A 144,179-nucleotide genomic window follows, 5' to 3' on the forward strand; every position below is an offset into this window, starting at 1 on the left:
ATGTTTTAGGCTGAGGGGACTAATAACAGGGCAATATGTATTATGTACTCATTGCCTGCTGGTTCATGTTGCCAATCTCCACCTCTGCCGCTCATTTTCTCTCTTGTTTTCTTAGTCCATTTTTGGTATCTCCTCTTATTCCCTGGCCTAGTTTGTGTACGTGTCTCGCTCTTAGGAGTCTGCACTAACTTTTAGAAATAACAGTTAACTCTCACTCTGTCTTCTTCCTTAAATTTCACACATACACACACACACTATAAACATAAACTATAAACATGCATTCAGAGAAGGCAAACACACGCACACACACACACACACACACACACAGTGAGACACACTCCTGAGTTATATACTGCCATGAAGTCCCAAGGCCATGTTTTTGTTTCCGTTGTAAATGTAACAGGGTAAATGCAGCCGCTGCTGACAGAGGAGTCCAGGCGCTGGAGATACTGCCAGAATGTAAAGCCTGCAGTATTGCATGGCTCGCTGGTTGGAAACGGTATGTGTTACTGTGTGTGTAATATATCTATATCTGTGCGTGTGTCTGTGTTTGTTTGTCAGTTTGTCTGTGTGCATACATATACAGTATGTGTATGCTATGCATATTAAAACATTCACATTGGTAAAGTAAGTATGATCTCAGAAAATATACCTATTTGCATCACTTAGGTATGTGCATCTTAAAACAGTACCATATTTCTGGTTCAGGGTGTTGCAGAAGCTACAGGAGCGGACATGCACCTCCTCAAAAATATACCTAACAACATGTAAGGGCTATGAAGATACTACATAGAGCTTCTTATTTTCTCCTACATGTTTTCAATGGGGTTATTGATTGTTAATAGTGAAAACACGGAGCAAGGTTTTGTTTCAGTAACACAAGACCAATGTACATTTTGTCAAAGTCAAACATTGCTGTTAAATGGAGTTATATAACTAAAGTTCAGTAACAGGACCACACCTCTCTCTTACTAATTCGACCACCTGTGCCTCATTCAATCACATGCACATATGTATATAAGCCTGTCTAACCCCTTTCTCTCCCATTTCTCAGTTCTCACATCCCTCTCTATATCATGGATTGAATAAAAAAATAAATATTAACTTGATGTCTATGCTAAAGACATGGCGTGATAATGTATGACATATATCTGGTGTTTCGCTGGTTCTAAATTTACACCCACCTTATCAGAATAGCATTTGTCGTTAGTTTAAAAGCTTAAAATGACCTAGGTTTACATTTCCCTGACAAGCAACATCTTGTGGTCATGTGAATGATTATCCTCCAACAGTAACAAAGGCAGAAATAATGTAATGTTACAGGCGAATGGTCAGACCGAAAATAGCACTGAATGTGCGCTGGTGTGGGCATGTTGCTACACGTACAGATGAGGAGATTACTGTAAATATGATTCAGGATGTGAGGAGGATTTGAGTAATACTGTAGATTCACGAGTTTGAAGTCTTATCAAACATCAGACTGCTGCACAAAGGTTTGTAATACTATAAGGCAGGATTTAGCAACTCTGGAAAGTTACCCCAATGCCATTTTATCCTTGGTTCTGGTGTTTGGGGGGCAACAGTAGAAATGTGGCAACAACGTTACAAAGTCATCTACACACAGTAGATTGTTTGACAACATTTGACAACTGTGTTGCGGCAAAAGTAAAGCCTGTTTTTTGACAGGTGACCATGCATGTTTTGGTGAAGCCCTCCGTGATGGGGGCCACATTGTGCCAATGCAGTGGCCTCATTGAAATTTAGAGTGTTTTAGTACTGTCTGTCTGAATGACGCCTTGTACCACTGCAAAAAGGCACCCACACCCATTATTTTCTATGAGACCCCCTCACACCAGCAGCGTTTTGATCATTGCAGATTGACAGTTGCGTCAACTTGTAAGGATATGGCACCGTCCTCTTCCCCAGAGTGAGTGTGCATTATTTCTCCATAAAAGCAGCAATCCTTTCACATTTCCTCCCTGATTTAGCGAATCCCGGCTACAGTTAATAGACTACTTCTTCTGTATGTATGTCTAATGTGCTTTATGGGCATCAACGGCCAATATGTGTACCACTTTTATGGATAAACGTGAGTCTTTGACAAGTGAGACTGTGGCTCATGTTCCTTTTCTTTTTTTTCTGACCAACAGTTTCTTTTAAACATGAATGCAGTCTTCTCTTCACCATGCACATTTAGTCTCTTAAATGCAACCAGCCATTAAGCTTACTATGCAAAAATATTAAGCATATGTTAGACGCGCAGATAGCTTAAGAAGGCACTACCTACATTGTCCTGTAGATACGAGAATGTCTGACAATTACTAGGGTAAATCCAAGACTGAACATAACTCAATTCTTATATGACAGAGAGGCATAAATCTGGCTTTCAACCTGACACTTTAAATTGTCCACATCCCCCATCAGAAGATTTGTGAAACTGAAGTCCTAGAGTCACAGAGAGAGATACAGTAGCGGGAATAAGTGGAGCAATAGGCGTAGAGGCAGGAGGGAGCAGAAAAAAAAGACAAATTGAAAAGAAGGGAGATGGGGGAAGGGAGTACAGAGAGCAATACAGGGGAATGGGTGAGGGGTATGTTATGTGGTTGTAAGAGTGCCAGTGCATGAGATAGTGAAAAAGTGAGTGAGTGGAAAAGAGAGAGAGGGAGATGGAAGGTGTTTTTAAATAGCCTACGTGGAACACCAAATCCCCTCAGCAGCACAAATCAGCTGACTGACTGCCACTTGCCAAGGAGTAGGTGGGGGTGGTGGGGAGAGCAGGGCTTATAACTCTCTCCACTGACACATTCACCAAGAAGAGACGAGACAGAGCTTTCCCCATGTTGACCCTGGAGAACTCTATCCTGTCTAAACATAGACCTCCTGGTGCACTGGGGGAAGACGAAGGAAACTGGCATGGAACGAAAGAAAGCGGGAAAGTAATAACGAGAGATCAGCTGTCCTTCTCTTTCCCCGGCATTCTGTCATATTCATACATTAACGTGGCTTTATTATCAGGCACAGTGACAGTGCAGTGCATTTCAACGCTTCACTCCACCATTGACAGTCAAATCCCACTAAAATCTTGTTTTCTTAGAGCAAGTGAAAAATACTTGGTAAGGTTATGTGTTCAGTTTTTTGAACAGTAAGTCTGCAACCACTTACTGTTTACTTGGTATTGATCATCTTGTCTCCCTTTCAGGTCTTTGTCTTCCCTCCTGCCCTGTGTGATTACCAGTCCCTGCCCTAATGTGCTCCACCTGTGCCTCGTTGTCTCCCCTGCCCTAGTGTAAAAATTCCCTTGTCCCCTTGGTGCCTGTGCCAGGTCATCTTGATTCCTTGTGTCAGCGTCTCGTCCGTTTTTGATTACCACTCCAGCCTTGTGATTTTGGTACTGCTGCCTGAAACCTTTTGGATTAGGTTCAATAAACTGTTTATTTTTGTGAACCTCCTAGAGTCGTGCTTTGTGAATCCATTACATCTGTGTGCTGCCATTGATAATACTGACATCCATTTTGAATAAAAAATGTCATGCGCTTTATACAAGGTTGAGTATGGAACTTATGAAATGTAATACTCTTTTTGGTACCTATCTATATGTGTCTCTAACACTGAGTACAGAAAGGTGTAGGGTTCTGAAAGTTAGCATCATATGGGTCAGATTCATTGTTCAGGTTCTCATTAAAAATGTCAATTGATATCCAGCCCAAGTTTCAAGAAGACACAACTTTTAGTAGACATTTTTTTGCATTGTGCTTCTATTTTTCAGAGAAGGTCCTGTACTGCAGAAAGGGCAGTTCATCCATCCATTCATATGTCCTTTTCCTACAACTCCTACAACGGGTCCAGGTTGTGGTGGAAGCCAGCTTAAGGCCAGGGTATTCTCAAAAAGAACTGGTCGCCCAACCACGCCAGAAGGGAAAAGTGTTTATAGCTGGTCCAAACGGCCACATTCAAAGGTCGGGTGGAAAATCATTAAGAAAAGCATGATGGGATAACGGTGCACATTTTCAAAGATTCTGTCATATAGACAACCCTGCTTACTTTCCTCACCTCCTCACACCTGGCCAATCACTGCGTAAAGAGGAAATAATTGTCAGATTGTCGGGCTTCATAAAGTCAACTTCAAAAAGAATTTGGCGGATTCAGCCCCCTTACAAAATCAGAAAGATGTGATGAGAGGAAGTATAAAATGCTGTTTAACCATCCATGTACTTTTGTTGTAGTATACTGACGCCTAGATAGCGCAGACATCCTTCACAATAGCCATGTCCTCAAGATAATAGATAAAGATAGATCCCCCTCTTGGGGGATCCCTAGATGTTCAAGATGATGGCAAATCTAACAGGATATGCCCAGAAAACCTTAAGACCTTGTAAAACATGTACAATTGTAATTTTTGCTTATCTCATTGCCAGATTTATTTGTTGTAATCCAGCATATTACTTTGGATTAAATAATATTTTTGCAGGGTGTGTATTTCCATGTAGTCACAGACTACGGCCAAACTCTGGATTCATATGACTCCTGTGTAAGATTAGAAGAGAAATTATGGTGAAATACTCCAATGGCATTGAAGGTAGTTGAGAAAGGAAACACTGGAAAGAGAAGAAATGTGGAGAGAAAAGGGCTATGTATTTCTTTCTTTGTCTCTCACTCTGTCTCCTTCTCTCCTGAAGTCCAGCCGATTTCCTGCCTTCCCAGAATAATGCAGTTTATGAGACAGGCAGAGGGCCATGCTTTATAAATGGTACTGTCTAAACGCTTATGCTCGCTTGCTCTGTCTTTCCCGCTGTGTCGCCCTCCTCTGCTCTCCATGGCAATTCATGGCATTTGTGGAAGAGTAGTGTATGTGCATGCCTGAAACGGTCTGCCTAGTGTGGATATGCAGAAACAGGGAGGTGTTATGTCAAAGTGGCACAGACATTCAGTCATGGTTAGGGTTGGGTATCGTTTAAAATTTTACGATACCAGTACCAAAACCAGTAATCTTAAAGTGACACCACTTTCATATGTCGTCCAAATGGGAAATCCAGTGGGGAATTGATGCGACTCTCTCTTCTGAGGTACGTGCATGCTACTTATTCGAGCGGATGTGGTGGAGCGTGAGAGAGAGAGAGAGAGAGTTGTGGGGCATAGACATTGTGCAGCACCAGAAACAGTAATGAAGGTAGGCAGGTTTGTAGGTAGATTTATTTTGTCACAATATAACAGGTAATATTGAATAATTAATGTCATGGAAAGGACAGAAAGTTGTGAACATTTGTCATAATTCAGGATAGACGTGACCCTGGGAATTAACCGTGAGAGGGCAATGAAATACGGGAAAAAATTGGGAGATTTAGCAAGTAGGAGCTAACCGAGGCTAACTGGAGCTAACCTCTGTGGCTCCTTGTTTACTTCTGTACGACAGGGTGCTGTTTATTCTTCTGCGCATGCGGCCTCTTTCAGTCCATGAACAGGAGTCTGATATGGGCCACATTTAAATGTGAACTGTCAAAAAAAAAATCGGATCTAGGGAAAAAAATCGTAATTGAGCATTACGCCTTAGTCTCCCCCTTTCCCTAATTTCTTAACTTGGTAGAGCTTTCACAGCTCCCTCAGCTTGCCATGAAATGTGACCAGCAAATTATCACTTACTCCTGAAATGTTCCCTTGAAATACTTCTCCAAATACTTAGGTTATGCCTGAGAGGATATGGTCAATCTTCTGTCGACTTGCATCTTGTCTTATTCAGTATCATTGCTTCAGTTCTTACCCTGCCCTCACCTTTACTTTCTGTTCTCTCTAAACTGCATGGCATTTGTTTAATGACTAACATCTTGGAGGTTGAGGGTGGAAAATATGATCAGCAGTCCTTAATGAATATCAGAGACGGGTGTGTCACATGTTTGTGATTCATATCCTCTGTTATCTCAAAAGATCTATTCACCATTAAAACAATCCCAAAAATGATGAAGGAAAATGGAAGGAGGATGGTCTGAGGTTTGGCCAAGACCTTTGCTCCAAAAAATGACTCAGCTTGACAAAATGTATCCCGCCTGCATGTGAGTAGGATAATTAATTTCAACTGTGTTGACCTAAAACATGTCAAACTGTACATCCTGAGGGACAATCAGTGCTTTTAGACGCGAATCATGTAGACTATATTAAACATTGAGAAACTTTCCTGTAGTTTTTAGTTATTATCGATCCTGACAGCCATTCATTACCATATGGTATAAAAATCACACCACTACATCACCCTGTACTTTAACTGTCCTCCCATTACAGAATAAAGCAAATTCTTGTTTTCTTAAAATCTGCTGTGATACGTTTTCTAGAATCAACCTTTATTTTTCTTTATTGTAATTCATATTGAAGACACTAACACTTGCTGGAAATTGCTTCAAAGAAAAGTTGTTTTTCAATGGAAACACACTGGAATAATCTTAAAACCCACTTTATGCAGTGATCGGTCAGATGTGTGTATGTGTTAAAGTAAGCAGGATCTGAACTTCTCTTTCAAGCTCCTTTTTTCATTCTTCACATAACTACTTCCATCACTTTTTTAACAAGTGCAACAATATGAATTCCTTTGAGCAGAGACCATCAGACAGTGTTCGCCATTCTCCCTATTTGAACAACTGTTATGTCTTGTCCCCAGGTATAAACACTGTCAAACGTACAATTGTATAACATGTTAACTATTTCTTTTCAAGCATACCTTGCCCTTTAACGTTGGGCTTACAGTCTTCGGCTAAAAATGTTTTCTACCAAAAGGTTATATATCCCTAACCCTATCATTTGACTTGATTTTGAAAGAGTTTTTATTATTTCTGGTACAGACCCCGGACGTTTCACTTTAACTTCAGATCTCTGTACATGCTTCGAAGTTAAAGAGTTAAAACTTGAAAACACATTGCTATGGTCATATGACAAATTCTACAAAGGACAGTCCAGGCATTCTCTCACCGAACAACATTTAAAAGCATGCAGGCATGCAGCACACTCGTGTAACGAATGAGAGGAATGCGCGTACACTCATCTGAACACACACACACTCTCAAAATCAAAGCTGGCGTGCATCACACATACAGTGACTGAGAGGAATGACTTGTGAGGTAAGGGCCGCAGAGTCCTGTGGCCAATCTGAGAAACATAATAAAAAGCTTTTGATTACATTCCTCTGTGACCGGTCGTATGCCGCTTTCCATCCTCCTCGCCGCCAACCAGTGTTTTATGCACAGCCGCACTGTTTTCATGATGCAGGGCAGTGATCTGGAGCCGGTGGGGGTGACTCACCCATGATGCATCCTTTTGATGTCCTGAGCTCAGGACCTCCCAACATTTTATGTCCCACCTGCCACTTAGGTTGGGGGTGGGGGGTAGAGAGTAGGGGAGTGTATTAAAATAAAGACATGCACAGAAAATGAAGGCTGCAGGATTATGAAGGGGCTGTGGAATAACTGCATGCGTGGCTAACATGTGTTTAATGATCTATGCATTATTGCATTTATATGCTCAGGGTTCAAGGGGTTAACTCTTTGATGGCTAGGTAGGTGCTGTGCATGATGTAAGAGCACAGAGGAGTTGCATCATCTTATCAGAGCTTAGAGCCATGTCCTCGACGGTCCATCTATGCCAAGCTGATACAATGCTACCATGGTGTTATTTTTTCCCCCTTTTCTTTAGCCTCTTTCCTTTCCTTTAGTCTTTTTTTTTTTTACGTGTGGTAGTGTTTGTTTTGTTTTGGGAAATATATGTCATGCCGACATTTTGGCCCGGATGCTAATTAATAAAGAAAGATCATAAGAGACCACCAGTGAAATGTGTGGTTGTTCTTGCTACTGTGCTTTAGAAATATGGAACATTTTTCTTCTCTTGCAGGCATCCATTGGTTTCCAATCAAGAAACTGTCCAGTTTTAATGTATGTGTTTACAAATTCAAATGGAACTTTCCAACCACTCCAGGCAGCCATAGATTTTTACTGAAATATTTTATACATGTTTCCTCTTTCATTGGTCTTCCTTTTCTTTTTCCTTTTCTTTTTCATCAACAGTTGGTATTGATTATTTATGATCAAATAAATAAATGAGATGTAGATCTCAACAGACTATCATTGTGAAAATGTATGGTATAAATAAATAAATGCTAAAAGAAATTTTAATACACATTTTATTACAGGCAGCCATCAATTATTTTTGTAAATGTTTTCCCTATTTTATTTCTTCCTCTTCTGTCTGTGTTGGTTTATGCAACATAACTATGGTGCGCAGGACTCTCTCAAGAAAGAGATCTAGTAGATCTCTTGTGACCATGTCAAATAGATAAACTAAACAAATTAATGCAATACATAACATTGATCTAACATGCATGATGAGAGTCTTTAGTCCATCCTCTGTATCGCTTATTTGGGGCTAGAACAGAGGAGTAAAATAAGCCTGGCTGTTTTCTGTTGCTTTCCAGATTTGACCATAGTGAATTTCTTTTTAACCCTTTGACTGCACAGCTCAGGAGGCAGGGCTTCAGCCCAGCTGCGGAGTAAGCCATTGGTTGTGGCAAAATGATTGACATTGCATGGCTGAGCTGTGATTGGCTGCTGAAACCTCCTGATCTGTCTCCACCAGTCCTCGCCAGTCAGGTGACTGTGACGCGCTGCAAAATCAATGTTATCAATCTGTCCTGACAATCAGCAGGACCACCGCTAATGGGGAACTGAAATGTATCAATGCAATAAATTGTTCCTGCTGTCTCTCCTTTACGAAAACGTGTAATTTCACTTCCTATAGCTTGTTTGTGGTTTGTTACAGATTGGATTTATCATGGGGCAGTTTTGATTGAATGGGTTAAGAGCTATTACAAACGGTTTGTGTTTCCTTTTAACTCTTGGCCTAAACACTGAATCTTTGTGACTATTATTGGACAGATATGATCATTTAAAAGCACTGCAGAGGCATAGACTGCAGGTTTGTGACATCTCTAGTTTCAATCTGCCTCATAAACATCAACATATGACATTCATCCCCTCTGTATTGTCTTTTTTTGTCAATTTTAAGCCTAATAAAGCAAAAGTACCTTTTAATTAATATTTTGACACAACTTGACGGGAAATGAGCACAATGACTTTGCCTGTTTTGGAGGTGTGTACATGAATTTGTGTTTGAGTGTGTCTGGCTGATGTGAAATGCCTTTTATCACATCCTGGTTCTGTAGTATTTGTGGTTTATTGCACAGCATTGGAAATGTTTTATCACATTTAGACATCAATGTTAGTCAGACCTGATGTACTGTTTATCCGTGTCTGCAATGACACACACACACACACACACACACACACACACACACACATACAGCAGAATAACTTGTAACCATAGTTTACCAAAAACACGATCAAATAAATAAATACTGCTACACAATAAATAAAAGGCTTCAAATATTTCCTGTGATTGGTTATGGTCGATACTGCTTCCAGCAATTAGTGATCAGCCCCAAAAAATGGGATTAGAGCACCATGGGTATACAGTATGTGACAGTATTTGTAAATAAAAAAATCTTAAAGCTGAGCATATGTGCTGTTTTTTAAATGCAGGTAAATCCACAAAAAATAGGCGATTGACTGACTTTTCAATGATGTGTCAGGCTTGATGTCACAAATGAGCTGGAATACAGTGTTTGTTACCAATAGAAAGCAGCATGGAGGCTGGTGACAATTAACAATAACTACGTGTGTTAATTTATGTTTACATTTTTATTCATTTAGCTGATGCTTTTATTCAACAAGACTTAAAATTGCTATATGTCATAGGTCGCACGCCTCTGGAGCAACTAAGTGTCTTGCTCAGGGACACATTGTGTCATAGCGGGGAAATGAACCTGGGTCTACCACATCAAAGGCTTGTATCTTATCCACTGCCCCATCACCACCATGGTGATTGTGTCCTCTGAAAGATGTCACAGTGCGCATAAAAGGTCATAGCTGATGGACTGTTAGCCTAGCAGGCTAAAACTACATAAACATATGGATGTTGTCACGATCCTGTCCTGAGTTTCTCTGAGTTTATTGTTGCCGGTTCAGTATCTGTTATTTAGTCTGTTTTGGTTCCATGTCTTTGTCCTGTGCCTTAGTTATGTTTTAGTATTTACTTCTAGTTCCTTGTCTGCATTATTTTAGTTTAGTCTGCTCTGTATTCGGTGTTCTGTGTTCTCATTTAGGTTCTGTCTGTTAGGATCCCTGTGTTATAGTTGGTCAGTGTTTGCCTGTTTACATGGGTTTCTGTTGTCTGAAGAGTCTTGTCTGGTATTTTGTTACATGTGTTCTGTCCTGCCTATTGCCCTGCGTCCAGTATCTGTTATATAGTTAGTCTGTGTACTTCTGTGCTCTACCCATGTCTGCTATGAGTTCCGTTTTGTTTCTCTTGGTGTTAGTTTTGTTGTGTTCAGACGCTCTGTCTTATGTTGTGGTTGTTCTTCGTCATTCCCTGTTGTTCCTGCAGTTTTTGGATTACTCGTGCCTCTGGATTTTCTGTTGGTTTACCTTTTGTTTGGAGTGTGTTGTTTTGGATTCCCTGGACTCAGCCACTACACTAATTGTGAGTTTGCCTTTTGTTTAATTAAACTCTTGAACTATACCTGCTCCGCTCAACATGTCCTGCATTCGGGTCCACCAACCTGCCTCACCGCACACATCCTGACAGATGTGATGGATATATCTGCAGATAGAAACAGATGAAAGACTTGAGTCAGAAAAAGGGGTTAAAATTAGCGTGTATACCCGGGATTCATGTTGACATGGCTGCTGATCGGACCGGATAAATACCCATGACTACTGCAGAGTCACTTCACTGGAGTGAAGATGTGACTAGATGTTAACGGATATTAGTGGGTGTTTTGTCCAGTGTAAAAGGGGTTTTAGACAAGTCTTGCAGGATTTAAATAATGAACGCATAGAAAAATGAATAGATAGGGAATAAACACCCTTCTTCCATTATCCTCACCACTCGCAGTCGCCGTAGAGTCGCTCTTTTTCGTGTGTGTAGTGAGTGTGTGATTGAGCAAGAAAAAGCAAGCGGCACATGTGTTGTTTCCCAAATGCTGGAAAAGTGAAGGGGGTCACTAGGGGTGGGTGATATGGCAAAAATATCATATCATGATTTATGTCAGGCAGGATCACGATTCACAATCTTATCACGATTCATTTTAATGCTGGTTTTTAAGACTATTTTGCAAGTTATTGATTTATTGGTGTGCCCTCCGGGCCAGTAGATCAGGATTTTACTGGCCCCTTGCATATTTTTACTGACCCGGGGGGGGGAAACTAACACTGTTATTTTTTAATCGTATATATTGTAATGATTCATTCAAACAGCAAAGAACTAATCCAATTTTTTCTTATAACATTTTAAAGATTTTTTGATTAGATTTTCCCATAAAACAGAAATCGGAGTGCTATTTGCTTCTGCATAACAACACAAAGCTAGGGAGGGACTTGTTCCAGATTTTGATTGGCGTTTACACTAGCCAATAGCGCTTAATGTGCGTTACGCCCCCCCCAACCCTGTGATGCAAACTCTGTGCATACTGGTTCCAGCTCTCTCTGTAGCTCAGAAAATCCCTGATACCTGTGTGTGCTAATCCATTCTTTCATCCATATTCCTTGTCTTTATAATTGCTATCTTTATAATAACAAACAACAGCTGTTTCGTGTGTAGTGTCACGTCATTTCCTGTTTCACTTTTCATGGGTTCTCCTGACAAAACGTGGTTTGGAGACAAGGGGCCAGTACCACGAAGCAAGTTCAGCAAACCCAGGATATCTTTACGTTATCTCGCTTCACTAACTCTAACAACTGGAATCTGGATATGCGCTACCACGAAGCTGGTTATCAACTCGGTCAACACAGGGTTTCCCCATCCAGCCGTGAGTGCGTTCACATAAAAGAGGTGGTGTTAGCAGCAGATGACCAATCACAGACATGAACAAGTCTACGGGCATCAAAGCGTCATGAGCAAACTGTAACACTGCAGAAATACTAGCACGGTTGCAGCTGACACATGCGGGGAGACAGAAAATTGCAGACAGCGTCAATGCCTACATGAGCAGGCGTAGTCTATAATAATGCATTGATTTGATGTGTTCTGTGGTGTCTAAGAAAAATGAAACCCATTTATTTTAACGACTGCGACAGGCTGTGTGAAACAGACTGGGAGCAATTAAAAAATATAAAACATATTTCAAAGCAGTAAGTAGGCTTAGCTTACTGTAAAATCCTACAATGGTAGCTCACAAGGCTTTCAATCAGTCTCTGTAGGATGATTTCGCTATCCAAAAGCATCTCCACATCACCGCAGCAAAATTTAAAAGCAGCCAATAAAACAATTGATCTCTTATCTGGAACATAACCTGTTCCGGAGCAGGTTAGCTGTTCAGCATAAGTTACCATGGTGATCTACACCGGTAAGAAGTGGACCACCGTCGTGGTACTGAAGTGTGAACGCCACAACAACTTCAAGACTCCCGTCACAAGACAGCAAGTTGTGCCGTCTGAGCCGCACGGTGATTGGCCGACACTGAAAGTCTTGTAGTCTGCACGAGCTTCTTGGCCAACATCTGCAACCTACGATTACCCATAACACCCTCAGCAAACAAAAATCTGCATTTTACTTTAACATGACACAGCATGAATTGTTTGATCCCTGTAAGGGCAGTGACACAACTTAAAGATGAAGTGCTGGTGATGGCGCTGTGAATAGGACACATAACTTTGGTGTGAGAGACCTGGGTTCAAATCCCTACTGTGACACGTCCACCAATGTGTCCCTGAGCAAGACACTTAACCCCTCATTGCTCCAGAGGCGTGCGACCTCTGACATAAATAGCAACTGTAAGTTGCTTTGGATAAAAGCGTCAGCTAAATGTCATGTAAATGTAAAATGAAGTGTTGACAAAATGTCCTCTGTTAAAAGCTGCATGTGAAGACGCTGCACAAACAATGCCAACTGGCAGCTGACGTTCTGTGCCTGTCTTTGCAACACAAAACACATTATGGAATTAAAAAAAAAAAAGGTTTAAAATAAAGAAAATGTATTTGATAATAACTTGCAATAAAATAATAGAAAGCAGACACCTCTCTCTCAGCAACATGGTCAGCAAAACACCCAGTGGTAAGGGCCCACTACAGGCAAAGAGGCTAGGGTTACGACACCGCAAGACCTTCAAATGATGGTCGATGGCCACAGATGCTCAACGGGTGCCCAGCTGCTATACACGTCAGCTTGGTGTACCGGGCCCTTGACAAATAGCTTGAGTCTGCAAAGTGTTTGAGCTCTTGAGTGCAGTCCATAAACAAATGTGGAAAAGTAAAATCTGAATTACTTCTCAGTTGATTTATAGATCAATACTCACACACACTTCCAGCCTCTGCAGTGAGTACACCATCAAACACACACAGACAAACTCCATTTGCATGTGTGCGATGTTGGAGTTGCAGCTCCGCCTGCCTCTTGGTGTGAACGGACCAGCTCCAAAGCACCATGTACTTTTGCGGCAGAGAGCGGCACTTTCAACTTAATGAGGCCATGTACTGCCTGATTCATTTACTCTAAAATACATGTTGTGGGGACGAGAGCAGTGTGTCATTAGAACTCACTTGACAGGGACTCAAAACAGAAACGTCCCTGCTCTTTTTTACTTTTTTCTTCTCATCCACACAGAGAGGGAACGAGAGACAGACAAAGGCAAAGACAGACAGGAAGAAGGAAAGAAGAGGAGGAGGAGTGAGAGGGGGTGAGGGGCGTCAAAAAAAGTGTGAACTCCTGCTCCTTTGTGACCTGTTAAAATCACTCAGTGAGCATTCAGGGTCAGTGAGGACGAAGGAGGGAGGGGGATCCGTTCTTTCTCTGCTTGGCAGGGAACAGCTCATGCTTGACTAACTCTTTGGATCCCCACTGAGCCTATCTATATGCTCTTTCTTGTCCCCTTGGATCTAATTCTGAAAGTGTGTCAAAACCAATCATTATGTTTGTTTCAGGTATCATTGACCTCTGTGTGTGCGCGCGTATCCGTGCATCCGTGCATGGAAGGGATCACCTCCAAGTGTTTTTTTCTCATGCACCGACTGTTCAGGATCGTACATAAACCACACTTCAGATTCTCTCTGGGAAGTACAGCATTTCTGTCGAATGTGTTTTGCGCTGCATGCAGCTCCAGAGGTCTAATTATGCTCGGTTTGGAAACACAGACACCCCCATGTCAAAGACAGACTCTATAAATCACACACAGTCATTAGTGGGGAAAATATGCTTTTTTTCTATTCTTCTGAGGGCTTGGCAATACAACATAAAGCCTTGACAAATAAAAGCAATAAACTATTTATTGTCTCGGGGGTAGAAATGGTAACATCTCTCCACACGGACAGGAATGGCATTTACGCAAACGAATTGGCTGTAAACGCTTTTTATTTGAAACCCAGGATATAATTAGAAACTTGTGGCTTTCCAAGAAAGGATATGTATATATGTGTGTGTGTGTGTGTGTGTGTGTGTGTGTGTGTGTGTGTGTGTGTGTGTGTGTTGTGTGTGTGTATGCCTTGATGAGTTCATGTGTGTGCATGACAGCGTGTTTTTTTTCTCTCTAACTCACTTTCTCTTCTTCATTATGTCAAGTAGCTCCCAAATATTTTGTGTCAGAAATAAAGTTCACGTGAGGAATTTCACAGGTGGCTGTGGCAAAAATACATTAGACTATATGGTCAGGAAATATGAATTTGACATGCACAAGTTGTTCAGGGTGAAAAGAAGCACTCTGACTGCAAAGTAGTTATCCCTGTGTCGCTTCAGCTGCAAGTGCACTGTAATCATGACATTTTATCGATAAAGCAGTATTTTTTTTTTTTACCTGAGTCTTACTTTCTTAGTTTTCATAAATTGCTTAAATTGAATGCACGCACATACTGAATGTGAAGCCAGAAGAGAGAACATATGCGCATTTCACATAACGTGGAAGATTAATGTGAAAGATGACTGCTGACACTGGGCATTTGACTTCAGTATTGCTGTGTCAGACAACACTGCTGACTGTCTCCTGCTTTATTAAAACAACATGATGTGATCAATCCTCTCAGCCCTCAGATTGTGTGCGTGCTTTCTTGCAATGTAAAGACAGGCACAAGATGCTCTTGCTCTCCTGCTCAAGATATGTTTGCTGCCCCCTGTGGCCAAAACATTTTCACTAATTTTGAACAGTACCCAGACCCATTTCATTAAAATCACAGAAAAAAAAAGAATAAAGAGACGTGTTCTACCACTCCCCAACTCGTCACATATGGATGCATGGTCAAGACCCATCGGCGTCAGTTTGTAACGCACTGGGGATCCCTGTACTGGGGGAAGCCCAGGAGAGCGTTTTTCGTGTCCCGTGTGAAACAAAAACTCAACACTAAATATTTTTTGTAAGTTATGCAAGTGACGTTAGTTAACTTGCGTGAGTTATTTTAACCCAAACCATGATCTTTTCCTAACCTTAACCAAGTAGTTTTGTTGCCTACAACAAAGTACTTTTTGTGCCTATACCTAACTAAAGTGCAACATTTCACGGCTTTAATAACGTGCCATTTCAAAATGGCGATGTTTCGAAACGCTGGAGTTTTATTTTGAAAGTGTAACCGGACGTTGCGTATTCATTGTTGCTAACTTTACTGGACGTTGCATATTTGTTGTTGCTTAATGTTACGTCCCAAGGTCTAGGGGTGTCCTGGAGGTAACATAAATGTGTGGCCTCCCACTCTTCCCATTCCCAAACAAGGCCAGTACACAACAAATACAATTTAGCAGTTTTTATTATACCTCGGAGATGAGCAGTGCCCAAAACAACAACCAAAACACTAAGAAAAAACCTAAATCTTTCCTAAACCCAAAACCAAAAGGTAAAGAAAAGACAAAGCTCTAAAACTAGGCTTCTAAGTCCAAAAACAGGAGAAAACAGTGCAAACAAAAGAAAGGGCTTCTCACTCCTACTCACTGCTAGTAGCTGACACAATATAGCTACAACAAAAGGAAATTGCTTCCTAGAAACAAAAATGGCAAAGCCAACAAAACCAGGTTGTCATAAGACAATCAGAAGGACTACGTTACTACTTACAATCTAAGTTGAATATAGTCACAACCGTTCACTATGTACAATAAACACAGACATAGCACACAGTCCTCAGGCAGGTTGGGAATGGCAGAGAGAGGGGCAGAGTTCCTGTCCGTAGGGCTTAAGATGGCTGCTGTCATCCAGATGCCCAATCAGGAGGCTCCAATCAGCTCAACCAGACCAATCCAGTGCGTCCACCTGTTCTCCAGTACCTGCATACACTCACACACTCTAATGGAGGATAACAGCTGACAGTGCCAGGAGAGATAAACAACAAAATATGACCCCAGGGTCATAACACCTCCCCACCCAAGATCAAACATTTTCCTCTTAAGAAAAAGGTTTGATTCAATAAGACCTAGAGAGAGCATCAGCCATAACATTTTCTAAACCCTTTTTGTAACGAACCTCAATATTAAAGTCCTGCAGTAATAGGGACCAGCGCATGAGACGCTGGTTGCTATTTTGCATTCGAGTCAAGAACACCAGGGGGTTGTGGTCAGAGAAGACGATGGTTGGCACATGGCTAGACCCAAGGTACACTTCAAAGTGTTGTAATGCTAACAGTAATGATAAGGCCTCCTTCTCAATGGTGCTGTAATGCAGCTGGTGTCTTTTGAACTTTTTGGAAAAGTAGCAAATGGGGTGATCAATGCCTCGCACATCCTCCTGCAGGAGCACTGCACCCGCACCAAGCGCACTGGCATCTACTTCCAGCTTAAATGGACGAGTGAAGTTTGGGGCGGCGAGCACAGGCTCACTGCAGAGGAGAACTTTGGCAGCCTCGAAAGCCATCTGACATTCTTCTGACCACTGGAAAAGAGTTTTGGGACTTGCCAAACTGGTTAAAGGAGCTACCACATCAGCAAAGTTTTTGCAGAACGCACGGTAGTACCCAGCCATCCCCAGAAAACGACGGAGCTCACGACGTGTCTGAGGAGCTGGGAAATCTAAGATTGCCTGTACTTTGGCAGTAACTGGGCAGACACGACCTTGACCTACTTGTTTACCTAAGTAGGTAACAACAGCCTTCCCGAACTCACATTTAGCCAGATTGAGTGTAAGGGAAGCAGCGCACAAGCGTTCAAAAATCACTCTGAGGGTCCTCATGTGATCAGACCAAGTTGACGAATAGGCCACAATGTCATCCAAATAAACTTCACAATTTGCAACTGGGGGCCGATTCTTAAATTCCTCCAACAACACAAGTTCCCGCAGATCCAATAACGTTGCTATCTTACTGGCCTGACACCATTTATCAAAAAGAGTACCTTTCTCTCTTGCAAACTCTACATACGTCTGGGTGGCAGTTTTTTCACAAGCTCTAAATTTTTGCCTATATGCTTCTGGCACTAACTCATAGGCACGAAGGACAGTGGTTTTAACAACATCATAATTCAAACTGTCTTCAATGGACAGAGAGGTACAGACTTCCTGAGCTGGTGCATTGGCCGGGAATCGAACCCGGGCCTCCCGCGTGGCAGGCGAGAATTCTACCACTGAACCACCAATGCGGGTGGTCATCCAGGGTCATAACACTTAACGTTGCTAACTTGACCGCGCAGCCCTAAACGTCTACAAATGACGCCAAAGGGCCTTGACCAAGGGTCAATATGTGACAAGTCGGGAGTAAGAATGTGTAGGGCGCAAAGCCCTCAGTGTTTCAAATTAAGTGCTTGTTGGGTTGTCTAATGGTGTCTGAAGTGTCTGCATTCCACAATTATTGTACTCAAGCTCATTCTTCACGCAACTCATTTGCCACTTTTCATGTCCAATTGCGAGTGGAACACCAGAGACTGTCTCAAAAGGTGCGACCATTATCCTCAATTATACGACACAACAACTACTTTCAGATGACGTGTCACACATGTTGTGTTGTCGTTGTACTCAATATCTGACTTTTTCAAGGTCTCAGTCTCGTGTCTGAATTGACTGCGTATTTTTTCGATCTTGTCTCTGTCTCAGACAAAGACGACCTTGAATTTAAGACCGCAAGGATATCACTTCATTGCATAGGTGGATAAATAATCTGTACTATTGTAAAAGCATTGTTACTTTGCAAAAACAATTACTCAAATAGAAGTACAAGTAGTCATGAATTTAACTTGAGTTGTGAAAAATGTGAAAAAAAGAATAAAACACAGTCCTTTTATTTGATATGGATATGATTGGAATGGTTTATTATTTAAAAAGGTTTGTCTTGTTTAATTTGGTCTCTGCTTCATCAGGCTACACCAATGAACGTGACTAGTTAAGTGCACACCGCTCGCACGTCGTTAGTTTGAATTATATACCAATTAACTAGGCGGACTCAAATGCCGGTACAGACGCGGAGTGGATTTGAGAAAATAACGATTTATTGACCTATAACTATTACTCATTTTTAATTTTAATTTTTTGTTACTGTTAACATCTGTCACCCCTCCCCCGCCAGCCTTCACACACACACTCGTGTTACGAGAATGCAGGGGGAGCAGGAGAAAATGATGTGGCTGTCTGGGAGGAGATGTCAGCCAAGTCTTCTGCAATACAATTTGGCTACGGAAACCATAAAGTGTTCAGCTGCAAAACAATGTCCAAAAGAAAACACACAGCAGCATGTAAATTCTCAAATACAATGTTTACTGAAAGGCCTGGGACCACGTCAACTTTTTATTGGCACTTGAGAATTAGAAAGGTAAGTTAGGCTAGAAAGGCCAGCTTGCACACATTAGAAATCTACCTCTGTACCAAAACTCTTCAGAAATCTCTTTACCCCTCACCCAAAGAGATTTTGCAAACATTAGCTATACATATTGGCTACCTTTGTTCGTTTCAGGTTCTAGTTTCAGTTGCTTGCCAGCAATTTGTCACTTGGGTGAGAGAGCTAGAGATGTGTCAGCAGAGAGTGGAGACCGGGCAATGCGCCTCCACTTCTATGAAAAATGTGATTAAATAGGCTGCTTTGCCTGGCCATAAGCACACAGCTCGTTACTTTAAAGAGCGCTACTTATAAGAAAAATACACATCTACCCTCTTCAGTGTAAATCACCTTAAAGATAGATGATTGTTATTTCAGTGTTATGGTAAGAAAATTAACATTAACTTTGTAATGTGTGTTATGCAGTGTGGGACTCGTACTCTACCGATACCAATACTTTTTTACATATTTTATTTCTAGTTTAATGTGACCTCCCCCCTCCTGTTTTTGTATGAAGGAAATAAGGAGTTGGCTGTAGGTTGTCTGCGTGGGTTCTCCCCGGGGTGCTCCGGCTTCCTCCCACCATCCAAAGACATGCAGGCTAGGTTAATTGGTGTCTCTAAAATCGTGTGAATGTGAGTGTGAGTGGTTGTTTGTCTATGTGTGGCCCTGCGATGGACTGGAGACCTGTCCAGGGTGTACCCCACCTTTCGCCCGATGTAAGCTGGGATTGGCTCCAGCCCCCCTGTACGCAGGATAAGCAGTTGACAATGAATGGATGTCTGGATGGATGCTGTAGCCTTCCCAATTCCAAATAATAGCTGCATAATGACAAGACATTAAACTACTGTCATATTCTTTAATTATAATAAAAAATATCCTGCTCAGAACTGCCGCTTCTTAACATCATCATACTATTTTGACTTAATCTCAGATGTTTAGCGAAGTTTGCGGTGTTGCCAAAGTATTTCACTGTCTTTGCACACACATCAAAAACAGTGCCATTATTACCTTCACAGCTAAAATACCGCCAGACGTGACTGCTTTTACAGTCAGCCAAGTCAGTATTCAGTCGTGGGAAATGTAAAGAAGCTCCGTTTCAGAGCCATAGCCCAAGCATGACTTTGAAAGGCGGAAGGAAAAGTATTTCCTTTCAATAATAATACTAATATTCAGACCATCCTTGTGACAGTACAATATTTATGATAAAGCACTGATTTTAGATATCAATCATTTTGTATGACTATCAATCCTAGAGCAGGAAATGTTGGTATCAGAAATATCGATACTTTAGTATTGATCTGCACATTACTACTGCACAGTACACGTTTTTGGTGGCCTGTCCTTGTCTGGAGCCGTCTCCGGAAATATCTCTGTTTTTAGCTGTGCATTAAAAAGAGACCGCAAAGTGAAATAATTTTTTATGGAGCCAGGCAGCAGAGCCTACCAGCTGACATCTCGCGTTGCGTTGTGATTATCGGCCAACAGATGGAGCTGCTCATTATAGCAGCTTAATATCAGTCTTCTTCTTCGACTAAATACTTGCTCATGGTACTTTTAGCGCATACCCACATGGAAAACTCAGCCAGAAGCTACCAAGAGTCAAGTGAATCCATAACATCACTACAAACTTCTTTCTTCTTCTTTCCAAGCCAGGTAGAGTGTAAAGGAAAGAGAGGAGGGTGACTGGATAGAAAGAAGAATAAAGGAGACAGATGAGGAAAGGTTAAGACATGATTATAAAGCTTGCCAGTCTATTATTCCAGACAATGTTTTTGATATAAAAAAGATTATTTTAGCAAGAAGGAAAAATTAAGGGAGTATAGCAAGGAGAGTGTAGAAGAGTGAGGCGGAAAGGTAAAGAGTAGGAAAGGAAGAAAAAGAAGAAAGAGGAGGAGGAGAAAAAGTTAAGAGCTTAAGAAGAGTGACACAACAATATGTTTTAGCAGGGCAGGAGGGTCACTTTGCATACTACGACACAGACCCATGGACTGCACAGCCACAGACACAGAAGCCAAAGTTTACATGTACTATGACAAAATGTGACACCACAGTGAGTAATTTGTTAGACCATGGGCAAATACTTTGGTAACACAGGACCTAGACAAGGTTGAATTTGTGTCCCTGTCCACTCATGTGTCCAATCATGGACCAATAGCAGATGTAAGATGATGTAAGATATATAAAGGCAGCACATCTGTTGGAACAAAACTGCTTGATTTGCTTGTGGTGATGTAGCAGGAGATGAGACACATGCCTTTGGAGTGAGAGACCCAGGTTCGAATCCACTGTGAGACACCCTGAGCAAGAAACTTTACCCCTAGTATCTCCAGAGGCGCACAACCTCTGACATATATAGCAATTGTAAGTTGCTTTGGATACAAGTGGCAGCTGAATGAATGTATGTATATATAGGTATGATGTTGTTGAATTGAAAGGAGAGACAGCGGGAGGAAATTGTAACATCCTGGTGGTCATTGAAAGATTTTACCTGGTAAACAAAGTCATGGCATTCTCTGCCGACAACACAAATACCAACTTTGGAGGACTGAATAGGCTGATACCCAATTTTATCAATTTTTCCTATTTCATAGATAATAACATTAAATATTTTAATGATGATGATATTGCCCACCAAACCGGAAATGTCCCTGGTTTTCTTTTTAGTAATCTGGTCTTAACTTGGTCTTGTTCTTGTCTCATTGTTCGTTCCATTTGACATGGGAATTCAGAATTTTTCGAATTCAAAGTCTGAAATTTCAAAGGGAACACCCCCTTAAGTTGGATTTACTCGGAAAGTCTGAAGAACCGCTCTACCCCTGGCTTTGTGATTCAAGATGGCTGCTCTGAGTAGCAACAGTTAGTAAAAGTTTATACTGTTTATTAGCACTTCTATATACTTCTGTCTCGTAGAAATATCCAACTGCTGTCTGTGCTACTGTGTTTGGTATACTTAAATACAGCACAAAGCGTTTATCAACTGGCGTTGCTAACAATGGCTAATTTGGCTAGTTGTAAAGAATAGCTGGCCAAGCGAGGTGTTTTGACTTAGCTGAACGCCGTCAACTCGGGTGTGATGTCATTCCCAGCTTCCACCTGTGACTTCTGAGGTAAATGGAACGCATCATCAATCTCAATGCACTCTGGTCTCGGTCATGACTTGATCTCAGTTTTGGTGGTCTTGACTACACTGTTTTACACATCAAATATGATGTACGTGTCGTATGTTTTAGTTTGTTTGAAGCATACCGAGGCCTTGAGGATTACAACTATGAGTATACTTTACAATTAAATAACAGTCACACTGCAATGTGAGCTTAATACAGTACGTATGTACGACATGTACAATATCCGTTGTTTTCTTGGCAATAGATGTGAGGATATGACAATAAATATATAATTTTTAACAACGACTGAAATTTAAGATTAATCTCAAGTGGAGCTGTCTGTTTTTATGTAATACCTTTCATTGTCATGCTTCGGAAGTTTCTCCGCTGTGTCTTTGTACTAGTAGTTTTGTTACAGCTCTAAAGCCTATAATCTGCACAGGTTTATTATTTTTTCCAATGTGAAGCAGTTAGTTTGTTCATTAATCTGTCCACATTGATAACTCCATCAGAAAACTGATCCGTTTTACTTGTCTCACAGGGTTTGCATAAACACCAGCCTGAAGACTTCCTTGTCAGCGTCTCTGCAGCCTTGTAATGCAGAGCAGGTGGCATGGAAACACGACCTATAAGAGGCTGCTCTTCAGAGAGATGTCGGCCCAGACGACAATATTGCTTTTATTCCCTGCATCTTTATTATTGCTCTTTCCCCCGCAAATCAGATGATATGATGCATGAACCGAGCCCTTCCTTCCATCTTCCAATGTCATCCCTCTGCCGCTGGACTCCCACACAACCTTCCCAGCACTGCAAGACGACCAGGATGTGACCGTGCATGAGTTACATGAGATTAATCTGCTGTCTGATGGGAAATATGTTGTTCTCAAGGTCCTGCAGGGGACACAGATTTAAAAGATGGAGTGAGCTTACATTTTCATTCTTCTCTCTTTTTCCACTGCTGACAGAGAAGCACAGTTTATTTACTTTACCAACCTACTTTACTGCCACCCCCCCACCACCAACACCACACCGCCGCCGCCTCACTCTGCTTCTCTGCTAAGCGATAAGCGGGGGGAACCATTAACTTCTCCCCCAAACACACTCACTCTCTCTCTTCTTTTCTGCCCAATTTGCAGAGCTCAAAATGCCCTTTACAGAATCACTGATGTGTGGTGCACAGTTACACGTGTCCGTATGGATAGAAAGGAAGCACACACATACTTTTGGTAATTTCAGAAGGAATAATCTACAGAAAACCTATTTTTGAGTATCAAACTCTCACCAAAAGATGTCTCTTAAAGGTTTGTGGCTCACATTGACATCTGACATTAGTTATGATGGATTCAAGAGGCATTAAAGACTTATGGCAAAAGTATCAACATGTCTATGGACACTTCTAAAACCTATCTTACACCATTCCCACTCCTTTGTCCATTTGCATGTTCAGTATGTTCCAAACACTAATATTTTGGGGCAAAATATAGCTAAATAAAGAGCTCTGAATTTATTGTTGGCTTGACTATCTGTTTACTGTAGCAAGTTGTAAACAACAGATCAGCAAAACATGGTAGCAACAAATGTAAGCTGTGCAAGTAGCCAAATGTTGGCAAAAATTTGATTAAAAGCAGTATATTCCAAACATACAGTAGGCCTATGTGCTGCACGGATACAAAATTTGTTATGGGTTTTGTATGTTTTTTTCTGGTTGTATTTTGATTAATCCACCCTCTGTGTGTCTATGTTTTCATTCCCTGTCTCTGTATTTTCGTTTCATTTTGTTAGTTGTTGATTCACTCCCTGTCCCCGTGTTCTAGTTCTGTGTTCTTGTTTAGGTTTTGTCTGTTAGTTATGCATGAGTTCCGTTGTATTCTGTTACTTCCGTCCTGGTTTGTTGTCAAATGATTTACTTCCTGTTTTATTGTGAAATCGTCTGTGTCTGGTGTCAGTGTCTAGTTTCACACTGTCCTGATTACCTGATGTATCAGCTGTTTGCTCCTTCCTCGCTCGTTTGCCCCTGCATTAAATGTGCTCAGTCCTTTGTTTGTTTGTTTCCCTGCATTTGGAATATTTTGTCACTACTGCCTGTTCTTTGGATGACCTTGGTTTGTTTGGGCTTCCTCGAGTTCCTACCACTTATTGTAGTGTGCTCACCTCTGTGACTTTGTTAAATAAATTATATTTGGAGTCTGCTTCTGGGTCCTACAACCTATTATCTGCCTGAGCACACAACCGACCTTAACAATATTTGTCTTATGTCTCCCAAATATAGCTAAATACCCAGCTTTTCAATTATAAGCATGGATAGTTGTAACAAACAAATATTAATATCGACCTTGCTTGTGACAAAGTAGAAGCTGCACCATTCTTGCAATCTTTTGCAAAAATATTAGTGTTTGGAATATACTGGGCCTGATGAGATGTGTGAAGAACTGGATTATGCGGCAAGAGTGTCTCAAATAAAAGTTTCTGCTACTTTAGTAAGTAATGTACCATTGTACAGTGAATAACTTTTGTGTTTTGTGCTGTTAGTTGAATAGAACATGATGGCATCTTAAGCTCTTACTGTATGGGCATCCACTATTGCCATTTTATTCATTAAATGATAAAATGATCAATATAATAATTAATAAGAAAAAAACAAGTTTTTGGTTTAACAACAGAATCCAATAAAGTAGGGGTCTGAGAGGTTGCTCCGTACACCATCTGACACATCTAACATTATGGCCACACCTACATTTTCCTATACAGCCCGTCAGCCTCTCCACATGTCCAACATGGAAGCCATCCATTAGGCCACAGCTAGGTGTTGCTCAGATAAGTTGTTAGCTGTCTGAGTGCAGCAGCTAAGACACATTGTGGTGGAAGGGCTCCACATCACGACCTAATCAGTCACTCGCAATCCAAACAGCACGTCAGCCGCACAGGTTTAGCAGGCGGCAGGGTTCAGCCAGAGCCACTCTGCAGCTGGTGTGCAGGACATGCTGCCTTTTAGCCCATTCTGGCACACACCTGCTCAGTGTCAGGTCAGGCTCCAACATGTGTCAAAATATACAGGGGTTACATTCATTCATAATGGCTGTACTTTGGCCTCTTTGGCAGCACTTTCTGTCACGCTAACACCTGTGCCTTTATCAGGTACAAAGAAAGAAAGTGTGTTTTCTTAGCTTTCATCTTTTGATTTCGGATCCGTAAGCTCCAATTGCTGTTCATCATCTCTATGTAATAACAATGTAAACCATCAGTTCACCCAAATGCCAAAATATTATTCATTTGCAGAGCTCTTTTTAAGTCCTTTGGAGTGAGTAAAAGTCACACCTCAAATACTTGGTGGGCAAGTGGAATTCAAGTCACAAGTGACAGAACATTTGAACGTTTTTATCTTTTGTGTGTTTTTTGTGGGTTTTTTTAAACTGAGATCAAAAACTTTCAGTGCATTTAAGCCTAATAATTTAATACTCAAGGCTTGTAGATATGCGAGGCCTGGCTGGTTTGGTCAGTACTTTTCCAGGACCAGGTAAAAACCTGAAATAATTTGGTGCTGGGTTGGCAGCGTAAAGTGGCCTTATCAGACCTTTTGTCAATTACATAATAATGCTGATGAGAGCACTGAGTGAACCAAAAGAGTAAAGTTGCAGGCAGAAAAAACAAAACAAAGCTGAAGGATGCTGAAATGCTCCACAGAGCTTAGGACTAGAGGTGGGGAGTAAAGCAGAGTCGCGTAATAATGCTCTGTCACTAAGAGCAACACCTTCGCCATTACTCATAGTGATTTCATCTACTGTTAATATAAAAATATTAGATTAGAGCAGCTATAAATCTAGAGTCTAAAGACTCAAATCTACAGCTCTGTCGGTCTGTGAGATGTATGCTACTACCCCAAAACAGTGGCGGTAAATGGGATTTCATTTGTGAAGTTTTTAAAAATAGTCACATTGAAAACTGTCAGCATTGGATTGTTAGACATCATTAAAAGTTTTTTTTTAAAGTTTGTAATTTGGGTGAAACATCTGTTTTCGCAGATGGCTTCTTTCCTCCCTTCTCTAAATTCACAGATTTTTCATAAGGATCTGTTGACTTGGAACACGTGCCCGGCTCTCTGGAGATGACATCACTACATGTGACTCGCCAATCTAAGATCCAAGATTAGACACCTGTCTGCGCCTCCCCCCAATCCCAATGCATTCCTCAATAATCACTACTACTCTTGTGTTTGAAGTGGTATTACTGTACCTCTGGTCTTTGCCCGCTACCTACCTGTAGTTACAGCTAGAATATGTGAGAGTTAGGTTTTAGATCTCAATCCTCTTAGCGGGGACTTTGTCTTTGCAGTGAATCACTCTCTGATCCCGTCCTTGCTGCAGGGCCGCATGGCTTTTAGAAAGCGTGGAAGAGTGTTTGAAACGATTGTGCCTGGTGAGCGGCAAACCTGAAGACTTCTGAGTGGCGCTAGCTGGGTATGTGTGTCAGGACAGGAAGGGGAAACTGATCCTCTTAGCAGCCTGGAACTGGCGCACTCTCAGGAAAGTGTCACTTGAGTTGGTCAACCTGAGAGCTTCAGGCGAGATTGTCTAGCCTTGTATCTCCTTCCAATGCAGTCTCCTCCTCCATCCGGCAAGGAGGACTGCTGACAGTCAGTGACTGTGAGCACATGACTGGGATCTTTCTTCAGTATGTTGCTAAGTATGCCATAACTAGCCTCCTGGCACAAGTTCAATCCAAGGTGCCACACTGCCTGTTTGACCAATTAGAGTGAGCCTCTGCTGGGCAGGAGTCAGACCTCCTACTGAGAGCTGCCAGGCATATCTAACTGCAGCCCAAACAAATGGCGCAGACTTTACCACAAACACATCATAACACATGCTCGAACCCTAACCTCTTTGCTTCTCTTTGCTCCCACATGCAGCTGCCTTTATTAAAAACCTACAGTGAGTTCACTTTTTTTTGGTTCTCTCTTCACCTTTTCAGGCCTACACATTTCTCTTTTTGTCTTCCTCTTCTTGCCTCCAGATGTTTCTCTAACCATGTCATGCAGACAGTGACAGAGAGCGGTCAGGCCATGTTCATTCCACCAATTTATTGAAAACAGATATAACAGGAAGAGCTCATTCCTGTACAGCAGCCCCCATTACAGTAATCAATAAAGAACGACGGTTTGAAAGCATGCGTGGCATTTAATAGATTTTAATAAAAGCTACACAATTTTATGTCTAGAAAAAGGGTGACAACTTGTGCAATTTACAATAAGTCTTCAATGTTATAATGGGAACTCTTATCATTTCTGGAACATTTACGCAAAGGTCAGTCCTGTGCTTTCCAAGAAAGCACATACCCAAGTCACTAAGGCGGTGGTTGTTGAGGATGTGGAAACTTTCCTAGTCCAAGTTGGAAAACACATGAAAACTAAACAGGACTGAACTGACACATTTATTTACTTGGGTCCTATCCACAGAAAAGGGTATTTCAGATACGGTTACAACAATAACTACAGGATTTTAACTTTCTTGAAAACAATACAGTCCCAACCTTAGAACAAATGCATGGGGTCTATGGATGTTAACAAGGTCAGATGTCTACCAACCAAGTTGGCATCCTTATACGGTTATATATTATATATTTCATCTTCTTTGCTTCTTTAAAGTGAAAAGCATTAGATTGTAATGCTAGATGTCAATTCTGATTATGATGGAAATACCAGATTTCCAACATCCATTATACTAATAGTAACATTTTTTAACTGCAAGTTGAACAGATTTTACTACATGCTGCACAGCCTTGTCAGTTAAAGGTTCCAAAACATCCCAGATACAATAATCAGCTTGCAGAAATGAACCCTGCTTCATTAACCGATCTTCATGTTCCCCCATGACGGACGAGGCCTGTCTTTGCTGTCAGCACCCTGGCTGAGTTAAGGAGCACCAAATGATTTTCCTCAACACGAAGCTGGCAGTACACATTATTTATGCTTTTTCCCTGTAAGCCACAGTCAACATCATTCAACAAAATTACATTTTAATCATTCTCCTGATAGTAAAGCAACCAAACTGTGAGGGGGGGGAAAAGTCAAGATTGAAAATGGCTGTGTTGGCTAAGCAGTATAATAAAAGCAGTGCGACACAACGCTGACTATCTTAAAACATTTGGACTGTGTTATAAAGATATTTACCAAGTTGAAATACATTCTGTTGATAAGAAAGGCCTTCGTTTGGCTGCTTAAAGGAATGCTTAATTCATTACAAATCTGTTAGACCCTTGGAATGTGCTGAATACTGTGAGAAAATGTTTTTAAGAGGAAACGCTGGTAAAACTAATTTAAAAAACCTGATGAAGAGTGTAAAGGGAAAATTTGGGATATATTTTAGTAATTTGCTCTGCTTTCCTTTGTCATTTGAATTCTCATTAAAAATTTATACAAGGCCAGATTACATTTTTAGAGTTAGAACTTTTCTTTTCATTATCAAATTAATTCATTACAACTTGGATCTTGTTTTTATAGCTTTGGCCGTTATTTCAATCATATAGCATTGATCTCCCTAGGTCCATTACTGTCCAGGGGTGTAGCACAAAATGCTGGACCCTGTACATTGGCATTCTCTATGGGCCCCTCCCACATCCATGGCTATTCATTCTAGCATCGTTATGCGCCCTCCTCACATGAGGGCCCTACATACTCATTCCCCTTTGTCGCCCCAGTCCTACGCCCCTGAGCCTGGCCTAAAATACATTGAGGTTGCAGTCACACCGGAATTCACTCCCCATTCATTTCTATGAGGGATGGGATGAGACAAATTGCTACCAGTCGCAAATTGACGCCGCCTCTTTCAAATCACGAGTTCAATGAAATTAAACATGACAAACATGAATTTTGAATTCAAGCAGATAATTACAGATCAAATATTCAGACCAAAAAGTGACTTGGTGCTCATGAAAGTAATCTCTAAGACAGTGGTTGGCAAATAAGTCTGACATCGGGCCAAATTTACATGCCGTTACATGGCGGGCCAGAACATTATTTCAGTTAAATTATTTCGAGTCCTTTAGATACTCATGTGCAAGTTTAGGTTAGTGGGTAGAGCGCGGGACTCCCTAGGGGGAGAGTTGTATGATCGATCACAAAATCCGGTGGACTTTTTTTCTCCCTTAATTGTTAAACAAATTGATTAGCCTATAAGGACTTTTTCACATGCTAGTAATAAAGCATGTGCTGCAGGGCGTGTCTGTCCCGGCGTTTGATCCGCATTCATAAACCTATGAACACAAATTTTCATTTCCCTGAGGAAATTCAGGGGAATCTGGAATCACACGTTTATGGACGGCTTTTTCAGAGGTGTGTCAAGTAAGCCAGAGACTCTGTAGCTGTCATGACTGAGATCTATTTCAGGATTAGCCGCTATCAATTTATTTCATTTTTATTTTTCTGCTAGCAATCTGGCCACGGGCCAAATATTATTGCTGGCGGGCCGGTTCTGGCCCGTGGGCCGCCTATTGCCGACCACTGCTCTAAGATCTAAGAACACAGCTAAAAAGATGGGTAAAGAAACATAAGCAGTCAGATTGTTAGAAAGGTTATAACCATACAACAACATTCAAATTTATTTGAAAGAAAAAACAGACTTAATTTTTTACTGAAAGTGTCCGTCCATTGTTGTGAACCTCCATGAAAGTTTACAGAGCCACTTACTGCTTCAACTTTGACTACTACAACTGTAGATGTGCATACAATTTTCTTGTGCAATGAGGGACTATTTTGACTTTTTAGATGTGCTCATGTTCAGTTTTACGTTCAGAGAAAGTGATTTAAATAATCTGGCTAAACTGCTGACTTGTTTACAACGTGGCTGCTCATGTTTCTTGTTCCACTGAACGTCCTTATTAGTGATATAGCCATGTTCTGACATCTCTGTAATAATTACTTATCATAGCTGAAAGAAACGATCCATCATCAACCGCTTATCCTGCGTACAGGGCCGCGGGAAAAGAAACGGTGAGTGTGGATCATTCCTTAGGAAACAGCAATTTGATAAAAAAATCTTATCTCAATGTCCACTTACTGGCTTTTTTATGATCTTACAACACTTTGTCACAGTGTTCATCAGCAGATAGAGTTTGTGCAGTTGTCAATTAGGGCGATGATGGCCCAAATAAAAAATATAAGATCCAAATTGTGGGATTATCCATTAATTGCTTAATCTATAAAGTCATAAAGGAGAGAGAAAATCCCTAGAGCCAGAAAGAAAGAAATTAACCAATTATCAAAAACAAAGTTTGCTAATAGATTAAATGACGCAGAATGTCAACCCCCACACTGACCTAATAACTGTTACTGTGATGGTGAAAAACGCCAAAACAAGATAAACTTTAAGCGTACTGTAGCAGACTGTGATGAACTTCAAGCAGTCCAACTGACTAAACACTAAATAACAGTGATGTCAACATGATCCATGGTGCAAAGCATGTAAAATTTCTGGTTTTTGTATAAAGTGATGTGCAGGTCATAACATGGTCAGCGAGTGCAGCGTGTGCTGATATATGGACGAGCTCATATATGAAGACAGCACATGATGACAGCAAGACTCTTTGCTGCTACTCAAATCACATGTGGAGGAAGGAAACAAATAAATCTGTCCAGATCCTTTCATTCCCACAAAACCTCAAATTATGAAGTGCATTGTGCCAGTGTTACTGAGTACCGTCATTGACTTTGGATTTCCAATTAATGATTTACGGCCTGCAATGTGCTGCATTGTGGGAATGTAACATAGAGGAATGTTGACTGAGACAGACATGCTGTAACGACATAGAGATTAATAGCGAGAGAATATCAGTTTCCTTGAGGCGGAGAAGAGAATGTCAAAGACAATGGTGCATATGTTGAGTAAGACAAATAGTAAGCCTATGTCTTATTACAGTTTGCTGAGACAGCAAACACAGACAAGTTGAACATATGGTTTGAGAAATGAGAGGTGCAGGTCTGTGCCAGCTTTTCTCTTGATCTATTATACCCAAACTGCAAAAACAACACACTCTGTTCTGACACTTGAATCTTCAAATATGGTGCCTCCCATTGGATGTGTAGGGCAAGGTGAAATGTTTGTTATGACCTTTTATCTCATGGGATCTCTCCTGCATTGTATGATATCTAATCAAGCAGAAACATCATAAAACTTGAGAATATCATTTCTATTTAGGCTGTTTATATATTGTCTGAAAACCAGGTTAGCAGCTTTCTTCAGCCAGGGAAACAATAACAGCACATAAGTATGAACCCTGTCACCTTCACAGTATGACAAAATAAACTTTGATCTAACTGTGTAAGAGAGCTTACCAAAAGTGTCTTTTTGCTGAATTAGTTTAAACGGTAAGGGTGCTGAAGGTAAATCACACCCTGTGCAGACAGGTAGACAATAAACAAGCCAAAAGTCAGAAGCTGAATATTTCAGACATACAAAAAATGCAGAAAAAGAAAAAAAAGGCAAGTAATAAGAAAACTAATCTTAGCTGGAGATATTTTCTTGCTATTCTGGGGGTGTTTCCTTACCCTCTGCTTGTTTTTCATAATGCAGTCTCAACACTTTTTCTGCTTCTGTGGTTGAAATCACACAATGGCTGATACTGATTGCTTTATTTTCTCAGTGTGTACCCCCCTCTCGCGTTTGTTATTGCAGAACAGGAGGATATGCCGAACAGGTGGGTAATGCTGAGCCTGCAGAATCTGAACATTTTCTTTCTAATAATTTGTAATCCTGGGGGGTCGATGGGGGTCGTACAGCAGGGAAGGTGCAGGGGGGGGGGGGGGGGTGCAAAGTGCCAGAAACTAGGTCTGCTTAAGATGTGAAAGGTGAGCACCACTTCTGAAGATATTTGGCAAAAAGAGTGAGGTATGCAGTCTGGTCTGCACGTGCGTGGGAGCTGTGTCTGGTGTCCTGACTGACATGTGCATCAGAACACTGCAGCTTCTACAACCCAGAACAGTAAAGCTATAACTCTTTGGCTGCACCCACTACTGAGCATGTGGTCACACACACACACACACACACATATGCAAAGCAATTATTGTTTTAGTGCATTATTATGGAGGCCACCTACACACCTGCCCAGAAGAATGTTTTATCAGTATTGCATGTGGGGGGTACCACCAATGGCATTCACTCACATACCATTGATGCCAGCAGGGGATGTGGCCAGTGGTGTGGAAACCTCCAGAGGTTTGGGAAAGTCAACACGGAGGAAACCTTAACCTGCTGCAGCTTATTTCTCTGTCTGGTGGAAATCTAGATGTGCATCTTATCTGTAACATTAAAAAATATTTATATTAGTAAAGGTGAAGAGAAATATAACCAACACGTTCACATGACTCACTTTACTTTTTTTTTTACTTGCCTGTCTTTTGACAAGAGGCCAAATTTCCAGATGGAAACAAACACCTTTTTGTTTCAGGGGGAAGATGAAAGCGCTGCTGAACACTCAAGAGTAAATTATTCTAAGGATTTAAAGAGTTGAATGTTTGTTCTCTCCTCCGACTTCATGTTGCAGTTCCTCATATCGTGGCTCTCCATTATTCATAGGAGGGTGTGACTTGTTGGCTCTTTTTTCCGCCTGTATAAAACGAGAAGTTCGCGTAAAAGAAAATACAGATGGAGAAGGCTAGCTGGATCGCTGTGTCACAGAGAGTCCCCTTAAGCCTACGTGACAACTCACATACTGTCCCTTTGTGACCAGCTTAATCGGCAGAATGCCCGGTCTATGTGTGCTTTGTCTCGCCGCTGCGCTGACTGCGTTCGCCCGGCTCGCCGGCACCGTGGGGCCGGTGGTCCGATGCGAGCCGTGCGACACCGGGGCGCTCATGCTGTGCAAGCCGCTGCCGAAGGACTGCGCGGAACAGGTGAGGGAGCCCGGCTGCGGCTGCTGCATGACGTGCGCCCTCGGTGAAGGACAGCCGTGTGGAGTGTACACGGGGCGATGTGGCTCCGGCTTGACCTGCCAGCACCAGCCGGGGGAGAGTCGACCACTTCAAGCTCTGCTGGAGGGACGGGGAGTGTGCTCCAAAAAACAGAACATCATTCTCAAACCGGGGCAAACACAGGGTAAGGAGCGGTGTCTTTATTTGTGCTTTTCGTGGTTTGTTGTTACGTTGTAGCTTTTTTGTGTGTTGTTATTTGGTGGCTTTGACAGGCGCCCCCCCCCCGCCCCCCTATGAGTTGTTGCCCTTGGCTTACCAGGTCTGGGGAGTTTCCTGCTCATGGTAACACCGATTAAGTGCGTTGTATCAATAGAGGATGAGAAAAGGCTCAAAGAAACTTACTCAAAATGTAAGTTATCATCTGGGCTGTTTTTCAGCCTTCCACAATGTAAATCAACATTCCTAGCTGTAGGGTTGAAGAGGAGAGGTCAACATTTCACAGTGATGTGTTCGCGTTAAACAAATCCTCCTAAAAGTTTGAGAGGATAACACCAGCTATGGGATGGAGGTTTACGTAGCAATTAATCGTTCCACCAGGCGGGTACTTTTTCCATATGCGCACAGCTTTTGGACCATCATGCGTAAAATGCAAAATTGAATTTAAGAAAAAGATAGTTGTTGGTGGTTTATAGATTGTTTGTTTTAAGAAATGGACAATACAGCCCCTTCTCTCTTTCTCCCTAACACACACACACACACACACACACACACACACACACACACATACACACACACACACACACACACACACACAGCCTGGCTCCCTCAAACCAATAGTTAAGGAATGCCATATACATACTGTAAGTATACAGAGGCTGAGCGCAGACCACGTCCTTGTTTTCTGTAATGTCCTTATTTTCCTTCAAGTAAAGCTCATGGATTTTTGTACACAGCATGAAAATATGTGCTGCTGCTTTCTGGTCCAGGATGTGGGCCAAAGCATCCTGGGTGTGTGTCAAAGGAGTGTGTGTGTGAGTGTGTGTGTGTCATTTCTGAGATCCCTATAAGCAACCAACACACACCCAGCCCAAACTGCATATTTCCTCATCACATGCTAGTATCTCTGCTCATACTGATATCTGCATGTCGTTTTGTGTGAATGGATGCAGGCTGCTCACACTGGTGAAGTGGCACACATGCCACCTCCATGTGAATACACACTGCTGTGTGTTTTGGCACTGCTGACGTCAGGCCTCCAGGAGCCTCAGTGTGTGTTTTCTTCTTCCTGGTTATTTGGTTTGGCCACAGTAATGTATGGTGCGCAAGCACTCAGCAGTCATATTGTCAGACATAGGCTAAACACTCACACATGCTTGTGCATCCATCAGTTTGCACACACACACTCACAGACTGTCATCAACTTGACCAAACTGTTTTACTTGTCTTACTTTTTCACTTCCCATCACTTATCCTGTATATTTCTTTCTTTATTTCTCTTCCACTCTTTCTCTGTCATTTCATATCTGTATATTACTATTTGCAGCCTCTAATTTAAGATACATAACATTATTTTCAACGTGGAGCAAAGAGACCCATCGTATATCTCTTCTCAGGCTTGTAAATCAGAACACAACAAATACAAGCAGCGAGACAAGTGTCAATGCATGCTGATTTGAAGTATCTCCATTACTGGAGATGGAGAAAAAAAGGTGGAAAATGATCCCAAGCACCCCTGTTGGTAAGAGTGTGTAAGTGCAGCCCAGTGGTTTCCACCGCCATCAGTCCCCAGCTCCAGAGCAGTCTCTCCTCCCAGACATTAACAAGCTCTCCTCACCACAGTTTGTGCTGTTTACCCCTGTGCCAATATACAAACAAATTGCGTAATGTGTTTATCTAAAACGCCCCAGACTTCCTAGAAAGGTTATATAAATGTTTATATTGACAATAAAAATTAATGCTTGCAGGAATCTTATAAAGGGCTCAATATTTTTGTACTTGGTTATGGACATTTATGGGCATTGTTGCTGAGTTCAGAAAAACCATGTGCAGGCTGTATCAAGTTAAAGAGCATCTGTTGCCTTCTGACTCTGTCTTGTTCCAGTTGATGCTGTTGTTGACATCCATGTTGTTATTCTGGAGAGCCTGGGAGACTGTGGAGCCCCACCACGTCACTAATTGATCAGATGGTCACGGAGAAAGGGTGGGCTGCCAGCCTGCCTGCCCACATGAGCTACACCCCTACATGCCCGTCAACCGCCCTCACCACAGCTCTCAAACACAAAATCTGCTTTGAGTTAACGGTTTAAAACTGTGTTTGGGTGTGTGTGAGCCACTGCATGTGTGTTCCCATCGTCCCTCTGCCTCTTCGGGACGTTTCCAAGCTCAGCTCAGCTTAGTTCCTCCGACTGTGGCCTTGTGGTGGTGTGGCCAACCGAGTGGCACATGACGGGTTGTTTGGTCCTCTCCTATATTAGGGAGCAGTGTTTTGAGACCCCTCCTCTCTTCCTCTCAGTCCGATGGTCCCCGCTCTGTCTTTAACGATTTGACAGGAATCTTTGCCAGCACCATGGGCTATTAATATATCTGCCCCCTCATCTCCCACTTTACCTCTTACTGCCCTAACCTTCTCCTCTTTTAGTCCCTAACCCTTATTCCCCATCCTACACATCTTAACACACACATGCTCACAAACAAATTTTTTCTTCTTCACAGCGTCCTTAAAAAGTCTTGTTTACACTCAGTTCCTCTCTGTGGCGGTATCTCTCAGTCTGCATGCTGTGGAAATTTGTGGATATGAAAACGTCATGTTTCTGTTTATTACTTGGCTTCATCTCTGTCGCCAAACAGTCCACAAGGCAATGAGCTAACTATTTTTTAACACTTTATTTTAAACAGGCCTCTCTTAGACAGTCAAGAATTGTTGGATTAAGAGAATTCATGTATCATCCTTTGTTTTAAGAAATGTAAACAACAAAAACTCTATGAAGCTGAAGTCAGCTACCAATTCATAGCTTCGGATTTTATGGGGAAAATTGAGAAAAAAATAAATTTAGATTTTTATTTTTAGGAGCTGATTCAGTTTTTGCACCACATAGAGTTGTAAAAAAGGGTTATCGTAAGATATCGTTATAAAAGCCATAAGGCTGTTAAAAATCCAATTTAGGATTTGCGAAATAGGGGTAGATTTAGATGCTTTTCTTGCATCATGACCACATAAGACCCGGTCTAATTTAAAAACCACCATACTTACACTTGTCAAACCACTAGTCTCAATGCAGAGAAAGTGGAGTCACCCTTTTATGTTTTAAGAACCAAAATGAAGGTTTTACAAATCTCTAAGTGGGTCTTAAACAGCCTTGAGGCTTTTACAAAAGCCTATATAACAGTCACACCTGTCAGTGGTGGGGGAAAAAGGATACAAGCCACAAAATGTTATCATTTATCTTTCATCTTAGCCTTTAAATCTGAAGCTACGGATTGTATGAACTTCAGCATCGTTCTGAAAGTATGAAACATTTGAAAACCGGTGACTTAACTTTACCCATACAGAGAACGCTGGTAATCGGTTAGAAGAGCCTTCTTCCAACGTGACAGCAACGATGACGGTGTTACCTGGTGTGGTGACTGTGAAGGGCGGGCACAGTCATGGGTCGATGGACACGAGACCTCCGCTGCACAACAAACTGATCCAGAAAGATCAGAACAGGAAGACTCAGAGTTACAAGGTGGAATCGGTGTCAGGAGGAGCCAATATGGACATGCATAACTTCTCCTTGGAGAACAAGAGGGAGACTGAGTATGTAAGTCACACCCAGAGGCAATAAAATTGCTATTAAAAATGTAATAGTGTTGCTATTTGGAGGAAAAACAGTAATGGCAGAGGTTTATAAACACAGTTGTTCACTGTGACCCCACTATGGATGTAGATGAAAATTAGCTTTAAGCTAACTTTGGTACGATACATCAAATAACATTTCTGTTTAATATTGTCCATTGTCCTTTACAAATAAATAAAATAAAATATAAAAATGACTTGCTTTCTGTCTTGTACCCTGTAAACTACATTTTAAAAATGTTTTTGAATTAAGCAGCTGAACTGTTAGCTTGCTAGGTATTTTTCTAGCTAGTTAATCCTCGAGCTACTTTGTATTTTGTTAACAATATTTACCATTACCATACCACAAACATCTGAATCTGAACTTGAGAGTGTTAGCTTCTTGAAAACAGAAATCATGAGCATTACACACAAGGTGAAAAACAAGTTTGTCATTGAGCAGCTAATATTTGATTAGCTTACCTGGGTTTTTGCTAGCTAACTAACGTTAGTTAGCTCTGTTTACGTTGTATTTTGTCCTTAAAATTTAAAGATGGATGGATGAAGTTGGGTATTCAAAAACTGAAATCATAAAAATTACAGGGGGGAAGAGTCTGTCATCAAGAGGCTGAAAGCAGACGGCTCGTTAGCTCTCTAACATAAGCTACCTTGTATTTTGTACACAATATTTACCTTTGGACAAATTCAAATTTGAAATGAATTAATAGGGCCTTTCACAGAGTGTGTCATGTTCATTATGAACCACACATAACTGGTGAATGCAAGGTGAGTGATTGAAAACTGTAAGCCAGGTGCTCAAATGGTTTGTTACCCTAAGTATTGGCCTTTCAAAGACGCAGCTACCTTTACTTGTGTCATGCAAATCCATGAATTGCACTGTTTGACAGTTCATTGGGTTCCAAGTAAACCAGAAGAGAGTAAACTGTCTTCATTGCTTTATGACATGGAGAGACAGCAGTCTGTAATTTTAAAAACGTTCTTTAGGGATTCTATGCATTTATTCAGGGGAGAGAGAGAGATGGGGAGTTACACGCAACAAAGAAATGCATACAAACAAAGGCCCCTGGCTGTACATGAACTCCCAGGCCACCAGGGCGAATCAGTCTGCAGGTTTCTTTATTTCAACCTAAGACTCCACCCACTGATTAGCAATCCTAAGAGGGAGAACTCATTTGGGAAATCAGCTGGTGAAGTCATTTGTTGGTATGTATCCCTACAGGCTACTGGCTCTCAATGGCACATTGAAGGCCACACTGGCCTATACAGTTGGCAAGAAACATATCATTGTCCACCTGGGTAGGTGGTGTACTTGTGCAGCCTCATGCATCAGAAAAGTTTAGTTGTCTACTATCATTTAAACAACATAATGTTTGATTATGTTCTATTAAACATTTTGCAAGAGATAGTACCACTTTTTCCAGAAAGCTGACATCTAATTTTGAACTTTACCTCTTCAATCTGGCCCTAACAGTGGGATCATCTCTGCAGCTTGGTGTCGTTCAGACAAGCACTGTTTACACTTTTTAGTTAAAATCTTAAAGTTTCCAAAACTGGCATAAACCTTTGAAAAAAAAATACATTAAGATTATTTTATGTTGATTTTATGTGATTTTGCAGCCATGAAAATGATGGCCATCCTTGGTTTAGTATATCTTAAATATAGCTTAAAGGATCTTAACAAGCAGATACCAAAAATATGTGAACATACAGTATGAGAAAATTAGTAAAACTACTTAGAGGGAAAGTTAATGGAACATTCGGGTCAGGAGGTACATTTTTATTGACTCTGATGCTCTCCGTAAACTTCTATAATTGCGTGAATACTTTTAATGTTCTTCATGTCTGTGATTGTGTAAGGATGAGTGTGTAATATTGGTGTCGGGGTGTGCTTGCCGTGTCGCTAGGGGCCGTGTCGACGGGAGATGGAGAGCATCCTGAGCAGTCTTAAAATCAACAACGTGCTCAACCCAAGAGGCTTCCGCATACCCAACTGTGACAGAAAGGGCTTCTACAAGAAAAAACAGGTGAGTGGCTCTCCCTGCTGTTTCATCTCTATTTTTCTCTCTCTCTCACACACACACATACACACACCTGTTTATATGCAAATAGACCCGCCGCATGCCTGAACACTTCCAAAGAATCCTCACAGACTCATCCCACCCACCCACGCATTCACAATCCCCCTTTTTTTGCAGCTCAGGTTGCCTTGACAGCCACATCAACACTATATTATCAGAATGGCTAATAACCATGTATTACCCCGGTAAATGCACTGCAGCCGTCTGACTCATGCCTCACAGGAAATGAAGTCGGTCAGGTGTGTTTGTGGGTGTGTGATGTGGGAGAGTGTGGGGGGTAGGGATGTAAGAATGTGGTCTGCGAGTGTGTGTGGCACGGTAGATGTGGCAGCAGGGGATTGTATGTATGGCGCTTGTTTGACGGCGGTAGTTTTGGTGAGGGTGTGTAGGTGTGGGGTGCTGTTGGTGAGGTAAAAAAAAAACAAGCAGGCTGTCACTGGTCTAGTTTTTCTTGTCCGTGGTACAGCAGACTCGGGCCACCCATGACCTGCTCATTTGTAAGAAGGGGGAAAAAAAGAGGAAACTCGTTGGAGTACTTTGGTGGGTGCTGACCTGAGTGGGAGGAGGGGTTATATGGGGATGGTGGCGGATGGAGGGGAGGAGTGGTGGGGCTTTGTTGAGCCACCACCCGATTTCCTGGGGTTGGGAACCTTATCGGAGGGATTTCACTGAACTAGAGCTCATTCTGAGAAACGCATGAGTCACCAAACCCCCCCCCCACAAGCACCATGAGTCAGAGACCAACTCGAGCCATAACAGACACACACAGAATAAAATCATCCCCTCAGATTCTTACCTCACTCTTTCCCAGTCTCCAAAGTGCGGTTTCATTGTTACTTTTATTAAAATCAGACTCATCCTTGGTCTTTTCCTGGATTTCATCAACACATAACTACCAAGAAATTGTCATTTCTTGTGTGTGTGTCTCTGTGTTTGTGCAGCAGTGTGCCAGCCCTTGTCGCCCTTTTCTCAGAGAGCCGGTGGGGTGCAGGGTGTTGTTTTATATCCATCCAAGGGGATGTGCCTTCACGGTGTGTTTCAGAGATTTATGACCGGAAACACAGCGAAGAGGAGACCGCGTGAACCGTCAAGGGTGACAATACCGTGAAAAGAAAGGAATAAGGGGAAAGGAGGTGGATGGGAAGGGGTGAGGGGTGGAGGAGTGAAGGACAGAGCAGAGGATAAAAGGGGCATAACCAAACACATGATACATAAATTGCCTCAGCATCCTAAAGTGATAAATCTCAATCTCAAGTTGGCACCAACTGTTGAAAGGTGGCTGATAAAAGCTGGTAGTTTCATCTTTCATAGGGACTTTTTCCACCAAATAGAACCAGGAATTAAATTGGGAACTAACACAGCTTTTACACCAAGTAGTTCTTGGAATGAAGGATCAACAGGAATTTAAAAAAGAACTATATTTAAGTCCCATTTGTGGATTTTTGTTTGTGTTTTCACTGTGAGGATTAGGCAAATTAGACCGATAATGGTAACGGTTTTCACACAAAAAGAAACAACAGCATAGAGTCATTGTGTGAGACATGCAGTGGAAAAGGAGACCAAAAGTTCCTCTAACATATTTGTGTTTAGTTTACAACAACTTCTGAAGAACCGTGAAGGCAAAGCAGACCAATCACAGATTAAAAAGAAGTGACGGGTTTGTTTGTGTTGTTAATTTTGCATGCAATGGATTGTTCTTTGTATTCTACTCTGTGATGCAGAAATATGATTATGTTTCAATTAAGCAAACGTGCAAATGAAAGGGAGGTTACAAATGCCAGAAAGGCAAGAATGAACACAGTAGAGAAGTTTTACTCTGCTTTGAGGCTTGTATTTAATCAGGGAGACCAGTGCAGAGCTACACTGATAGTTAAGGGGCCACCAGAAAGTACTAACTGCGGAGCACGGACTTATGGCAGGCAGAGACGAAGATTGGAAACAGGTTAATCTGGTCGATATGCAGAAAAAGGTCCTGAGTTCCTAGAAAAGGGCTAATAAGGAACAACAGCTGTGGTCAGATTAGATTCATGTCAGTTAAAATGGATTCCGATGGGGAATGTTGTGCTTCCTCACTATCCACTCCACATACTATGCTCAGTATTGTTGCAAACACCAGTTTTTCTACCAAAATAAGGCTGCATACACTACTGTCATTTGAAACTCTTGGCACTTGTGACGACTGAATGTTGGCTTCGGTCATTAAGCTGCTAACTGTGCAAGCTTTAAAGGTCTTTTCACACGGGAAGTGACACTCCGCCTGCATAGTCGCTCGGCCCTGCGGGGTTGCTCTGCGCTTCTCATGTGAACAGACACAGAGACAAGCGCTCCGCGAGTAAACGGCAGGCGCTCTGTGCATAGTAACCATGGCAACGGCTTCTGTGCACTAAACAGCTGCAGCCTATTTAACTTAAAATTATACATAACTTTACCTGATACATTCAGTTTTGTGGGGATGCTCTGCCATGCGAATTCCCTCCTGCTGATGTCGTAATAAATATTTAGTAAACAGTGATAGATTTCTGGAAACTCACAAACAGCGAGGAATCAGTCTCGCCTCCATTGATTTGAGCTGTGTGTCGCAAAACAAAAAGTCAATTCAACTCTGGCAGCGGGCGGCAGGCGTGTGCGTGAGACGAGCACGACCGAGACAGTTTCACGGGAACACGCCCACTTGTCGCTACGCCTGTCGCAATGCCCGTGCCTCCTTCAATTACGAGGTGCGTAAATCGCTTCCTGTGTGAAGAGGCCTTAATTCAGCCATATATTGGGGGAGCAATGACTATTTGAAATGAGCAAACAAATGGATTGTGAAGCAATTGGATAAAGACTGGGGTGAGCTCAAAACTAACTATGTGTCGTCTGACCACATCTGAAGAAAAATGTTTATAGCTATTCAGAACAGCCATAGTCAAAGGTGGGGCGAAAAGCTTTCTCACCTCCACCCACCAGGTCAATCGCTTTCTGATTGTTGGTTTTGGAAAGTTACAGATATTGTCAGACACGTTTCCACTCCGAATACTTGTCACTGTTCTAATCTACATGAATTCAACCCGATTGCTGCCATGAAGGACAAAAGTACCAACTTTCAATAAGACATAAGATATTTATAATTAGATATAAGTGTACAATATGTGTGAACTATCATGCGGTAAGTCACAAGCGTGTGTGCTTTTCACTGTATATGTTGCTAGTAATGTGAGTGCCCCAGCACTGTAGGAGAGGTTTGAGCAGTGCAAGCCCTTCCTCTGCTACAGAGAAACCTATTTTTAGCAGCAGTTATATGAATTGGCCCAGTATCCCAGTTCAGGCCATGCATGCCCAACACTGACCCTCTCATTACACCCCTCAAAGTCTCACCCTCACTCTCATTTTCCCTCTCCCTCTCAATGTTACTTTCAGACACTGTCTCTCTCTTATTCATCATTTCACCCACCCATCATTACCCCCATTATGCCCTGCCTACAGTCATTCACCCGTCTTTTGTTCTGCCTGCCCGCTCCATCATTCTGTCCATCCTGCCCTTCCGCCCACCTGGCTTTTCCTTCCTTGTTTGGCCAGGAATCACCCCGCAGAGGGTTGTGAAGGGGAGGACAGTGTCTCTGTCTCTGTGTACTCTTTCAGAGTTGTGTGTGTGTGTGTGTGTTGAGAGGAAGAGGAGGAGGAAGAGGTAGTGGGTTAAGGATGTGAGCCAGGTGCCTGTGCACCCTTATCCCTCCTCCCATCCTGGGGCCTGACAGTGCCAGGACCATAAGGGCTGACTTATTGAGCGTGACTCAGAAGGATCTGTGCAAACGTACACACCGACCACAATGGCTTTATAATAACTGGCCAACCTTCGGGGGACCCAGACAGCTATTTTCACTCTGTCTCTCTCCCTCGTTCTGTTCCCTCCCTGGATTTCTAATCCACCTCGCCTTCCCTCTCACTGGGGGATATGGAGGAATTTTTTTGCCATGGCTTTTACATAATATGTCGGGTAGAGTAATATTCTTCAATACCAGTACTTGAGTTTTGGTGTTGAAAACAAAAAAACTTATCCATATATACAACTTTTTTCTACAAACCCTTTTTTCTTTTTGCATCAGTGTATAATATCTTAACAGCAACTGTGCAAGGACTTCAATGTCCACAAGAGTTCATACTGTTCTGTGTGACGACAAACCCGTGCGACCACGTCCATGTATGCAGACAACCAGTGTAGTATTAAAAAGGAGGCACATATGTGCATCGTTTTGGACATGTTGCCCAATCGTCTCTAAAATGTCAAAAACAATGCTCGTCACAAGTTAGTGGATCCCAAATTGATGGTTCAGTGGTTAGTGCAGTTGCCTCACAGGAAGACGTTCTGGGTTTGAACTCATCGGCTGGCTTGGCCCCTTCTGTGTGGAGTTTGCATGTTCCCCCGGTGCAGGGGTTTTCTCCCACAGTCCAAAGGCATGCAGGTTAGTTTAACAGACAGCTCTAAACTGCATGGAAGTGTGAATGTTTGCATGAACGGTTGTATGTCTCTATGTGTTACCCTGCCTCATTCCCTAAATTTCTGTTAATAGAGAATCGACTAAACATGCCCCGTTTTAAAGAGTGTCCTCGTCTTCTACTCATGTCACGCTTTCTCTCTTTCCGAAAAGTCTTTCATCACATCTAGTCATTATTGATTATGTAGGCTCCTATTTTAAAGTTTGTGTGGCTCCATTCTTCTACAAATAAATTATTCTGGAGTTGAATTCACCGGGACTCTCATTGAACTATTTTTTACAAAAAGCAATATCCCGCAGCTACTCCCAATGCACTTGCGAACACACACAGATGCACCCTCTTTTACACAAAATTATATGTGCGCCCCTACACACACACACACACACACACAAACACACACACACACACATTGCATTTTATCAGCTTGTGTTTATCCTGTGGTCACACCAGGCTCTTTTTAATGTCCGTGAAGCCCAGCGGCGCTGCTATTAGCTATAAAGACCTGTATCACAAGAGGATGCATTCATACGCATACACACCCCATAAAGGTAGCATTATGAATGTGCGGAATGGATAAAATGTGCTTTTTTAGTGGCAGCGTAGACCATGCTGGTCCAGTGCTGGAGCTGTTAGGCTGAAAGTATGGGGCACAAGGTCTGAGCTGACCTCTGAGCTGATGTTCAGACTCTGTAGTTCAGGGTGCTAGGATTAATGAGCACCTTGTAAAAACTATGCTTTGAGTATCAACTACTCACCTCACTGTGCTTGAAAGGTGCCCTGAAGAGTTTGTAGTTTCCTTCTTCATAGAGGACAGCAAATATAATCATCTTGCATTCAAGATGGATGCAGCAGTAAAAGCAACCCAGTTTCATCACAAAAAAGTATCAAAATGTTCATAGAAACTTTAAAAACGACTGCTGCATAATTCTGCTGCATAATTCTTCTTCTTCTTCTTCTTCTTCTTCTTCTCTGTCCATTTGTATGCTTGTGTTTCCAACAGAGCCTTATTATTTTCATTTAGATATCCACTTTCTAGATATCTTGGAAAAAGCCAATTTAAGAGATCCTTATCAAAACTGTATATTTACATTGTTTGTTTATGAAAAAAAAAACAAAAAAAGAATTTCCATTTGTTAACATCTTCTGTTTGTAACTAGCATGGTTAGCTGTTTAGTTTCAAAACAGTAAACAGCTAGCTGCTAGAAATAAACAATCGCATAAAACTATGAATGTTTGGGACTGAACAAAGAAATAGACAAAGGAGAAGTGGAATATTCTGCATGGTTTGAAACGTTTCCATATTCTTTTTTTTCCACTCTGAAATTAGAATCCATTGTACTGTAGGCTAACTGTCATGAAACAAAGGATGCGACAAACGTCTGCAAAGTGAGTGGTTAAAGAGGCTATATGTAGTTTTCAGTGGTGCGTTTTTTTAGATTACAACCGTGTGCGCGTTTACGCTGATCAAACTAATAAGCGAAGCATTATCCGACACACACGGGAGATTTTTATCTAGAGGCTCAGCAATGTGAGCACAGCGAAATATACTGGATGATAACGAAACGGTTAGTGAGCTGGACTGAATATTATAAATTAGATTGTTGCCACACTTTATAACAGTTAGACCGCAGTAAGTAATGTTACTGTAACGTTTGTGAATGGGTCTTTCACTGTGGTGTTGTCCTACGCCGTTATTATGCACTGTTGTTTATTATTATACTGGTTACGTAAGTTACTAGCGCCTGGTGGAGAAGCTATGTGCCTGAGTATCAGTAAAACCACAATAAATTCTAAATTGAACTTTACGAAGCAAACAGTGGTATATCCGTGCGGACGTAACAAGAGCTGGCTGCTCCTGCCTGCATGACTTTAGGCTAGTAAAAATAAATCACTCCACATAAGCTTTTTACCTTTACACCTGTCTTGCAGGCTAAAATCAACACTGACATAATACCGGCGGTACACAGGATAGTAATATGGATCGCGTTAGCTGGTGAAGTAATGTGAAAAGCCATAACGTTACAATTTGCACCGGATAACGTTAGCATCTGCTCATTTGGTCTGATTGGCTTCAGCACATAAAACTTTATCATTGTTTTTTATCCCTACGTGGACTTTATGTTGGAGTTTGTGGTGGAGTCTGTGTTGTGCTGGGAGCGGGTCGCTTTGTGGTGTTAGTGGACTGCATTTCGTTACCTACGGTGTTGTCATCGCTGTAGTTGGCGCATGCTGAGAAGCGATTTATTGACAAGTGAATTCATTAAAAAGAAGTACATATAATACAAAAATGTTTTATGTTTCTTTAAGCAACATGGATTTGTGTGGGTTTTTAAAAGGAAACCAGTGCAAAAATTAAGTTAACAACAAAGTCTCAGGTAGTTGTGAAGTGACATCCAGTCTTCAGTGGACGTTTGGCTAGGCTATCTTCTGCCCACAGTGTGTGTGTGTGTGTGTGTGTGGATTGAAGCAGTAAAGAAAGGATTGCTTGAGATGACTGCTAATAGTTCACAGATGAAAGAGACTGAACGGAAATTCAAAGGTAGCCAAGCAACAGGGGAATGCACACATGCACATTTTGCTCTTCCTCTACTTTCCGCCTCTCGTTTGGCTTCCCATACACAGACACAAACACACACACACACACACACACACACACACACACACACACAAGGCACATACAGGACTCAATCATCATTAACCAAAGCAGAGGAACACAATGTTAAGCTCCTCTCCGCAGTCTGGTCCACTCGGTCAGGGCTAAAATAGAAGCTGACCGCAGACTCAGGCGATGGCACTGTGAGGGGGAATGGAGGGAGGAGAGGAGAGAGACAGACAGAAAACAGAGTACGAGAAGAGGAGGAGGAGGAGAAGGAAGAGAGGTAGGTAGTTAGGAGGAAAACTGAGTTTGAGTTCACTGAAAAGAATCCCTCGATGATGTTAGTGTGTGAGAACGGGGTGTGTTGGGCTGCGTACTTACCCCCAGACTGCTGCAGTAGTTGTTGGTATTTTAATGGGCCTCTGTCTCTATAAAGCTGCCTTTGATCATGCACTCAGGCTGCACGTTGATGTTGAGTACGCCGGAAACAGACACCTGGTCACACTCTAGAGCCTGTCTGTCTGCCTCTGTGTCGCTGCACAACTGCCTACAATGCAGTGCGTAAGTATTAGGAGAGTTTTGTTTTCGCTCTGCACTCCTGGTTGATTGATGGAATTTAAATGAAACAAAATAAAATTAAAGTGCTGCTTTTGTGCTTTAATTTGAGGATGTTTGCATCCACACCTGACAAAAAAAAATCAAGTCTACATAAATGGGCTGCATCTTAAAGGCTTTCAAAGTGTGCACAGATCTTAAGTCCAGTGGAAGAGAGTTCCAAAGTGAAGGAGCTACAGCCTCAAAAGCACAACCTCCTTTTGTCTTGAGCCCGGAGCGAGAAAGAACTAACTAACCCTGATCTGAGGACCTCAGATTCCAACAAGTGATAAAGGGCTGCAGTAGCTTTTTAAAGAGGCAGTCAGTAAGATTTTGTTGTGTATCTTTCTTTTCCTATTGTTTTCTCTTCATTTCTGTAGGATATGAAAATGAAGTCTGCAATGCATTAACTCATCACAATTATGTAATTCAGTCAGAAATCACTGTGGACACTGCGGGAATCATTAGCTGTGATGTAAAGTGGTTTGTAGTAAATGGTAGTGTTGTAGTCAATACCTCCCAAACCGAGACCAAGTCAAGACCAAGACCAGAGTTTATCGAGACCGAGACAAGACCAAGACTTTTAGCGACTGAGACCAAGTCGAGACCAAGACCAGTTCCCCACATTACCTGACACACAATAAAATGTGGAATGAGATCATAGGTACTTCTCAAATTGATCTGAAAGATCCACATTCTCATTAAAACACCCACATACACTACAGAGCTGTAATCAGTAACTCCTTTTCCATGTTTACCATCCACTTAACATTAGAGCTGGGCGATATGGCCAAAAATGTTATCACGATAAAAAATGTCAACATTCGATATCGATAATTAACACAATAAATGTCAAATCATTGTATAATATGGTATGCAGCTGCAGCTAAAGGTGATGTAACTTGACTTACACATTAGTTACATAGCTGTATGTGGCCTGTCTTATCATTGTTTATCACAAGCAAAAATGTAACTTAGGAACAAGTTGTCACCACATGTCCTGTCCTCAGACTCTAACAAACTAGTTCCCTCAATATGTTAACTAAATTAGGTAGCTTGTGCACCTGGCTTGGTGGCAAAACTCTGACAAGCAACCATAGCAAGCAACTGAAATTTGTGCCCTGAAACATACAGTATACATATGTAAGCTTGCTATCTCTGCTAACGTCACTTACACATAGCATACCTTTCTTTTTGGTTTCTTTCTAAGTGGAAGTAAAAGTTAATAAGATGGTCCCAGCTGTCTCCCTAAGGTTGCACTGCAGAATTTACTGACTGCTGTGTTTTCTTCTGGATGCTGTTTTACAGATTCATTCTTTAGATAGCTAAATGTTATTACGGAGATTTTGCTAACATATCCTCCTGCTCACAGACAGCCACATCTTCTCCTGTCGCCCTCATTCTCGTTCTTCGAGTGCGTGTGAAGGGGGGCTGGGAGGGGTGACAGCCGCTAAAGGTAAAAACACATTTTTAATTAGGGTTATTGGTTGCATTTAAAGCAACACGTTTTACATCCAGTCAAAGTTTGTATGTTAACAAAAATAATCAGACAATGCAAAAGCAATTTATTGATATTTCCAAAGTTGTGGTCTTGACTGGTCTGAAATCCCGAGTCCTCTATGTTCATGACCGAGACAAGACCGAGTACAAATGTGGTCGAGTCTGAGACGAGACTGAGACCATCAAAAAGTAGGCTTAAGACCAGTCGGTACTTCAACACTAGTAAATGGGCTAAAAATGCAATACTATGTCAAATATATGTACTGTGTACTATATACACACACTGTATATACTGTACAGTCCACTACTTTCAGACTTCACTGCCAGCAAGACAGGCTGGTCACCTCGCCGCTCTGTCATGTGTACCCCAATGGAGCTCATAAAGTTGCCACTCTACAAAGCCTGGCCCCCCGTGGGACATCTGATATTACTGCGTGTGTGTGTGTGTGTGTGTGTGTGAGAGAGAGAGCACATATGTGTAAGCAGGTCAGGGGTATGTATATGTGCGGTACATACACCTCTTGTTTGTGTGTGCCTACATGTTTGCTGATGTGTGTTTATGTGCACATACAGTATGCACGCACACTTGTGCACACGCAGGCCATAATCAGCTCCAGATGATTTTGAGTGTCTGCCAGCTTCCCAGAATAGCAGCGCTGGTTTCCTTGCAGCCCTCCAACTGGCCTTGGCAAATATTTTAGCAACTCCATGTTTACCTTCACACTCCTTCACTCTCACTCGCTCAGTGCATTCCTCATTCCTGCCCATCTCTATTGAAAATAATCAACTTTTTCATAATTTACCCCCACTGGTCAGGAGCACATGAGCCTGATAAACAAATTCCCATACACCTCATAGATGGGACAAACTCGACAGCATGCTGGTTGCACGTGGATGTCTGAGCGAGACTCTCCCGCTCTGATCCTGATACATTTATTATTGCCTTTCACAAGGCCAACAGCTGCATCATCTTCAGCATTTAATTCCGATAAACACATAATGATGCACATAAAAACTTGACAGTTCCAGACAGCAGGGCATTCCTCTCGGTGATCGATGACATGTTTGTCTCATAAGGGTTCTGCTGACAAACATTCAAAATCTGAAAGCCAACAGAGAGATAGCGCATGTTAAAGGTGGTGTGGATAAAGCTGTGTCAGGGTAAGTCCTTACCTTGGAAAAGCTTATTTGTTTCTCAGAGTGTCTCTGATGGAAGTCAGTGATGAGTGATGTTTGTCCATACAATGCCTCTTGTTGAAGGCTGCACACATTTAGTCTTCGCATAGTGTTTACTAAAAGCAAACAAGCAGCATATTCATTTTTTTCCCTTCACCTCTCTTTGCAGTGCCGTCCATCCAAAGGCAAGAGGCGGGGCTACTGCTGGTGCGTGGACAAATACGGGCAGCCTCTGCCCGGCTACGACGGCAAGGAGCGGGGCGAGACGCTGTGTTCTAACCATGAGAGCAAGTGAGAGGACGAAGGGACGACGAGTGGACGGAGAGAGGACGGAGAGAGGAGGACAGAGAACAAGAGGGGTGAGGGGAGAGAGAAAGACAGACAAAGAAAGAGAGCCGACTTTGCTCTTGCATGTAGTTTTAATCAAACATTTGAAGGGACTCTGGACCTTTGATTTCAGGTCCCATTTCTGTCGGAGAGTTAGGGCGAGAACAAGGGGGAGGGCGAAAGGGGTGGAGCACAGCCTCTGCAACCAGCCAAGCCTCCTGTCCATCACAGCTATCTGTCCTGTGCTTAGGGAGCCTCTATGCTTTCTTTTAAATAAAAATAATTAAGCTGAAAGCTGGGAGAAAAGTTGAAGAAAGAGAGAATCCTACCATCTGCACTATTCTTTTAGAGAGAGAGGAAGGAGGGACTTTTCCACTCACTACAGAGGACTTGTTTGTGACTGTGACCCGAAAAAAAACCCATACCACCGCCGTCTCTATTGTGTGTGTCTGTCTGTATGTGAGTGTGTAATCGCGAGTGTGTGTTTGTCTTAGTGTGAGCACCTGCATAATATACGTGTGCACAGCTGCATGTCTGTGCAAGATGCCGTATGAGTGTGCACTTTCCCAAAAGTGTTTATTTGTGTAAATACTGTATGTCACTAAGCTCAGTTTAGCGATGTCAGACTGCCCATCCCCAGCACCTGCTCCATTAAACAATGCAGATAAAACGCTCTCTGGCTCAGGGTCCATTTTGAAGTGAAGGTTTATGGGATGGCAGGGCTTTGACTTCTTATCCAGCATGATGGCCACCAGGGGCCCTCCTTGCTGCCTCGGACTTGTCCCTCGCCCTGCAACTGGGAAGGGAATAGAAGAAAACCGTGCAGTTACCGTGCCTTAAAAACAGACATTTCCATGCCTCCCCTCACCTTCACCCTCTGTACTCCTCGATTAAAGGAATACTTAACAGAAAATCTACCTTTTGAATATCAAAAACTCGTCCCCTGCAGGCTTTAAATGCAGCTCTGAATAATTTGCAGCTTACACCTTTGTGGAGGACAGCAGCTTTAGTTAGCCTGAAATCACAGCAACTACAATAGATTTGAAGGGCAACAAAGAGAAGTTGTGTATTGGTATGGAACATACCAAATGGATGGTGGAGAGGTGGACTATGCTGCAGCAGTGGTTTGAGAAGTTTCCATGGACATTTTGATGCTTTTTTGGGATTATGGGTTGCCAATGGAGTCCACGGTAACTGCTGTGAATCCAAGCTAACTACAGCTGCTGTTCTCGATGAAAGAGCAAGTTACAAATTTTTAAAGTATTATTTTAAGGTGCTCACATGCTGGCCGCCCTGCACTCTAGTGAGATTAGTCTGTCTTCTAGTCTCTTTCCCACCACCTCCTGTCCCTGTCCACATTCATGTCCCTGTTCCAATATGGCTGTAACTGTGGAAAGCTGATGAGGTCATTATTTGTCTCTTTTTCCCTGCCATTTGATGTTTTAATGTCTATTAATGTAGTTTTATATTGCCTGCTGGTATGTATAAACGCTGTTGCAGTCGCGTTTGTGAGCGCACCTCTATGCTCCTGCACATGTGTGCCAGTGGATCTGAATGCCATTCTGTAAGATATTCAACCTTTTTGTCCCGCATAGAAATTCCAAAAGCAATTTTACTATATTGGAACGTTAAGATTTCATTTTTCGAGCACTTTTGGACTTTAGTAATCAATAAAGTGATAAAACCTGCACGATGTAAAGAGACACAGACTGGCATTGTAGTCATCATACAGAGTGGCTAAAAAATAACCTCATTGGCTTTCTATATGTAAACTGCTCTCCTATGTCCTCAACCCTTCTTTGTCCCATGTCCATCATGCAGCTCTGGTGCTGAGCTCCTCCAACCCTACATGTCTTCACCCCATGTCTAAAAATGTGTCCTTGTCTGTGTGCCTCATCCCGTCCCTGTCTCCGACCCACAAACCCGAGCCCCATTTCAGCACCCTGCCCTCCTCCAGTCCTCTTCCTGTCAGTGGTGCAACCTGGTGTAGGCTTGTTTGTACGGGGCGAGCCCGGTGTGACCGGCCCGCTCTTCCACAGGTGCCAGCTGCCCCTATGCTTCAAGCCCAAGCACAAGCACTTAAAGCACTTTAGCTGCGCCGCTACTCGTCATTGCATGCAGTTAAAGACAATTGGACCTATCTGAATCTGCATACCTTTCCTTCGAGGTAATGTCAGATGAAACAGTGTGATACTGTAAGAAAACAATAATAACCTAGAGAGGAGAAGAAAAAGAAAGAAAAAAAAAACGAAACTACACCAGGACCTTCTGACAGAGAACTTAGCGAACACCCCTCAGAAATTTTCCATTCAATGCAACTATTTTCTTTTTTGTTGTTGTTGTTTTTGTTTCTTTGAAAAATGCTTGTATGATGGTATGCCAACAAATCTCCACAAGGTGGACACAGCACCAAATATGCATTCACACAAGTGGTAGGGGGTCTGAGGGAGGAGGCAGGGTCCTCCCAGAGGAGCTTCCGGCCCGATGCTCTCCCACATCCTGTGTAAAGACTTGAAAAGTGGAGAGAGCGCCGACAAAGAATGCTTGCCCAGTAGCTTGGTAGCATGAAATCGGCTGTACACTTCCTTTAATAGACAGCAGCAGCTTACAACCAGCCTGTTGGTGCTATATCCCATCTATTCAAAGACTTGATGTGAGGGGAGGAACATACATAAAATATGTTTAAGCTATTCCCTCCCTAATATTTGTAAGTGTGTCTTTTTATATATTATTATTATTATTATTTCCTGGCCAGCTATGTGTCTGACTAGACATCATGTACAGTACTTAAAAATGAAAATTATTTATCTAAGAAAGAATTATAAGCTGATCCAAACTAGGTTTTCTTATGAACAATTAAGTGACTCACCGATTGCACAGCAAAGTCTATATGATTCAGTGTATTTTGGGGAATATAATCACTAATGAATGTTTTATTTTGTAATGGAACTTTTCCTTCTGTTGCTCAGCAGTGTCATTTTTAAGCTCCGTGCCCAGCAGGCGAGTTTCAGCCTGGGGCAAAATCTGTGTCAGTCAGTCACTCAGGTCTCTGGTCATCTTATTTCACTGCTTCTTAAGGCAAGTGAACCTCACACCTCTTAGTAAGTCACTTCTCTCCATGCACACCCAGCCATCCTTCCTCAGTCTGTTAGTGCAGAGCCAGGGTCACACTTCTGTAACGTCACTTTTGATTTTTTTATTGTTATTTTTCCCTGCTGGTCACATTAAGAATCTCTCTGTTCACGGGTAAATGTATTTTGTTTCGAGTTTTTTGACTCAAGCTTTTCATGATACTAAACTAAAAAATCACACAGCTATTATTTTCTCTGAGAAAGGAAACGATTTTGATTCAAAATATAATTTGTATTTAATGTCTTTTTTTAAAATAAAAATGAACACATTTTAAGATATTGTCTCTGGTGTTTGTTATTGTATCTTCCATCACTTAGTTTTTATATCTTTGGGAAGGAACCGGCTTATGTTGTCATCAGCAGCTAATAAGCCGATCATCTGCTCTGCTTGATGTCATCAGGCAATCAGGACACAAATTTGCTCAAGTTGAAGTCCTTGAATGCAATCAGGCTCCCCTCAGTCTTGGAATGTGTCAATAAGGATAAAGCAAAGGTTCAATTTGTAAAGAATAAAAATAAATCTGGTGGTGCCAGGCAGGCTGGTCAGTGGGCACGAGAGGTTGAGGCGAATTCCTGCGCCCAACCAAGGCAAACAGAGAGCGGGTCAAAAGGCAGCGCAGAGCTGCATGTCCCCGCGAACTGTCTAAAGTTAGACAAGGACCTCCACTTTAGATCACCATGATAACACTGCTCACAAACACACCAAATATAGAAAATGTGGTCCAGGAGTGTATCTATACACAGACTTTCATAATCAAGTGATGAAATTGTTATGATTCTTGTGTTCTGCTGCCTATGGATGTTTGTGCACAAAATAAACCTGCCTGAGGTGAAAGAGAGGCCAGGAGCGCATAGCTGAGGTTAATGTTTTTATTAAATATATCACCTTTTTACATCTCAATTACAAAAGTGTACATACACACGAGTGAGCAGTTAGTCACTTTGGAATATACTCACATAAACAATAATTCTCTCTCCAACAGCAGCATGTAGATAGAGCACAGCCAGGGACTCGCTCTTTGTGGTCATGTGTTCTTGGTCAGAGAGAACAGCAACATATAAAGTAAAACAGCAAGTCTTTTTTTGACAAATGCATCAACACAACTGACAGCAGACACATAAATATTGGAGGTAGGTTAATGTAGATATACCCGTCTGAGAGGTGGTGCAGGGAGGCACCACCTGTCATGCTATCTGCAACCCCATGGATCCATGGGAAATGTTTTCTGAGACTGTTTAAGGATTCCCGACTGAGAGTTTTGCATTTACTGACAAGAGCTGATCATGTGTCACATCAGAAAAAAAAAGACAATAACAAAACAAAAAGGATGTAACAATGGCAACAATGTGAAAATGATTTATAAAAACAACATTTAGAAATACTTCTAAATAACATTTGGTCACTCAGTGCTTTTGTTCTTGCTTGGTTTGTCATAAACCAAACTCTAGACATGGTGAGAGAGAGCTCAACTCAGCAGTGGAGTTACTCAGGGCCAAGATACATAAATACACTTTATACACCCATAAAAATAATAATATAATAATAAGGCAAAAAAAGATATAAATACTCATAGAATAATTACGAAAAACAAATACATTGAAATACAATGGAAATAAATAAGGCTGAAGAATAGAAGTAAATGCACAAATATTAAAATCTCCTTTACAGAAAAACAAAAATAGATTTTTTTCTCTTTGGGACGGGTGTTTGAAGAGGAGGGAGGGAGGGAGGGTTTCTGGGTGTTTGGGACCCACAGTCCCGTAAAGACAGTGTACCTGAATTAAACACCACCATGGACAAGATCAATAAATAAACAGCTATCAAAAAGGAAAAATCAGTGGCTTGCTTCTTCTTATTCGTTTGTTGTCAGATCGGCATCAGTGGTTGATCTCTTTAAGGGCACTCGGCATCTGCAGGCAGGTCGGTCGAACCTAAAATCTTCTTGCCATTCCAGGAATTCACACACCAGCATCGACCCCTCTGTCCGTCCAGAGAGGATTCACACTGCAGAGAAACAGAAACCCTTTTAATCAACTGCATTTCATTCCATATGTGATACACACAGTCATGCAACACTAACTGAGTGACATTACACTGAAACAAAAAACACACTCTGAGGTGCAAACTGAACAAACCCCTGCCTGCAACACCCATTAACCCGCACACAATCATTTGAAAGCTGTGGTTGACATAATCTTGGCTACATGCTCTCACACACAATTTGGTGAGATTCTTTTATGCTGAGTGGAGTCATATGAAGCCATCCCCAAAAAGCCAAATACACACTGAGGGCAGATTTTACTGAAGATACGAACCTGTTTGGGTTTATAAAGCCCGTGTTTGTCACAGTTAGGGAGGTAGAATCTGGTTAATTTGTCTCCCAATTTCTGCTGGGATTTGGCAATCTTATCCAAGGCTCTCTGCAGCTCAACATGACAGGGCCCCTGTAGAGAGGAGTGAGGGAAAATGTTAACTGAGTTCTGTATTTGCACAGTGCCAACACAGAGAAATAATAATCGACACTGCTTTATTATCAGCAAGCACGTGGGCTGACATCAAACTGCATATAAAACTTGTAATAACAAGCATCCCCATTCCCTATTTCCCCCTCCAACATTTTGTCAAACAGCACACGAGCTCCCCCTTGTGGTGGACTAGTCCTTTCCCCAAACCTCACCAAAACTTTTAGTAACATATTGCACACATATGATTTCACAGAATCCACACAGGGTTAGGGGTCTTACCTGTTCAACCAGTTTCTTGCGGATGGCGATGAGTTTGGCTTTCATACTCTCCTGAGCGTCGGCGGGCGCCCTCGGGTCGTAGGGCTTACTGTGCCCGGGGAGGTAATGGCTGGAGCCGGGGTCCGAGACGATGGCTGAGTTCTCCATCTCAGCCTCTGGCTCTCCCTGATCTGGAGAAGGGAATTGAATGAATATGAAGCGGGACTGACTGAATGTAACTGTAAATTACTTCAGAATAGACTAGTCAAGTGTTTTGGAAATGTAATGGTGATGATTTGCTGGATGTGGTAGCCTAAAACACAGATGTCTAAATGTGGAGGTTATAGGCCTACCTTGTGCCTGGGGCTCGGGGGTCGTCTCGGGCTCAGTGCTCGCCGTGCACACTGCTTGTCCCCGGGTGAGGGAGTGCAGCGGCCGGGGGTCGCCAGGTCTCGGGGTGCACCTCAGTCCGGAGCCGCATGGCGCTGTGTAGATCCCGCACAGCTCCCCGGCCGTCAGGGCGCAGGCGAGGCAGCATCCACAGCCGGGCTCCCGCAACACTTCAGCGCATTCGGATGCCACCGCTGGACACTGACTCAGCTTCTCCGGAGTACACGCGGCGCATCGGATCGGCTCTTGCCCCACCACTGGGGACCCCAGCGTCCCTGTGGACAGCACGGAGCACACCGCTGCCACCACGACGTGCTTCAAATATAATCCACCCATGGTCAACATAGTGAGCTGGATACTAAATATAGAATATAAAATGTAAAGCAAGCTAGAGAGAATAATCAAAGGAAAAAGCCGGATTCTCACGGTTCTTGCTCAGTTGTAGGCTATCTTTCGTTTGATTTTGGGAAAATGTCTAACTGTGCGTTGCGCGCAGCCGTATTTATAGCTGGGTCCTCTCTGAGTGTTTGACGCATCGGCGTTATGAATGATTTCTGAAAAGAAGGTGTGATGATACGATGGGCTCTGATTGGCCCGCCTGTGTCCGGCCAGGCAGCTCATTTGAATACAACATTCACGTCAATATTTATTTTGGAACAGGCAGTGCTTGCACGTATCGCTGACGAGTGACGACACAAGTGTTTGATGTTGCAATCAAGGACCCCCTTTTTCTCACCCGTGTGCTACACTAAACTACTTTACCCCACACCGGCAGATTGCAATAACAACACATATGCTCCAAGTTTGATTCTTTGTCTTTGTTTTCATAACTTGAAATGAGAAGTTTACACAGCCTCAATGTGGAGCTGACTGAATCAACAGTTCCTTGTGTTTCGTTCTGACACAAATGAGGTCCTCTCTTTAGAAGCAGAGTTGTCTATTCATTAAGATTTTCCGGTAGCCGCCTAATTGTCCTCTCCGAACTTCTTACACAACTTTGGGGGAAACGAATAATGAGCGCAAATTACGCACGCCCACGCTGAGAGCCCACTGCAGAGGGGTAATAAATCCAACTTCGAGAAATAGCTGCGCAAATGACGGTCGCATGTATTTGCCATGGAGTCTAGGGCTCTGGACTGTGTGGTATGTGATCCCTCTCTGTCCCTCGCGCGAGCACTGAAGCCGGCTTTGGGCTCAGTCCAGGAGATGTCCAGTTGTAATTACCCGTTTCCTGGGACAATAATAGACCACAGCTTTGGATGGGGGCTGCGCGGACATGATCACAGACACGTATCTCGCCTCGCCACTCTCTGGGGGCTTTGATGATCCCATGCCTAGACGACATGCACGTTTTCACGGCTTGCTTCATGGCATTTGGTGTCCTGGCACTGCTGACCCCATACGGGCAAAATGTTCCCCAATTTTGAAAATGTCTTTTCATCCCCCCACTTATCTACTTTCATATTAATTAAATAATGAATTACCTACTCATATCACTTTTTCTGGTGCAGTGGGTTTCATTGTGTGATCGGCTCCATGCAATTGCTTATAAGATTGCATCATCTGTCAACTAGTGTTAACAGTAATTCTCATGTGATGCCCAGATTTGTATTCCTCAAAGCTCCAGGCTAAATAAAGCTTACAGTGTAATCTGATGTGGCATGAGAGAGTTTTGTAGACCCCCCCCCCCCTTATGCTGACATCTTCATCTGCTGTAAAGGTGAATTCAGTTCAATTACACACCAATAGTCCATGCTGTGCAGGTTACTAACAGTGGTGGAGAGTGTAGGTTCCATTTACTCAAGCACAATTTAGGTACAATTTTAACTTGAGTTTCCCATTTCTGCTATATTATACTTCAGTATCACCACTGACCTTCACATCTACCTGACAGCTGCAGTTAATAGAAGGCTACTTTGTAGATTAGGATTTTCATTCAAAAGATCCGCTCAGTTTACAAAATATGAGCATTGATTGTAGATTTGACTACCCAACAGACTATAGACTATAGTTATAATGAGCACTTGACTCAACATTAAAATGTTGCTTACATGTTAATGCATATATAATAATAATCAGGTAAAATGGTATATTTAGTAGACTAATGTCACACTCTAAAAGGAGTCATTCTGCACAATTATTTTAAGTACGTTTTGCTGTTGGTACAACTGCTTTTACACTGTTGGGCAGTTGAATCTGCATCATTGCATCATATTTTAAAGATGCCTGCCTTTGGTGTGAGAGACCAGGGTTCAATCCCCCACTGTGACACACCCACCATTGTGTCCCTGAGCAAGACACTTAACCCCTGCTTGCTCCAGAGGCGTGCGACCTCTGACATATATAGCAGCTGTAAGTCGCTTTGGATAAAAGCATCAGCTAAATTAATAAATGTAAATGTAAATGTGTATCATAAATTTAGTTTGCAAAATCTTACGCAGCAAATAGGCTAGCTGTCAGATAAATGTAGAGGAGGGAAAAGTGCATTGCTTCCCTCATAAATGTTGTGGAGATTAAGTGAAATAAATAAAATGGACATAATCAAGTAAAGTATCTTAAACTTGTAGCAAAATACTTGAATAAATGTACTTACTGTAGTTACTTTGCACCATTGCACTCTGTATGGGGCTAATCTGCATAATGAGTACTAATTATAAATTAAGCGTTAATTTCTAATAATCCGTGTGTACTTTTAAGTAAAATTTTTAATGCAGGTCTTTGACCTGTGATGGAGTATTTTAACATTGTGGTAAAACTGCTTGTACGTCAAGAATATATTATTTTTCCACCCCTGGTCATGAGCAGTCATTAAATGCTTAAAGGGTTATTCTGTAATTTTCAATTACAGATAGGATGTTAGATTTGGAGAGGGAGACTGATCATAATTGAACATATGAGTCAGTTTACAAACCTTTCTGGTTTACAGAAAACCTAAAACCACTTATATAGAAAGCAGTAATAACATTTGGGATGTTACATTGTTGTCTAGTGTTGGTATGTGTTAAGAAAGACCTGTCATTCAATTTGGAGGTGATATCGGGTTCCCAAACTGTTTTTTACTTATTTATATCAATTTCCCGCTCTTATTTCCCTTTAAGTAGCTTTAAGGATGTAAAAATCCTCTCATCCCATACTTAAGCTATATAAAGTTAAAACTGTGTTTAAACTGTGTGAAATATTCAAACTGACCACACAATTTAATGACTGTACCATTCCATAAAATAGAAATAGTTTGTGTTAAATTTACATTTACCCAAAAGATTCAGACTGATGGATTATTGATCCCTGTTACAATTTAGAATAAAGTTTTGTAGGTCTGAACAAAGTTCAACAACTTTGTCATGGCTGACCTACAAGCAGAACAATGAGGTCCGGGAGTTGAAGAGGAAAGAAGTTGCATTTAGTTAATTCTATTAATAAAACATGTGATGTGTACAGCCCCATACAGCGTGTCCTAAAGGATGTCCAAATGTTTGTTTTTTCTCACTCTCACTGAACAGGAAGTCCTTTAATGCATAACTGAATAGTCCCATTCTCATCATGAAAACATTAGTTTACTGTGGGGAAAATAGGCCATTTACTCAAGTACTGTACTTCAGTGTGTTTTTGAAGTACTTGTATTTCACAAAACATACATTTTACCTAAAAAAAAACATTTTTATTTACACAAATGTAAACAAATATCTATATGTTAGAGGCTAAACTGCCTAACCCTGTTAAAAAGGGTTAAATTGTGTTCCATCTTGACCAGTTATAGTGCTGAAATAGATAAAGCAGCACAATAGTGCACAGGTCAGTGTTATCCTGACAGGTCAGGATTATTATTTCTGATACATAGCATTATAGTACAGTTGGGTAGTTTAACTTTTAACAATGCAATCAATCAGAAAATATCTGTCAGATAGATGTAGTGGAGTAAAAAGCATATTATTTTTTCCTCTGAAATATGGTGAAGTAGAAGTATAAACTAGCAAAACAACTGAAATACTCACTTCAAGTACAACTACCTTTTAAAGTCTACTTGGGGGCAGTACCTAATTGAGTAAATGTTACTTTCCACCACTATGATCTGTAGGAGGCTAGTCTATATACTTTTACTTTTATGTAATAGCATGGTTTGTACTACTCCACTGTAACTTAAGTAAGTTAGTAAAACATTGACTGAAGGACTTTTATCTGCAAAAAAGCCGGTACTTCTACTTTTCCTAAGTAAAGAATCTATACATGTTCCAGCACTGCTAATTTATCTGCTAAAATAGTGGCCAGTCATTGAAGTGTTAAAAGTTAAATTTTTACAGCCACAGTCGCATGGTTCCTGATGTGCGTTCTCTACGTGTTGGGTCAGTCTGTCCTCAGTTGAACCGAAGTCTGTGTCCTTGTGAGGGAAGTGGACTACGGGGCCCCTGGGAGCTGGAACATGGATTAGATGCTGCATGACAGGGCATTTATTCTCATTCCACTGAACTTAACCTTAAACCTAAACTCTTTAAAAATAGTTTGAGAAGGCCTCCACTCCTGTGCAAAGCACATCTGTCTGCAACATCTTATGATGTGGCCTCATGTGGCGGACTGACTGCTGAGGTAAAGCACAGCATGGGATGTAATTAGTAGGATGATGTCAAGACGGAGAGACATGATGGATTAAAACATGTGAAGTATTCTCATGGAGGAGCCACATGCTGTAGCTGATAGCTTGTGTGAGTTTGTCAGATCAGAGAGGCGGAGTGGTCAAACAGAACAGTTATCTCAGGTCAGGGACAGACCTACTTTTTCAAAAAACACATGTACACAGTTGGATCCGTCAGAGCTCCGAGACCCAAACCAGAAAGCCCCTGTATGTTTGCTGCGGGGTTTGTGTTTGGGATCGCAATGATAAGCGGGGTTTTCCATCTCTTTCAGATGTCACATGATGTAGATCAAACGGTGCTTGGCATTGAGCGTCCCGAGACTGGAATGTTTACCTTTGACAAGAGCACCGGGGAAAACAGTCTTGTTGTCTCAGGAGCTGCTCACACCCACACACACACCAGGTTTCATGTATGGTGATTTAAACCTTGCCGTTTGGAGGGCGTCAGAAGTGGGGTATCAACACCAGATGAGCTCAGAAAAATAGGGCTGTTTGAAATCACACCCACAGAAGGAATGCACACCTGCATGAATACTACAAGCCAAAATCCAGAGGTTCTCCGTCAGGTATAATGCTAAGAGGTTATTAAACAAGATGATTATGTAGCTTGTTTTACCAAGATTGGGGTACAACTATTGCCTTACTTTAAAGTTTATGGTTTATACGTTGTAACTAGTGGTTACTAATTTAAAAACAATCCCACCACAAGGTCGATTCAGTTGTTGTTCTGGAGCTCTTATCACATGATCTTCCACAGCAGGTGGAGTTCGCCCAGTTGTCACGAACCTTTCGGAGAACATCTAAAGTTGCACGTTTATTGACAAAACAATCTTACCATTTGCCGAGGAAGATCATGTTATCGAAAGTTTCAGAATTGCTACTAAATGGACCTTGTGGTGGGATTGTTTTGTCAGATTTCCAAGGTCAAAAATGGACAGATTATTCAGAAAGGCACTTTAATGATCACTGCAACAAAAGAACTGCAAATCATTGTACAAAAATCCATTTATAACAACTTAACATTTATAGTGGCAGACTTGACTGATTAGTGGTGAAAGAAGCGGTTAATTAATGACTTACTAACACTTAAAGCCCCAAACCTGATGGCTAATGACACAGTAAGAAACTCATGACTCACTTTATAATGGGTCATCAGGTCAGCAAGTTAATACACCTGGAGACTTGGGACCATAAATACTCCTCTAATGCTTGATTTTATCTAAATATAAATATATTATTCCCTCTGCAGAGAAGGTGATTGGCTGCAATCTTCCATCTCTTCGGGACCTGTACGCCACCAGGACTCTGAGGCATGAAGGAAAAATTGCGGCTGACCCCTCACATCCCGGTCACAAACTGTTTCAGTCACTCCCCTCTGGCAAGAGGCAGCTGTCCATCAGGACTAAGACTTCTCACCACAGAAACAGCTTCTACAACTTCTGCAGCTAGCCTCATCAACAAGACCCGGGTCCCCCACTGACACTCCCCCCTTCCCTCTCAAATACTGTATATCTTTGCACACGTAAACATTATTTAATTTCACATAATTGTACATACATATTGCATACATATTTGTTGTTAAGTGTAAATTGTCATTTTTCTATTCTTTTTCAATCTATCCAATATTTATATATTTCTACATTTATTTACGTCAACTGTATGTTTGTCTTTGGTGTCTATGTGTAGCACCTTATCTCCAAAACAAATTCCTCGTACATGTAAAAACTACTTGGCAACAAAAACTTTTCTGATAAAAAACGTTTTTGTGATTGGCAAGGGAAAGAAAGGACACTGAGGTTGTTGGAAGACTTGGACCACAACTTAGTGGTTACTTACTAATTACTTACTAATCACATTAAATGAATATTTCAAGCTGACGTACTGGTGCAGACGGAGGCTCTGGTCTCTGTGGGGGAACCAGTGTTGTTTCTGGTCCCGGGACGCAGCGGTGGCGTGGTCTGGTTTACCAGTGTCCTCTCCCAGGGCTAAGAATCAGCAGCCAGGAATGTGATGTGAGTGGGCACAATGACGCTAATCCCCAGCAAAGTTGTTCTTTTTCTTCTACTCTTCTCACAAGATTTCCTTAATCGGATAATCCATGTCTTATTAAACAGGCAATGCAGAACATAGACTGAGGTCTGGGAGGAAAACACTGAAACAGAGCTGGGTTAATTCATGGCGGAGGAGTCTCGGGACGCTCTCACTGCTTTAATGTTGTGAATGGGGAAATGGATTTATTCATTAGACCCACTACACCTGCATCTTGGCATGCCGTATTATGGTTCATCTGTGTGCGTCTGTGGGTGACAGTGTTTTCTGGTGTGTTTTCAAATAAGTGTATATGATTGTGAGCTTGTGATTGTACACTTGTGTGTGGGAAACCCAGGAAATCCAGGCTCCCATGCGCCAGCATCCATTGTGTTTAGTTTCCTCCTCTTTCTCTCTGAGTGACTGTGTGTGTGAGTGTGTGTTTAGCTGCAGTGCTTCCCTCTCACGTGGCTCTAATGAGAAGTAGGAGGTAGTCTGAGCCAGAGCATTGCACTTGGCAAAGTTAGCTGGAAACAATCTCATGAATGGGTCAAGGGAGCTACGGTTGCAGGCTTTACCATTATTATGTCCCCATGCAAGAAAATTGAGTTTTCCATCTGAACTCACTGTTACTACCCCCTCCTCCCCTTTCATTCCATCAAATCTGTGTCCGAAGATCCTATCTTCAATGACAATAGAACAGCCTGTCCAGAACATCCACATGAAAGAATTCACTGAAGAAGAAGACTGAAAGACCATATACAGTGAGGGAGAGCTACAGTCTGATAAACACAATTGAAGTGTACAGTCACCACTCTTTGTAAGGCTTATTGTATCAACTCTTTGGCTCCACTTCGCTGCAGTTTCAACTTCATTGTCCCCTCCAAGGGGCAAATTATTGTGCAGCAAGGAATTACAGTTGAAAAAAGTGTATTTTTGTACTCAAATATTTTTTCACATATCACAACAAGCACGTAATGAATTTTAGATGAATGTTTTGAGACATCACAAATGACGTAGTATTTTCCCTAACCTCTAATGGTGTCTGGCCAAGTTAACTATAACAGGTAAAAACTTAGATTGTCTTCCCGAGAGGCATAACAATATCCACAATGTCTGAATCCTTCCTCCTTGCATTAGAATGTTATGACCTTAGTTTTATCTGCATTTAACACAGACCAGAGATAAAGGGAGTGAATATCCTTTAGTTTGTGCAACTCTAGAGCATTGAACATTTTTCAAAATTAAATGTTAACTTGTCTCTCTAGAAACAACACCCATGTTACTGCAGTTAATCGGTTAGGTAATGTTTCTTTAGTAGAAAATAGAAACAGTCCATCAAAACTGTTTACATGTCTATGAATTATTAGAAACCAAGATATCTTTTTTTTGGAAAGACATGCTTCTGTGGCCCCATCCACACTACTCCGCTTTAAAACGAATACGATGTCCGTCCACACCAGCATTTTAGCTGCGTTCACGTACACTGGGCATGCACATGCCGGTGTAAACATGAAGCAGATGCTCTCTCTCTTCCATAGTTACAGAAGATTTGGTGATATAATAAAGTACAATAGACGAAGAACCACACCAGATATTTTTTTGTCATGGACCAATAACGAACTGGGTCTGTTTCCGAATGTAACACGGGAGCGACTGTAATTACGGCGACATAAACAGTAGTACAAGTGTAGGCTATAAATGTTATTTGCACAGTACAAAATATTTGAATAAAAATGACCACTTGCCTTCTCAAAAATCTAAAATTCTGTCAGTAACATTGTGTTTCTGCTTTGTATGACTTATAAGACACAATCAGAGAACCACGTCTACGTCATCGTTTCTAAAGTCTTCCGTTTTTGCCCGTCTGCACTAAAACCCTCTCTGAAGTTTTAAAATGATAAACAGGTTCGGCAGCGTTTTCAAACTTCTCCGTTTTACGTCTTCGTTTTCACTGTTTTAGTCTGGAAAACGAAGTAGTGTGGATGGGACCTGTATCACAAATGATAAATTACATTTATCTCTATTGTGTTTAAATGAGACAAACATCTCAAACCTGGACAAATAAATCCCAAACTATCTTGTGGTGAGATGCCACAGGGCTAAGAAGAAATGTTTTCCCTGTTGTAATGTTAGTGATGGGACGTCCTGTGTCAGTGTAGAAATGTCAGCCTGTATGTCCAAGTATTGTTATCCAGATCTGTTTTTCACTGGATTTCAAAGTTTACCTCGGGTCACGGTGATCCGCTCTGTTTCTAAGGTTGTTATGAAAGTGGCTGCAGATTTCAAGGTGTTTTCTCTCAGCTCGTCACATTCCATCTGCGTGGACGTTCAGAAGAGACCAAACATGCAGGAGCGGCGGGAGAAGGTTAGTAAGGGTCACTGCTGTTCTTACACAACACAGAGTTCTTTGACCCTGGGTATACCTATGCTTATGTGCTTGCAGGGAAAACATAACACACAAGACAGAGAATAACAATCTTGCACTGGGGAAATCCTTGATGAGAAACAATCTTGTGGGAGGATGTTTTTTCTCCACTAATCAGAAAAGAGCCATTTGTGTTTTTGGCTCCTGCTGAAGACCTCTAGGAAATATTTTGTTTCACAACCTTGCAGAAGCTTTGGTGTGACACAAAATTTCTCGGAACGGTTCCGCACACTGAAAGCATTTCAGAGCTTAATCTTTGCATATGGAATTGATCAAATCTAAAATGCAATCCTTCAGGATGAATTATGGACTTGAACGCTTTAACTGTGCTCTGTGACGGTCTTCAGAGACTAAAAGTGGAGCAAATAGCCTGTGTTCTGAACCAGTTCCAGATTCAGAACACTGGTCCTCCTCTGCTTGAAGATTTCACAAGAACAATTTGAAAAACATCATAAAATAGGCTATGTACTACTTTGTGCAATGGCAACTTTTTTTTGTAAGACATAACTAATGACTTATTAATGGTTAAAATAGTTTAGTAGTTCTCTGTAACAAGAAGACATCAGAGACTATAATTACGATATTAGTTCAGTAACTTAACCAACTGAACGAGCCAACATCAGCAAGCTGCTATACAATGTGTTTAGAATGATGAGTAAAAGAGGTGAAATATAATATGGTTGAAACATCTGACCTGAACTCTAAATACAAATCAAGTGTCATGCTGGATAAGGATAAACCCCAGCCAACCTTGCAACCCAAAAATATTTTTTATTATTTGGCTCATAACGTTAAATCATAATCATTTGGCGGAGTCTAAGGCTGTCACACAATTTGAACAAATAAAACTGACTTATCCACATGAACAAAACCCATATCCAAAACAATGATGTAGAAATGTGTTTCTGTTCGTTATTGGAGCCTCCACCGCCTCACTTGAGTGATAAACAAACGTTAGTCAAGGTAGCTGCATTTTACTAAGTCAGCATAAAAAACCTTTATCAGAGGTTGTTTTATAGGGCGTCATATCCAAAATGCTTCCACACATTACAAATGGTTTCATCATGGCTGGCTAGTTTTCTACATTTTGTGTTATTGAAGACAACAACATAAAGCCCAGTACTGCAATTGGTCAGAGAACCATTAATACAAACACTGGCAACCCTTAATAAAAAGGGGTACCAAAAAGCTAATAATAATTTTGATTGACGGAAATGTTCTTTTCTCCTCTTTGCTGTCCTGTTTATCACCTCACGACCCTTCATATTTACTTTGCAACCCATTCATGGGTCTTGAACCCAGTTTGGGAACCACTGATCCAGGAGACCAGGGGTTCTTTATTTTAGTGACGAGAAAGTCCTTAGTTTGTTCTCAGGTGCATGCTGCGGACTTAATGCATGTTTGATGTTGAAGTTCATCACTTCTTTGGCCACACTCACGCACAAACATGATACAAAGATGCATGTTAAAAAAAAAGCATCTACAAAGTTATACACACACACTTAAGCGATGGGGTTGTTTTTTTCCTCCCACGCTCCACTGTCCAAATTCCAGCAGGGTTTACAGTAAGGGATGTTATGACACATGGGGTCATTGGGTAAGCAGTGCGAGGGAGGGGAGCAGTGAAACTATCGTTAACCCTGCAGAGTGTCCCAGTCGGCTGCGTCACCGGCCCAATCTCCCCTCGGCTGCGTCTGACTCAGGATGCTGATAGACGGTCGTTCCACTACACCACAGCTGTAAACGAGGCCTGAAAAGGCCCATTTCCGCCAGCTTATCTCAGTGTGTGTGCGAGTGTTTACATTGGCACTCCTGAGCCGGGCGTGTTTGATCATATCGGAGGGTCCGGCAGGTGGTAAACACACACACATTGGCTGTAACTTTCTCTGTTATCATCAAAAAAGCAGAGTATTGACATCCTCTCCTGTGATTGCACACAATCAGCATGAATCACAAAGCCAATAAGAGGAGGGCGGGTCACTGGTTCATCATTTACTCGTTGAAAAACACAACCTTGATGGTTTCATGTCAGGGCAGGATCCTTGCTGTGTTGCCATGACAACCTGTCAGTCAGGATGCTCCACATGCCACAGCACTTCCAGCTGCTTTACTATACACGCACACCAGCAGCAAACACACACACACACATTTTCACTGATGAATGTTTAGAAGTCGGTTCTTCCTGTGACAGGACTTGAACCATCCCTTCGCACTCAGCTCGACACATAAACAGACACAATGATAAGGCCCCAAGGGTTTGTTTTGTTTTCTTTTTCCTTTCAAACCTCCCATTTGTTTGTTAGATTCTTCTGCTGGGGGGTGAAGTGAGAGGCAGAAATATGTACTGTTTAACCCACAGAGGCCCTGACACCTTTGTCATATCCATTGTACTATATAGAAAGACCGTCCTCATCAGCAAAATGAAAAAAATATGCTGTTTTACACCAGAGAGGGCAGTCCATGCGTCCCATTTCCTACCAGCGCTCGTTGTTAGTTCTTTTTAACCAAGTAGTTATAGTTGCCTGAGCTTAACCAGACTGTTGCAGCAGGAGGTGGCAGATCAGAAAACCCCGAGCTGTTTTAGAAGGCACGGACGAGTGACGTGTTTCCTCGTTTTTAAAGGGGGATCAGTCACGTAGTCATGAATGATCCGGTGCTTCTTATTAGGTTTTATGGCCATTTTATCATTGTTTGTGTTTTGTACTGTTTTGTATATGTTTTCTTGTTTAGTTTTTTGTATGTGTATAAAAGGCGGATCTCCTTAGGCCACACCCTCCCTCATTACACAAATACACATCACCTGATGTGCGGGAATCCAATAAGCATTGAACTTTATACAGTTTGGAGTTGGAAAGTATGCATAAAAATGATGATAGGGTCAAAATACTCACTTGCCTAATAATTGTGCATGCATATACCATCGGTCCGTGCCATATACTAAAAATAAATAAAAAAAGGCATCAGGGCCAGTCTTGGTCTCCTGTTTCAGAGTTTCTACCTCTGATTCAGGATGTATTCCAGTTTTCTTGGGCTGTCTGACAACACTAGTGCTGTACCTGAATAGGGCTGATTTGCTACTTTAAGCCAATGCTTTAAATATTTTGCTACCCTTGTTTTCTTTGTCCATCTCAGTTGTTTTTACAATCAGGTAATCATGACCAAGACTTGTTGTGTAACTTGCCAAGGTATTATCCTCAGTTGCTGTTGTGTATTGATATAGCAATGAAAAATCTGATGCTTCGAGTGACAACATCGGGTTCAAAACAGGTGCTCACTCACTGACGTTTAGGTTGCACCCGCAGAGGAAACCCACCCATTTCAGGCATCCATACAGTTTGTTATGGGAAGAATGTTGAAAGTACAAACTCAGGGGAGGAATGGTGAACTTCTCAGAGATTTATCGGGAGAAAAATAAAAGTCAGTCTACATTTGTAGGCTTCTACATTTGTACGGCTCCAATATAGTATAGAACTGGACCTCTGGAGAAAATCCACAGGTTTAATTAATTTCATTAATGATTGTGGTTGCTCATGATTGTGGTTGCTCATGATTGTGGTTGCTCATTAATGATTGTCTACTGTCCCAGTAAGCCAGTGTCTGATCTGACTTACTTTAAGGGAAATCACCTTGACCTTGTCTCACATTTTGTAGATAACATTTAATGAACTTGCATTTCTGTATTAACTGGTCTTTAAAATAATAATTATTTTTCATGATTATGTTATACTATTATTGTCCCAAAATATTAGTTTTTTGGTTTTATGTTTTTGGAAAGCACTTTGTAACTTTTAACCTGCCACATGTAAAGCTTATTAATGTTATTATTCTTAAATGATGAAATGAAAATTAATTGAAGATTAATTGATAATAAAAAATAAATAAATCTCAGTTACAGCCCTAATCACATGAAGTCTATTGAAGTACGTTATGTTTTTGCTACCTGATGCCTGGCTGCCTGTAAACTCACCGTACGATTGTTTGTCTTTTCAACATTCTTCTCTTGACGAACTTTTTGAGCACTGAATTACACACTCATACACTTATCATACAGTATCTGCTATCGACACGTACACAAACTCTGCTCTCATGTTTCTCTGGTAGCAGACGTGTTCATAACGTCAGTATGAGGCACCTTCTGAAAAACACCAATTGAATCAGGCTGACATTGACCCCGATGTTGCTTACATCAGCTACTCTGTTTTTCTACTGTTACGTAACTTTGTAACTGTGATGATGGCCTCGCCATATGTACTATGGATGTGTATGTGTGTGTGTGTGTTGGTGAAAATCAGCACAGGAAGAGCGTTCTTACTCCAGGAGACACATCCCCACTGGCTTTATTTTTATAATCATAATACGTCAATATCATCGCAGTGCAAACACTTAGTATAAAATATCATCTTTAACAAAATTTACATTCACATAAAACATCTCAATAATTACATCTTCAACAAAAGAACTTGACAAATATCCGATCATTCATAATATATCTCTGAAAAAGACTCTACAATGTACAATAATAGCTAGTAATACCTACATATACCAATTGAAACCCGTATCATACAGTATGAAAATATCCAATTTACAGGAAAAATATTGTACATTACTCCTTTCCATCAACTGTTTAAAGCAAGTGTATAAAAATCCTCATTTTTAATCTCTTAGAAACTCAAAGTAAGCATTCAAGCTACTATATAGACTTTAAAATCTATTTTAAATATTATAAGAAGTACAACATCAGTCCGTTCAGGTTATGGTGTCCAAATAAATCTCTCTAAAATCAACGATTTGATGGTTTCATGTCAGGGCACGAGTCATCATTTGGAGTTACAAAACTGTTAAGGAACAGCTCAAACAGTAAAAACACAGCCATTCAACAAAAGGAAATCCACAATAACCGTAGCCACACATTCGGTTGTGCTACAGCTCAACACGAAAAAGTTTGATATGTTTATGAAAATAGGTTGGCACATTTGAAAACCAGCTACCTGTTGACTACAGCAGGAGCGGGGAGGAGGAAGAACCCCCGGTCTGATGTCAAACCATCCTGAAAATGTCCTCAAAAGGGTTTGCACACCAAACTCATGAAGAAGACACAGGTCAAAAAAGCACCTTACATTCAAGAAGACCGCTACCTTTAGCGCATGCATGAGGACTACAATAAAATAGAGTCACCGTGGGTCCGCTGCTCGGCCTGTATGAATGTTTCATTAAAGCATGCATGTAAGAGCCACAGGCTTGCAGGCAGTGCATGCTAGAACAGATTAGAGGAGTTAATGGCTGTGGTAAGCCGTACTGTGAGTAGCATGCTATACCATAAAATAAATCATCTGGATTTGTATGAGGAAGCCAGACACAGAGGTTTGGGTGTCTCCTCATTAACATCAGTTTTCTTCTCTCTACCAAAGCAGCTTTAAGTTCATAAAAATAGTAGAACAGAATATTTTAACAATAGAAAATATTTCTTAATAAACAAGCACGCAGAAAAGGTTTTCTTTTTTAAACATAATTCCATGAGGAAGGAATCACACTCGCACAATACAGAAAATCAGTTTTCTAAGTCATGCTTCAACTCCACAGAGATACAGACTGGTGTGGCTAGCTATGCACACTCTATTGGCTACATACACTATCAGGTCAAAATAGAATCCAGCTGGCTACAGCATGCAAGGGTGAAGAGGCTGAGATAGGAGACAAACCGCTTTATTGCTACACTTTGACGAGGAAGAATCTGGAAGTCAAGCATCACAGGGAAACAGACAGCGAACATGACTGGAATGCAGCAGTGGCATCATGCACTTAAAGACACTGAACAGCTCTGCTCAGGGAATCAAGAGCTTACCTCATGTGCCGTTGGAGGGTTAAAGTAAAGGGTGGGTATCACCGACCCAGAAATGATTGAAGGCAATGCCCTGTCGTGTTTTGGCAAGTTTATACCATTAACTGCCATTTACAATTATACATTTCATCCACTTTAAAAACATGTATCTCTTGGACAACAATGACCCCTGTAATTAATTAATCTGAATTTATGTCCATTAAATCAATGCAAGATCTAAAAGGCAACAAAAAAAATGGCAAGAAACTCATTGTGAGGAGTGGTCGCTAAGGCAACAGCACTGATTTGGTTTTATACTGAGAGAAAAGGGTCAGCTGAAGTTGTTAAAGGAATTTGGGGATATTGTTGTGAGAGGCCTGCGTGCTACACTATCGATCGTTCATTGTGATGTGTTTTTGTTTGATGCTGAGTTGTGGATGCAGCTTTCAACTCTGAAATAGAGGAGACACCCGTGGCCTTTGATTGATTACAGAGCAACGTGGCTAAAGCATCCTGTATCCCGTTCATGACACTCCACGGGTTCGAGTGCGGAGGGAGATTCAGAGGGTCCGAGGCCGCCTCAGACTCCCATGATTGGTCCTAAACGCAGTCCATCCCAGAGTCAAGGACTCCCATTGGACGATCAGTGTCTCCCACAGACAATACAAGAAGAGTGGAGAACGGCTTTACTTTTTCCTGCTTTTAATAAACTCTTTTAATAAACTCTCTCTGCTACTGCCATGTTGTTGCCATCCATGCTATTTCCCCAGCTCCACTCTCATTTTCTTGTTTTCCAGGGTCGCCATGAAAACAGCATCCTTCACACCATTACCGTGGGGACAGAGGGCAGGTACCTGGTGGTGCTGGTGGAGGTTGTTGCTGTGGACATGCTCGGGCTCGGGGTCCTGATGGTAGCGTAGGTGGTCACTGCGGGGACGGGGCTCAGCCTGGTGCACACGCTGCCGTGGGTGAATGTGCTCAAACGGCGCTCAGCGTTGCCGGTCTGCTGCTGGATTTGAGACGGCCTGCTGCTTTTCCTGCGCCCTTCCAAGAGGTATGTGAGCATCTGACCTTTGCCCTTCACGCTGACCTGGCCACGGCAAACAAAATTGTAGTAGTCTTTGATGAGACGATAAACATCCTCTGTCACCTGGAGAAGAAACGCAGCATGGATGAGGATTCTCAGACTTTCTTATGTTCCTCATGTTAGGAGACAATTAGCCATTAAGCTCTCAAATACAATGCCTCTTCCACTTAAAACAATGTAGATAAGGACTTGAAATTCTAAGAGTTCTAAGAAGATTGATACCACGTTAAGCATGAAGCTTCAGCCATGAGATGTTAGCTTAGCTTAGCATAAAACAGCTAGCCTGGCTCTGTCCGGTTTATTCCAGTTCTGTCCTGTCTAGTTTAAAATTATGCCTACCACTCACTAATTCTCCAAAGACACCAAAACTCACTTATTAACACAATCTAATCATACACAGATGTGTGGTTTAACAGGAAAGTTAAGTGTTGGGGCTATTACTTGACAAATACGTTTATCCATCCATGCAGCACTTCTGCACATTGTCTCAGACTACAGAACGGGTTGCCAGATATGGTGGGAGGTTTTGAATCACTGTGCAGGCCCAATGGTACCAAACAAGCAACTCTACTATAACAATGTGCCCAGCTGCTGTTTCCCAAGAAATAGTTCCAGTTAAGCTAAGTTAGTTTTTTAAATATTCTTATAGTATTTGCACCATAACTGTATCATCATGTCATGTGTGACAGTTTTCTTGGTGTCATTTTGCCTGTATTGCGTTTATTGACATGATGCTGTTTATGCTGTCCCCTTGAGACTTTACCTGGATAAACAAAGGAAAAGAAAGAAGACTGCAATGGACTGAATTTACTGTACCTGTATCTTTCCTTGTACTCCAGTGCTGTCCATCCTGCTAGCTACGTTCACTGTGTTTCCCCAGATGTCATACTGAGGTCTTCTGGCTCCAATCACTCCTGCCACCACTGGTCCCACATTGATACCTGGAATAAACACAAGAGAGCTGAAACACACATAGATTTTGATGACTCAAAAAATTGTTGAATTTCCTATTGCAAAATACCACTGCACCACAGTTCTACCCTTCAGTTCCTTGTGGCATGATTTATAAGGTGAATGCATCATTAATAAGCTAGGAGCAGAAAAGATTATTGCCGATCCCTCCCTGCCAGGACAGAAACTTTTACCCAATGACATGGGAGCATGGACACTACACATCACCTTCACGCAAAGTCTCCATTTATTACACATAGTCTTTATATTCTTCATGCTGTAAACTGTCCCCAGTCAGTATTTTGCATATTACATCCTCTTCGTCTTAAACACTGTACAGCTCTTTTTATGGTTAATCTTTCGTCATTTTTGAACAAATATATTTTACATATTTTTAATGTAAATTTATATTTTATATTTAAAACATGCAATATTTGTTTCTTTTTGTTTTCTCTTACTATTATTGTCACCGTTACACACCAAAATATGAAAACCTACTTGGCATTAAACTGGATTCTGATTCTTTTCATTAATAAATCACATGCATGTTTAAACAAAGCACCTTTTTTATTGCTAAATTACAAATATATGTATCGTGTATAATCTCTGAACTGACAAGATGATCATTGCATACACAGGACATACACTGATCCTTTTTCCTTTTGGGGTTTCAATCCTGTTGATGCTAGTTCAGACCAAGAATTAGTATCAGTAGTGCTGATCACATATATGGTCCGCCTTCCATGGCTGCTGCTGTTATTCTATGCATGTCTAAAGGATTGCAAAATAAACAAAACGATTTGACTAATTACACCACAGTGATGACATGTATCTGTTTCATCTTTACAGCCACCGTTCTGAAGGTTTTAGAGGTTGGATGACAATATGGCACATGTAGAATAAGACTTTTGGCACTTTCTGGAAATCCAGAATTACGCACATTCCCAAAAGTTGCGTTTCAGCAAAGAGGGTTTAGCCAAGCACACAAACATGCAATTTTTACACATGGAGCCCCACAGTCTGCAGACAGGATGGCACTGTATACACCAGGCTACACTGGGATTAAACAAGGGCTCCTGTTGCAGGCTCCCCACAGGATACCCAACACAATGGAACCCAGAACTTCAGTTCTCGCTGTGACGAGCTTCCTGGATGCAACGCTCTTTCTGTGATGCATTTCCTTCCAAACTTAGTGGTGCGAAAGTGCAATATGTCAGAAGCTCTGACACCAAGTTTACATAGACCAGTGTGTGTGTGTGTGTGCAGGTGTGTGTCTTCACTCACCTACTCTCAGGACAAAGTCATTGTAAGACTGGTAGTTGATGGCATCCAAGACGTCAAACATCTCGATGGCAAAATCTGACACTGTGCATAAATGTGAGGTGATGGACTTCTTCGCCTACGAATCAGAAAAACATGTACATATCAGTACAACACAGACTCCAAGTTTAGAAGTGATATTACCCACCAGTTCTGTTCCTGTGACATGATTAAACATGTTATTATCTTCGAACCCATGGTTTTCTACCAAAGTCAAACCACCTCTGTGACTGGCTGTTCAGTTTGCGTAAAGTTTATCAGAAGTTGCAGAAAGGGCTCTTTTGTTTGTCAGCTTTGTAGGATTTAAATAAACTTTATGAATGTGGAATATGCTGACGCCATAGAGGCCAGTAATCTCTCACAGAGGATTTGTGGATTGAAACGTGACAGAGTTCTAAATATCAACACCCAGAAAATAACTACCTGAAATGCCGGGCCTCTCAAAAATGCTGTGCGCACTCTGAAGAGTTTCGAAACATACCCAGCAAACACACTCATACAGGATATATAGCTATTGCATGTGTACCTTAGAGGCAGTTGTAGGAACCAGCCCTACAGCAGCCATGTATGTACTGCCAATAGTCTTGATTTTCTCAATATCCTTGTAGCACTCTTTGTCCATCAGCTGTAAGGGAAAAAGGAAGAGAAAAGGATGAAAACAGCAGGAAAGCATTACAGCTATTACAAATTTCAAAACAAATTTGAGTAAATTGTCAGTTTCAGTTCAGATATATCATAGGTTGTGATGGCAAACCAATCCAAATGCAATTTTAAATGGAGTAAATTAATGTTTTATGTTGCTGATTATAGATTCAAGTAGGCCAAAAGTCATCTGTAAGTAATTCCTCATTTTGAAAAACTTTCCCAACCGCAACCATTGCTTATTATATTGCATCAATAAACAAGTATTTTTTAAACCCTCAGTCATGGCCACAATGTCATCTTTGAAAATGACATTATGGAGGTCATATTGCAACAGAGCCTCCCTCCAGAAGATATAGTAGGCAGACAGGAAACTGCAGATTTATGCTGGAACCAAGCATTTACTCACCTCATCAAAGTCAGCGATTATCTCATTGAGCAGCCTGAGACACTCAACGCCCATGTTGTTCCCGTCCAGCTCAATGTAGAAGTCGTTGAAGTTGGCGATTGAGGCAAACAACACTCCAACCTGAGCGTATGACTGGTAGTAGAGGTCCTGGAGGGGAGAAAAGTTAAGTCAAAAATGGCCTGATAAAGCTGTAATGTAATGGTCACTGGTGTTTTTAAAAAAAAGTGCTAAGAATGCCACTGTTGGAAGCAGAAAAGAAAACATTTAAGCATGGCAGGTCAGTCTTTACGTTTGGGAACATGTAATAAAATAACTTCAGTGTCCGCCTACTTGTATTTAAGTATTTTATTGTTATGGATGGATGGATGGTACTTAATTATACTTTATGTACACATGTGAAGGAACTTATAACTCTGGTTCTGAAAAGCACTATAGAAATCAAGTTTACTTTCTAGTTTGTCAGTGCTTCCACCACATATCACAGTCTTCCTCAGCAAATGCAGCTTTGACATAACCTACAGTACGTGTGGTCGACTGCAGGCTGAACGCCGTCTATCACAAGTAAGGTGGTGACACCTCCATTTGCTGAAGAAGGGCTTTAATTTTCCTCTTGATACAAATGAGAAAGTTTTTTTTTCCCTCTCTCTTTTTGGAAATGTAAATGTAAATCCACAGACCTCACTGTAAACGGTATTTATTTGAGCTACTTTCTACTGAAGAAACGGTCTCTATAAAATGAATAACAAATGTCCTGTTGTTTAACCAGAGTAGCAGGGACACTGTTGTTGGATTGATGCATTTGTGTTGAAGTTTTTTAAATGTCCTCTCCTGCTGAACACATACGACATTTAATTTACTTTCACTGATGTAAACGAGACACAAACATCATAGCCTTGTTTTTAAAGGCAGGGTGCTGGACATTCAGTAAGCCAAATTCCAAACTGTGATGGAAATTTACTGTATTTAATTATTCTTTAAACAATTACTTGCACATTCTGTTTGCTCCTTGTCAATTTATTTGTATTTTGACATATGGGATTTACAACAGTTATGTTAATAAAAGCCATATGCACTGTAGCTGCAAATTCAGATTCAAGAGAGCTTCTAAGTCAAGTTATCTCCGACAGCAAAAGTGTTGCTATGTTACCAATCAGGTGCCATTCAGAAATATAAAACAATCAAAGAGTACTGGGACTTCAAATTTACGCCCAAATCCCAGGAACAAATATGTGTATGAAGGACAAACAAAACTAGTATGCTTGCAGGTAGCCACAGTAGTTCCACATGCAATAAAAACTATTTCTCTATCACTGTTTTGGAGCAGTGAAACTTTGAATTCCAGGCAACAGAGTCCCACTGTGCTGTGTTGTGAATACAGTACATGGGTGAACTCAGAGGAAAGAGAGGAAGCCTTTCTATACACTGTAGCTCCAAGGGGTCCCCAATGTGGCGGAAACATGCTTCCTGACTTCCTGCCCCCAGTGTTTACTAGTCACAGCCTCAGACGATCCCTGCACCATCTGATGCATAACCCGCTGATTGTTAAAAAGAAAAGGCCAGTGTTACTGTATCTTTTCATTATTATTAACAAATCCCATGACAAAATCAAAACCAAAAATAGATTTAACCTACTTATGGCCAAAGTTTATGGCCACATAGATCATGCTGTGCACTGTGCTGTATCGAGAACCACTGTTGTGTAGATCCTATAAATAAGCTTGCTTTGCTTCCCTTATCCAAAAACAAACAAACAAAAAAGCCATACTGTTGCATCTGTGTGTTCAATGTAGTTTATTCCAAAGATGACAGCAGAACATGCTCAGTAACGTCTGCCAAGATATTTTGAATAATAATAGACCGTATGTGGTTCTTCAGGGGTTTGTTGACAATAAAAATATGCTTTTATTTTTGCAGCAGTTATTCACCGGAAAAGTCTGAAGGCTCTGCTCTCGGTGTTTTGCTACTAAAGGTCAGCTACTCGTCATGTGGAGTACTACAGCTAAAAACAGCTGTATAAAGCCATTGTGATGTAATCAGAGTTTTTTCATCTTGGGATTGTAGATTTTAAATTTTTAACAGAAGTTTCTAAGTGACAAAGTGGGCACATAGAGAGGGCGGAGCACATGAAATGCATGGACATTTACCAGGAAGAGAGGGTGTAATGTAAAGAAGCTGTCGAGGTGCATAATGGGAAATGTAGGATCCTGCATTTTTGGAGTTTAGAGACTTAAAGTCTGGATATCTCAGACTGTGATGCATCAATTTTGAACATTCTTCTTTTGATGTGTCCCTTTCAACACCTCAAACTTTATGAAAGTGCAATACTAAGTCTGGCATTAGTCTGCTGCTATCCTAAGTGTTCCTTAGGTCTGTAGGTGGTCATTTCGCATGTCAGTCAAAGACCCCCTTGTGGTCAATGTGCTGTTTGTTATGCTACAATTTAGCCCAGATTTGGTTACAATATGCTAAACAGGCTACACTCTGGCTTGTAACATCAAAGCTGTGTCCTAATTGCAGTACTCTTCTATTTACGCAAATTATGCACTGAATACTTTGTACTGTACAAAGTGTTATAATTACACAATCACCATCCAAATGAATGTGATCCTTCATTAAATCAGCATTTCCTGCTTTTGCATCTATTTTGCCATGGTAAAAGCAGATTTTTGAATCATACAATAATATAGGAGATATGTTTTTCCTGCTTATATGCAATTTAATGGAAACATTTCTAATAAAAAACATTCTGCACAAAAATAATGCAAATTTTAGCATATTAATTGGACCCCTGGCAGGATGAATGGCACATATTTCACTGGTTATGGGCCATCAAGTCTATTCTTAATATTTCTGTCCATGTTGTATATTCACGCATGACTTTTAGCATGAAGATTAGGACCACAGCTTTAGTGTTTACAAAAGCTACAAATTTCCTGAAAGGATGCGTGTTTTCATCACTTCCTAAGAAAGGGGGAGGGAGCCCGAGGAAGGAACAGATCAGTGGATGTTCATCAATCAGTGGATACAGACACACAGGACTGTCAGCTCACACTTCCAGTTTAACACCACAACACACAGTCGGGGAAGCAGCATCATTGTGCTAAACAGCTGGGATATTTGACCCCTTTAAGACCCGAACTCTTCAATTATTATATATTGGACATTTTTTGGCTATATGGGAAGTTGTTGGCATACAAACACCAAACATAAAGGAAACTATCCACTTGTGCATCTTCAGTGTTATCAAAACACCCGATTACCTTGAAATGAAGATTCTAGTAAGATGAGATTTCAAACTAGCCAATAAGCACTGGTTTGGTTTTCTATAAGTCAAAAGATGCCTCAGTCATACTGTGTTAAATTTGTTTAAAAGACACAGATTTTTAGACATCTAGGCCTCTGGTTTCATGGCAGTATGGGCTGGGAGCATAAGCTGACTTAAAGACCAGTGGCAGTATGTGCAAATTCAGTGGTAATGAGACTGAAAATGTTTTTCAGGTACAACGAATCATCTGCATGGGTTGTCCCTGTAACAGCCATGTCTTCTACATCTCATGCATTTCATTACCGTTTACAGAACTTTATCACCCCTGAGATCCAGACAAACAACTGATGACAGAAATCTGAAGTGAAACACTCGATTCATCATCTTAAAATAACGAAATTTGTCTTGATATCTCATTCCATTAAGAGGGTTATTTAACCAAATTCAGCTCTGTGTGCACGGAATAACAAGTCTAAATGAGAAATGTCTTATTTATTATGCCTAATATACTTCATGAAGGCAGCAGGAGATGGATTATATTATTCAGCAGGACTGTGTTAAAAACAGAGTGAAAAACATTATTGCAAGTAATGGAAAAATCTGGAGCACTGGCTCAGTAACTCTATCAAGCCCTGTGTAATATTTCTATAATATCCTTATATCTGGTAGAGTTTAGTATTCTACAGTGAGCTTAACATACGTGGATTCTATTATGTAATTTCTAATCAGAATATCATTATTGCCATGATATTCCATCAGTTTTCAATGCTTGGATTTGTTAATTCACGATATAGTAACATATATTCTGTTTTACCTACATAACAGTAAGTTTATCAAATTTTTCTCTTATATTAGTCAGACTTTTCTGTAATACTAGAGTCCCTAAAGTACAAACAGTTCATTATAGTCTGAATATTTTGGTTTGTAGTTAGGGACCTAAACCAGTGTTATTGTTGTGTGGCCATAATCCCCCAACGGGTTATAACATTTATTTAGGGTCATAAGATGAGTACCAGAGTAAGAAGTAGATAAATAAATGTGTTATTCAGAATTTTTCAGACTTTTCCCTAATCTTTGCATTTTTGTTGTGTAATTCTGTTTACTTTTAGCTCTCACAACCTAAGAAGGCAGCAGACACTACCATCTATAGAAAATGTGCTTGTTAAGATAGATGTCTGGGTGTCTTTTGAGCTGCAAATCACCAAACCAGCACTTCCTGGGTACATCAGGAAGCACTGGGAAGGAATCTTTGCTGGCTTCAGAAGCCTTAACTCTCTTTAAACTGATGATGGCTGTTGGACAAGCCTGGACATGTCTGTGGATGCTCACCATGTTCCTGGGGTTTGACATGAGGAAGTGCTGAGCCACATGAGCTGGCAGCAGGTTGAACAGGATCCTCTTATTGTCCAGCTTCACCTTCTCCATGTCGTCTCTCTCCTCCTCCGCCTGTACACCATCAGCAGTCACGCAACACACGAAAGGAGAAGGAGAGGTGATTCCTTACAGAGTGATACGAATGTAGAAACCGATGTGTCTAAATACAATGAGCTTTTTTACAGTAGTTCAAAGCTCAAAGGTAGATGTAATTGCGTATCCTTATCACTAGAGGGAGATAATGTTTTGCTAACAAGACAAACATTCACTGGCATTCTTAAAATAGAAACATACACTTCAATGATCTATTGAGACTGCATAAGACCATGCATGCAAACACACATGCAAAAAATATGCATCATATCAAAATATTACAGACTAAAACTGAATCCTAAAATGTTTGTTTGCCAGTCCAGTGAAAAAACTTCACTGTTTCCGCCCAGAAATTAGTGTGTATGCAATATTTTGTTTAGTTTTCTTAAATAATTACAAGGTGAATATACAAATTGAAAACATAAATGAATGTAAAGATTTATACACTGCAAGAGAAAAAGAAATACAGAAAAAGTTGCATAATTAGTTGGTTTAGAAAATATTTAAGATTCTGAGCCAGTGAGGAGCATTTCTGCGGTACACATATAACATTATTCTGCACATACATACATACATACAATGTCTGAACTGATGCAGTAATGACAAACTGACCAAAGGATCTAAACAGGGAAATACATGCTGAACAGTCAAGGTTTCAACTGTCATCTAGTAACATCCAGTATCACCGCTGGAGCTCAACCGATACTGGATTTTAAAGCTGATACCAACACGAAATAACTGACCGACATTTTTGTGCGTGTGTGTCTGTTGAAACAAGAAAGAATAAAGCAGTTTGCTGCAGTACAATAAAGAACAAAATTATTATTTGATAAGTTACCATAATCTGAATTGGAAACACATTGAATATATTTATACTGCATTGGCATGAAAAACATTACAATAATTTAGCACTTGTGTTTATATGTTTGTTTTTTTTACCACATACACACAAGGAGCACTTAGACAAAGCAGGGGCCAAACTGACTTCCCTATGATCAATGTCCAACCTGCTCTACCAAAGCGACTTACTCTTCCCTAAACACAACAGGGGCAATTTGGGGTTCAGTGTCTTGCTCAAGGACACAGCAGTAGACAGGAGGATCAAACCACCAACCATACAATTACCAGCCGACCTGCTCTACGACCTCAATTATAGACATACATGACTTAATAAGACTTTATTGCAGTGCACAAGAACACTGGATGCCCAAACACATTCATACCTGAGTAGCCCAGAGATAGTCCAGTCGTAGCTTCAGGTCCAGCTGTCTTGAATGCAGAGCCAGAGCTCCAGAAAACAGCAAGACAGCCAACACAGGATCGTACCCTCGTGTGTGGAGAAACCCTCCTCTGAAAGACACACACACAGAAACAAAATGGGTTGCTTCTTTATGTTTGATTAACTTTGTTATTATAACAAAAACATATAAGACAGATACTGTACAGTCCCTTCCAAAAGTATTGGAACAGTAAGGCATTCCTTTGTTTTTGTTGTTCACTGAAGACATTTGGGTTTAAGATCAAAAGATGAGTCTAAGACAAGAGTTCAGAATTTCAGCTCTCATTTCCTGGTATTCACAACTAGATGTGTTAAACAACTCAGGACATATCAACCTTAGTTTGACTAGTCTAAGTTTTCATCCATGTTAAAGAGGATAAAGCAACATGAAAGAGGATAAAGCAACATGAAGAGCAGAGAGCTGTCTATGGGAGAAAAGCAAGCCATTGTCAAGCTGAGAAAAGACGGACAATCGACCAGAGCCATTGGACAAACATTGGACGTAGCAAGCACAACAATTTGGAATGTCCTGAAAAGGAAAGAAACTACTGGTGTACTGAGCAACAGACGCCCAACAGGTCGGCCAAGGAAAACAACAGTAGCTGATGACAGAAATATGGTGAGAGCTGTGAAGAAAACCCCCAAAACATCAGGAAGTGACATCAGCAACGACCTCCACAGTGCAGGGTGAAGGTATCACAATCCACTGTTGGAAGAAGACTCAGAGAGCAGAAATATAGAGGCCACACCACAAGATGCAAACCACTCATCAGCAGGAAGAATCCCAAGGACGGACTGAAATTTTACAAAGAAGTACAGAGATGAGCCGCAAACGTTCTGTAACACAATCTGATGGACTGATGAGACCGAGATTAATTAATAAACACCCCGAAACAAACAAGAACTGAAAGAAGCTGCGCTAAAAGCCTGGAATAGCATCACAAATGAAGAATGCAACAGTTTGGTGATGTCGATGGGTCGCAGGCTTGAGGCAGTTATAGCAAGCAATTATTATCCCACCAAATATTAAATGTTATTTACTTTAAGATTATTTGTTCCTTTACTTTTGCTCACCTAAGAATGCTGTGGTCTGATACAAACGGTGATATGTCCTAAGTTGTTTAACACATCTAGATGTGAATACCAGGAAATAAAAAAAAATTCTGAACTCTTGTCTCAGACTCATCTTTTGATCTTAAACCCAAATGTCTTCAAATTCAAATTAGCTTTACTGGCATGAATGTATAACAACAATATTGCCAAAGCATCATACAAACTACAGTGAACAACAAAAACAAAGGAATTTGCCTTACCGTTCCAATACTTTTGAAGGGAACTGTAAATTAAACCATATATTGGACCACAAACGCTGATCTTTTTCATGTTAAACTGCACATCACGCATGCAGCTCAGTCTCACCCCACGGCTTGGCGATAGCCACTGGTCTCCATGACGACGGTGTAAGTGACAGAGAGGAGGAGGAGCAGGAGGATCTTGGGGACCGAGGAGACTCTGAGGTAGGGGACAATAGTGAGGGTGCCGGCCACGCAGGACAGCAGGGCGTATGCCATGTTGGGACAAGCTCTGTCGGCTGTTGTGCTGTTGGCATCTGTGGGGACGTCCTCCACTGAGTCGCTGGAGTTCATCCCAACTCTCCCCCAAGGAACACATCCCACCTGGGGGAAGGGATCACAATAAAGTGGGTTACATAAAAATACCAACCTAAAATTAAGCTTCTATCAGTTGGACACTGTTTATGATGATGCAATAAACTAAACTTTACTTTATTTAATGAACTGTATGAAATTAATTGTTAGCTTTGGCAATATTGTTGTTTAACATTCATGCCAATAAAGTTGAATTGAACTGAATTGAATATAATTGAATTGAACAGAGTAGCTGTTTATATTATTAATCAAGTAACAAGAAAATGATATAAAGACTAAATTAGTTAGCTTTAGAGGTGTGGGTAGACTGATTTTACCTTTGGACAGAGCCATTCTTTTTTTTAGCCTTTATGTAGCTAAGCTAATAGCATTCTAGCTGTAGCTTAATATTGAAAATGACAGATATATCGATCCTATCAACTAACTCGCTGCAAGAAAGCCAAGCGGGAAGCTTCCGGTCAGCAAACTGATGACAACGCGAAGTCCCTTAAACCTGCATTCTATCGAACGGCCAGCAGGGGGCGACTCTTCTGGTTGCAAAAAGAAGTCCGGCTCCGTTAGAAATAATGGGAAAATTACCCTATTTCTCAGCTGAATAATTACCTCAGTAAACACTTTCCTAATGAGTTTATGGTCTCAATCAATAGACCATGAAGCAGAGTATGCTTCAGGGCGGGATTATCTATGATTGACAAGTCGTTACCATGGCGACCTGTCAATCAGGCTAGAGTGACTCGTACCCACGGCACTGTGTAAATTTTACCAGCGCTGTTGAAAAAGCTTATTAGGAGTTGGCTGTTCACTTTCTCTGGTGAGTAGATTTAGTTTTAAGACTGTTGTTCCCTAGACAGTTAGCTCCACCGTCTAGTCCAAATATGGTCACGTCCGGTGCCGCTGGTTGTAAAACATTAAAATGGCGGCGGCCTATTGCCCAAACTCGAGGCTTCAATACGGCAGTCCACAAACCAACAGGTGACGTCACGGTGACTACGTCCACCTCTATATACAGTCTATGTAGAAAGCCAGTATTTTCAAAAATGTCAAACCATTAATTTAAGATATGAAATGTAACACTTTTAATCTGTAAAATCTACATGAAGTGTTGAGCTTCTGTACTCAATGCTAACATCAGAATACCAACACGGTCAAAATCACAATGCTAGCATGTTGATGTTTAGAAGGTATATTGTTTATAATATTCAATATTTTAGTTTAGCTTGTTAGCATGCTAACACTAATTTTCTTGTATTATTATTTATTATTTGTACATTCTGTGAATTATTTAAAATGTAATGTTCTGGGGGTGTTTTGCATTTACAAAACAATCAGCAACAAAACAGCTGGCTGTAAACTAGCAGGGCCATCCCTTCCCTACATCCGTGCCGCTACACCTTTGCTTTACTGTATTTCAGTAGTCACACACCCACACACAGACACACACATCAGAGCCTGACTGAGTTTTGGGGCCGATGTTGATATCAACCGATTTTATTTTAATGGGTATTTTACACTTGAACAACAAATGTTTAATTCTTCTGAAGATCTGCAGGACCATCTGCTTGGCTGTGATGTGTAACTTTGTCAACTCATGTACAGCAGAGACTTGGTGAGGGTGTAGTCTGCTGGATGAACAATGAAATGATATTTTAACCCCCCCATGTAGCATTTATGAGCAATTACACATTCTTTGCAGCATACTATAACACATTTACATGCACACTGATGTCTCCCAGTTTCAATCATACTGAGGATATAACGTTTACATTAAACATAGAGAAACCTGGTTATTCATATCGCGGTATACATGATTCTGATCATCTACAGTGGTGCAGACATGTCATGACATGTCATTAATTCCTTAACATCAAGCAAATTTGTCATTTCATGGTTTGTCAGCTTCAACTCTGCTGCACTTACCTCCCTGCTAGATTTGGATTCTCCATCTGATCATCAGTAATGGATTACGAAGAGTGACCGTGCAATTTATGCTTGTCAGCGTGTCATAACATCATTTATGATGATATACACTGTAAAGATATACTTTATATTATCCAGTATCTGTATATTATACAGTATATCTTTTGAGTAACTACTGCTGTATGTAATTCAAGTTGAAGATGCTACTGGTGGCCTTGGGATGAAGTGCTGGCCATTGAATGACACCTGTGTTATTCCCCATCTCGCTCTTTTTTGTAATTTCTCTATATTGTCATAATGTCATAATCTCTCTATATGAATGTGCACCTGCACACATAGCAGACAATAATCGCCACCTTGCTTAAAATATTTACATGCCACAGCATCTCAGTTTCTAGCTAGCATATGGAATAACCCTAAGAATATCTCCAAACTGAGCTTTTCCAGGTTACTCCAGAATCAAGCGCGGCAGATCATAACTGGAGAACTGTTGTGCATGTGAATGTGACTGTAAGCACGTATTTAATCTGACCGCCCCAAAAGAGTCTCTGTACAAGGCTCCCTATCTGATGAAATCATTTTAAATACCAGGGTGCCTTGAGGTCGCACTGTATATCACTTTTTGTATAACACTTTTTTCTGTGTATGTAAATTAATTGCAGATCTATGACAGCAACTTCTGTTTTTTTAAGTATGTAGATGACATGGCTTTGGTAGGTATCATGTTCAAGGGTAATGAGGAACCGGAAAATTCCTACATTAATCACATCAACAATCTATTAACATGGTGTGAAGAGAGTGTTTTGCTCCTAAACGCTAATTAGGTACTTGTTGTCAGCAGGAGTGGTGGGCAAGCAATGTGTCAGTCAATTGCAATTAGAAATAGTTAAACATTTACACAGAAAGCAAGATCATACAGAACCCACAAAGACAATTGGCTGAGCTATACACCACACAAACCAGGAGCCACGTTAATAGTTCAGGACTCTTCACATCCTTTGTTCAGTGATTTTCAATAAATCCCTTCAAGAAGAAGATGAAGGGAACCCACAGCATCCTTTAGAGATACTTTATTTCATCCTCTGTCATCTTACTAAACAAATATATAAAAACTACCAATTGGGATCTTAAAAACACACTTACCACACAAGCCTGGGTAACAGAGTAGGTAAGCAGAATGAGGAAGACACACAGCACTGTTCGGATCTGGATGGTGAGGCAGCCTGGTTGGCACTTAAACCAGAGGAAAGAGAAATGGAGATGGGGGAGTCGGTACATGGAGCACCTGTTTATCTACCTCAATAGCATTTGAGACACATCATTAGCCAGAAAGGGAAATCGAATGAGTGCATTTTGTCGTGTAGTTCATTATGTGCAGGCCTAATAGAGGAGATGCTTAAAGGATATGGTGACACTTCAATGTAACGTGATACCATAGTGTCATATAGAGGGTATGAACATGATGTCAGAGTAAATAGAAGTCATCACGGTCACTCCAACCTGACTTGCAAGTATGTAACAATCAGCATGTGCGGTCATGCTTTTACAGAGAAGAAATTACAACAAAAATTGTGCTGTGATTACTTGTACGTAGTTTATTTACAAAATTACTATGCTTGTAATCAAACAGCACCGGTACAATAAACACAGCCCGCCAGAGTTTATGATCCAACACAGCTGTTTAAAGACTGGTTATAATATAAGATATAATATCTTCCAGAACCTGGGTGGTGAAGGCGCAGTGGATAAGATGCATGCTTTTGGTTTGAGAGACCTGAGTTCAACTCCCCTCTGTGATACGTCCACCAATGTGTCCCTGAGCAAGACACTTAATCCCTAGATGTAATAATATCAAGCAGGTTTTCACAGTAAACTGAAGTAATGTCAAGCACTTTCTAACAAGAGGTGTACTTTAATGTCAACTAAACAAGCACATCGTTTTCTGAATGAGAAATGTAAAAAATTTAAAGCATTTACAAATCTTTTTACAGACAAACAGAGTATTTGTTTCTTGGTCTTGAATACAGCAAAGCTCAAAGGTCGACTATTTTATAGAGCTTTTAACCAGCATATCTGATCTGATTTTGATACACTTAACAATTTGTGCTTTAAAATGTGAATAGGCATCTAAAGGCTTTCAGGCTTTGTTTAGTGGAATGTAATGCAGACATAACTAGTCAATTCATTTATTAGTCGAGTTATAGAAAACCAAATTTTGATAACTTATCTTATCTAGCAAAAAAGTCAAATATTCATAAGCTCCAGCTACTCAAATTCGAGGATTTCTTGCATTCAATCTGTTGAAAAAAATTGTAGATGCATTATTCGAAAATGAAAATGGACCTTAGTTGCAGCCCTAGAGTGATGTTATCTTCTTGGCTGGAGCTACAATACTCTTTATGCATGAGGAAATAACATTGTTGGCAACATTTCAACATCTACTACTGTCCAGTACATTATACAGATCACTGTTTTGCCATTTAGCTGTGTAGGAGAAGTTGGTATCTTATAAAAAAGTGGCATCAGTGTATACCCTCTATACAGACGAGTTACTGAGCAGAATCATGTGGGAAGAGGTCTGGGAATCCTACCTGAACACTTGTGAGATGTAGGTACATGACACAGGCCACATGGAAACACACACATAGCACCAGCAGCAGCAGCACCAGCATCCCCCTGAGAGAGAAGAGTGAGAAGGGCTTTCCCAGTTTTCCACTGACTGCAATGAAAACACCTTCCATTTTAATTGCCTCACTACTGCCAAGCAAGATAGATCCAATTACGTTACACGAATGGGCAAACTGCACATGTAGAAGAGTGTGTGTGTGCGGTGTACGTACTGTGGAATCATTAGCAAATAGATAAGGCCAAACAGAGCAGCGAGGATCAGCGAGAGAACCACTGCACTGATGAAATGGTCGTCATAGACCTGGTGATACTAAGGACAAAACAGAGAGAAAATGTCAACATGAGGCATTCATCCATCCATCCTTTCAGATGTTCATCTAGGGCTAGATAGGAGTCCTTTTCCGTGGGGAACCCTTACCCTTTTACACCAAATGCATGTGCAAGTGTGATATTGTGTAAGACCATTTTTCTATATGGGGTTCTTTGGAGGACAGTTGCATGGTTGTTCAAGGTTATTTCTCTTTCATTTGTTCAGATTTTGGTGAATAACCTTTCAGTGCATTTTCCATTCCAAACCCAAATACCAACAAGAGTCGGGTCAAGATATTTACAGACATTTCGTGAATCTTAGTGCACAATCGTTTTGACAATGACAACATTGGTGACATTATACCAATTTTTGGGTGAAAAATCTCAAGCATGGCAGGATGTTGAGAGAAAATGTATATTGTGACTGTTTTCGGCCTTTTTTAGTCCGTAACATCCTTATTGCCTCTGTAAAGCTTCACGGAACTCTCTTCATTTTATGTTCAGCCTCGTACAAACTATGCAAGCTTATGTGTTTGGTGTAAAAGACAGATTAGGTGTTTCCTGGCTTGTTGGGATACAGAATCAGTGTCCTTACAGTTTGACATGCACAGATTACCTTAAAAGATTCCCAATCAACCTGGCACCTACCACTGTGTAGAAGCAGCAGCTCACTCTGACCATCTTCTTCCCTAGACCCTCTGATGCTGAGCTCAGATATTCCACAAAATTAATTTTACCTGCTTGCATCCACGATCTTATCCTTTGCTATCCAAAGGTAGATGGACCTTCACCTTTAGACTCAACCTCAAGTATAACCCACCTGAGAGAACTGATTCCACCTGCTGTTCTCACGCTCCATCTTAACCTTGTGAACAAGACCTGTGATAATTAACTCCTTTACTTGGGGCAGCAACTCACTTATGAGAAGCAGCTAAACAAAAGGACAGAAGAGTGGGAATTCTCAAATCCTGAATCAACTGTCATCGTCTCGGATTAAGGTCACAGACATCAAGGTAAGAAAAGCTGTGCGGTTATCTTGTCATCAGCTTAAGCGTTGAGTGAAACGTTTGCCTTGTAGATGAAAACGTGGATAAAACTGAAGAAAAGTTAACATCAACCATGAATGTCTTTGTTAAATGAATCCATCTATTGGTTGGTAAGAGGACCTACCAACCGAGAACAGAGTGACCTCCCTGGGGCCATGTGCAGAGAAAATGAAAGGATGTAGTCAACAGGACCAAGATGTGCTGTGCTATGTGGGAGCCCTAGAATATAATGTCTGCATAAGAGCTTGAGCTTTTCTGGACTGAATGAATCTAATTGAAACCATCCAAGGATTGCTCCAAAAAACTTCTCTTATGTCATACAGAAAAAAATAATAATTTCAAGAGATCTGATTTAAGAGGGAGATATGAGAACTTCTGCAACAACAATGTGTCCTGAACTCTACCAGCATCCTATGAAAGAAATCTTTTAACTTTAGTCTGTGGGAGTAAATTAACACTTTACACTAATTAAAGTTTTTTTCTGCTGGTGGCATTTTCCTGACTTTTAAAATATGTTAAAATTAGTAACAATTAAGTAGTTTTTACTGTGTATAAGGTTTTAATTCTTCTGCTACCACTTTGAATGTATCGATTGCACACAAAGACACAGACATAGATACTAACACAAACACACACACACACACACAAACCCATCCCTGTTGTGTGTCTCCTTTATGGCTCTACCCACGCACACATAGGAGAAAGATATCACGTGTGCCGCTCAGACGTTCCCAAATCATTATCTGCACTCCCTCCTGAGAGGGTGGGTGGAATCCACACACACACACACACACACACACACACACACACACACACACGCAGACATCATAGACAACAGGCGTGGGAGAGAGGGAGAAAGGGGAGAAAGAGAATTAGAGACTAGAATTAGAGGTGTGTGTGAGAGAATGGGAGGGGTGGGGTGGACATGCAGTCACGAAGCATGTTACCTTTTGTGTAATGAGGAAAGTATATATTTGTTGAATTTCTTGAATCCAATTGTAAATATAAATCCGAGTTACTGACTTTTCTGCAGATGTTCAGTGTGGGTGCTCACCCTGCGTTCCCTGTCTCTGCTCCTGTAGAACAGGGTGATGTAGTTGAGGTCTGTTGTTTCGGACTCGGTCTGCCGCGCTTCGATGAGCCGCCCGATGTAGCGGTTGACTCGTGTTCCTGGTGAGTGCTGCACGGCGGTGGCCGAGAAAGATGTCCGACTCCTCAGCTTCTCTGACGCGGTCCGCAGGGCTCTCCGCTGTCAGAGACAACACAATCAGTCTCTGCACAGGCCAGCCTGTCTTAAAAATGTCTTAAAGTTCACTGGTTTTGAAATGATGTGTAAGGCATACCAGTGCAGAGTTTTGTGAGAGGTCAGCACTTAACACTGTAAGATTTTGTTATAACTTTGGAAACAAGATGAAAAGTCTACATGCCATGATGGCCTGGCCTTGTGAGGCTGCAATGCTCGTTATACACCAGAAAACAAGATTGTTTGATGAAACACTTTACAAACTTTACAAACTTTAAACCTCATTACCACTAGTGAGGAAGAACATTTTTGGCTGAGTGTTGTAGGCTAAATTGTCAGCAAATTAAATTCAAGTTTTTCATAGTGTTAAAATTAAAAGACCAGCAAATAAACACATGCACCTTACATGTATTTGAGTTAGATACATACAATGCATACACACAGAAAAAACATAGAAAGCATATGCTATTATCACTGAAAACATTTTGACATGTCACAGTAAGAAAAGCAAAAGTGTAAGTGAAAAAATGAATGATGGCTAATTACTAGCTACAGTCTGGTACAAATCTGACTAAGCCTAAATTACATTATGATTATGGTGATGGCGCATAGATAAGATGCTTGCCTTTGGTGTGGGAGGGAGACCTGGGTTCAATTCCCACTGTGAGACATCCACCATTGTGTCCCTGAGTAAGACACTTAACCCATAGTTGCTCCAGAGGCGTGCGACCTCTGACATGTATAGCAATTGTAAGTCGCTTTGGATAAAAGCGTCGGCTAAAAAAATAAATATAAATGTAAAAGAGGAGTCGTAATAGAAGAGACAAAAGAAATCCAATGTAAAGCTAGAAAAGATAAATAAATAAAATAATTAAAAACAGCTCAGCCAGTCTCATATTTTCAGGACAATGCATGCTCCAACCGAAAAGGCACTTCACACAAAACGGTGGGATACAGTAGTTAACACACCTTGCCTGGAAGATCTAAGAAGCCGTAACAATTAATAAGATTTGGAATAAGATGTGATAGCAGACAGGGAGCCAGTCTGCACAGCTGTTTGCAGCAGCATCCAGCACAAACTGCAGATGGGAAATACAAGTCTGTGAGATTCAAGAGTAGCAAATTGCTGTAATTAAGTTAGGATATTAGTGCATGGACAACTTTCCATAAATTATAATTTTTCTACAATTTAGAATCTGTACAGCAGCCATGTAGGACAACTCAGAATCAGACTGTTGACTCAGCTGTATTCATCTATGTACAGACTTTTTTCACAGCTGACATTGCAAAAGCAAAGGTGTGATAAATAACTAATAATAATAATAACTTAATAATTATTTCCAGTCCCTTTCACAATAGTATGTGAGTATATTTTACCCTGCTTATTCGTATCACGTGTTGCTTTTTAATTAAGCTATTACATTCTTAGCCTCGGGTCTTTTTAAACTAAGCTGTGCATTGAGTTGAATGCTAAAATGCAGGCAAGTTAAATTGTGTGCCTGCAGTTAGCATATATTAAATGTTAAAATGCTAAGATTTTTGCATGTTGTAGGATGCACCTGCTCAGAGTTATTTAGAGCAGGTTAGTGGTATAGCAGGCAATGTTTAGTAAGTAACTTTAACATTATTAGCTTATTACTATACTAAGATTAGCCCATTCCTTTAATATGGGCAAGTTAGATTGTTATACTAAGCATGGGAACATATAATATTAGCTAAAGTTACAGCTAAAGTTAATTAGAAATTAGCCAGTCAACTTAAGTGTCAGACAAGTGGAAATTAACTAAGCTGAGGTCTGGATGATATACAGTTTCTAACTTCTCACCACCAGCTGTAAATTTACACTAATGCCACAACATATGTTTCGTGACGTTTAAGTGCTGGGAATGTTAGTATGTTTACAGTAAGCAAAAGTCCTGTGGGTGCATTCTGGGGAGATGCTTTTCATGAAGCTCAGTTATCATGATGCCATAAACCAGTGAAATGAGGCCCAGTTGAAAATAACCAGATTTATATCTGCAGCCAACTGCAGCATATCCGATACTGCAACCCTTTACAGTTAATCTAAATAGGGTACTTCATTAGTTATTTAACAGGGTAAGCCATATATATATATTTATATCATACATTTTATGTGTTATATGATTCTTATCTGTCATAAAACAGGCACATACTGTACTTTATGGTTAGTCTCAGCTGTATGTATTATTAAAAGGGTTGTCAGCCAGTTCTCCTTGTCATATGTATTTGACAGCTACAGTACAGTATTATAAATAGAATGTGAAGGAGTCTATAAATTTACACCTGCTTCTACAAAAGAAAATTAATAATTTAGTCTTGAGGGAAGTGATACAAAGATCATAGTATAATTATGCTTCCACACTGTTCTGTTCCTAAAGAATCTGCATGCATCTTAACAAGTAATTTAATCTCATTTCAATCGTGTTTCGCGTAAAAATGTCACTTGGGTGAGACAGTTTCATTTTGTCTTGGTGCAGTTTCCTTTGTTTCAGTAATTTTGTAGAATGTTTAATCTCAGTATCTTGAAACAAAACAGAATAAAGCAGATTGCTGCACAAGTGTTAACAAAACAACACTTCTGACACATCCTGAAACAAGCTGAATTATTGTAGAGCCACAATAAATAATTGCACCTAATTAGCTGATTTTTTGTTGGCCAAAAAAACCTCTAAACTGGCAGAATGCAAAGTACACACATGCAGCATTTGGGAGTTTGTCTTGTGCGCAAGAGTTATTAATTTCAGGATACATATTACTTATTTACACAATACCTGCCAGACAATTTAATGTCAAAGGAAGTATCAGAAATTTAACCTCTAAAGCAGCAGCTTTCTGATTTAACTACACCAAAATATACGTAACACAGTTTTGCTTCCCATGGAAACAGGTTTATTATGACCGATACTTTCAATAACTATGCCAGAAGTTCTTACATTCACTAGAATGGCAGTAGCCTACTGAGTAATAAATAACGTAGCTCAATTGGACAGAAATCCAACGTGTCAGCACTACGTACCACTGCATCTGTTTTAGGTAATCAAAAATCTGCATTTAATTTTTCATCTTTCATATTATTAAATATTATTTATCCCAACCAATTTGCAGTGTTATAATTCCACAATGCTAGGATTTTAGTTACTTGGATAATCATGTAACAATGTGGCTAATGCTATTAGAGGAGATGAAACCAGGCTGTCATAATGCAACCTCATCAGAATCATGACGTACTAATGCCTGGCCGAGCTCACACAGCTGGGCGGATTACAGCTAGCAGGCAATTTCTGACAGCCAGACCTTGTGATGCCATGACACCGATCATCAACCACCAAACCCCGACCGACCGTCCTCGGAACAAACCAGCAGCACTGTGATTGACTTGCTGTTGCATCACACTGGTTTAAAAGCAAATACTGTATAGTCAGAGGGATCATGAGAAACACGTGAACAAGCTGAAAATAATGTTCATATGCACATGCAAATACAACACAATATCAACACATACAGTATCTGCACAGCGAGCAGTGAGTTAACGTCATAATATGCTCATAATATCTATTCCACTGGCTTACTTTTTAACAAGTAGTTGTAATGAACTGTACTACTTGTGATGCTGAAATCTAGAAATCCAGATTACAGAGTGTATGTGTGTGTGTGTGTGTGTGTGTGTGTGTGTAGCAGATTAGAAATCCAAGCAGGATTTCACTACATCACAAATAGACATACAAACCCATTAAAAGGATTTTCCCTACTACGTAACCTGGAAATATTCATGCCCATTCTGTACAGTAGTGGTACACTCATGCATGCACACGCTTACATACCTTGTCGTCATCTTCGCAGGTCATAACGTTGGAGAAGGGGATCTCAGCCTTGAACATCTTCCTACAGTGCATCAGCTGCACCAGCAGGTAGCACACTGTCTTGAACTTCATCCTCTTGGCTGGTTTGATGTCTGACAGAATAAGACCTGGGAAGATCTAGAAATGAGAACAAAGATAACGAGATGAGCATGAAAGAAAGAGCAAGAGGCTACTGAGAGGTACAGAAGATAGTTTATAGTTTAATTTTGGACCTGATAATGATCTCCTTACATCGCACACTCAATCCTCTGAATCTCACACATTAAACATTTGATCATTCAAGGCTGAAAACTACAACCAGGCTGTGTTTTGTGTTCATTCATTTCCTCTCTCTGAAGAAAAATGTTTTCATCTTGCTTTTATCTATGATGTTCCAATTTCTGTTTGTGGAAATTGAAATCAAGCTCTTTTCCAGCTCTCACTGTTATCACTATCAGTGCTTGAAGTGGAAAAAAAATAGGTGCTTCCCATAAGCATGTTGGTGTGTCTATCAGGTGGTGACCCCACATACACAATATTTATATTACAACAATAACTTTAGCAAAAACTAACAACAACCTGAATGAGTAACTAGTGTAAATTAGTGTATTAGTATAATTTAATAACTTAAATTATACTAATATGCACTAATACAAAGTTACACTTGATTTGGATAGTGTACGTGCAGATAATTTATTCGAGTATTTGTAACATTTCAACAGTTTATTAGTTGAGTTCAACAATTCAACTGTTTCACAAATAAAACCATTTTCTGAGATTACACCACGGTGGTTAAGGTTAGTTTAGGACCAATGTTGTTGCATTCATTATAATTTCTGATAATAGTATAATATGTAGCTTACCACAAGTATAAGATTAATTCTATTTGGATAATATCCTACAGCAGATAATTTTTGATGGTTGTTTTCATTAATTAAATCTTGAAAAATGGTTATTGTGTGTTATGGTACGGTTGTTAATGCTAAGTGCTAACTTGTCGATAATCTTAACCACTCGTGCAGTTTCTAATAAGTGTTGACATCATACATCACTCACTAACCTACAGTTAGCATGTTTACATGCATGCCAGCGACTACAGGAGGTTAAAAAGCTAATGTTTGGCATGTAGCATTTAGCATATCACAAGCTAATGGTTTTTATATACTGTAGTAGCTACTGTTAATCATGTTAGCTTGTAACATTGCTTACATGATAACTACTACCTATTTAACATATTGATTTAAGAATTTATAACACACACAAACCAAATACAACAGTAAGCTAACAAATTTGACTAAAACAAATTTAAATTAACAAAGGGGTTAGCCTGAGAAAATCAGAAAACATATGTAACAAATGGAAACACACACTGGGAATAAATCATATTTACAAAAGACAGTTAGTATTAATATCGTACAGTCTTTTGTGCAAACATGTGTTGTAAGTTATATGCATGCTATATGATTGCATTTTCTTTTCATTAGCTAAAGCTGATGGAAATTCAATAATTTGTTTTAGAGGTATGAACTAACGAGTGAAATGTTTTTTTGTTTACAATGCTAAATGATCAAATTCAAATCAAAATACAAAGGTTTGTTTCAGATTTCCTGGCAAGACTTAAACCTGTAGTCAGGCTGTTCTGTATACATTTCCACTCTCTGAGGCCTTCCAGGTCACTCAGTATATGCAACTTCAAAGCTTCTAAAAATAAATAAATATCCAGTTTCTTTAATGATAAACCTGAGAATAATTTGCATTAGCAGTCAGGAATGGTAGTAAAAGAACAACATGACGTTCCTTAAAATACGAGAGCACGAATTTTAATGTGCTTTGGAGAATTGTCTCTTTCATGGAAATAAAGTAGGCTTGAGTGGGATTTTTACAGTAAACTGTGAGAGCAGGATGTTTGATATATCAAGTGTTATTTACATGTGTGTTTGTGTGTGTGCGTGCATGCTCATATAAATACTGTGCACAAGCTTTCAGCTGTGGATTTAAAACGCTATGAGACACACACGCACTCTCTGGTGCACATGTACAGTTGGTGTGAGGTGGTGATACTAGCCATGTGTATGCCAGCTTAACACATGTCCTGCCTTCCTCTCGGCATTAGAGGATTAAGTATTGTAACACTGATAGATGTGTAGCCTCTCGAGCTGTACGCTGGCGAGAAAAAGAGAGAGAAAATGCAAAAAAGAAATGATTCTGGCGTACTTTGCGTCTGTGTGATGGCACGATGAAATAGGTCTCTATGTGATGTTTCTGAAGGAAGGCATGTCTCTCGTGGCCAAAGCCCGGTTCCACCTCGTAGTCTCCATTCAAACACTCCAGGGTGGTCCTTGTGATGTGCACCTTGCTGAGAGCACAAGCAGAGCACAGGACGCAAGGCAGTTAGTGATGAGTCTGGCACTAAGGTCTCAAATCATTATCCCCCTCATTACTTTTACCGGCCTAATAGCCCCTTAGCTTGCTCAAAAACTTCACAGCAAAGGAATTTTCATCCTAACGACTCATTTAATCTGGTAAAGAGTCCTAAAATCTTATTACTTCACTTGAAACAAGACCAAATTGAGCCAATGAGGTGACCTAATTCCACTGCTTTTTAAATGCTAATCAGCTTGTTACTGTATGAGTTTCCTTGAGTGAAGTGACATTCATTTAACACTAGTGGACTAGTGTCTTATTTTAAGCAGCTCTTACTGTCCTTTTTAGAAAATTCATGAAACTGCGTCAAAGCGAAGTAATTTAATCCCAATAACTTTTAAAAACCAAATATGAAAGATGATGACTTCTTAAAAGGATAGCTCTATTTTATCTTTTAACTATCATTAACAAATTGCATGACAACACTAAAACCAAGAAAATCTATAATAAACTCAGATAAAAATCCATGCCACTGCATTTAGATAACATATTTCGTTATAAGCATGGCAAGTATTGTTTATTCTGAAACAACAGACAATAAAGTCCCTGTAATTTGCAAAAACATAGTGTGTACACATCACTGGTTATGCTCAGAGATGCTGCCCTGCTATGACAAAGCTTTGATAGTGTGTTTTGCTATTTTTGATTTGAGATAAAATGAGATATCCATCTGATGAGTATAAATTTGCAACTGCCAATAAAAATATGCTTTTAGTGTAGAAGCGAGATATAATCCACAGTCTTGTTCTGTGCAAAAATATGCTCTAAATGCCCTAATTAAGTGGAAATCTAATATCTGAAATAATGCTATTGGATTTTTTTTTTAATCCAGTGTCCACCAGGCTCTATAAACAACACTTGCCGTATTTATCATAATGATGAAATACTGTATATATCATGCAATTATAAAGATATTGTTCTTTTATGTGTTTTACATTCTTACTTCCATATCGCATAATTACATGGAGCTCAGCGTTACCAGATATCTCTTAATAAGAAAACTCATAATTATGAATCCTTACTACATCTTTTATAATTTTTAACTCTTCTTATAAATTACAAGATCTGAAAACAAGCTCACAATTAAGAAAACTATCTTATTATTATGACAGCTCTCATAACTATTAGATAGAGATCGCGTAATTATGAGCTCTCAGTAGAGATGGTGTATCATAATCACTGGCTAAATTCACATTTGTTTTGTGTCTTTAAATGGATTTTTTATATATCTGTGTTCTAAGTAATAAACTGGTATGATTATGTCAGCCTTATATTTTAAAATAGAATGGTGTTGCTGTAGTGCATATGCAGAAAGAATATATTAACAATAACTACTGTGATTTGATGCACACATCGTAAGGCTGTATTCTATCTCTGTTGCTGGGAGACTGTGTGACTGAATGTGTGTGCGTGTTGTGTTTGTACTGTGACCGAGTCCAGTTTCAGTGGGTGTAACAGTCAGCACTGACCCCGGCAGGCCTCCGGCCTCCATCACATTTGCCAGTGTGACATCGTTTGACCAGACGTCATACTGCCATTTCCTGAGGCCCAGCACGCCACACAGCACCCGTCCTGTGTGCAGACCAACACGCATGTTCAAATCCACCTCTGTCGCCTCCACCACAGACCTGCAAGGGGGGTGAGGAAGGTTAATCTCTTAAACTGTTTAAACAAAACCAAGAAAATGTAACCGCCACTAAGGAGGTTATGATTAATTCCTGCATCTTTCACTGTTTGTTAGTTAGTTAGCAGGATCTCAAAAAACTGTTCACAGACTTGAGCAAAATTTGGTAGACATTTAGGCAATGGATCAGATATTAGTAGAAGTATTGGTGGTGCTGATCTGGTCCCAGGTGTGCATCGAAGAATATGCGAGGCTCCAGGTATGGCAATGTAAGCCGATGAGTTGGTGGGTCTTCACTGGGTCCACAGCTTTGGTCCAGAAATATGTCAACAACTACTAGTTGGATTGCCATTTGTCTACCAGTCAAACACATGGTTCGAATTACGGGATGAATTTGGGGGGGTTGACCCCCTAGTTAAGGCTCGGACCCGTCATTATAAATATTACAATCTATTTTCCATACTGATGCCTTATATTCAAGAAACTTGAAATATGATTTCTGACTCCAAATGGGCCGTACCATTTCCTAACCTTGACATTAGCGTCTTGTCTGCCCACATCACTTGCAGCACAGCTTCAGTCCAGTGCATCACTGTTTTCACTGTGGAATTCAGGAGTTTTACCTGCCCAGGTAAATGTTAAAATCCAGGTGTGTTATTTCATCAGTTTTATTTATATAGCGCCAATTCACAACAAAAGGCATCTCATTGCACTTTTCATATAGAGCAGGTCTAAACAGTATTCTCTTTAATATTATTTATAGTGGCCCTAAAACTTCCCAACTCCCCAACAGTGTCTGACTACTGCTTTATTGAATGCAGATTAGGCTACATTTCATTCACAGTCAAGATGAGCAAGAGGAAAGGAGATTTTTGCTCAAAAAAAAGTTGAAACTTAAAACTTGAAATGATAATAACTGGTGCAATGAATTTAAGTTATCATCTGCACACATCAGTTAAATAATCAAGGATATTGTAAGCATTTTAAGATTTTAGTTTACTGAAGCCCGCTCCTGAGCTGTACTGGATTTCCTTTTTCACCTGGAAAAAAAGTCGACCCCCCCGGTTGTCACTGTATAATTCTCACCCTGGTTAAACATCAGCATGTTAGCATTGTAATTGTGAGCCTGTTAGCATGCTGATGTTAGCATTTATCTCAAAGCACCGCTCTGCCTATGAACAGCCTCATAGGACTGCTTGCATCACAGTAGACTCTCAGCATTGTTGCTCTTTCCTAAGGAAGTATTTACCTTAATAGATTGAATTGTCAATCACTATGCGGTACTATATGTGATTGCGGAATTGGATCCAAATGCATATTAAACATTTCTGAACATTTTATTTTGCCACGCCTAGAGATATGCACTCACAAACACGTTTGTGGTTTCCTTTTCTTCCTCCAAAAGCCTTAAAACTCTTCTGAACTATGTTGGACAAAAACTCAGCATAGTCTAAACAAATAACATTCTTTACAGTGGTATGTACAGATATGTGTGCAGACCACCTTCACTTCCCTTTGTTGTGGTGCACAGGAGATAAAGCAGGACTTTTCCAAAGCTTCTCCTCTCCTGTAAATCACTACACAAAGCCCGTTGTCACCAGCGAAAGGTCAGCCACTTGATGATGTTTGTGTGTATGTTTACAGGGTGGCGGAAAAGAAAACGTGATCTGCCCGGTCTGAAGGAGGGATGTCACACACACACACACACACACACACACACACACACACACACACACAGAGGGATGCACGTGTATGGCAGCACCTGTCCTTTGAGATAAAGGTCTCCTACAGCCACATCCATCCATTCAGACAGAGCAGCGGGGAAAGGGAACATGACAGGCGAGTATTCACACAAGGAAATGAGGTGTGTGTTTGTATGTGTGTGTATGTGTGTGTCAACATGCTGGTGGCGGGAGGGGGAGGGGGGAGGGGAATGCATGTGTACCAAGTGTCTTTGTGATTGCAAAACTGTCACAAATTCAATTTGTCTCAGTTTGTCTCTGATCTGTTGTCAAAATTAAGACATAGACATGGATATTTCTAACATTGCTTTGGGGGAAAACAACATCTTTCTTGCTGCTAAACTCCTCCTATATCATGTATTACTAATAAATATGTAGACAATGTGAAGGGAAAACTGGGTGATGCAGGGACAATGACTAATAAATACTCTTTTTATCTCTGATCAAAATCTGTCGTAAAAGCTGAAACAGGGTTTTGGAAATAATTGACGAATAAAACAGTAGTTCTGTTAAGAACAGTATGACATGACTGATGTTGTACTGATGGTATTAGTGGTTTTAAATTATAGGTAATCACACCACCCACCCCACTGATCCACCCAATACATTTTACCCAACCTTCATTGATGACCAGAATTTATTTGCTTGTGCTATAGAATAGCAGTTTTATTTAAGAATTTGGTATGTGTCACATTTGGTGAAGATTAGGTAAAGTTTGTAGCAGTGGTACTGAAAAAACTGTTGAAAATTCTAATTTGTTTGTACATCTCTCAGTTCAGGGTTATGGGCTAAAACATGCATTATAAATAGATATATGGTGACGTTATCTGTTCTGAAAACAGACCAGTCGTTCCTTGACTTCTTTTTGACTAACTTTCCAACAAATTTCATTAAAATCTGATGAATTTATGACACATTCTGCAAATTACCAGACAGACAAACTATTTTCTAATTGGAGGTAACAGCAGCTTTAGCAAAACAAAAAGCCTCCCATTTCTGTTAGTATATAATGTAATGTTCATGCATTGTAATGTAGATACAATTAAACCTCATGTGTTGACCTTTACAGATGTGTGTGTGCTCAGATGCATGTTATAGAGAAGATGGGTGTGCATCTGTATGTCAGTGTGTGTGACTCACGCGATTGTGTCAATCATGTCCAGTCCCATCTCCACACAGCAGTGGGCATGGTCTGCCTTGGGTTGGGTCAGTCCCGATACACAGTAGTAACAGTCCCCCAGGATCTTTATCCGCCTGCAGTGATTCTCCTACAGACACACAAAGAGACGGACAGAGGGACAATGTCAGTAATACTAAAGCATGTGTTTTCATTGGTTGGAATGGAGGTAAAGGGCCAATAGTTAGGTTTTAACCAAGTCACTACTACTCCTTTTTAGTATGGATGGCAATATCAATGTCTGTTGGTCGGTCCACCGCTGGTCCAAACTGAAACAGAAACTATAGGATGTATTGCCTTGAAATGTGGTTCAGGATGGATTGTAATAAGTTTGATGATCACTGTTCCTTTAATGCCATCAGAAGGTCAAAATAATTTAATTTAGCCAAAAGTGTGGTTTATGATTAAATACCTGTAAAACAAATGGCATTTTCATCAGCCTCAGCTGTGTCAATGCTAATTTGTAAATGTTAGCATGCTAAAGTCATTGTAGGTTAGCATTGTGACGTTAGCATTTAACTAAAAGCACCATTCTGTGCACGTTTAGCCTCACAAAGCCACTAGCATTGCTGAAGACTGTTAAAACAGCATAGTAAAATGAAATTCTCTGGTAATGCCTTATCACAGCTTACTAATTATGACAGAACCATTGCTATTCTTAAACCTATTATTCTGCTGATGAAACGCTAAACTTGATGACTCTAAAAAGTTTGACAAAGCACTCAAAACACTGATGGAACTAAATCATGATGTACATCGCAGACCACATTTGCCACCTGAAAATTATTCATACTTAATAATGACAAAGAGTGTATTTTTAGTCCTGTTACATGAGATCTGACTGTACAGAAACTGCATGGATGCCGCAGCTGCATCTCTGCTCATGTAAATCAGATGTGTGTATTTGTGCAACCATGTGTGTGTTTGTAGTTGAGGCCAACTCTAATTGCTCCGACATGCTCTTGAAGTAGAATCCCGCCCACACATTCCCAGACAGATCAGCTATTTGTCACAGTGCACATTGTGCACAAACTCTGCAGTGATGACACTGACAAAAACACCAACACACGCTCAAATGTTTAACAACATATTAACACACACAAACATACCTGCAGAAAAGCACAAACAGCAGCACGGTGGCATGTAAACATACTGTACAGGTACTGCGGTTTAGTCGCACACACAGGGTTTCCATTTGGCACTGTGTCACTCACAGTCATCAGAAAAATCGTTATGGTAGACCCAACAAAGCTTAGCCTGCAGGCAGCCTCTGAGTGACAAACACACGTGCACACACACAAATACAGAGGATTCATGACAACTGCAGGGTAAGAGGCGGCGATGAGAAGAGAGGAGAGGGGGTGCTCTGGTTTTCTGCTCACGGGAGCAGAAAGATTCTGGCGTGGGAGGATATGAGAATTCAGAACGTGGATGATTATCCCTGCGCTGGGAACAGAAATGTGTGTGTGTGTGTGTGTCTGTGAACAGAAATGATAGAGAAATTGTCAGCTGACAGAAAGCCATATCGCAAGAGAAAAGTATCTGCGTGTGTTTTTGGAAATTTGGGATTTTAAGCCAGCTGATTGGGGATGGTTTGTTTTACTGGGGGAAAAATCAGTGTCCCCAAAGTTTAGGTTGAGCCTCCAGGGAATAAATGTGTTGTGTTAGCATACAGCAGTCAGACAGACTGAGCAGCTGTGACAGAGCCAGTTTGAAAGTGAATTTCTCCCTCGCTAACACGATAGGGTATAAATCTGAATTAGGATGCAGCTGCAGCTACACACACACACACTCACACACATGCATGCAATATATCCTCATCACAAGATTTCCATATAATAGCTTTCTGAGTGCTGGAGCACAGATAGCAAGCCACACAAGTCACCTCGTATCTTGCTCTTTCTCCCCCTCTGTCTCTCTCCCCGCGTTAAGTCATGACTGATTGTTGAGATGCAGAATGAACTCAAGAGGGATAATCCTGCTGATCATGTGACTTTGTGTGTGTGTGTATGTGTGTGTGTGTGTGTGCGCATGCAGAAAGCAAGAGTAAACTGTCTGAAGAGACCTCTTATCCTGGTAGAGGAAGAGTTCAGTGTGAATGTGGTGTAACTGACATAATGGGAACAACTGACTTATAAGTCATTGGATCATCTTCTCTTGATGAGATCCATTTTACGATCACAACATACACGTATAACAATTAGAAATCATTTTAATCATTATTTAATGATTAACTAGGCTGCTTTGAGAGCAAAATGTGTGCATGAAACACTGTAGTGTTCAAGCATTTTAAAGATGTTTTTAAAGTTGCTCTATATTAGGAATTTATCCCTAAAATTGGATGGATTTCGGGCTATTTAACATAAACTCCAAATCTGTTGTAAAAAACACAAGCAAAGAAAACACGCTATCATTTATTGTTATTATCAATTTTAGCTGTATCAGTATTTTTAATTATTGTTTAATTCTCACACATCCAGAATTTCTAAATTTGGTAATTTTTAAAGCTGCATGTGTCTATTTATGGCCACAAGGGGGAATTAACTCCAATATTCACTTTCTTTTAGATCTAGTTTGGTCACCACCAACTCCTGATGAAGACCATGAGATGCGTTAGAAAGCCCCAGTGCTGGTAACGGCACCTTGGGTTAAGATGATTTTGTCAACTGCTATCTCTTACAGCTGCAGCAAGTGGGTTATTTAACTCTGTGTGTGTCTGTCTGTCTGTGTGAGTGCTTGTACTTCCTACATACTGAGGACCGACAAGATTTTAACCTACAGAGTGAGGACATTTTTGGAAAGTGAGGACATTTTGGCCGGTCCTCACAACTTCAAAGGGCAGTTTGAAGGTTAAGACTTGGTTTTAAGGGTTAGGGTAGAATTAGGTTTAGCTTAGGATTAGGGCTGGCATTTTAGTTGTGATGGTTAAGGTTAGGGTAAGGGTCCAGGAAAAGCATTATGTCAATGACGGTCTTCACAACTATAGAAGTATGCAGGATATGTGTGTGCGTCTGTGTGTATGCATCTCATACAGTACTAAATGATTATAGTAGTATGGCGGCAGATAACCTATCACTCACCTTCTTTCCCTGAGAACAATGCAACAAAGGCTTACTGATGTACAGTGTATGCTACTATACACACTCTCTCTCTTTATCGAGTGCAGTAGTCCCAGTAGCACACACACACACACACACATACACATACACACACACACTACATGCTCAGCCCTTATCTCCCCTATGTCTAAAAATCGGTTCACTCATCTCTCTTTCACACCCTTCCACTTCCTTCTCCTTCTTGACCTTCATCTCCTCCTCCTCCTCCTACACGCCAGTCAGCCTCTCCAACTTTACTTAACTGTTGGATCAATATATGACTTGGCATAATAAATGAGCTCCAGGACTAAATAATACATTTCTTTTTCTTGGAGGCTTTTTGTGCTGCAGAGGAACAACAGGCGAAACAGGAGCTCACCAACTGTTTAGTCACTTGTAGCCAGTCTGCCTCCCCCACTGTAGGCTGGCTGTGATGGCTCAGTGACATTATCTCATAAATTTTAATTTACCTAAGGGGAACTGAACTTTAACGACGTTAATTCAGATCAGAACTAACCCTTTAAAATACCAAAGTCCCACGAAAACACAAACAAACTAACCTAACGAGGTAATAACAGAACTCTTGTGTTTGCAAGGTAAAATCTGTTGATGTCAAAGGAGTCTGGTGGCTTTAAAGAGGGCATATATGGATATATGGCTTCAGTTCCCCATCAAGTAAAGTGGTGAAAATATTCTAAATATAGCGTACATTTTAACTGATATTGTTTGCTGGCTAAAATATGGTTCTGCCCCCATCCACAGCAGCACATTGGTTAGCTTCTGTACTGGTACTCCTGTCTGGTTCTTCAAAGTAAGGGTGTGCAGACCGCCATCTCCTATAGGTAATACACTGACTATACTATGGATTACTATGGACTTACTGTAGCCAGCTCATCAAACTTCCCAAAGAGTTCGTTGAGCAGTTTGACCAGTTCCTGGGCAGTGCACTGAGAAGCCAAGCTGGTGAAACCCACAATGTCTGCAAAAAGGATGCTGTCAGAAGAGAGAGAAAGAAAGACAAATTATAATTTGCTGTGAAAAGCTCAACTTGTCATGACAGCTGATTTTAAATTTGTTTTCTTCCTCGTGTTCATTAAGACTCTGTAGTTAAAAACTACACTAAAAATACATTTCCACAAAAAATTAGTTAATGGTGATCAAAAGTGAAGCAAGCAGTGAGTACCATAATCACATCCCTGATAAGTGAAAGTGTCTTTTAGGCCAACCACTAAATCAATTAGAGAGCTAAATAGCCTGCTGCTGGCTAGCTGCTGTAGTGGGGATGAGGAAGGTGTTGAAAGCTACTTAGCCCCTCATTCATTTGCTCTGAGGCAGGCCAGATGGCAACAAAACAAGGTGTTATGGATCTTATTGACTCTCTGTCCAAAAAAAAAAAAATCATTGCTCCCACTGGAGTAAAGGCATCAGCATTAGAGCTGTGTGTACAGCTGGGTATAATTTTTTTTAATACTGACACAAAAACAATATTTTTTTCAACAATCTAACAACTATTAGATGGATTACCATGAAATGTGGTACAGATAATCACGTTCCCCTCAGGATGAATCTCAATTACTTTGACGATCCCTTAACCGCCATCATCAGGCGCCATTATCAGGCGCCGTCATCAGGTCACAGTTTTAATGTCTCCAATGCTCTGGTTTATGACGGATTACATGCAAAGGCCTCAGCTGTACTTAATGTTTAGTGCTACATAGCAAAAGTTAGCTTGCAAATACTCTTAACCAGGATGTTGACCATACACATTATACACATTATCCCATCCAAAGTCCAGAATGAACTTTCACACTCAGTTTAAATTATTGTTTTCTGCTCTTCCTCCACAAGATTAGCTTTAGGCACAAAAACTACTTGTTTAAGATTCTTTTTATTAATCCATCCACCCCAACCTCCTACTTTTTAGTTTTTACAGAACAATTTTTGACAGACAAGAGTTATAATTCACCAAAGGTCTTTGTCGGGTAAGTGCATACATTGCAGATTTTAGGTATGTGAAGAAACTAACACTCTTTTTTTTCTTGTGAGAAGAGTCTCCTTAACACCAGCAGCTATACATGAAGTTTGCCTCAATAAAATAGTTTAGAATTGGCAATCAGGAACTCTGTGAGAAGAGACTTTGTAAACAAGATGTATCTGACCAGACATGCAATGCCAACTTACTTGACAGTTTTAGATACTCGGTGCAAGGGAAACATTTTGGTTGGTACCCAAGTAATAAGGTTCAATTCCAAGCTCTAGCTGCATGAAGAGGGCCCTTCCTCTGCATCGTGACTGAGTTGCTCTTTTTTGCAGAGCAGTATAGTTGCTCAGGAGCCTGATGTATGTAAAGCTGGGATCACGACTGCTGCTCGACAGAAGAGCTCTGTTGTGTGATTTGTCTTTGAATGGTGCTGTTCTGCAGGTCGTGCTGATGTGTGGTGGGTGAGGAGGAGAAGGCGAGAGGAGTGGGGAGGGGGAGCAGAGCGGTGGCGGAGCTGATCAAACGTTCTCTGGGCCACATCAAAGGGGGGCCAGATCAGGAAGATGTCACGCCCCTGCTTGGCAAAATAAAGCTGACATTTGGGGTTTCTTTAACCACCATGTGTTTACATGTGCATGTGAGTGTTTGCAGCAGCTCCCTGGAGATGGGCGGGAGCTGGTTTGCTGGGTCTAGCAGCGTGATGTTTGGCCGAGTGCCAGCGCGGCAGCGAGGCTGGTGAACGGGCAGTGATGTTCCTGAACTGTGACTGAGTGTGGGAGCCGAGCAAATAGGCAGACAGTGAAAGAGAAAAAGAGGCAGACATAGACTGGAGAGGATTGTCTCTCGACAGGAGTGCTGTTGACATGCTACCTAGCCCTCCACTCCCACACTCAGCAGCACTGATACAGCTCTCCTTTTCTCTTTACTGCCTCAATCGAATGTAATCAGCTCCAAGTCAGGTCAGGTTCTCACACTCTCACACTAATACTTTCTTCATTAAAAGTGCAATAAAGGTGGCTGGGCTGAAAAAATCATCATTTCATTACTGATTAATATATAAAGTATTTTTCCAACAAATCAACTAACTAATTAGTTTTTTATTCTATAGTATATTCTATAAAATATTACATAAACATCACAAATTCTCAGAATCAAAAAGAGTGCCCTCAATTGCTTCTTTCAAAGTCAAAACCCCAAAGAAATTCAACTTACAGTAGCTTAGTTTCCATCATTGTATTTCTGTGCACAATTTGAAGTATTGCGTTAGAAAAACTTGATGTCAAGGCAAAAATAAAACTTTGTAAATTAAATTTCTTTTTACGCTTGTTTGACGTGGTTTTTGCCTTTTTTGAAAGAGTAATGCGCTTAATGGGCTGATTGAAAAGAGAAAAGCTATAAGGATATATAGAATTCAATTGTTCATCCAGTCCGTTTCAGAGTTTGTTTACATTATATACATATAGCTACAAGATTGCATTGTTGTGTTGCTTGCCTGAGACCAAGTTGTGAACGCAATATGAGAGATGGGATAGTATCATACAGTGCATACACAGTGCTGCATCTGCACTCATTAGATTTAAAATAAATTTAAAATGAGCAAGGTTATGTTTGTCAATCAATGAACTTTTTAAAAATCTCACCTCCTTTCGTAGTTTACAAAATTATGATTTGTAATCAGTGAATGAATAATGATTAATTCACTGAATTATGAATTATGATTCGTTCACTGAACTCAAACAATAAACATGAGCCCTGGCCCTGATTGATAGACAGTCGCTGAGTCACTCAAGCCCGCCGCTCTCATGTCATGAAGTATTGAAGTAGGAAGTAGTACCTCATTTTTATTTAAATTTAAAATGAACAATTCAGTGAATGGATCCTTTGAATTAATATTTTCAATGAATCGATTCTTACTATTCCATTCACTGAAAAACTGCTTAGCCCATCACTACTGTTTTTCTTTCTTCTTCTTCTTTGAGGTTTATTTGCAGTTAGCTGGTTTTGTGTCCGGTTCACGACTTTCATTTTTTCTACTTTGTTTATTACAGCCATGTTAAACGTAGCCTATACGTCCAACTTCTGATAAAGCTACGCTGTAGCCAAGTTTATTCACTCCAAACCGGTTGATTGATCAAATTGTCATTTTCTTTTTTACAACAATTTAACAGTTTGCTTCAATACTCACTTGACAATTCGATGGAAACACGGCTAATGAAACAGAGAATAACAGCAAGTCCTTGTATTTGAGGTGCTGGAAAAAGCAAGTGTTTGGCATTGTCTTTGATAAATGATTTAAATGATTAGCCTTCTGTCAAAAATCGATTAATCAACTTATCGTTGCATCGCTAGACAAATTGATTAATCCACTAATCAATTAATTCCCAGGGTGTAATTTAATACCAAGGCTTTATGATTATGTGTAATTTTGTAAAGCAACAGCTTTCATATTCCTCTAGTGTATGCTGTTGCCAGTAAAAAGGGGAACAACTTTAAACTGGAGGATTCAAATTCCACTTTCCCAATCCCTGAGTGCCACTAAATTCTTGTTAACATCAGAAAGTCTGTCTCCAAAACTACAACAACACCAAAAATAGATGAGACGGAGTAAATAAGCATTTTCTAATCTACTGGTCGTGACAACTGCACAGGCACCAGTGCTCCTTCCCTTTTCTCTTTCTAACCTTTACGCAGTTGCGTTTGCGTTAATGGCTTATTTTAATTGATCTCCTTCTATTCTTGACCTTGCAAGTGACACCTGGATCAAAACATTCCAGCCTCTCCGCACACCTCTGTGGCCCGCAGTTGTCATGACACCCCCATACCTGACATTGTCATGACGTTGGATGTAGATCTTGTGAAAGATCCTTTCAGGAGGCTTCAGGAAGTCCTCCTTCATCTCCATGGCAACATTCCTGGGCAGTAGGCTCATTAGCAGACGCTCCTGAGGAGGGATGGTTATCGGTGTTAGAACTTAGGGAAACAGGAAGACATGGACAAAAATGTACACAGTGTAAGCTTGTATTCCTGCAGGTGTAAGAAAACAAATACAAACAATTTGCTCTTTGCTCCGGTGCAAACATCCAGACACTGCTTATTCTGGCAACCAGAAATAAATATACTGCCTTGACTATAGCAGTGAAATGATTACTCAATCAACCTAGTAGTCAATCAAAACAAAATCAATCAACAACTATTTCATTTTTGGAACCAATCAACTGATAAATCCATTTGTTAAGCGAAATTGCTAAACATTTACTGGTTCCAGCAACTTAAAGGTGAGGATATGTTGCTATTTTTACACTGTAAACTCAATTGCAGATAAAATGGCAGATTCCTTCATTAATCGCAAATTATTTTGATAATCTATTGTGTAATTATTCAAACTCAGATGCAAAAAAAAAAGACCTGGGTCCAGTTGTTCTATTGAAAAGATTTGATGTTTTTATTTGTCTAATATGATCTGAGTATCTTCGTGTACCTTTGCTTTTTCAGTCAATGAAACAGCTTTCTGATAATCCCAGATGATTTAAGAAAAATAATAAGCAGATTAATCAGTAATCAAAGTAATTGTTAGTTGCAGCCCTCAACTGAATATCTGTGACTATTGGACAATAATGAAAACAAGAAATTTTAAGACTTTGAACTCTATTAATTTAATGAGCATTACCACTATTATGTGTCATTTTATAGACTAAACAAATAATTGATTAATCAAATCAATAATCGTGAGGAAATTAATTAGTTTGCACCCTACTTTAGATGACAAAAACTGTTACTGAACTAACGAGATGTTGGACCACAGGAAGATAGGGGTGCAACTGATGATTATTTATCTATCAATGAATTTTTTGGATTAATCATTTGAGGTAAATAATTAATTGTGAAAAAATGCCTATTACAATATCTTAGAACACAAGGTAATATCTGGTGTCCATCCTACAGTCCAAAGCCCAAAGCTCTTCCATTTGCAGTGACACAAAATTGTGACAGAACAACACTTTAAATTCTGTTCAGTGACATTTTACTAAGTCCAGTGTTATTGTTTTCCAATGGGAAGTGGACACTATGGTGTAGTTAAGAGGAAAATTGTGGTTAAGGCACATGGTTAGGGTTAGCCAACTATAACATAAACGATCATTTCTGGTCTGTGATAGAAGTCAAAGTCCAGACTTCTGCATTAAACACAGTACAAGCCCATTAACCACACCGACTTACACAGCTTTACTTTCTGTCTTGCTATATAAAAGATACACTAATTCTTGCATTGACACTGAATGTTGGCTGTAAATCGTGAGGTGCAGAAGCATCCGATACAGATTCATACTTAGAGTCTGGGCTGAATCCTCACATTTGAGAAGGTAGAACTGGAGAATGTATAACTTAAAGGGTTAATATTGTTGTCAATTCATTTTCAATAATCAACTAATCTTTTCAGCACTAAGCACAGCCTAAGGTAGTATCTACACAGATCAGCATGTTTGTTTTTTTGTCTCAGTAGCAGCAGCATAAAGTACAACTCTAGCAGGATGTCAAATGGTTGTGAATGCACAATGAATCATCAGGCGGCTCAGCTGAATAGCTGCTGAGAGGCAGCATTACAAAAGCAGAAGGGGCTTTCCTGTGTCTCCCTCCAACACCGCTTCACATTGTACATCCATTCACACAACTGCTCCTCATCTGTGAATAAAAAAAGGTAAATTAAAGTGCAGCTTTATGTGCATGCTTGTGTGTTTGTCCATATGTGCTTGTGTTTCAAGCTTTTGCGCTAATACACGTGTCGGGAGTAAAAATCGCGATAACCAAAGTGTGAAGATGAGGCCATTTTAATGAAATAAATTATTCATCTGGTTTTATTAATCTCTTCCATTTCTCTTTCCTGAACGTGTTGTAATTGCACATCAATAATTCCCATTTCTCTGATCTGTCCCAGGCGTAATTCACTGTGTGCTCTGTTTGACTTGGCTCTTCCTCATAGTGGTTTATTAATGAACCACTGGCTCACTTTCTCTCACATTAACATGAATAATCCCTGTCCTCCAGATTAACAAGAGGAGGCAACTCCCACAAAAAAATTTACAATTTGAAACTTCAGGAATCCAACTTGTTTGCACAGAGTGGAAAGTGAATGCTTTGTCAGGAGGAAGAAAAAGCCTTTTTCTTTAAGCTTAATTCTTGTCATAAGAAGATATCCATGACAAAGGAACAAAAAAAAAGATAGCATGGAGGTGAAAAGAGAAGAAAATGTGCAATAATCTGTAAGGATAAGCCTATTGACTTACAGTGTGACAGACTGATGACACAGTGTTAACAGTATATAGATTTTATTCATGTATCCCACCATGAATAAAATCTATATTGAACAATACATTGTCATTTTATGGAAACTGAATTGAAAAAAAACAGATGGCAAGTTGGCTAATCCAATTAAATGAATTACTGACAAATTTACCACAAGTTCTCCAATGTACTTGTTTTACATTTTACCATTTATCAATCCTGCCCAGTGGTTTGCATGATTGTCCGCACTGGTCTGATGCAGCCAGAGGATGAAAGGGATAGCTACCTCTGATGATTGACCACTACATGTCATTTCACAATATACAGTATATGGGATAATTTTTACTAAGCCTAATGGTTCCTAAATTTGAGAGACTCAGCTCAGTAGCTTGTATTGGATGCCAACAGGGCCATATGGTGTGAGTTAATTCCTGATCATTTATGTTGGAAATATCAAACAAAATAGAAATATTTATACAATACAGTAAAGTGGGGGAAAATGTCATTGAGGTTTCTTGGTGCCTCGGTGACCCAACTGATTAATGTATCAAATTTGACCATGTGGTTCAAGTTTGCATGATGATTCTAAGGCTTTGGAAAACACTCCTGACCTGAAAGACTGGTTTACTTTCATGTTAAAAGTGCAGTCAGATGAACATAAGGACATATAATTTAATGACAACAAAGGAGAAATCCATGAGCTGTTGAGACCAGAAAAATGACAGCAGTGGATGGTTGTTCAAACACTTCAACTTCAATTGTTGTGCTATATTTATGCAAAAAAAGTTCATTCTTGACTGTAGTTATCTTAATTCAAAGTTCACTTACTAGGTTTTACTGAGGCTTTTGGCCAGATCATTCAATCTTTAGCAGCAGATGGAGTTTGCTTAGTTGTCATGGAAGTGTCTTGAACCTCAATCGTGCAACAACAGGAGGCCGTTTATGACTTTAAATAACTGATGGAAAGAAGACAGATCACCCAAGTTCCAAACAAAAAGTCGTGAGATAAAAACTGAGCCAAACAAAGACTGTGAGATGTGGTTGAAAGATACGGAAAAAGCTAGTAAGTAAGTAAGTTATGGTCTTTTTGGCAAACAGGCTTTTTGGTCATCTGAATAACGTGTTCTCTCTCAAAACTTAAGATACAAGTATGACATTGTTGTAGCACCCCAAAACCTTTTAGGGAAGACAACATGCTGGATTGTTGGGCGTGACCTTTGACCTTCCCATAACACCTGGTAGTTGCATAGACATAACCAATCCTTAACCATATTGTAGGCAGATAAGGCAATGTTGGTATTAGTTGCTTTTTTCATGGTCATTCTTGAGTTTGGAAATAGCAGTTTAACTCAACGTCCACATATCACCTTTTTCCTGGAGCTTTCATTCATAACAAACAATCTTCATCCGTAGATGGAGTCATGGATCTGTTGAAGTACGAGCTCAATAGCTACTAAAAGCCCTGGCAAAAGCTAGTAAATGGACCTTTAGATGGGACGTTTTTATCAAATTACTATATCCAAGGTCAAGAATGAACATAGATGCTTAAATTGCTATGGAAGAAACCATAACAGCTACTGAGCTCACATGTCAACAGATCAGTCTCCATGACTATTGAAGAAATATCATCTGCAAATGAAGACTGTGTCACAGTTTAAAGGTTTAGAATAAAGATGCTAAGTAGACCTTGTGCTGGGATTGTTTTGTTGCGGTCAAATTGACCATGTTAATTTGTTGTTTATGTCCGAGCACTTATTACAGATGTCAGAAACACTTTTGAGTAATGTCAGGTTGTATTTTACTGTGTTTTTTAAAAACTACACAGTGCCTCAGGGTTCTGAGATAGCTATTGAACTAAGAAGTCAATTTTCCACCCAGACATACAGCACATTGCCTACACATGTTCAGGAATCAATACAACCTATGGATCCAGCTTAAAGCAAAGACCTGAGCAAAGAATTGAGTGATAACCAGTGGCCTGTTTGATGGCTGAAATTCAAATCCGAGACGTTTGTACGTGGGCACATAGGCAGCAGCCTGGTTGGAGGCTGTTGGTAGATCCCATTCAGGGGCCTGTGTGTGTTTCACTCACCCAGATAAACTGTGACCTTTCCTGGAGTAGGGAGGCCATGGAAGCAATCTGCTTATGTAATTACCTGTCAGAAGGGAGCCTGTTACTGCTGGGGAAAACACAGCATATCATCATCTAATCTACAAAGCGCAGGTGCTAAGTGTGCGTGTGCGCTCACGAATGTTGTGTATAACAAAGGTAAGAAGCATATTACATACATGGGACAATTAATTGTCTATTAAACAACTGATGTAGGTGTGTTTCGTGCACATGGCGGGCGAGTAGGGTGCGGTACATAACAAAGTGTTTCTGTGTGTTAAAGTTGCCTGATTGCTCCTTTGTTAAATCGCTGCATGTAGGTGTGTGCGTGCAGAGGGGGTGGAATGTGTGGCACTGGTACATGTGCCACAGTAATTGTTCTTTCCTTAAATAGCTGCTGTCATAGTTACTGCGTGCCTGTGGGCATGTTGTTAGAATACATTGGCACCTGAAACCTTCAAAAAAAAAAAAAAACTTCTCAAGAGACTGAAGATTTCATGAACATACGCGCTCAAGACGAGGTGTGTGGAAGCATGTCTTTCTCATCCCGCTCTCCTTCTGCTGTTTTCTATTTGTGCATTTGTGTGTTTGTGTGCGTGTGTAAATTCACGACTCACCTGTTTCTCATTTTCATCCTCCAGTCTCAGCCTCTCCTCGATGCAGTTGCGGGCTTGCAGGAAGACTTTCCTCTGGGTGCGCTCAGTGAGAATCCTCACAAACACCCCCGACAAGTTGACGCTGGTGAATAGCACTGCGTTGGCCACCAGCTGCACACAAACAAGAAAAGACATGCCAAACAAAGCTGGCAGTGGCCTTTTTTTTTTTCACTGTATGTCCATGTGAGCCTGAAGGAACACACATGTCGATATGTGCATTTGTGTGTACAATCATACATCCCGGCTAGATTAGACTTCACAATCCTTGATTAATCCACGGGATGGAATGAATGGCAGACATCAAGGTCAACACAGTGATTTCAACATGAAAGCTTTACAGTGGAAAGGCTGACAAACAAAGTGCATTATTGGTTATTGATCACAGACTATTGATTCAAACACTTCATTTGGATGATGGACTCTGTAGCCACTCTGTGTCGTCGCTTCTTAGGAGGTGAGAGCTGAAAGGTCAAAGAACACTCTAATCACGCAAAGCTGGAGATACCTTTATTTTTCTTATTTTTTTCTTAAAGCTCCACAAAGGTCGATTGCTTGATCATTTTACATCTTATGCCACGTAAAAATTACAGACAAAACAATTCAAGAAGAATTAGTCTTAGATTTAACTGGTCATTGCCCAATGACAGTCATAACCTGGTGGCAAGTGTAGATAGCTTCATTTTAGGAGTAACCTGATTGTCTTATAGGAAATATCTCAGAAACCGTATTTAACATGATGTTGATGTGTGAAAATACATCCTGAATACTAAATGATTACTTCTGCTTACAATCTGGGGCACAAGGACCAGTGAAAATTCAGCACTAAGTTGTGTACGTGGCTCTGCAGGATCCTCACTGCGTGCTTCAGCACCGACAGCTGGACAGCTCCTCCTCTGCCTCATTACAGAGGTAAGCAAAAGTGAAAGTTTGTGCTCGTTCCCAGTTTTACAGCTACGATTCCCTGGAGCTAAATCGATCAGGGGTTTTTAAATCTTTCTTCTCCAGGAAAAGTTGGACGTGCGAGCGTGATGTTTCTCAGCACCACTCATACAGACTTCATAGCCCAGCTGAGAGCTTCCCACAACTACAGTCTTCTACACTGGAGCGTCTGCTCAAGGCTGGTTTTAGAGTGAAAGGGGGACTCAACTCTTTGATATGATGATGGCTTAAGTGAAAAAAAATGTTAAAGATTCTAAGCATAAAGCAATAGAGTTGGTTGAGTGACTGAAGAGCTGATCAGGATGCAGGTGCAGCACTTACCGGTCTCCATAGCTTTTGTTTCCTTCCAGTGACCGACGTCGCTATGACAATGAAGTGGGATGCAGCCAGCATCACCCCGAACAGCACAGCCAGCAGCGTCCGCACCGGCAGCAGCACGTAAGCCACGAGGGTGACTAGCATGAGCTGCCACACGCCTTGCTCAGGGGTCCCGGCGCTCACCGGCTCCGAAGTGGCGAGTGCTAGCGGGAACGGGCAGCAGAGCAGCGCAAAGGTGAAGCTGAAGAGCAGGGCCAGCTTCGCTATTTGCTGCAGCTGCGTCACCTGCAGGTATTTAACGTTGGTGACGATAAACAGCGACAGGAACACCACGCAGTGCACCGGGTAGGAGCCCTTGGACAAGGTGAGACGCGGGTTGGAGAGCAGCTCCATCAGGGACAGAGACGACGCGGCCACGATGAGGACCGCCAGCGCTTTGAGCGTGGCGGTCTGCTCCAGCTTCAGGTTGTAGTTTTGAAAGAGAGCTTCCAGCTCCTGGCTGTTGAACTCGTCCTCGCAGGCGATGGCGCCCAGGCGTGCACCGGCCGGACAGTGACCCTTCCTCCGTCGGGTCTTGACTCTTTCGAATGGCATCTCCTCCATGTTCCGGCCATTCATGAAGCGGGGGTGGCGCACGACCCCTCAACTTTTCTTTTCCTCTCCTCCGTTCTGGAATCGACCGGGCACCCTCTCCCAGTTCATGCGTCCTGGATGTCCGGATTGATGTCAGAGGGGAGAGGGTGGCAGTGGAGACAACAGAGCCCCGTGCGCGCTCTATCCACAGGTTGACGATTGTCGGTGTGTCGTCAGAAAAGTAGCCCGACCAATGTGCAGCACGCCTCTCTCTCTCATTCTCATTCTCTCTCTCTCTCTCTCTCTCTCCCTCTCTCTCTCCGACCACCTGCGGTGCTTCAGACAGGGTTGCCCCTGATCATGCGCTCTTACAGGAGGGACCACGCTTGCCTATGATGATAGTCAAAACACATCACCACGAGGCTTGGCGAACAGCCATGTCACGTAAAAAACAATTTGACAGTATTTTCTCCGGTCTTACTTTCTCTCGCGTCTGAGATGCACAACTAGCTCACAAACCTCAAATATAAGCCTACATTACTGTTTGTCCTTCTCCTGCTTTAATTTGCTTGAGCGAAATGTCAGTGGTTGGGTGAAGACAGCAGCAAAACAGCGCTGGAGATTTCCCCTCGCAGTGTCTGCAGTCAGAGCTGATGTAGTTCCCAGCTAAAAATAGACCAGCTGCATCGGTGGATGGTCCAATATAGCAACAATTTGGTCTTTCCCGCATCTGTATTTCTCATACATTTTATTGCAGAGTCAAGTGTTTTTTTTTCAAACAGAGAATTAACAGAAAACACGTTACAGAGGGGATGTAATAGTCCTGCAGGGGGACTAAAAATAAGCTCTCTTCCCGAATTGACTGTGAAAATGTAAGAGTGAGGACGTGCATCTTAAACTGTGGTGCACCGTTGTATATGGTTGAGGACATGTTTTCTACATATGTGCATAGTTTGTGCATGTATTTGTGCATATTTTGTGCACGCATTTGTGTTATGCTGTGGGTAATCTAATGAGTTTAATTTGAGTTTTACTTAAACACCCAAGAGGATAAATTTTGTTCCTGCAGAACAAATATTGATAGAATAAAGACATATCAAAATGTAACCAATGAAGGACATATAAAAATGTAACTGACTATTTCAAAAATAACTATTTCAAAGCAGAACTATGAATTATGGGAGAATATGGGAAACAAGGACAGGGTAAATTGTCTTCAAAACAGCACCAGCTAAAATAGCAAGTAATTGACAAGAAAAGTAAAAAAAAAAAGATCTTTAGGATATTCACCTCAGGTTTAAATTTGGTGTAGAACAAATAGTGACAGAATAAAGGCCTCCTTCAGTGACAATATAACTAATGTTAGCAGGGAATATAAACTTGCAATATGGAAGAACGTAAGCAAAAATATTGCAGAAGTAAAACATGTAGAAAATATCATTATAAAGGAGCCAAATAAGATGCCAAAAAACTGTTTACAGCAGAGGTCTTCAGGATATCAATAGGGGTTCAGCCAGATTAACCGTTTTGGGGGGCCTGGGGTGAAAATAAATTTTATTAACCCTATCTCTGTGGATTATGTACAGTATTCTTCTGCTGCATTATTATACGGCCCCAGGTTTGCAGTGTGGTAATCTTGTTAGACATACGAGTATGCACTAGCATCAGTTGAAATATTCAGTCTTAAAACTAGAGTTTTTATCAAAACAACTTCTATTGTGTTTTACTTGTGTATATTCTAGGGCTGTCCCCGACTAAGGATTTACATAGTCAGATCAGAATCGCCAAATTCAGTCGACTGATAGTCCAATAATGTGTGTTTTTGTGCGCGGCAATTGCGATTGCGAGCAGAAGCTACTGCAGCTGCGTGCACGTCGCGGTTCCTCCAGGGTCTGTTTCAAGTAGCTGGCTTTTAAAAACGATAAAATATTCTTTGTGTGGTTCATCGACAGTGATAAATTTTTCTGAAAGTCCTGTGAGGTGGGACAACTTGGCACAACACCAGTGAAGCTGGGGCTCCGTCTCTTCCGCACTGCCCCTACATACATAGGCCTATAGGCTACGCGTACACATGCACACTGATGACTCAGGGTTAGGGTTAGACTACAGTTTTGGATTTATTCACGCACTTTAAAAATATTTATTGAAAGTTTTATTCTTTTTACAGGTTTATTTACAGCATTTAATGTTGAAATGTATATTGTAATAGGCTGTATATTAACTTATTGGGAGAAAACTGGTAGTTCTGTGTAAAATCAGATGTTGAGCTCCTCCATATCACCAAAATGGCGTGATCCTCGTTTCACTGCGAAGCTTTGACGTTGAGACTGATAGTCGAATCAGGCTCCGCCCATCAAAGCATTGAATCTTCCAATATTCAGGGTCAGTCCTTGTATATTCCAAAACAAAATTACATTTAACGGAATTACTACAAAACTACAGTAAACCTGGGAGGTTTGCTGGCCCCATGAGGGTCTAGGACCCCAGGGCAGTTGCCCAATTTGCCTGATTCGCAATCCAGAAATTACAAAGCAAATCGCATAGATCTGTCAGTTGGATTTAAATGTGAAAATTAGTCCAGGATGATAATAAAATCCTGTATCAGCAACTATTTTAAAATAAATTGCACCTCAACAGTGTGATGCTTCCTCCTTACAGCTTTACATTACATCTGAGCACTTAACTGCCAGGTCAGACCAGAAACCAAAATAACAGGCTTTCAGTATCTCAAAAAGTGCACATTCAGAAGACAAATGCAGATGTTTCAGTGGCCCTTTTTGATCTGAGTGCACAAGTGCCTCAGATCACTAAGATCTCTGAGGAAGTCAGTGAACTGGCTCATCAATGAAGAAGTCAATGTGAAGCACTTTGGGCCCTCCCAACAAAAAGTCTCTGTATGTGCACAGTCAATTACTATGTGGTCAATATCCACTACTGTCCAGCATGTTTTAAATCAATAGGCTGCAGAGTCAAGATCACAAGAAGAAAGACAAGCTGACTCCTATCTGTGGGGAGACTAATAAGATTTTGTCTAGTGGTCCTTTTCACGGAGTGAAAACACATTCTCACTGTAAAGTGTCTGCACTGTCTTAGAGTTAGTCTTACTATAAAGCCTATAAATAGACTTATTTGGCTATGAATGTGGTCGACATACTGCAAAGATATGTCCCTGATAGAGTCCCTTTTTCTGCTGCCCACGGCACCAACACCTCAGAATATGGTGGTTTACAAATAAATAACTTTCATTAGCACTATTTGGAAAGTTTAAATTAGTTAAAATTCCAACATCTACAGTAAACACAGTGAGAGATAGACATTAACTAATAATAACACATTATATATTAAGCCCACTATTTAGCATTTATAAGCAGTTGAAAAAAATCACAAGTTAATAGCCATGACATATTATTATATAATTGTAAGCATTTATTTTGTAAACAAGAAGAAAGAAAGAGAAGAAACTGGCTATTACATTAATGCTTAAAGAAGTCCTGTTTGAGAAATCATGAAATCACTTCCTGTCTAGCATCTGCTCTTTTGCTAGCTTCTGTAACTTAATGTAATCTCTCATTCAGTATTTCTGTTTTCCATTAGTGTAATCCTTGGCTTTACTATGTATATTCTAAGACAAAACATCCACTACAGCACTTATTAGACCTTTAAACCATCATAATCTGAACATAGTTACTTTGTGAGCACAGAAAAAAAACAACTATGAAAAAAATCTGTTTGACCAAACACTCCAAACTCACTAGCTTTTTCCAGAGCTTTCAACCATATTACATGGTCGTCATCACTCGATCAAATCAACTATTTTGTCTATTATCTTGACTATTTCCAAGAACTTCAAGAAAGAACTTGAATATATGATCAATTCTTGTGTGTGCTATATTGTGAAAATTTTTTTTAAATAATTTTATAGTGGACTCTTGGAAGACTCGACCTTTGGGCCAAAAGACATCTAAATTAACAAGTCTTTGGTTGAAGCTGCTCACTGCAGGTTTCAACCAAAATTCTTCTTCTATAGGACAGAATCATCAGTTGAGGTTTTTAAGGAGCTCTTAAAACACACATTTACAAATTTATATTTTAACTCACTGACTACGTACATGCATCAACATGTGTTAGAGTCTCTTTTATGTTCTCTTAACATCAAACACTCAGAACTGCATCCCTGTGTGTATACAGTAAGGTGCTATATAAATAAACCCGTCCATGGTGCAGCACTTAATCTGCTTTAAGTTGTTTGTGAACAAAAAATGGAGCATGATTTTCCATCTCATATTCCCACCGGCTCATTCAAAGTGTCTCATCTTTCCTGTTCACCATCTTCTTAGTGAAGTGTTACAGAGCAGCCAGGTAGCGCGCGCACACACACACACTGGCTCCATTTCTCTCTCTCCTGAAGTAAGTGACAGCTGCAGATTTTTGGACCATCCCTCCCTCCAGGATGCCTGACAGTCCCCGTTGCCATAGCAACAGAGGCAGTAAGGCTAGCAGTTGTGACTGATGCTGCTGAGGTGTTTCCCAATCTGACACCCAGACTCCCTCTCAATCTTTTGTCTCTCTTGTGCCGCTCTCTCTCTCTCTCTCTCTCTTTCTCTCTGACTTCCTTTCAGGTGGTTTGAGATGATGAGAGCAGCTGATGTGTTAGTATTAGTTGCTGCAGTGACACAGTGCCCTGCCCTGCCGGCTCATTGTGCTCACTGACATTTCTCCAAATTGAGGCTCTGACATGAAGGATGGAGAGGTGCCGAAGAAAGCTTCAGAGGTGACCGAACCACACAAACCTTCATACCAACCATGCAAAAACACAGACAGTTGCTGGAGGAGGGTGGAGGGTGTAGACATGCAACGGTAGGCCTGTGTGGTACGAGGTTGTGTAGAGCAATTAAATTAATACATTTATAATAAACTTTTAAAAGTCTAACGCTGCCCCAAACCAGGTGACCCCAAGCTTTGATTTGTCAGGCGCCTGCTCCCATAGTCACAGCCAGGTGATTTCCTGTTCTTGGACCTGGTGTGTGTGTGTATGCTTGTGATGGGAGCCAGTTGGCAAGGAGACACAGAGACAGCTAAATGGGAACTTAGCAGACTGGGATCTTGAGCACATTCATGAATAAGAGCCCTCCACTGGGGCTGAGGAAGCTGCTGCTGCAGTGTTGTTTGCATTCATGAATAAACCTGCATGCTGCCATTCATACAAACACAATTAGCTCCATGCTTCTCCTGTGGAAGACAGGAATAGATGAACACAGAAACCAGCTCCCGTGCATAAATGTTGATATTTATACAACAGCCAAAACCCCTCATGAGCTGTATTGTCCGCATAATCTCTCTGCACCACTAAATGGATTTTTTCTTACAACTTTATATGACGAGGTTAAAAGAACAGGAAAACAGATTAGTTAAACCTTTAAATCTATCTTTGACACCTCTATACTGTTGCTTTAATGTCTTTTTAAAGCACTCAACAGCCAGCGGATTGTACATATGCATCCATATGCACAAGAGGGGGAAATGAAAAAGATGAGAGAGACACAAAAAGAGAGTGTTGAGCAGTAGGCTGTGTGCTGAAGTGTGTTACAGTGTGTAAATGTGTGTGTGGCCTCTTGGGTTGCAGTGTGTGTGTGTGTGTGTGTGTGTGTGGGAGTGCTATTGAGAGATATTTTTAATTCTGTGTGTCAGCTCCTCTCATCTCCCACAGCAAGAGATGTTGGAGGAAAGCTGAAAAACATTTCCAATGCAACTATCACTTAAATACACACAGACACACGTCTGACTACATGCACATGCACACACTCACACACACTTGTACAAACGCATACAGTTTCAGAACTCTTCATACGGTACCAGTTGCGTCTTTGAAAGTTAAAAAAAGCCTGCCAGATTGTCTGTGTTTTTTATGAATTTGCTTGTGAGGGAATTTTACATGAACACGATTCAAATATGAATGCGATCCTGAATGGATACAATTCCAGGTGGATCCAAATGAATGATAAAATCTGCCTTTTCAAGCCACAAAAAAACACTTCAATCAGATACTTACGGTGATAAAAGATTAGACAGACTAATTGTTCCTCACAGCTTATTAGAAGAAATCAACAACTTCTGGTGTTAAGTTTGAAAGAAAAAGGAGGCATTTGACTCTCCCGACACCTCCGAGCCGAAGTGACTAAATAAGACTTGACCATATGGAAGATAATGACAATTATAATTCCCTGTGGAGCAGCAGTTGTCGACCTAATGATTTTCTTCCATGCCACTGCTTTTAGGAGTGTATAAAGTCACTGTGGACTGCAAAATAGGATTAAGTTCGTCCTGGTGGAATACAGCGCAGGATTGCTCAAAGTAAAAGGTAAATGGATTTTGCTCACACTCCTATATTCTCAGTGAAACATGAAAAAACACAAAACTGTCTCAATCACACGTCGCACAGCAGTGTATATACTGAGTTTATGTGGCCACCCCTGGCATGAAAGATACTATCCAGACATGACAGATCGGCAGTCTACAGACATCTAAACTCCAGACGTATGATTATACATAAAAATTATGCTTTCAAGCCTCTCTTGATGCACCTGCAAAAGCACCATGACTGTTGAACACTTAGAAAGGATCCCAAAGGTGAGTCACAGGAAGAATAAATTGTTCGTTAAATGATTCTGTAGAAATGCAGAATACTGAATGTATCGACTGTTGACTGAAAAGCTAAATAAGTACTTGAGTAAGTAAGTAAGTAAGTAAGTAAAAGTTTATTTCTATAGCACCTTTCACAGGTATAGGGCCACAAAGTGCTTCACAACAAAAACATTAATATCATAAAATACACACAATAAAAGCATAGACAGTACATGATCATATCAACCCACAAGTAGCTAATTGAAAGCCTGAACAAATAAATGTGTCTTTAGTCTGCATTTGAAGGCATCAACAGAATCAGAAGAGCGCATAGATGGTGGAAGGTCATTCCACAACCTAGGGGCAACAGCCTGAAAAGATCGGTCACCTCTAGTACGGTAGCGAGTGCGTGGAACCGTCAGCAGGTTCTGATCCACAGACCTCAGAGCACGCACAGGGGTATAACGCTGAATCAGGTCACTAATATAGGGTGGAGCCTGGCCATGTAAAGCTCTGAAAACTAAAACCAAAATTTTAAAATTTATCCTATAAGACACTGGTAGCCAATGAAGTTCTTTTAGGATTGGTGATATGTGAGACCTCCTATTAGTACGTGTTAAAATTCTGGCTGCAGAGTTTTGTACTAATTGCAGTCGAGAGAGCTCCTTCTTCTCCTTCTACTTGAGGCTGCTGTATTGAAGATTACACAATAAACTACACTGCAGTCCACAAGTATGAACAATGACTTTGAGGTTAAACTATCAGCTTTATCAAGAGTGTTTAATTCACCTTCATTTCAAGAACAACAATATTTGCCGCTTGGTCAAACACTTTAACACTAATTTATGTTTTCATGACAAGTGACCTCAGGTGAAGCAAAGGTGGAAGAAGTATGTCATTGCACTTAAGGTGCTTTCAGACAGAAAGCGGTTACTGCTGCGTCTGCTATTTAATGACTTGAATGATCTATATATTTTCAGTAGGTGACCATGTATTATATTTTAAATCTAGAAACCTAATCTAATCCCCTCCCTCAGCCAAAATGAGTGAGGTCTAAATAAGGAAATGATAAGCAATATGCTGTCTCTAACTCATATGTTGATCACAGAGCGCATAATCAGACTTTGAAGTTCTTGTTGCTCCAAAACTATTTTCGTGGATTGATATGTTTGTTTACTGCTGGCGAAGAAGTGTATAGTTCAGAGAACTTAGGGGCTTTCTGGCACAGTACTAAACTGGTTTGAATCCTACTTAAAGGACAGGGACTACTTTGTGTCTATAGGTACTTACGGAGCTGACAAAAATGGCCTGTGGAGTTCCCCAGGGCTCCATTTTGGGCCTTCTTTTGTTAAACATCCACATGCTGCCACTAGTTCAGATTATGGAAAACAATAAAATATGTTAAAATAATTATACAGACAACCCACACATTTATATAACCATGTCACCAGGGGATAATAATAATAATCCCTTTAAAAAAGTGTTGAGTAAGTACATTGAACAAATCATATGCCAGAATTTTCTTCAATTAAACAAAGTGAAAACTAAAGTAATTGTTTTTGGAGCCACGGAAGAACGATTAAAATTCAGCGCTCAGCTACCATCTGCAATGTTAAAAACCCCAAACCAAGCGAGAAATCTTGGCGGTATCACTTTCAGCTGGCACATTAAGGCAAGTTGAAAGTCAGCCTACTATCACCTGAAGAAGATATCAAGGATTAAAGGACTTATGTCACACAGGACCTGGAAAAAGTTCCATGCATTTCTCGTCAGTTGACTTGACTACTGCAACGGTGTCTTTACAGGTCTCTCTTTCAAACAGGCGGCTAATTCAGAACACTGCTGCTCGAGTCACTCACTAAGACCAAAAGAAAAATAGATTTAATTTTAGTTACACATCTACAGTATCTATTATGGGGGAAAGCAACTCAAAGAAAACTTAATTGTATATGTTCATCCCAAGTGTGCACGTACGTCCCACATTTGACACCTTCTACTGAATAATCAATGGGGATGAAGCCACAGACTGCTGGCAAGAAAGGCCCGCCCCCCTGGATCCGTGACTGGATGGTGAACTAAAGCTATTTGTACAGATATTTTTTACACATTCATTTGAATGTAGCAGTACAAAACTTTTTCACACAGCTTCAATACATTCGGGACTATTCCATACAAAGCCCCCTTCCCTGCCTTGCCTTGGCTGGTTGCCATGATAACACACTGAGTTGCAGCAGCAACACAAAAAAGTTTTACAATCATCATCTCAGTTGGCAGAAGATCAGAAAGCAGTCATATGTGTTTTGGGAAGGACTGACAAACCAAATCGACAGACGCTCACATGGGTCCTTTTGGAGAATGTTTACACATTTATTTATTTTGTTCTTTCAGTTAGAAGACTAGTTGTCCATTTTAGGTGGAAAGTGTCAGGTATTCAGTCTGTAAGCTTTAGGACAGTACAGCTGAACAAGTCCAGCTGATCATGTGTCTGAACACACAGCTGAAGGCAAAGAGACTTAAAAACAAGAAGGAAAGTGTAGCAGGCTTGCAGTACGAACCTGGTGGATACCAGGTGTCTTCTGTCTGCATGTCGAACACTTCAGACAGTCAAACTGTAAAGGATCAAAAAGCAAATAATGAATACATATGATGATTTATGTCAATGTGAATTTGTCTCATTATTTTTATACTGTGTATAAAAGGGCAATAATTTCAACACTGTTATATGATGTAGGCACCCTTAAATAAAGCTGAAACCTTTGAACTACAATTCCAATAGTTTGGGGCATCCTTTCTATTAGTTATAATAGATAATAACACTGTATACTTACCAGAGTACTGTAATGGCTGACATCTGGGAACATGGCGACATCGCTAAAACAAAATTCAGAAGATGAGACGACAAAATGAGTTCAGTTGTGTCTTAACCACTTTATGTGGAGGAAAAACTGAAAACAAGTGCACTTGAAATGATGGTAATACTTAACAACCCACAAAAGCAACAGCCAGTGACACTGTCAGAATGTTTTTCTCAATCTTTGCCAAATATGTTCAGAACTGGAAATAGAAGTAAGAAACAAGATGTCACAACTTAGTTAGTTTCAGAAAACTTCATAAAATCATAACCAGTCTTCCCCATATTATTTTGTCTACACAAAATGCTGAGAGAATATCTAGAATAGAAAAGAAACTTGTCCAGTCCAGTTGCCTATAATGACAACTTCAAGATATCCTCTGACCTGGATTAGAGTCTTCATAGATACGTTGAAAGAAAACAATTGTCAGTTTGATTTTAACTTTAAAATACCTCCTGCATGTAGGCAATGCTCTTCTTGACTCAATAACCAAGAGGCTCAGAAAAGTGTATAAAACCGAGTAGTATGTAATAAAGCCCTCACAGTCCTGATGTTGACATAAGTTCAAAGATATTTCTCTTGTACTACCTGTTTTGCGAGGACAGTTCAATAGTTTCATTATTTTCAGATGAGGAAGTAGCAGGTGGCCAGTCTGACCAATGCAGGAGCCGAGATGATAGACAGAGAAACCCTCGGTGACCACGGTCTGGGCTCGACTTCACAATCAACCTAACACATCAAATATTCATCAGCGGCTCAGTGACACTCGCGCTGGAGACAGAGAGGAGGGAAAACCATGGAAATAATCACAAATCACCAGGAGCTGTGTGTGTGTGTGTGTGTGTTTCACACTTCACAGTGGCACTTATCCCTGACAGATTATGGCTCCACACACATCAAATGTTAAAGCGGCGGTGTAAATTATTGATCCCCATCAATGTTCACAGATCAGAGCTTTCAGCTGGCAGAGGAGTTGGGACTAAATGGACAGCTGAGCTGCACGTTAAAGCCCAAGCAACGCTCCTCCTGTACAGAGGAGCTCAAATATCCAACCCTGATTATTAACACTGTGATGATCATAATGACCGATCACTTTACCAGCCGATGGATATCAGATTTATTTTATGTGTATCAGTCCCTTCAGGAATTTGTGTTCTTCCAAAAGCAAGAATTAATCCAAGTTTATCACTATAATATCTGTGAGAGGTTGCATTTTTTATTGTCAAAGCTTTTGCACAAAAAAAATTTAATGGAAAGATTGCTTGCCAATTTTACCAATCTCCACATTAAATAATCCAGTTCAGAACCACTTTAACCTGCCAAAGCAAACAAAAATCTGGCCTCAATCTCAACAAAAAAAAATTCTTTTAACTCCAGTGCAGAGGCCTGTTTTTCCCAAGATCTCGTCTTTTCATGGCATGGTTATGTTTACGAAAAGATTGTGGTTATGGAAAATAAACTGCAATTTAAAAGGCAATGTTAAGATTAATTCATTGGTCTCCACAAACGTCCTCCACACACTTTCTATCTCACTACATAAACTGCACACTATTTCTTACATTGGCACTCGATGTGCAATATGAACACAATACCAAGAGGTACTGGGCTGGGCAATGGTGTTTCAGGGTGTATACCTCTGTATTGGAACAACAGCAGTCCCAAAGTCAAGTCTATAGTCCCCTACACTGTGTGCACATCTAAGCAATGCACCTTCAAAAAACAAACACTGAAAGTCAGGAGCTTCACCTCTTAGTCACTGTTTCATTTCAAATCCAATGTGCTGGAAGACAGAGCCAACAGAATGAAAAAATCAGTCACTGTCCAAATATGGCACTGTATTCCTCTGTCTGAACACACACACAGACAACGACACACTCACAGGTAGAGCAGCTGTGAGCCCCACATCTGATTATGTTATTGACACTGGGCAGGAAACACAAGTGGAAGCATGCCTCATCTGAGTGTAAAATACACAGAGGACGAGGCTGCTCCATCACATTAAATGACATAACTAGTTTACATCACTGCTGCTTTACTGCGTGCAGAGAACAAAACTGACAGATTAGAACAGTGGAGCCTCGCAATCCATAAATCAGTTTGTTTATGTGCTAGAATTGTTAATGCAGCTTGCTGGTTTGCCAGCCATAGTTGTGTCTGAGCATCTCTGAACCCCCAGGGTCTGTGTTACAACTGATGATTAGCATTTACATAATGAGCTAAATGTTAGCTGCTGCCTTAAACTGCTGCTTCTCAGCTGTAGGGAGCAAGTTGACCTCCACAGAAACAAACAGGAAGGCTTGAGGAAGGGGACGGGACAATGATGACAACATGTAATGTTCAAAATGATGGAAAATCTATAAAAGAAAGTCTGGTGATATTCTGTATTTTTTATTGTCACCACATCCCACGAAGAGACCCAACGTAACAAGAGCCCGTTTTCTACTGCATGGTACCAACTGGACTTACCTCGACTCACTCAACTCTACTCACTTTTTTTTAGGTTTTCCATTGTAGAAAAGTTGTGCCTGTACCTGCTACCAGGTCCTTTTTTTTCGTATCACATCCGTCGAAGGTTCCAAGCGAGCAGAGGCGATACTAAAATGTGAGGCCGGCCAGCCGCCTCGCTCACAAAGCCCTTTGGTTCCACAGTCACACAGACCGCTGCAGCAACAACAGCAGAGGAAAACACAGCTGTAAGGTTTTCATACCGCTTATCTGTCTTCTGAGTACATTCTGAGTAATGTTGAAACGTTTTAACTTAAGTCAAGAGACTGCAATGGAAAATGGAGGACGGCGGGCCACAACCAAGTTGAGTAGAGTCGAGTCGAGGCGAGTTGAGCTGGTACTGGTAATGGTAAAACGGCAAATGTGTCAAGTATTGTGTGTATGTTCAGAACCTGATATTTCTTCTTCCTCTGCACCAAAGAGCTCCATTGCTGTCCAGAAACTATTAAAAACACATAAATGAGCCAAACTGTTGCACTGGGTGACATGCTCCTACATTACCATGAACACACACACTGTAGTTCATTTGGACTTAATTCTACATACACCGTCCTGCTGCCCTAAATACTAACTAGAACACCAAATGTGGATTCATCCGCCACTGAAAATACTCCCGAACAAATGTACCATTTCCTCCTGTATGAGTAACATTTGCTAACAACTACAGTGACCAGCTGTTTGTTGTTTTTTTTAAGTCAAATTATAAACTTATCATTAGTGAGCCACTGATGTAGTAGTGGTCCTTGACTTTTGATTATTATTTTCATAATCATCCTCAGGTGGTTAAAGGAATAATTGAAACATACCCTCATTTGCTTTCTTTCTGTTAGTTAGATGAAAAGTCAGCAGTCGGTTAGCTTAGCTTAGCATGAAGCCTGGCTCTGTTTAAAGGTCACAAAATCTGCCTACCAGCACTTCTAAATCTCTCTGATAAACCATTTATATCTCCTTTCTTTAATCCGTAACAAAACCGAAGAGTAAAAACGACAATTTTGTTATGTGCCGAACTATTTCGTGGTCAGGACCAGTTGCCAGGCAACAAGCAGAGACTCCAGGAAGTTAGTGGTCAAGACCAAAAAATAGTCATCAAAAGTGTCATTTTCACATTTGCTTTAGTTTACTGTGCAGATTAAACAAACAAGATATAATATTTAATTCACAGACGTGAGTGTGATTTTCAAATCTAACTCCTGGCAAGAAAGTGAATTAGTGAACTTCCCAAAATTATCAAACAATTATTTTAAAAACACCAAAATCCAAGAAATAATACACCACTCCTTAATGGTTTGTCACTTTCTTTGCTCCTCTAAACAAACCACAAATTCTCTGCCTGCCTTTCTCTTGAAAACACAGCCACTTCCCCCTCTTTCTCCTAACTATCACAATCTGTCCTCTCGAAACACAGACAGCTTGCCTGACCGCCTGGAATACACATTCGGATCTGCTTGTCACTTTACATCTCCCCTGTCTTTCTTCCTCTGCTCTCTACTTCTATGTGTCTAGCCCTTTTCCTCATAATCTTTCTATCTGTCCATCTTGTGAGCGTGCTAGTCAATAGAGATGTCCTGCTTTTAATTCTTCTGCTGGGGAAACAAGGGAGGACCAAGAGCTTGAAGAGGGGGGGGGGGTCTAAAGAGTGGGGGCTCTAAATGTAAACAGTGGCACACAGAGCAGCTTAAGAGGGCTATAAATAGAGCGCTAGAGCAAGAGAGGGAGCAAGCAAGAGAGAGAGATTGACTGAGAAAGCTTTGCTTACGGAATAAAAATTGCTCCCGACAGTCTGGATTAGTGCTTCCCTGGAGGATTTTCACTCCAAAGCCCAATCTGGGGCAACTGGGAAGAGCACCAGCCTCAGTCATCTTAATTCAGTTAAACCCTGCCCAACATAGATAGACAACATAGATCCACGTATGTTCGCATGTAATCGTACAGAAATATAAATTTATAGACACACGTTTAGCTGCTGGTAGCAGAAGGCTAAGCAGGTTGAGTGGGGACTGTCAGTTTGAAACAAAAAAGAGGAGTCTAAAAATAGAAATTTAAGGAAATTGATACACACTGACTGAGCTAATACAGATGTAGAACTGTGTGTTTTGGTTGGTCATAATTGAAAGATACACACTCCAATGCTACCATGCATGTCCACACACACACACACTCTCTTGCTCACACACACAGACTCACATTACTGTGAGCCTCATTACCAGCAGATTACTCAGTACCTGATCCTGCTAAGCTTGTTAAACAACACTGTTCTGCAGCAAACACACACACACACACTGTGAGGTGCTAAAAATAGCGTCGTACAAATCAAAACAATGGAAATATACTAAAAATGGCTTACTTTCACATATTGTAACTGTCCAATGGAAAATGGAGGTTTGGTTTGGAATTTGGTCATTTTAAAGTCGAATTTTTAGATTTCGGCCACAAGTAAGTAAAAAAACATCAAAACAAGCTTTCAGATGCAATGCCGTGACTTTGGCTTATGTTACAGTTAAGGCCATGTTTAGACTACACAATATCAGCCCGACCCCCATAGACTACTCATTTAGCCTCTACTGCAATCCCATGTAGTGTGTCATAGTGTGAGAAACTGGCACACAACACAACATCCTGATAAAAGACTAGTATGTCAGAATCTTTTGCCTTCTCTCGCCGTAAAGTCGGGCTCTGGCACCTCCTTTAAATATATATATAAAATCATCCTAAAACAAAATAATATTGTGTAGTTTGATCACAGCATTTTGTATTACCAAACACACAACTGCCTCTTTACACATCCTGCAGAGACAAAGCTACCTTGATATAATATCACCTTAATAAGTTGTCCACCTGATGAAAGTAAATTCAATATTCACTCTCCTTTTTGCTCTGATTTGGTCTCCACCAACTCCCGAGAAAAATATCTGGCTCTGTCACTGCTAGTTGCTTAATTTTCCTGACCAGCTAGTTTCTAACTGTCTGTCAGCTGTTTTATGCTGAGCAGGTAGTGTACAGTAGTTTTTATCAGAGTTTGTCTGATGAATGATGACAGCTGCTGTTGGAAAGACTGAGACTGAACCAGAACGTAAATCCGCTGTTAAACCAAAACAATGAGCTATAAGAGGCAAAAAAGGTCTATAGGGCTGCAGTCAAGAAATTCTTTGTCCTTTGTGTTACTAACAGAACCATTTAAATCTTTTTCTTCTGGATTATCTAACAAACCTTTTTTTTCTTAGTGGATAAAAACTTGATATTTTGGAGACACAAGTGTACGTGCAAAGACCCATGTGCCCCTTTGCTGCTCAACAGTTTGTGAGAAATGATGTGGGAAGTGTGTATACAGTAGCAGTGCTGCAGGCTTCCTTCTGCTGAGGCACTACACATATCTTAGTTCCCACAGCAACACATTAGCACTCAACTCTACCATGGTGAAGCCAGTAAACACCATCTGAGAGTGTGTGTGTGTGTGTGTGTGTGTGTGTGTGCATACGCTGCTGAACCTTTATCTTTATGAGGGCCAATTTGGTTAGTGGATATGAGGACACCTTTGGAAAGTGAAGACATATTTGCTAAATGAAAACATTTTACAGATAGAGGAGGTTTTTCTTTTTCTTTTCATTTTCTGGAACATAATGACGTTTTTGGAAGGTAAGGACATTTTTCAAAGATTAAGACATTTTGTCCAGTCCTGACCTCTTCAAAGTGCTATTTAGGGGTTAATGATTGTTCAGGTTAGGGTTAGGAGTGCAGTAAATCAGTGAAGGTCCTCACAAATATGCTATAGTTAGATATTGTATATATCTATATATAGTTAAAACATGTGAGCATATGAATACTTACAATGCTGCTACACTAACCTGTAACTTTAAACTCCCTATCTGTACAGACACAAAGTCCTCACAAGAAGAGAAAACTAAGAAAATACACACACATACATGCTGTGTATATCCCACACAGTCATGCTGCAGTCTTTTGCTTTCCAGAATGAATAAAGTATACGTTTTCCTGAGTGTGAATTAAAAATCGATAGCTCTGAGAGTTGCAGGTATGTTGTTGGACGGAGGGGTGGGTGTCTGTGGAATTGTGGCTCAAAGTTAATTCAGTCTCACAGTTTGCCAAACGAATGAATAAAATATGGTGCTCCTGTTTGCAAAGAAGGTGGGAAAGACTCTCTAATTGAAATTTCTGCCGGTTAAATGAGAAGTTGTAAATGCTCCGTATTTGTATAGTGCCTTTCTAGTCTTTTCGACCACTCAAAGCGCTTTTACACTACATCTGCATTCACCATTCACACACATTCATTCACTGAGCCTAAGTGCTCAAACAAAAACTAACATTCATACACTGGCGGAACAGCCGCCAGAGGCAATTCGGGGTTCAGTATCTTGCCCAAGGATACTTCGACATGCAGCCTGGAGGAGCGGGGGATTGAACCGCCGACCTTCCGATTAACGCACCAGCCACAGCCGCCCAAGTTGTGAGGAGACAAATTATTCACACACACATACATACTGTACATTTAATAAAGTCAGTCCATTAGGTAACCCAAGGTGTTGGTATAAGCTACATCCTTGGTGATGTGGGACTATGAACATCTACAATGATCAAAATAGGACAAAAATGCTCTGTGCAGTCATTTGCCTTTTAAATATATCTCTATATATACTAATTTCCACGACTGTATTAATAATCCACTCTTGCTTTGCATCTTATTTTCTCTCCTTTTAATGACCCTAACAGCTACAGAAATACAGAAAGTCAAACATGCGGCCAGAGCTGATAATTCTGAACAAACATTCTGGTGAAATATTTTCAAATGTTTGCACAAAATAAAGCTGACAAACTTCTGGGAAATCAGCTACCCTGCTTCCATCCTCCAAGTCACGCAGACACACAGACAAACAGACAAACACAAGCCCCTGTCCATTAGAGGTCACACGTGGGCCCACAGCTCATAAAACTGGTGGAGAGGGGCTGTAGCTGGGGGGAGGGTAAACCATACTGACGTGGTTGCTGGTGACACAGTGACATTGACGGAGACATTTTCCGTAACCTCGCGCTGGCCTTGGCTGAGGAGGAGAGGATGCTGTAATTCGTCTCTTAATTGCAACACTTCTTCTGGCCTTCTTCTAGTATTCAGATCCTTTGCTATGTGACAATTTTTTATGTAATTATTATTGTAGAATCATTCAAACGATTCTGGTATCATAAGTATGTGTTTTTTTTAAAAAATGAGACAATCCTGGTGAAAACAGGTCCAGGTTGTCTTTAGTTTCAGGCCTTCCATCCTCGGTGTCCCCAGGGTGGCACAGTGTGCTCTCTGCCATAGTGTCCTTTTTCACCCTACCAGTTCGAGTCAGCAAAGTCAGAGATTTCTAAATATTACAGATAGGAGAATCAGGATTATTTAAAAATGTCCTGCATTTACAATTTTACTTAAAAAGCGGAGACCTCATGCTGCACTGGTAGGTGTGACTAAGAAGTCCAACTAATCAGTGCTGTTGGTGGTTGGTAGTGTTGGGGATGGTGACTGATTCCTCACTGTTTCATACCCAACCACATTTTCCTTTTTCAACAGAAACTACACAAAGAGCGTAGTGATGCCAATTCTTGGGACCTTTAAGTTAAGTACAGTATAATCAGAATGACACTGACATAAAACAGGTTTTATGGAGAACAAGTGTTGTCTCCTCATCTTTCATCATCTGGATTTTGTAGTTAGAGATGTTATCAAAGTGTGGTTGGAGTATAAAGCTGGAAACTGGTTCCCTCGTTGCTTCGACAAGTTTTTGATGTGATGAAATTATATATGTTAATCTAAAGAGACCACTATGAACAGGTCCTTTTTCAATTGGGTTGTGGGTTGGGATTTATTACTATATATGTGTGTTACTGTTGCAGTGTCTTTAATGTTGTACCTAGTTAGTAAATGGCATGGTACATTATCATTAACGCACACACATTTATTTAGGGTCATTCACCAAATTCACACAATATTAACTAAATTAATGAAGGAGTAAAAACTAGATCTTGCCAGAGGGTTTCTGTATGAGACAGGCTCACAAGATTAAAGGAATAGTTTGACATTTTTAGAGGGGTCACTCTGATGTTTGTACAGTAAAAATGAAACGCCAGCTGTCAGTTAGCTTAGCATGGCAGGAAGACCGGAAGCTGGAGAAAACAGCTAGCCTGACGTATTACACTTCATTTGTTTAAATTCGTACAAAAACTGAAGTATAAAAACTATGCAGTTTGTAGTTTTTCAGGGGAATATGTGCAGGTCTATTCCTTTAAAATGTGATCAGTCTCCCAAAATAGCTACAGTTGCACATGAATAGATTCTCTAGAAAATGTACTTAGTTACTTTCCATCTCTGCTGACTGATAAAGGCGGGTGTTTATAGGATAAAGAACTTGTATTTTCAGACACATTACACTCTGACCTACATTTTTCTTCTCCTTGCGTCGCTTTTCTTTTCCACTTTATTTCTCTCTCTCATACCCTCTCTCTGACAGGCCTAGCTGGCAGTACAACTCAGATTGGTGTGAAATCGCCGCCTAACAGGCGGGAAATTGGCTCTGTTATTTTTGGAGCAGAGTCACGGGGGACCGTCGGACCATCATCCTCTCCCTAATGAGCAGGTGATGGAGGCGTAGCTGGGGAGGGAGGGAGGGATGCATGGCCTCTCAAACACCACACACTTGGCAGATGTACAGATTAGGGCGGAAAGGGAAAACAGCACTGCAAAAGGTATCTGAGAGAAAGCAGATGAAGGAATAGAAGGAGAAAATAAGGGATGAGATGGTGTGATGAGATTTTGTGCCAATATGAATATCACCATCAGATTAGCCAAATATTAATAACCTCAATTGACATCAGCCACTTCAACACATGAGGGTTTAGCGATATGGCCTGCACACAGTGTGTAGATATATTTATACTATATTTATGCTGAGATGATGAAAATCTGGGGGGTGGCCATGGAGAAAAGTGTCAGGAACAATATTATCTTCAGCCAAAGCAGAACATGACAACAGAGAACATATAGATCAGTGCTATCAGATAGCTATCAAGTAACTTCATTGACACAGTCAAGTTCCAAATGTGTTCGTTTGGATTTTAAAATGACATTTAACACCATTATAAATTGTTCTTAAAGGTTTGCATTTTTTCCTAGTCTGTATTAAAACAATACTCAGATACATTGAGAATAACAAGTCCTCCAAAAGGATGAAATACGTAGTTTGTCCATGCCCGCTGAAGTGACACAAATCTAATGTGACTTCCCTATCGGCAGGAGGACACCTTTTGTCTGTGCTACAACTCCAAATCCTCTTGAAAAATCAGTGTGTTTTCTGATGTGACAACACTATGGTTAAGGTTTGGTTAGGTTTCAGGAAAGATTGTGGTTTGGGATAAAATGTCTTTAAGGTTAGAGGACCTTCGCCGTCATGGTTACAATAACAGGTAAGGGAGTGATTGTGGTCATGGTTTTAAAAAAACAACTTTGACAGTCGGTAGTAAACTGGAAATAAACAGTGGTCTCTTGTGTTTAAGTCTGATGTAGAGGGTTCTGAAACTTGCTGAAATGACTGACTCATTGAAAGAGTTAATGATCGCTGTAATCATTCACACAGGCTTTTGTCACATCAAATGGGTGTTTTCCAAAGTTACTGTATAGTCCCTTACTGTAAAATGTCCTTTTTGTTTGCACAATGTTTCCTTGCCATGCTACATGAAGGGATAATAATACAAAGAGGAAATACTGCACTAAAACACAGAAGCTTTGGAAGATCATTTGATTTCACAAACAAAGCCTTGTATTACCTTTAGCTGAACTTTGACATCTCTTCACAGCCAGTATGAATGATTACTTCAACCAATAAGTTATTCAGTGTACATACCGCCTTATGATTATTGTTATAACAATTTTTTCAGTAGGTGTGGCCAAGTTTCAAGAAGCTACTTGTAGCTCTATTTCAGCAGAATGCGGTAGTTTATCTTTATTCTCTACTCTTTCCACTTAGTCTGTGTTAACTGCAGAGGAAGGCCCCAGGAGTACAAGTACACCTGGTAGGGATTCACTCTATAAAAGACAGTACCATACTGTACATGAACATACAACTGGATTTGGCAAGTGCAGCGTGTGTTTATGTTGAGACAATGGAAGTGGGGGGTTGGGGGGTGTCAGGTCAGGTCAGGCACAATCCCCTATTTAGCTAAAGCAGAACATTGCCTTGAACTGAAAACATATACAGTGCAACACAATACAAACTCTCCTACCATCGCCACCACATGCTGCAGAAATAATTTCTGATCATTTCTGATTCAGACAGTTGCATCATTTGCAAATGATGCAGTATTTAAGATACATGCACGCACACATTCTGAGGATGCACTGCAGAGATACTCTTCATTTTATGAGCTTGCATTTATTTCAGTGTACTTCATTTAAAATGCATCTTTAATCATGTCCAAACCTTAAAATACATGTAACAAACATTTCATCTAGCAGAGGAACTGCACAGTCACTGGTTTCCCTGGTTTAACTGGAGCTTACTCATGGCCACTAGAAGGCATCATACACAGTATTCATCACGGTCCATAAATTCAGACAACACTGAATTGACACAAACACTCCACATATCCCAGGCAGAGCCCACAGATCCTTTGGGAGGAGTCAGTTTTTTCTCCTAACTGGAGATGTAGTGGCTGACACAGCAGCAGATAAACACTGCCCCCTACTGTCAGACATTCAATATTCATCTAATGCAAAAAGACTGACATGTGATCAGCTTTCAACTGTAGTCAATGCTATTCATTTGCATCACACTCTTTTTCAACATGACTTTTTATAATGTTGCACTCATAGAAACACAAGTTTCACAATTATAACTTCAATTTGGTGGTGTTGGCTGCAGGCAGCACAGAGCACTGGTGTGATTTGGCACTGCAGCAATATTTGCTACAATGTTCAATATTCAGTGTTAAAAATTGAAATGCTTCCCTTGATAAAATGACAAGGGACTCATCTGTTACTTCATAATTCAACAATTATGTTTAAATGTGTGTAACTTAAACAAACAGTTTCCCTTTTGTCTTTAAATTTGTTGGCCTTATTTTTCATGATCTCCAGACTGTTCATGTTTGGTACTCACTATATTCAACCCATTATTTTTGGTATTTGTACCAATGAAGATCTCCAGTGTTAAGACAGTACGGTTTGCGATCAGCTGATGTCCAGGACTCATTTTTAATTTTCTTCAGTCTCATGGCGTGCCAGCGCGGGGGGTAACGAGGTCCCACAGGGGCCGTGGAAGTGGAACCTGAAACACACAGAGAAATGTTGTCTGCGCTGTAACGTGGGATAAATGAGTGAAAACGATGCACGTGTGTGAACGTGTGACAGTAAAAGAAACATACTTAAAGCGCATTGTGGCTGGTGTATCTTCCATGTTGAATTCGGCCACAGGGACTCCTCTGGCTGCCACCTGTGGAGCAAACATGGCCGCTGGATACACAACGGATGAAGTGCCAACCTGCAGAGTGGGGTTTTAATTGAAACTTTTAAAAGGATGACCTAAGATCAAAGATAAAAGTCCTGGTTATTAGTACAATGCAGTATGTTTTAGTTTTTTTTCTTCTACATGTGTTCTCTGACTGTGCTGAGCATTCAGACAGACTCTCTGGTCTATCTAGTCCTACTAATTATCTTTCTCTGCATGTGTACTCTCTACAGGTATGGGTTTTCAACTATTTAGTTAAAAATATAAAACATTTATACAATTATTAATGAGTGCAAGTACATTAGTGAATTTGGCAGTAGTACTGTACAGCAGTAGGATGCACACACACATACGTACCACGAGGCAGAGGTCACAGCTGTCCAACACTTTCTCTGCACTGGTGAGGATGTCTGAGTCCAGAGTCTCTCCAAACCAAACCACAGCTGGTCTCAGGAGACCGTGACAGCCATTCTGCTCACACCTGAAACACACATACACACTTTGTCAGAACAAATAACCTCATTTGAAAAGAGCAGAGGACTAAAACAGCATGAGTGTGTCTTACCTGGGCAGCTGCTCAACAGGGATCTGGGCGTCATTTGTGTCGGGGTCTGGAGCTCTGAATTTGTTAAAATAAAAGTTTGGTGTCACTTAAAAGAGCAATTTCACCCCAATTCACTTGTTTTTTTAAACCAGTTTTTCTCATTTCATACTGATGTTTATATTTTCCTTCATGTAACAGCTACACGTTGGACACACAGATACATTAAAGTGAGTAAAACCAGAGCATTTTAGGTAAGATGATTAACAATTTTCATTATGACATAATCATTTTTGTCTGTATTTTTTTACATAATAAAAAACTCAACTATTATAATATACCATAAACATGAAACACTGACCCACCTGAAAATGAACATCCAAATTGATACTATCAATTACCTATTTATTTAATTGAATTCATTCATCTTCTGTACCAATGTATTCCTTCAAGATTTTTAATTTAATTTTATTAAAAGAAAGATATTTACACTCTGGACTGGAGAACAGAAGGTTGACAAAAAAAAAGACAAGAATCTAATCAAAATTACTGTAACAGAGTGAGTAGAGATGAGTTTTAACATTACATGATCAGTTCTGGTATTAATTTATAACTTTAGCACAGGACTTCCGTCTCGTATAGCTGTCCATTCCAGTGATTAAAAACATCAATTTTAAATGTCAGATTCGTGACAAAGCGGCGTTTAAAGTGACATTTAATTTTGATAAGGTGTTATTTAGCTCCTGCCGTCTGACAGACTGCAACAGGTTTTATTCTGCCGGCATTCTGTTCTCAAATGAATATGATCAATATCTCTTATAACAAATTTTCATATTGTTGAGCCAAACAGTCTAATTCACCAAACGACACCAGACAAAGCTCTTACCCTTTGCCCTCCAGAGCAGCACAGATGGGGCTCTTGTAATTTGCTGCTTCATGACCGCAGCTCATACAGCGTGTTTTAAACAGACTTCCTGGATTAACAAGAGACAAAATTATTATTGATGAAACAATTAGTTGGATCGATTAGCTGGAAGACTGAAAATGGATCAGCGACTATTTCAACAATGGATTAACTGTTTTGTGTAATATATCAAGTAGAAAATGGCCAAACATTTGTAAGTACCAGCATTTATGCATATCTTTATTATTTTACAAAACTTGATTTCAAAGTTTATGACATTTTAAGGACTAAACCAATGAAGAAGTATTAGTGGATCAATCAGTCACGAAAATAATCGGGTGTAACCCCAAAAGAGACGGACAGATAAAAAGGATCAAGAATGATTTACTCAATTAATTCTAAGACCCTATAAAATGTCAGAATACAGTGAAAAATGTCCATCGCATCCAATTTACAAACATCCAAGGTGATGACGTCAAATTTCCTATTTTGTTTAAACAAGGAAAATCAGCAAATCAAATCAACTTATTAGCTGGAAGTAGAGAATTTTTGCTTGAGAAATTTCTTTAACAATGACTATTATAAAAACAGTTTTTTAGATTTATTAGTGGAATAGTTATGAACAGATAACTGCAATTATTCTATCTATGCTGGCATTAGGTGTCTTCACTGTTTTCTACTTGCCGTGGATTTCCAGGATGTTTTTGGATCCTGCGCGGCGGTGGAGCTCGTCGATATTTTGAGTGACGACTGTCACCTTACGTCCCTGTTTGCTCAGTCGCTCCTCGCACTCAGCAATGGCCAGGTGGGCGGGGTTGGGATTTTTTGTGAGCATGACCTCTCTGCGATAATGGTAAAACTCCCAAACACGGGAAGGATTTCTGGAGAAGGCCTCTGGGGTAGCAAGTTTCTACAAGATGAAAACATGAAAAATGGCTATTAACTCTAAATGTTCCTGAGAAAACTATTACCACTAAAGTTCCTTTTTCAAAGTTGTTGAACTTGTTGTTTCAACTCAATTCAGAAATGCAATAAAGTTTCCAAAGAGTAAGGTATGTTGGTTGTCCTGATTCAGGACTATTTTTAATCATGGTAAAACTTTCAGCGCACTTCTTGGTGTTACTCTGAGATGCTTGATAAGTACATACTCCAACACCTTGGTATCCCACCGGAGGAGCTGGATTTAAATCAGTGAGGGTAAGCTAAATAACAAGCGCACCTCTATTTATAATCCAGTACAGTTCAATAATATAATAAGTTGCATACCTGTGCTTCCCATTTTCTCCAGTAGCCTCCTGCTCCTCTGAAGGTGGGGACTCCACTCTCTGCACTCACCCCTGCTCCGGTGATGATGACTACATCTTTGGCCTTGGAGAAAATCTCCCTGAAGGCTGCTAGGTCTGAACATAAACACGGCCAGAACAACAAATACATAACATAAAATGTTAACAATGGAAGCTCATGGATTGGTGGATAAGAATAAAAGAGCTTCTCATCAGGGAGATGGTTTAACAGAAGCAGAACCTGAACTGGGTCTGGCCATGTCTTGGCTGCCCCAGGGCCTTTTCAGGTGGGCATACAGGTGAGACTTTATTATGCCTCTACAGGTGAAATGGCGCACAATCATCAGGGTTTGGCAACTAGGGAAGAAAAATATGACACTATTCATAAAAGAAGCACCACCAACTTTAAATTCAGCTTATTCCTTCCACGTAATCATTGATTTTACAAGTTGAGACTTTTTGCCCACACACACACACTATTTTCTTCAAGTAAATACAAGCCAAACTTTAACAAGAGGTTTAAGGAGATGTGTCACTTCCGGCTGCCATCTTTGTTTGGGTAAATAAAAAAGTTTGCAAACGCGAAAAGTAAAAACTGTTGTGCAGCTGTTCTTCCACCCTAATGTGAGTGTTTGGTCATTCTGCAAATGCCTTCAAAACTCAGGTAAGTGTCGTGAAATGGCCACACCAAGGGTTTTCTTCAAAGTTCAGAACTAGTATGTATATTTCACAAACACAGATGCTTCAGTTTGCCAAAGTCTCAAAGCAATGACGAGGTGAGAAGCACAGCCCGTGGTCAGTTGTGTTCTCAAGAAGGTCATTGTGGGTTTATCAAGCTTAAAGGTCATGTGAGTTAATATAAACAAGCACAAAGCTAACGTGCTACTTAATTGTCCTCGCTAATTGTGACATGAGTCAGGGGATTTATGTGTTATTTTGTCAGTAACACAGTAATATTGCTAAAGTTTTTCTGCAAAATAACAAGCATTATTCCTCAAATAAGGCAATAAGTAATGCTAGCTAGCTAGGCTAACACCCTGTTAGCAGGTTAAGTTAGCACGCTAACAAGCTAGCGAAGGAAACGGCTATTGCCACCGGCATCTCCCGGCGTTGGGAGGTTATTGTGCTCATGGTTGTATATTTCCATGGATGAGTTGGATCCTTTTATTAGAGCTGAGGTTTGCTAACGCTAAATAGCTACCTGTCGGACCGAAGCCAGGACCATCAGCTGAGGGAACCAGGAACTCAGTCGGTGTTTTCTCTCATCCATCAGCTCAGCAACTTTACTGGATTGGTGTGGCTGTCAGGAAATTAACCTATCAAGAGTTTCAGCGAGGTAAATAACAACCCCTCAAAAAACACATAAAATAGATGTGACCAGCAGATGGAGCATTTGTTCTACAGGAGTCTTTTTCCTGTAGGTGTATTCATTGTTTCCTTTCAAAGTAACACTGGAGGTAGAAAATACATCTTATAGTACTTTAGAATTATTTGTAACCAATATTTTCATTTACTACATGGACTGCTTTATCTACTATGATCAATAGCTGCCAATACAAACATTAGCCCAAATACACTTTAATCTGCTGTCGCTCAGTGGTGCTTTGTTACTCAAATAATTGTGAAACCAATTCAAAGTAGTTTTGTTGAGTTTTCTCCACTAGAAGCCAGCATTGGAAAATAAACAGGTTAGCTCAAGAATATATGATGGTATTTTATTATTATTTTTACTTTAGCCTCATCTGAGATGATCTGAGCTAGAAAGAAAGAATGATTGATTGAAAGACTGATTTATCATTTTAGTAGTTGCAGTGGGAAATTGCTGTGTTACAGCAGCCAGTTCACACAAACAAATAAAGCAGGTAAGAATAATATACCTTTTAGTCCACATGATATTTATAGCATTACAATTTCCATTGCGTTTTGTTTCAGTACTAAACTCAAGGGCTATTTCAGTAGAGTATCTGCAGGCTATAGGGAATATTTATATTATATATTAGGCTCTTTAAAAGAAAAGGCAGTTGCAGTGTTTAGCAGGCTATGTAGATTATAACAGCAACTAATAGGTGTCCACATACATTTATTTTGTATCGTGTTTTTCTTGCTAAGAATTTTATAACCTGTATTTAGAACAGAAAACTTTTGCTGTCTCTTGTGGTTGACCCTGCAGCCTGTGTAGCTGGAGTCAATTCTGTCACTTCTGTTTTCTTTGTCCCACCCTGAATGCATTTCTGTTGGCCAGTCTTGCACGTGTAGTCAAGCTAAAAGACAATCTTATTGGCTTTTGGTGTCACATATTATCAATAGTTTAGGAGAGGAGCTTTGTTGGCATTAAGGGGAACATAAAGAGGTAAGAGAAAATGGGGCATTGACCTCAGTGTAAAGATGCCTGCAAGATTTACTATCAGCAGGCCAGCAGAAATGTCATACAAAATATGACCAAGAGGGTCCGAACTGTACATGTTTTGATTCTGTATAATGACTATGGGTGTTTAACTCACCAATGACATTTCAATATCAATGCAAGAAGTTATAGTTTTCATTATCAATTTATCTGTAGATAACTGTTTTTGATTATTCAGTTAATTATTCCACCTATAATGTGTCAAATAATTGTTACAAATCATGGTCACAAGTTCCCAGAACCCAGTGTGACCTCTTTAAATTGCTTATTATGTTGCAATAATAGACTGAAACAAATCCTACAATTTGAGAAGCTGTAACCAGAGATTGTTTGACATTTTCTACTTGATAAATGACATTTGAAACAATTAGTCTACCAAAATGGTTGTTAATTCATTGTCTGTTCATTTGGTGTGTAATTAAATGACCTTTCATGTCAGCTGTCCTGTAGATAAAGCCTGCACACAGGAGAGTTGAAATGATGTGAATGTGGTCCGGTGCTTTTCATTGGCCAGAGTGTAGATAGAGTCTTGAGCAGGGGGAGCTGACTTACAGGAAAAGAAGGGAACAGAAGCTCATCAAGCCTACCATTCTCTCTCTCTCTCTCTCTCTCTCCCTCCCCCTACCCGCCATCACCATTACAATAGCCCGCCCCCCTCCTACACCGTCTGCCCGGGCGGGAGCACGACTGGCTGCTGCGGCGCCGAATCTCTCGCAGTCCCGCCGGTCGCCAGTGGACGCTGCCCGGCTGGCCGAACATGGCGGCGGCCCCGGAGGAGGAGGAGGTAGACCGCAGACCGATCCGAAGGGTCCGGTCCAAGAGTGACACGCCTTACATCAACGAGGCGAGGATCTCTTTGCACCTGGAGACAGGTAGGCAGCCAGCCAGTGACACGGCTGCTCTCCACTTTATGTCTGGCTCTGTTAGCAGCTCCCATAGGGGAATATTGTAGTGAAAAGGTTTTTCGCAGTGTGAGAAATTGCTTCATCGTTTAGTGACAGTTCCCACGCATCAGCATGACTTTGTGCTTTCATTGTTAAGCTCTGACGGTACCCATGGTGCTCAGCTGCACCTGGGGTGGATGGTATGGTAAGTGACTCATGCACCAGGAGATGAGCGGGGAAGAAATTTCCCACATAGGCTGTTTTCTATTCCAACTATGCGGTCTGCAAGGCACAGTCAGTATGGGAAACCTAATTACCCCTATTGCTCCAACCAGACTCCGCCTTGATTGTCGGCTGCAGTGAAATGCTGTGTGAACTTGGCCGCCTCTGGCTACTAATTAAAAATGCAATTGTTGTTGTTATTATTATTGCATTTAGGTAAGGAAAGGTGAGAAATGGATGCTCTGGCATGCGAAACCCATGCCAAATGTGGGTGCTGAAACCCAGAATATCTGCGCGAGGACAGGTTCAGATAAGTTATTGCTTCCTTTGTTGCCATGGTCACGATGCTATGCTTTCACGAGACCGGGATCATCGGCATCTTGGAATAGATTTACAAATACATCTGTGTTCAATAAGCACTCTCCATTGAAACCCCCTCACAACACTGAGGGAGGCTGCTTTAATATCGCATCAGCGCGGAGCTGTCCACTGCCCTCGGTGCTGAAAATGCCACCGAGCAGAAAAGGCGACCGGAGCCTTAAGGATTTGCCATCTCTGTTGAGGCTCATCCACATTACATACAGTAGAGGACTGTCTCTTTCTTAATGAGCTACTGCATCCGAATTTGTTCTGACCACCCCCATCACCCATCACCCCCCCCCCCCCCCAGAAATGCCCAATGTGACAAACCCCTGTCACATGGTGTGTGTATAGCCGGCTAGACTCATGCTTATATTTATATTTTCCATTTTGCACAGATGCCAAATCTAGAAAATTCCCCAGCCCAGTCTATGTTCTACTTTGTCTTGATTTGGTCTTTTTTTCCACCACTGTTCTGACAAACATGCATTCTGCAGTGCCTTAGGCAGTATTTATATTAAATCAAGGCTCTACAGTGTGTAAAAGAACATGTGTAGAGCTGTTTTTATTCTAAAGATAT

The 144,179-nt window shown here is 40.6% G+C and overlaps 4 protein-coding genes, 2 long non-coding RNA genes and 1 other non-coding gene across 7 annotated transcripts; 2 read left to right on the plus strand and 5 right to left on the minus strand.

The window, feature by feature from the left end:
• The first annotated feature begins 3,029 nt into the window (after positions 1-3,029).
• On the plus strand, positions 3,030-3,449 carry LOC119900262. Its single transcript, XR_005444036.1, has 2 exons — positions 3,030-3,113; positions 3,200-3,449. It is a non-coding gene; the product is annotated as an uncharacterized LOC119900262 (long non-coding RNA).
• A 14,105-nt stretch (positions 3,450-17,554) lies between these two features.
• Positions 17,555-17,625, minus strand: trnag-gcc. Its single transcript has one exon. It is a non-coding gene; the product is annotated as a tRNA-Gly (tRNA).
• Positions 17,626-22,570: 4,945 nt separating this feature from the next.
• On the minus strand, positions 22,571-32,342 carry LOC119900265. Its single transcript, XR_005444037.1, has 2 exons — positions 32,053-32,342; positions 22,571-22,789 (listed from the first exon to the last, which is right to left on the minus strand). It is a non-coding gene; the product is annotated as an uncharacterized LOC119900265 (long non-coding RNA).
• A 171-nt stretch (positions 32,343-32,513) lies between these two features.
• LOC119900263 (insulin-like growth factor-binding protein 3) lies at positions 32,514-52,783 on the plus strand. Its single transcript, XM_038715058.1, has 4 exons — positions 32,514-32,979; positions 36,345-36,595; positions 38,535-38,654; positions 49,220-52,783. The coding sequence occupies exons 1-4, from the start codon at positions 32,628-32,630 to the stop codon at positions 49,343-49,345; spliced, it is 849 nt and encodes a 282-aa protein (XP_038570986.1). The 5' UTR covers positions 32,514-32,627; the 3' UTR covers positions 49,346-52,783.
• A 581-nt stretch (positions 52,784-53,364) lies between these two features.
• Positions 53,365-56,153, minus strand: igfbp1a (insulin-like growth factor binding protein 1a). Its single transcript, XM_038715059.1, is given in 5 exon segments — positions 53,365-54,404; positions 54,406-54,513; positions 54,825-54,953; positions 55,254-55,423; positions 55,586-56,153. Coding segments are annotated over 5 exon segments (807 nt in total). The 5' UTR covers positions 55,968-56,153; the 3' UTR covers positions 53,365-54,386.
• A 12,863-nt stretch (positions 56,154-69,016) lies between these two features.
• On the minus strand, positions 69,017-115,900 carry LOC119900267 (adenylate cyclase type 1-like). Its single transcript, XM_038715060.1, has 20 exons — positions 114,963-115,900; positions 113,664-113,813; positions 108,482-108,600; positions 104,560-104,671; positions 100,544-100,671; positions 97,507-97,665; positions 95,828-95,969; positions 93,596-93,751; positions 89,565-89,759; positions 87,368-87,465; positions 87,119-87,203; positions 85,671-85,760; positions 82,363-82,619; positions 80,888-81,014; positions 79,527-79,643; positions 74,933-75,079; positions 74,408-74,506; positions 73,846-73,960; positions 72,427-72,551; positions 69,017-71,673 (listed from the first exon to the last, which is right to left on the minus strand). The coding sequence occupies exons 1-20, from the start codon at positions 115,575-115,577 to the stop codon at positions 71,344-71,346; spliced, it is 3,366 nt and encodes a 1,121-aa protein (XP_038570988.1). The 5' UTR covers positions 115,578-115,900; the 3' UTR covers positions 69,017-71,343.
• Positions 115,901-135,902: 20,002 nt separating this feature from the next.
• sirt5 (sirtuin 5) lies at positions 135,903-141,077 on the minus strand. Its single transcript, XM_038715062.1, has 9 exons — positions 140,931-141,077; positions 139,971-140,086; positions 139,713-139,846; positions 139,131-139,356; positions 138,429-138,516; positions 137,567-137,620; positions 137,359-137,482; positions 136,919-137,034; positions 135,903-136,821 (listed from the first exon to the last, which is right to left on the minus strand). The coding sequence occupies exons 2-9, from the start codon at positions 140,071-140,073 to the stop codon at positions 136,749-136,751; spliced, it is 918 nt and encodes a 305-aa protein (XP_038570990.1). The 5' UTR covers positions 140,074-140,086; positions 140,931-141,077; the 3' UTR covers positions 135,903-136,748.
• Between the last annotated feature and the right edge of the window lie 3,102 nt (positions 141,078-144,179).

Source organism: Micropterus salmoides, unplaced genomic scaffold (genome assembly GCF_014851395.1).
Source record: "Micropterus salmoides isolate LMB-PRFRI ecotype aquatic unplaced genomic scaffold, ASM1485139v1 Ms_hic_scaffold_13, whole genome shotgun sequence".
Classification (NCBI taxonomy): Eukaryota; Metazoa; Chordata; class Actinopteri; order Centrarchiformes; family Centrarchidae; genus Micropterus; species Micropterus salmoides.

Bases quoted from the DNA above. Each gene is read 5' to 3' on its own strand.
- LOC119900263 (XM_038715058.1), top strand. From the start codon at position 32,628: ATGCCCGGTCTATGTGTGCTTTGTCTCGCCGCTGCGCTGACTGCGTTC. The intron at 32,980-36,344 runs GTAAGGAGCGGT...TTACCCATACAG, and splicing joins CAAACCGGGGCAAACACAGG to AGAACGCTGGTAATCGGTTA. The intron at 38,655-49,219 runs GTGAGTGGCTCT...CTCTCTTTGCAG, and splicing joins GCTTCTACAAGAAAAAACAG to TGCCGTCCATCCAAAGGCAA.
- LOC119900267 (XM_038715060.1), bottom strand. From the start codon at position 115,577: ATGAATGGCCGGAACATGGAGGAGATGCCATTCGAAAGAGTCAAGACC. The intron at 108,601-113,663 runs GTGAGTCGTGAA...ATCCCTCCTCAG, and splicing joins AGGATGAAAATGAGAAACAG to GAGCGTCTGCTAATGAGCCT. The intron at 73,961-74,407 runs GTACACATGCAA...TCTGATTCGTAG, and splicing joins TTCCTACAACTGCCTCTAAG to GCGAAGAAGTCCATCACCTC.
- sirt5 (XM_038715062.1), bottom strand. From the start codon at position 140,073: ATGATTGTGCGCCATTTCACCTGTAGAGGCATAATAAAGTCTCACCTG. The intron at 137,483-137,566 runs GTAAGACACACT...TGTGTGTTTCAG, and splicing joins CCTGTTGAGCAGCTGCCCAG to GTGTGAGCAGAATGGCTGTC. The intron at 136,822-136,918 runs GTATGTTTCTTT...TGTGTGTTTCAG, and splicing joins CCAGCCACAATGCGCTTTAA to GTTCCACTTCCACGGCCCCT.